Genomic DNA, 142,674 nt, shown 5'->3' with positions numbered 1-142,674 from the left:
TTTTTAATTTGTGGCTGGGCCCTTTTTTTTTTAATTATTATAATATGTGGCTGGGCCTTTTATAATCCCAGCTGGTCCCTTTTATAATCTGCGTCTGGGCCCTATTTGGGCTGTGAACAATTTTTTTTTTTATACTTAGTTATTTGGGCTTTTTTATTTTGGTGCCCCCTTCATTTTGGGGCCCTAGACAGCTGCCCCTGTGGCACTGGGCCTGGGCCGGGCCTGACATAATATTATATGGCAAAAATTTTGGGGCCCCTTCAAATTTGGATTGTGCGACTGGACCTTTCGCTCTTGCTCAATGCCCCCTTTGATATTTACTATTTGGCTTTTCGAAAGTGAGATAAAACATGTCCATACAGGTTGCTGTTGTGAGAGTTGGTAATGGGCAAAACGCATATATGTATATCTGCGTCGCACGGCAGAGCAGATCTTCTTAAGCTGACGTAGGACTTAGTGCAAAAATAGTGTGATATAATTTGGCTTGTGCTTTTGGCAGGTACTCAGGGGTGGTTTGGGAGTGAGGTGCTTAAAAAAAAAACACCCATGAAAAAAAACTGTGAGGGTTTTAAGTGTTTGGTAAACTAAAAAAAAAGGCTTATTTTGAAAGCTGCTGTGAGAATAAGCTGAAATAAAAAAAAAAAAGCTGAAACTGCTATTTGCAGCTTTGGAAAACTGGTTTTTTTTCAAAGCACACAGAACTACAATGCTCTTTTAATGAAAATACCCACTATCAGACTTCTTTTTTTTCCAAAAGCATTTTTACAAAAAAGTTTATCAAACACTCTGTTGATTTATTTCACAGCCGCTTATTCTTACAGCACAACCGCTTACTCTCACAACAGCTTTTTTTCAATGCACAGCAATACCAAATCAGCCCTCAGTCGAGTTGGCGATTTGGTGGGCATAAAATACTTCCCTGCTGAACCTAACAAGCAGGAGGGAAGCGCCATCAACCTTGAATAAAGGGGAGAACTCGGCGTTGAGGTGTTGTAAATTTGTAATGCAAAGAAAGTAAAGTCTGATCTGACCATCGAACTGAAGCGTCTGCCCCACACATTGTGTTAAGGCTTCCGTTTACGATCAAATACTATTGAATCTTCCCTGCCGGAAAATGCGAGGCATTTAGCCTTAAAGACAGTTGTGCACAATACCGTTAAATCTTTATATCGAGTTTCTTCGTAGAATTGTATTGATGAAATTTGTACAGATGCTGCTCCAATTTGTTCGAATACCAGTTGTGTTTCTAACTCAGCACTGTTGTACTTGCTAGGAATCCATCTCCCATTCGTAAAATTGCACCTGTTTTGATTGAAAGTCAGTTGATGTACTGAAGCAGCTTTGATCAGATTTGTTCAATATGTTATCAGTTATGTCTTAAACTCGGCATTCTTAGACCTAACAAAACTCTGAACAAATGCTATACAATTACACAACACATTGGTCAGTAAAACTCGCGTTTGCTTCCCGTCAATGGAACAAGGTCATGCTTCCTGAAGATTGTTGAGAAACTAAAGCCAACTAATGAGTTGAAAACCTAGTACACTGCAAAACAGCAGCATTTACCTTGTGATTTGTTTAAGGTTCAAGATAAATATGGAAGACTGAAATCAAGATGCAATGAGGACTTTTAATAATATAGCCGTAAATTGCAGTGAAGAGTTTTGCATGTATCACAAGAAGGCAATTCATCTTTGATCACTTGATGCTCGAAGCATGATTCGTTAGTTTTTATATAGACACAAAATAGAAGTAAGCTTAAATTCTACAGTTCAACAGAAGACAGAATCCGGGAAATCGTTATATAGAATAGTCGACAAGGCACCAGCTCAAAACTATTCTGCATTCAGCATGCTTGATGGAAATAGCGAAGAATGGGAACGAAAAGACAACTGTTGATCCTCTCGTTAACCAATTCGAGGTGTTTCCCTCTGTCCTAAAGGCTACAAAGAAATAAGAAGACAACAGTCCTCACCGATTAAACTATTCATCATCATCAACAACCTTGTCACCCTCACCCCCCCCCCCCTCAGTGCCATAGCAGCCTCTCCCTCATCCTCATCATTGTCCATGGCCTCCGCCACTGCAACTTCTTTAACTACGAGTTAGCTTCGTTCCTGTAGTTCTTATGTTGGACAAAATTAAATCATTATGTTGGACGAAATTAAATTTGGATTTGTTGAACAAGAACTACTGTGAACCAAGCTATAATCAACAAATTGTGAAGAGGAAGCCATAATTCCTTAAATGTATATGGTCATACAAGTCACTTAAACAATTGAACTAGTCATTGTCATCAGCCTTCTCAACCTCACCCGCCAGCGCCATAGCACCCTCTCCCTCATGCTCACCATTGGCATTTTCCTTGTTCCATTCCCCGACTTTGTTATCGTCGAAGTTAGCTTGGTTCGCCCACTCCCTCATTCACATTATCGAAGCTAGCTTCCTCATCTCCCTTGGGTGTATGGAAAGACTCAGATGAGGGAGCTAACTCCAGTAATGGGAATGAGGTAGAAGGCAAACCAAGCTAACCTCACATCAAATATGTTCAAAGAAGTTGGTGAATGGAACGAGGAAGAGACCAATGATGCAACAACTCAAGAGGTAAGATGAAGCTTAAAGGGAGGGGGTGTGTTATTTATTTACATAGTTCATTTCTTGCTGGCGAGCATTGAATTAATTAGGGTTTGCATGTGAAGAGGAAGCTTAAAGGAAGGAGGGAGGGAGGTGCTATTTATTAACATAGTTTATTTCTTGCTGGTGAGGATTTGCACACAAAATGAATGAATGCAACCAAAGAATAGAAATTGTGAGGAGTTGACCGAAACAAAGTGGAGGAGCCGAGGAGGGAGGGAACAAGTTGGGCTTTTCAAAATACAAGTAGATCTGACAAAATGGGACCCAATTGTTAGGAACACAAGGAAATTTTTTTCAATGTACATAACATGATTTGGTATACCAAATGTCATAATGTAAATGGGAAAAAAAAAAATTTCAAATGTCCATCCACTTATATTGTTGTGACTTAGTGTAACAAGTTATGTTCGCAGTATATTAGAAGAGTCTCTCCGCAAGAAGGGATTCTTAGCCGTTAGATCAATTTTAATGACGGTTGTGAAAATTTTAACTTGTGCTACAAGCCTACAACCAGTTCTTAGGAAAATTACTGATACATATGAAGTTCTCTACCATTGACCATAGACCAAAAAAGTGCTGCAGTTCGCAAGCAACAACTTAACCTTGTCACATTCTTTTATTTTCTTTTTTAAAGAGATAGACAACAAGGATGTCATTGAAGTGCAACCTGAGACGAGGACAACGAAATTGCTCGATATCAAAAGTTTGTGACCAGAATATGTCCTTCAACTTTAACCTTCAACTAAAAATTCATTATCATTGGTTCCTCAACTCATTAAAACGTACAACTATAATACTTTTCGACAACTCCGTTAGAATTTCTGTAAAAATAAGTCACATGTCATGCATGAGAGGTTGAATCAAAAGGCAAATATGAAAAACCAAATAAAAAAAATTGTATCAATGTCCCTCAACTTTAATTCAACTCGAGAAATAATCCCTAAACTTTAACTCAATTGAAGCAATGATCCCTCAAATTTAACCCAATTGTAGCAATGATCCTTGTAACATAACTCATTTTGATAGAATTTTGATGGAGTTGAGGAAAATGATCATAATTACACGTTTTGATGAGTTGAAAGACCAATTGTAATATATTTTTAGTTGAGAGACCATTGCTCTAGTTTGATTAAAATTGAGGAACCATCGCTACAAGTTACTCTTTGAGAGAAGTTTCCAAGCCAATCTTCTTGGAGGACAGTGATTTACAGGGCAATTCAATTCCGTCCTGATCCGAACCTCGGATCATCAGCAGGTTCTGTTCTAATGAAATGCCTCGGTCTCACTAGATCGAACTGCCAAACTCTGAAAAAATGCAATACAATTACACAAGCAAAGCCTTTACACAAACTTATAGTACACTTCAGCTGAATACGGCCCTGAACTCTTCTTAAGTCAACATATGTTATGAAACTTCGCAGATTTTTGCACACGTACATTGGGGAACGCCAGAATAACAACGTAAGTACAGATTAGTCAATAAAACTCGAATTTGCATCCTGTTGATGGAACAGAGGCATGCTTCCTGAACATTGCTGAGAAACTACAGCCAACTAGTGCAAGTTATAATCCTGGAACACTCTAAAACAGCAGCATTATTTGCAACCTCAACCTTATGTTTTTGTTTAAGATCAACAAGTCTAATTAGATGAGGTCTGTATCAGCCCTACCACTTTGACAAGATAAATATGGAAAATTATAATCAAGATGCAGTGAAAGCTACTTAGTTTTACATGTATAACAAGAAGGCAAATCGTCGGCTCTTTGATGATTCGGTCTCAAAGCATGATTCCTAATACTAGACATCTATCTCTCACAAGTCAATTTATCCCCGTTACATTGGAATGAGACGCACAAATAATACCCTGCCATACTCCAACCCGTTAGTATGCAAATTCATGTACCCTACTGTGACTGGTCAATGCAACCTTTCCTTCTGAACAACTTAGCATTAACCCTAAAACCCTCATCAACCAAGGATATTCTAACAACAATGCATGACCTCTTGGACTCTATATCCCACTCCTGGTTCTACAAGAAGGATGTATCGGGAGAACATTCCCTCCACTGACATCCAATCTACTGTTAAACGTCCGAAGATAACTATGCAACTCTGTACATCATAATCTCAACATTCAGGCTTTCCCTTTGCTAGCCACGACAAAACAGGTCAGACTGACTTCCAAATTCAACTCCTTGCCTAACGCCACTATTTCATTAACCTACCAAAAGGCTTATAATTCGATACAATAGTTTTCTATATACAACATTAACATCATAGTAACTAATAGATAAGGAAGCGTAAATTCAACAGAACACAGAACCTGGGAAATCATTATATATATTGAACTGTCCATCAGCTCAAAACTATTCTGCATGCTTGATGGAAATAAGAAGAGCGGAAACGAAATAACTCCAATTGATCCTTCCTTTAACCAATTTTAGGCATTTCTTTTACCCATTCTGTCCTAAAGGTTACAACCAACTAAGAAAACAACAGTTCTCTGATCAATGGATAACTATAACTAGTTCAGCATTACTACCAAAATGAAGTACAAGGATCCAAAATTGCAGGGCATCAAAAGCATGAAAAATAAAGTAAATAGTGCAATGAAAACCAAAATCTACTCATCCAAAATACTACTGAGTTGAGATTTGAGAGAAAAAAAAATATAACCAAAAAGCTCAAACCAGTTTTACTTGCAGGCATGTCTCTTACATTGCTATGGCTGAGGATTTTTTTCGATTTTTCGGTGTTTCGTTTGCCAACAGTCACAAAAGCAAGAGTCAAGAAAACCCCTTCCCCAGCTTCTGAATTGCACAATACATTTTCCTTCTGGACCCAACTGCATTTACTCCCATATCCTTGAGGTCCTCCAGTGTTAACATGGGCAATACCTCATCATCCACCTCATGAATTTCGAACACCGGCGCATACCGCCCTAACCCTAACCCATTGAGCCAAACCCTAACCCCATCTTCTCCACACCTTCCTCTTCCTTCATTCCCAATTCTAACCCCACTTGTCCCTCTACAATTCCAATCCCTGGCATCGTTATCCGACGGCCCGGATAGCTCAATACCATCATGGTTATCCCTACCCTCCGAAATCCTGGTCCTAATGGGTCTTCTACTTCCATGGTAAAGCAGCTCCCTTCCATTGGCATGCCCATCCACACCCAAATTCTCCGAACTGTGAATTGGGCTCCGCTCTTTCAACGGGCTTTCCGAGTTTTCGACATCAAAATCGCGATGATACCCATCATCGACGTCCTCCGCTCCACTGAATTTCTCGTCCCCTTCGCCGCCACCTTCATCGATCTTGGAAGATACCCAATTGGATCTGACCCGTTTCGTGACGCTCGAAGCCCGTTTCTTGGCGTCCTTGACCTTCCAGCTCCCAATGGCAACACTATCGAGATTGGCCTCTCTGTCTTCGCCGTCTAGGGTTTCATGGAATTCCCCAACGGAGCTTAAATTCGTTAAAGGTCGAGGCTTTGAGGACTTATTGGCGTCTTTGCGGTGGTCCGGCGGGAGCCTCCACTGCTTGGTGGCGCGGCGCACCTGCGAATCGTACGGCTGGTCTCCTCCGATGTCGCCCAACCGGACGCTGGGCCTCCGCTGTCGCTTCGATCCAACCGTCTCAGACGAACCCATCAAAAACTGTCCTCCGCCGTTGATCTGAGGCACCGGCTGCGGTTGAATCTCCGCCATGGATTCCGAATTTTATTTAATTTCTTTCACCCTAAAAATCCAATTTCGTTCGCTGGAATTTGAGTTTCTCTGCGAAAAGACTCGAACTTTCCGAATTTGTGTGTGTTTTTTGTTGAGTGGAAAATGGGGGGAGAAGCAAAAGGGCTCTTTGGCCTTTGGGATGTAGCGCTTTCTTGTGTTGTGCCTACAAGTTTGTCCTTTTGGTCGGTTTCTAGAGAGAGAAAGAGAGGGTTTTGAAGTAAATGAAGTGATTGATGGGGGAAGAGAGAGAGAGAGAGAGAGAGAGAAGGGTTTCAGTGAATGAGTGACTTTGGATTTGGGTGGTTAGGGGGAGAGACCGAGAGAGAGAAGGTGTGTTGGAGTCTTAGAGGAAGGTGACACGTGGCACTCTCTCCATGTTATCATCAGATGGGAATGTCCTATTGACCACAAGAAATCATCTCTCTCAATCAAATAAAAAATTCATAAATGTCACATGGAAAAATGTTTTTGGTTGCATGTGTTTAAGTTAAATTTGTTGTTAGCCTCAAGGAAGAAAATATCGGTAATATCGAAAATATCGGTAATTCGAAAACATGGAAATATCGATGGAAATATCGGAATAATATCGATATCGATAAAAATTACATGGAAACCACAGAAATTGTAAGAAAAACTTGGAAATTTTTAATGAAACTTTGCAGGATGTTTATTTAGTCAATTATCTATTAGTTTATCACAAAAAATTGGAAGGAAATGCATTGCATGATGGATTTAACTGATTTAAGTTGATTATATAGCGAGCTGGCAAACATTGTGAGTGTAGAAAATATGTAGTAATTAATGAAAGAAGTTTAAACACACCATAATCATTTATATATAATTAATTAGTACACTATTGGGAGGTTTTATTTAGGATATTAAAAAAAAAGGAAGTGAATAAAATGATGAAGAATAATGTGCCGAATTTGACACTTTAAATTTCTTACACATAAGCATGCGTCTAGACGTTGAAGTTCCAAATTATAGTATATCAATTAACGATTGAAAATCAATACGTTGAATAAGACTAAACTTTAATTTGGATGCCGATTATGTTTTTTCAAGTTTATATAAAGTAAAAGAATTGAATTTTGGAAGCCAGAAGTGTGTCAATTGTTTTATAATTCGTCCGAATACATATATCAGGTTGCTACTCAACGTAATTTGAAAGTATATCTAGTGCAAGGACTTGTCTTTTTTTGTTGATAAGCAAAGGGTTTGTAGCTTTTTTTGCTAAGCAGTAGAACATATTATGTTTGTTTAATCTTTAGCATTTGATCGTTGTCCACAAATATAGGATAGAAGGCCCCAAATTAGATCTGGCTCTTAAGTCTTACCTAGTTGGAGTCACAAGTTCACATGTACCAGCCCTCGCAAGTCGCAACAAAACGTTTTGGTTTCTGTAATCCCACCATTGGCGGAGCTAGAATTTTTGGTGAGGAGGGCCTCTCATAAAGGTTTTTTTTTTTTTTTTTTTTTTAAGCGGATGGTATTTACAAGGCTAATATATATCTCAAAATCAAATATTCAAAACAACATATGCACATATAATATTACATACACACAAAAATTATAATTGTTCTTGACGAGATTTTATATTTTAAAATCGTTTTATTATAATCCCGCTGCCTATACTATTATGTAGAATAGAGAAATAAAAACTTTACGAACCATAACTCTCATGTAATATGTAGAATAGAGAAGAAACGATAGAGAAACAAAGAAATTTAAAACTTATTTGTTGAATAGATTTCGAATTTAGGATTATAAAATGTATGAGATTTCAAAAAGAAAAGGGGAATTTTTTTTAATTTTCATAATTAAAATTGAATGTTTTCTATTCAAAGAAAGGCGAAATATTGCTTTGATTTTAAATGCTATTAATTTGTGTTAAGGAGATAGCTAGATAAAATATTAAAGCTAATTGGGAGATGGGTTTATGCTTGAAACTTGGAAAGCAGGACTTGAAGCAATAGAAAGATGCATAATTCCCATATATATATATATATATATTTGTTTTAGAAAGCAAGCAATAGAAAGATGCATAATTCCCTAATATATATATTTGTTTTAGAAAGATGCATAATTCCCTAATATATATATTTGTTTTAGAAAGCCAGGACCTTTACTCCCTCCGCCAGTGAATCCCACATCGCCCATGCAAGGGCAGTGAGCAAGCAAACAGGCTTATAAAAGCCACATTCCCAAGCTTGGTTTCTGTAATCCCACATTGCCCACGCAAGGGCAGTGAGCAAGCACACATGCCTATAAAAGCCACATTCCCAAGCTGAGGAAAGCATGCCTTGCTCGGCCCTTTTGGCTAAGATCAAGTGTAGTTATCTGTTGAGGCTTCTCAGCGTTTTTTAAATATTTTTGGGTTTTGATCTCACGATATTATCGAAATATCGCGATAGTTTCGGAAATATTGCGATATTATCGATAATATCGCAATATTTAGACGAAAACCAATTGGATACCTATTAAAATATTGTTACCGTGAAAAACCGATAATATCGGCGAAATATCGCCGATATTATCGGCATTTCTTCCTTGGTTAGCCTATTAGGAAGTTATGCTTATTTTTTTATTGGGGATAATATCGTCTGTTTAGAAAAAAAGATTGAATTTGTTTTTTACCATTTTACATGAAGTTTATGATAATTTTGGAGTGCAAATCGCAATTGTATTCTGATCAATATTTTTGGCCAGTATAAAGTTTATTATTAGGCCATCTCCAACCGAATGAGGGCCAGAAGACTCTCTTTGGGCCTATAGCCCTTCAAGAAATTAATATTTTAATAAATAGTGCCAAGCTATATGTCTTACCATCTCTAACCGAGGGGCCAGAGGGCCATAGGCCAAACATAGCCATGTGACAAAAAATCATCTCCAACTGAGGGGCCAAACATAATTTATTATTTTAATTGAATTAATATGGTTACTTAAATTAAACTACCTCAATAATTAGACTACCTTGATAAGGAATCTCAATAATTTTGCGTTTTAGATTTTGAGTGCCACTTGTCGATATCTGAGTGACTTTGCATATTTCTTGTCGATAAGGAATCTCAATAATTTTATGTCTTGGATTTCAAGTACCACGTGTCGATATCTAAGTGACTTTGCAGATTTCTTATCGATAAGGAATCTCAATAATTTTACGCCTCGGTTTTTTAGTGCCACGTGTCGAGATGTAATTGGTTGTAGGGATTTTAGATAGGGTTTTTATCTGCGTGGCACTTCTTATCTTCAGCTTCCAATGTCCATAAATAGGGTGGATATTGGGCTATAATTCACACACCTTCATATTCAATCTCTTTCAATTCAATTTTTTCAATTCAATCTCTTTCAATTCAAGTTTGCAATGAATTCCAACTTTAGATCCTCTTCAGATTCCAACTGGGGGTCCTCATCCAATTCCGAATTGGAAGAAAAATTGGCGCATATGAGACGAGAAGATGAGGAGTCTGATGAAGAAGATGAAGCATGAGGCAACACACAATATGTGGCAGCCATGGCTACGGTTATGGCGTGTCAGCCAACTGAGAAACAACCTCAATAGGGTGGCTCTATTGCTGGTGGCTCTTACAAACCATGAAACAAAGCGATGACGCATGCCAATATGATGAACAACTACTTCAACCCCAACTCGGTGTACACAAAAGAGGATTTCAGACATTGCTTTCGGATAGGGCGTCATGTCTTCGAGCGTTTACTTCATGATGTCCATCAGGTCAATCCATACTTTCGACAGAAGTTGGACAGAGCAGACCGCCTTGGTTTTTCACCTCATCAGAAGGTTACTATTGCACTTCGAATGATAGCCTATGCCTCCCTAGCTGATTCAATTGATGATACATATGGTATGCCTGAGTCTACATGCCTTGATACTCTTGCTGAATTCCGTGACACAATTGTTCAGCTTTACAAAGAGGAATACCTTTGTGAGCCAAATGATCAAGAAGATCTGGATTGGCTCATTTGCAAAGCTGAATACCGTGGATTTCCGAGCATGATAGGGTCATTAGACTACATGCATTGGCAGTGAAAGAATTATCCCACCCAATAGCAATGACGCTTTAGTGAAAGGTCGAGAAAGCCCACTATTGTGTCAGAGGCGGTTGCCTTGTATGACATATGGATCTAGCATGCTTTCTTTGGAGTCTTTGGATCCCAAAATGACATTACAGTTCTTGGGCGTTCACCCATCTTCAATAACCTAACGAAAGGTAAATCACCTCAACTTGACTACTACATCAACAGCCGTCAATACAATATGGGGTATTACTTGGCATATGGCATCTACCCAAAGTGGGCGACACTTGTCTAAGCAATTCCAAACCCTGCGAATGACGTCGAAAAGTGGTTTACCTTACACCAAGAGGCATACCGGAAATATGTTGAGAGAGCTTTAGGTATTTTACAAGCACAATGGAATATCATCAAGGAACCGGCAAGAGGGTGGAGTCGAGAAAATTTGGACTCCATCATGATGTCTTGCATCATATTACACAACATGATTGTAGAGGATGAGCGAAATGGATATATTGATGGAGAGTCTGATGACAACCAAGAGGATCCAAATAGGTCAAGAAGGGCTTTGTGCAAAAATATATGATGGGCCTAATTTGTCTTTGAATCCAATAACTGGCAATATCTCTTTAAATAAATACATGAGGCTATAGGACGATACGTTTCCGTGCCACAAATAAGTACCTACGATAAGATCTTGTTGCACATCTTTTGGCCAAAAGAAGCATGGAGTAGACGTTTAAGTTTTATATTGTTAAATGTTTTTTAAAATATTGTTTAAGTTTCATGTTGCTAAATGTTTTTTTTTATGTTGTATAGTTTTTATATTGTTTAATGTTACTTAATGTAGTTTAATATTGTTTAATGTTGTTTAATTTTATTTAATGTTGTTTAATGGCTTAGGAAGTTATAGGAAAAAAAATAGAAATTTTAAATTAAAAAAAAAATTTGTAAAAAAAAATATTCAAATATAACGACTAGCTGACGTCAGTTAGTAGCCGTTGCATTCAAAATCCGACCCCGCCCGAGGCAAGCTGGGTTGGGCTAGCCGGTTGGCCATTTTCTCCTTTTTTGGCCCAGTGGGGCCCACAAGCCATTTGGCCTAGCTCTCGGTTTGAGACAGTTTTCGTGTCATTTCAAGTTATTTTCAGCCATCTGGTCGGATCGGTTGTAGATGGCTTTAGCCTTTTTGGTATTACCTCCAATCCATCCATTATCCAGGCCAAGATGGGTTCTAAATTTGGAATGAGGATCTTCTTCGAATTCTCTTTGTAAGGATTCTGAAGATCCTCAAATCATGTCCATTCATCGTATATCGTGCGGTCAGTTTACATGTTCATGTTTAATTTTAAATAAAAATATTTTAAATAATTTTCGACCGCGCGATATACGATAAACATATATAATTTAAAAATCCATGGAATTCTCACAAAAAGATTCGAAAATTTGGATGGTAATTTGGGTTGGTCCCACTGCATTTCAAAGAAAAGCAGAAGCGTGGTGGACCTGTCCCATTCAAGATTTTATCCGATCTTTGTTTGTATGTCAAGTCTATTCTTAGAAGAGGGACAATATGATCCTACACAAAATATCAACACTAATTTTATATAAAAATTGCTATAATTGTAGTCTTCGATGTTTAGGTACAACTTGTAATGGATTGGTCATAATAATTTAATTTAAATTTGCGTGAAAAACTAGTGCCAAACTCATCATCACCAATATGCATACATAAAACTTTTAAAATATGATAGTGCTATGCATATATCTATTTTTATTTTTCACATACTTTTGAAAATTTTGTTTATTCATATTCTTTAATTTATTTGATTCGACGGTTAAAAACTAAAAAAAATACATAAAATGTAAAAATAAGTGTGAATATCAACCACACTTAAATGGAATCTAAAGGGGAGGCAGATTGTCTGCCCTCCTATTACGATGCCCTTCTCATTCCCTCATATTTGTACGATCACGGTTAAATCATGTAAACATTTTATATTCTTATTCCTTTTTGTCTTATTATTTCTATAAAAAAAAATCAATATAAAATATTAACGTAACTTAACCGTGATCGCACAAATAAAAAAAGATGAAAAATGCACTATAACAGGAGGGTAGACAATCTGTCTCTATCTAAGAGCAATTCCACCCCTGTGGACTTTGCGCCAGCACCCAGCGCATTTATCCACTCAAATGAACAGTAATAGACTGGAGTGAACAGTAATAGGCCAAGGCATCTCCACCCCTAAAAAAATGCGCTGGCACCCAGCGCATTTATTTGGTGTGTTTTTTTTTTAAGTTTATTTCGGATAAGATTTTTAACCCATTTAAAATAAAGAATAAAAAAATAAAATAGTTTAATCTCATCACGCCACGTGTCATTATCTGAACGTACTATTTTGTGAATAGATTTCCGATATTATTTTCAACCAATCCCGACACGCCACGTGTCACTTCCGTGGTACAATAATTTAGCCAAGATTTCGATAAGATTTCGATAATTGAAATGTGGTGTAAAGGTGAAAGATGAGGGTTAGGTATTTATAGGAAAAAAAATAACATTTTTCAATTATTTCTGTAATTTTTTTAAAATTTTCTGTATTTTTTAATAATTTTTCTGTATTTTTTAATATTTTTTAATGAATTTTAATATAGTTAATTAATCTGGACCGTTGGATTTGAAAAATATTCAAATCCAAGAGCCAGGGACTTGCCACGTGGCCAACGGTCATATTTCTGACCGTTGGGGCCTTTTTTTTTTTTTTTTTTTTTACTTTTTTGTAAAAAGAACGTGGACCGTTGATTTTTGATCTGACGGTCCATGTTAAAAGTAAAATTTAAATTTTTTTTACCGTTGGAAATCCAACGGTCTAGAAAACTAGCCGTTGGAAATCCAACGGCACTGAGGAGGGCCACGTAGCCCTATTCCGGGTTCTCCACAAGTGGGCTGACAAGCGGGCCCCCCCCCGCCTGCAACCCGGTTCCCTACTCGCGCTTCTGCGCGCTTGTGCTGCACGCGCCTTCTAAACAGGCCGGTCTCTGGGTCTGTCCGAAATAGGCTGGCCCGTTGCCCAGCTTGGGCTGTGTCCCAGGCTCTTTCGCGGGCTGGAGCAACTTGACAAGGGGCTGGGCTGTTTTTTGGACTTGGTGCTGGGCAATTTCCACTGGGGTGGAATTGCTCTAAAGGATAGGCCAAATCTGATCTGGAACCTGCATTTAAGTTTAACCTTCTTCCGAAAAGCTTACATGCACCACATATCTTGTGTTGCCACGTGTGAATTCCAGCAAAAACAAGATGTATACACGCTAGAAAGAGGATGAGTTAATTTTCCATCTACCCTCTTTCACTCAACTACATTTAACTCAAAAAAGAACACTTCCACGTTTTCCTAAAAAGAAAAGAACACTCCACAATCCTTGCATTTTAAAAGAAGAGGGAGGACTTATATACAACGGGTTTACCATCGATATAATGTTATGTTTCAGTACACTAATGTCGTGTCATATGTAAGTTTTTCTCCACACAACATGATATTATTGGATCGAGACGTTACGATAAATCTGTTTCATGCAAGTGGTTATTATGATGAAACACATGTACTTAATCACTTGACAACATTACAAAAAGAAAATTTCACGAGGACATGTCAGACTGTAATTTGTCTTTAAAAAAACCCAAAGCATGAAAGCCAAGTATTTTTTTTATTCCCTCAAGAAATTGGTAAGCAATGAAGCAATTAAAGAAGCTCACAAAAGACTAAAAATCAAAAGAGAAAGAGAGAGTAGGCCCTGCAGCAACTTTCCCAATGACAGCCAGGCATCAATGATCAATGCTCCATCAAAAGTCCTAGACACCTCACTTATGGAAGTAGCAAAACACAAAAATTTCAAATTTTGCAACCAGTCAACTGCAAGTACATCTAAAAGCAAAAATACAGCAGGGACTCAACTATGTCGTCAGAAAAAGAGCATGCATACACACAAGTTTGATGATGATCATAAATGTCATAAGAAAAATAACACAAGCTATTTTAATTCCATTTTCCTCCTTCATACAAGCTATTGGACAAGCATTTTCAGATACAACACAATTTATATAAATCACAGACCTGTCTCGTGTCCAAAGAATCGTTTGTAAAACCCTCATATACGACACTGCTAATTCCGAAAAACAAGCTGTGAACCGATGCTACGGATTGAATCTTCATATCTCATCCTAATGTTTTCCTTTTTGGCTATGGAAAAATCAAAATCATGTAAATGCAGGGCCGCAAGAAACTTACAACTCTTTCAAAAATCTACATTGAGTAGGCTGGGTGTTGATCTTCTTCCTGAACAATTTTGAGCTGCCACTCTTTTCTACATACATTAGCTTAAGTTATGACGCTTGGACCCAAGAAATTGGGTTGACAGATTTGTTTAGTTGCTTCGGTGCAAGGAAGGCCGAGGAACCTCAACTTTAAATTGTTCACACAGTGCAAAGCATACCATGCCGAGGACTACGCTCCAGAGGGTACATGGTTGCACTTTTCACATATTTCTGATGGTCTATAGCGGCCCTTCTTAGACTTAGAAATGATGTAAGCTTTAGTTTGATTTGCTTCTTTACAATTGAGCACATACGCAGCGGATCTACATACCCTGCTCCAACTCTCCTATATCATAAACAAAAGCATAATTACCACTTTGAAGTAGAACAATATAATCAAATACTTGCAATAGAAAACCGTCACCATACAATGCAGAACTAAAAATCAGAAATGTAAAGGAAAGATAGAGCACCAGGTGACGAATACAAGTTCCCTATATAAACAACCGGATATTGATGAGAACTTGCATTTTTTTAAGTTCCATCAATGTAATGGAACCACTTCTCTCACCCTATTTATTAACTTATTTCATGAGTTTTATTGATAGTCAGTAGCAATGAGCCAGCTGACTACAAGCACTAGGACTTATATCCTCTGACTGGGATGGGATTGTTGGGCTGCGCCAGAAGTTCCTAACTGTAATAACGATATATGAAGATTCATAAAGATGTATGACTCAATCTTGGTTGAACATTGAACTCGTGGTCGCCATAATAGTTGCACATTTTAAAGAATCAATTTGAATTTTTTTATTAAAACGTAAATAATATTTATAAGTTACCTCAACAATTTCTCTGATGCAATTCTAGCAGCAGTAACTAAACTTCGTTCTGGTACCCATTGCACAACACGGTTTGGATCAGCTCGAAGAGGCGAATGAATTTTGATAAGCTTAACAAGAGAAAAATAAAACGATTAATAATATGAGAAAAATGCCCACTACACATTAACCGTTTCTCTCAGAAAATAAGCACAAGATGTAAGTACTTTTCTCAAATAGACAAACAAACAACAGACGCTACAGTTCGGTACGCTTACAATTTATTTGAATAGGCTAAAACAGTTACCATCTGGGATCCATAAAAGGAGGTTTCTTCCCCCATAGCACTTTCAAGAAACTTCTACTAATATTGCTTACATATGCAGATTACAGAATGACAAAAGGAGAAAATAAAACACTTACACCCAAACACTCCATCATCTGGTAGTATGCCCTACCATGTAGAGGAGTATGGCCTTGTCGAGCTTCTGAGAAATATCTAGTCCTGAAAAAATATGTTCAAGATCCTTTATCAGGTAACCATTTTAAAATTGTGAAGTAGGGTATGTTGGCAGCAGGAACAGAAGGGAATTCCTTTTACCATTCTTTATATCCTGGATCTACAGTGAAACCATACATATCTACTGAGTCACATATAGAGAGCCCAAATTCAAGAGCCTTGAGCCCGGTTCCTTTTGCGGCAGAACCAAAGGATGCACCTAGCAGGAGATACACATGATTTTTTATTGGAATTTCCTGCAGATGGTAATCAAAATTTGTACAAACAAAAAATCAGCAGTCGTTGCAGGTAAAGAAAACATATGCAGAAACAAGTACTTGGTTGAGTGTTAAGTCAAGACATCAAGTTATTGAATAGCAATATACAAACCCGAATCATCTGGTTCATAGCATCGTGAATTGTTGTTTTGATGATCAATACTTCCTTTCTTGACTCTGCAAGACTTTTATACTTAGTGTTCCAGTAAATATGCCATATTAATTTGTAATGATGTGGACCATTTACCATACCATCTAACTCCACAACTTTATCAAGAGCCTTAGCAGATCCCCTATTAAGAAGCCGAAATGTGCATTTCTTCCCCACATAATCAGTGTAGTTCTGCAGAAGAACAACAAAGTATGAAGTTTTTTCAAAGTCAAGTAAACATCAATATTCCAAACTCCTAAAATAGAATTTGCTTGACCTGAATTGGTGCACCATTTTCTCTAATAACTGCATCATAACCATCAATCTCCTTCCCAAACCTTGTTTTCAAAAGATCTCCTGAGTTTCCAATCACAGCACATCGGCGAAACATCCGTGGAACATATGGTGGTGTTTCAGGGAGTACCAGTGAAAGTTTTTCCACACATAATGTTTTATTCTTACAGCGGTTGCTGCAATACAGAAATACAGTTAATCAACTACATGCTCATCCAATAACTATTCATTGTGAAACTAGTATCTTGAACAGTACTAACAGGCGATCTCCTTTGTTAATCCTACGCCACGCATAATCCTCCCATCCATTTGGTAAAGAATCAATGAACTCCCTGGTCAGTATTGTGGTACTATTCCGCACCTGAGCAATCAAATCAACTGTAAAGCATAAAACAAAATCAAACCTAACATTGAAAAGGTAGATATAAAAAGGAAGAAATTGATTTCGACATGCAGAGTTGCATGTTTCAATTGATGACATAGTAATGAAAGATCTCAGTTCTTAAGTCTTTTGCAAATCTCTACAAATGATAGAACACTGACCTGTTCCCATGTAGCCACAGCCTCACAAAGATTAAACTCATATGATAATCCTTCAAGCTCACCGGTTTTGGTATCCTTCTGTTTACACATAAAATTCAGACAATAGATAAGCCCACGGGAGCAACTCAAATTAGTCTACAACCAAAACATCTCCCAAAGAGATGCCGAGACATTCCAACTTCTGAAGAGTATTGCTTGAAGAGACCATGAATCAATACAAAACGGAGTTTACCACCGTTTCTTTTCATTTTAAAGACTATGGTATCTTATCCCTATTCCCAACTCAAATGGCAAATACACGCAATTGTCGATAAAATCTCATTCGCAAATGCAGAACATTTCAACCGGGAAAAAGAACTCACCCATTTAGGAATGGTGTCAGCAGGAAACTGCATTGTGACTTGACAGTAATCTTTGCCGAGCGCGGCTTTCAAACCTAATCCATTTGCAGCCTGCATCACAATCATATTAATATGACATCCCAAGCTTACAACATTTCTGACAACACAAACAAAACCCATTTTGTAGTACCTCAATTCAACATAAATTACCATGTTCTACCAAGCAGAAGCATGCAAATTTTACAGAATATACACTAAAAAATCCCAAAAAAAAAAAAGAAAAAGAAAAAAGAATTTCAACAGATATCAATACATATATAATAGAAAAATCCAGAAGGCTCACCACACACTTCTGGAAACCGGTGCGCAAAGAATGCAGCGCCTCCTCATCTTCTTCCGTAAGTCGATGCGTCTCATCTGCACCACAGAATTCAAACCACACACATAAACATACACAAATTCAACACTTCTAGAGAGAGAAGGAGAAAGATAAGCATACAGAGATCGGAGACGCCGATGATGTAGATGAGAATGGCGACCAATCCGAACAGAACAGAAACCACGAACGCCAACTGCAAAAGCCTCATCGGCTTCAAAAGATTCAAACTTCCTGGCGACGCGCAGCTCTGAGTTTCTGATAATTTGAAGATTTGCCTTCGAATTGCTACCTCTGACTCTGAGCGAGCGAGCTCTGGATCTCGAGAAGAACTCGCTTTGCTTTCTTGCTCCTTGTGCTCACAGAGCTCCGACTAACAGGAAACAAGGACAAAGAAGACCCGCGTATTTGCAGTTGTACGTAGCCCAGTTCATTGCGGCCCAGATTTCCAGGCCCGACTTTTAACTTAATTGATGTATGGGCCTACAAGCCCATGACACCTTAAACTAAGCTAAATTGCAAGGAGATTTTAGCCTACGAGAATATTTTGATGATTTGATTCTTCCGTAAGATATTTTCCAATTCGAAACCCTCTAGCCATGCATGGGCTGCTCGAGTTTTAGACTATAATTTTTTAGCTTCAGTGTTGAAGGGGGAGGATAATAGGTTAAAATTATGGTAGTTCAAGGTTCGAATGCTTTCTGTGTAACAAGGTGTTTGGGCCTGAAATGCTATGTTTGGGCCGAAGAGAGATAATTCAGTTGAAAGATTGCGATTCTCGGCCCAATGGTGATTTCTATGGCCTTAGCTTAGAAAGATATAATCCAATCGAGTCATAGCTGAGGTAGGGCTTTTAAAGGATTAGATCTAGGCATGGCTCGGTCGAGTCCTGATTGAATCCAAATTGTTAAGAATCATAACATGTTCTAGTAAGATTCGAATAATCAAAACTTGTGAATGATCAGATAAGAAGTGAATCGAACGCATAAGAGGACTAAGTTCAGAGTCCTAGTTCAAGTAAAAAGGTCGAGGCCTGATAGAGATGAGGTTTCAGCAGGATAGGGTTATGATGAGATAATGTCAAGAATATCTTGATGTGTGCTGAAGAATCATAGTCCTATTGGGACTCTACTTCGGCAGACTTGGTCATCACGAAATTCATCCTTATAAATCCAAGGTGCTTTACAATAGAAAAATGACCTTTGTTTGTACCATACTTGACCAATCCCAAAACTACTAAGCACCGATCAACGTTATACCGTCAAGGACCCAAAAGAGTTTCCCTCTACCCAGGAGGCCAATCACAGCGTGACACGTGCGATATCAGAAGCCAATCATAGCGCGACACATGTCAACATTAGAAGCCAATCATAGCGCGACACGTGTCAGTGTCAGAATGAAACTAGAAACTCTCTTTTATAAATAGAGATCATTTTCTCACAATATTTCCTAATGTCATTTGTACTAAATCATTTACTAGTACTCACAAAAGAAAAGCTTGAACCCATGTACTTGTGCAAACCCTTCACAATTAATAAGAACTTCTCTACTCCGTGGACGTAGCCAATCTGGGTAAACCACGTACATCTTGTGTTTGCTTCCCTATCTCTATCCATTTATATACTTATCCACACTAGTGACTGGAGCAATCTAGCGAAGGTCACAAACTTAACACTTTATGTTGTACCAAAGTCTTCACTGATTTTGTGCATCAACATTTGGCGCTGTCTATGGGAAAGACACTTATTCCCACTTTCTTCAGCTTTGCCAAGCTGGTTTCCACCATTCGTACACTCTCTTTTGACCAGGCATCCCTCTCCAACATGGGGAGCGAAGGAAGCCACAGCACACAGAATGACACCCATTTTGCACCTAGTGTGAAGCAACGAAAGAAGGAAGGAAAGAGGGTTGCTCTTCAAGCTAAAGTCGATGAGTTAGAAGCACAGAACAACAAGATAACAATGAAGAATGAGGTCATCTAGGAGCAGTATGAGAAGCTCTTTGAGACGCTCCACGAAACTAGGCGTACTCAAATACGCGAGCTCGTTGCCCCTGTGGACATCAACCATCATTTGGGTGCCCCCCCCAACACGGAGGGTCACTTCGACATGGGTAACCCTGATAAGGAACGAGCTAATCATCAAAACATTGATCAACATGAGACTTCTCTCAACCCAGATGCTTCGACCCGAAGTAGAAGAAGTGGAGGAAGACACCTCCTTGCAGAATGGTTGGAATGATCAAAAGCCATTTATCGTGACTGCCGAGACTTCCTAAAACAACATCAAGAAAATCCCCTCCACATATGCTCGAAGATTAATAACCCAAGGGTTTTTGAAAGATTCAGTCCCTTTTCACGACCCAGGCCAACTGCCAATATAGGGAAGGAACGACAGATCCCAGAGGAACATGAAGGTACGAGGGACTCTGAGGTATTCCGACAGACTCGCCCTAGAAGTCAGTACGGTGAGTCCAAGAAAAAACCAAACGCCCTTGCTCAAACTTTCCTACTTCCAAGAGGCGATGGAGACTTACGAAAGAAAATTCCAGTGGTACATGACTCCACTTAGGACCTCATTGTCCTACAGCTACTTGAGGAAGTAAACAAGTTGAAGGCCGAACGTCAGAGCGAGATACCTGACTAGAACCAACCCAGGCCTGGCCCTTTCACAAGAAGGATCATCGACACCTCCTTCAAGCGAAGACAAAACAAAAGATTGGTTTACAACTCTATACTGGAAGGGATGACCCAATTGAACACCTTAACCTCTTTGAGTCCACCATGGCATATCGGATGCATACCGATGAAGAGCGATGTCTTCTCTTCCCCTCCACACTCTCTGGCGGAGCTCTAAACTGGTATTGCCGTCTTCTACCTGAGATAGTAGACTCATTTGAGGAATTGAGGAAACTATTTGTCTCTCAATACATCTTCCAGACCAATCACTTGCATTTTGCAGATGACTTGTACACTATTTGCAAGAAGCCGGACAAGTCACTACGAGAGTATGCTGGTCACTTCAGCTATAAGTATTCTCGCTGCGTTGAGGCAGATGACAAGACCGCCCTCAAGGCCTTCACGGCAGGCCTACGTGATTGTTTCTTCAAGTACATGATCAATGCCAACACTTGGAAGACTTACTCTGAGGTGATGACACAGGTTTACAACCATGCCTCCGCCGAAGTAAGGACATACTAAGAGAACCCCATATGGTTAACCCTTATCAACAAATGGGAAGTGGAAGTTAAGTTCTACCAAGTGAAGAGATATTGGCCATTCAGACACCCATTGCATCATCTCCTGCCTCATTTAGCTACTCGCTAAGTCACCAAACGTATTTGTCTTTTGGTAAGAGGAATGATTTTCACTCTCAGCAAACCCATTACAACAAGAAGGATAAAAGTTCGTATTAAGACAACAAGGCGTGAATGTACCGTCGACTATTATGACTATAGGGCAAAGCCTAACTCTTTCAAAGTGGAGGACTAGGTACTGAAGGAAAAGCTATCATAAGAAGACATACACATTACAAATGTTTTGACTCTCAATCGCTTGAGATCTTTTGTCACACAAGTCATTCGACAAATATTTAAAGAAGAGGGAATTCAGACAACTTCTTATGAGTCTTTTATGTTCCTAGCACTGGAACACTTGGTCTACGCTGACCTACCCTTATACTCAAACTCAGAGCTTCAACATGCATACTTTGACACAAAGTATGTGATACTAAATGTTACAACCAACATGGTTCACATATCAAAAGCATGGATCCCTTCATGCATAACAAAACATTCATAAGCATCACTCATATCAATCAACATAAACATTATACATTCCAACACATTCATACATAAACATCATACATTCCAACACATTCATACATTCCAACACATTCATACATAAACATCATACATTCCAACATATCCATACATAAGCCAACTGTGCTTTGACAAGGTTCAACATACTTTGTGTCTTCAACACTTGCTACAATGTGCCTCAACACCTTGCCCTTATTCTCACCAACCAGGTGATGAAATGTGAAGAATGAACTCATCTTCATGCCACCAACCAAGTGATGAAATGTACAACCCGTACTTCCCTTCATGCCACTAACCAAGTGATGAAATGTACAACCCGTACTCTAATATCATTTGGCAACTTGCCACTCATGCCACCAACTAGGTCAAGAAGGAACTCATCTTCATGCCACCAACCAGGTGATGAAATGTACAAACCGTACTCTCCTTCATGCCACCAACCATGTGATGAACTATACAACCCGTACTCTAATATCATTTGGCAACTTACCACTCATGCCACCAACCAGGTGAAGAAGGAACTTATCTTCGTGTCACCAACCAGGTGATGAAATTCATGCCACCAACCAGGTGATGAAATGTACAACCTGTACTCTAATATCATTTGGCAACTTGCCACTCATGCCACCAACCAGGTGAAGAATGAACTCATCCTCATGCCACAAACCAGGTGATGAAATGTACAACCCGTACTCTCCTTCATGCCACCAACCAAGTGATGAAATGTACAACCCGTACTCTAATATCATTTGGCAACTTGCCACTAATGCCACCAACCAAGTGAAGAAGAAACTCATCTTCATGCCACCAACCAGGTGATGAAATGTACAACCCGTACTCTCCTTCATGCCACCAACCAGGTGATGAACTGTACAACCCGTACTCTCCTTCATGCCACCAACCAGGTGATGAAATGTACAACCCGTACTCTAATATCATTTGATAACTTGCCACTCATGCCACCAATTAGGTGAAGAAAGAACTCATCTTCATGCCACAAACCATGTGATGAAATGTACAACCCGTACTCTCCTTCATGCCACCAACCAGGTGATGAAATGTACAACCAGTACTCTAATATCATTTGGCAACTTGCCACTCATGCAACCAACTAGGTGAAGAAGGAACTTATTTTCATGCCACCAACCAGGTGATGAAATGTACAACCCGTACTCTCCTTCATGCCACCAACCAGGTTATGAAATGTACAACCCGTACTCTACTATCATTTGGCAACTTGCCATTCATGCCACCAACCAGGTGAAGAAAGAACTCATCCTCGTGCCACCAACCAGGTGATGAAATGTGATGAAATGTGATAAAGGAACTCACCTTCGTACCACCAACCAAGTGATGAAAGCAACTCACCATTCATTCCACCTACCAGAAGACGAATGGTACAACTTATACATGTGAACTCCTAGCATTCGCAAATAGTAAAAAACCCTCAAGCTTGACAACTTAACTAGGGGAGCATTTATGCCCAATAAGAGTTATAGTCACCAACAAAGTCTTATTACAAGCTAATAACAACTTCAGTGCATGGCATATGAAGATCAAGCTATTCAGCCTTTTTGCATCTGCTTCAGACATTTCCCCTCTGTAACAATGTAAACACTACAACTCGTAGAAAGCTTCACACTCTTGATCAAGATAGTGTGAAGCAAAACCAATTTATGGTGCCAACAAGAGCTTCATCAATGGAGGGCAACCACAATTCTCAAAAGATTCACACACTCTTGATCAAGACAGTGTGAAGAAAAACCAATTTATTGTGCCAACAAGAGCTTCATTAATGGAGGACAACCACAATTCTCAAAAGCTTCACACACTCTTGATCAAGATAGTGTGAAGCAAAACCAATTTATGGTGCCAACAAAAGCTTCATCAAAGGAATTCAACCACAATTCTCAAAAGTTTCACACACTCTTGATCAAGATAGTGTGAAGCAAAACTAATTTATGGTGCCAACAAAAGCTTCATCAAAGGAGTTCAACCACAAGTCTCAAAAGCTTCACACACTCTTGATCAAGACAGTGTGAAGCAAAACCAATTTATGGTGCCAACAAGAGATTCATCAATGGAAGGCAACCACAATTCTCAGAAGCTTCACACACTCTTGATCAAGACTGTGTGAAGCAAAACCAATTTATAGTGCCAACAAAAGCTTCATCAAAGGAGTTCAACCACAATTCTCAAAAGCTTTACACACTCTTGATCAAGACAGTGTGAAGCAAAACCAATTTATGGTGTCAACAAGAGCTTCATCAATGGAGGGCAACCACAATTCTCAAAAGCTTCACACACCCTTGATCAAGATAGTGTGAAGCAAAACCAATTTATGGTGCCAACAAAAGCTTCATCAATGGAGAGCAACTACAATTCTCAAACCTTCGAGGCAAATTCAAGATTGTTCGAAGCAAATTCAATTTATATGGTTCATCTAAACCTTCGACTACTACAAGGTGTGGCTTGCATCATAATCTCTTGCTCAACAGTGTGGAAGCAAAATTTGTATATGTTGTCTCTCCCATATTTTCAAATTTCTAGTTTCCCAAAAAAAAAAAAAAAAGGAAATTCAACAAAAGCTTCATCAATGGAGGACAACTACAAATTCTCAAAAGCTTCGCACTATTTTGATCAAGATAGTGTGAAACAAAATTAATTCATGGTACCCAACAAAAGCTTCAACTCCAAAGCTTCAACTCCAAAGCTTCACCTACAAAAGCTTCACCCACAATAGCTTCACCTACAAAAGCTTCACCCACCATAAAAGCTTCACCCACAAAAGCTTCCCCCACCACAAAAGCTTCACCCACAAAAGTTTCCTCCACCACAAAAGCTTCACCCACCACAAAAGCTTCACCTACAAAGCTTCACCCACCACAAAAGTTTCACCTACAAAGCTTCACCTACAAAGCTTCAACACAAAAGCTTCACCTACAAAAGCTTCACACTATCTTGATCAAGATAGTGTGAAGCAAAATCAATTCATGGTACCCAATAAAGCCTCAACCTCAAAGTTTCACCTACAAAGCTTCACCTATAAAGCTTAAAAAATATATATATATATATATATTCGAAAATTCAAAAATTCAAAAATTCAAAAATTCGAAAATTAAGAAAATTAGAAAATTCGAAAATTCGAAAATTCAAAAAAAAAATGCCTAGGCCTCATCTTCTTTGGGTCTAACAACATTCATAACAAATATATATGAAGGAAGAGTTTTGGGCTACCACTTGAAAGGAAAATGGTGAAGTTTTGTTACTTTGGAAACTTGGCTACTAGCAAGACACCTCATTCGTCAACTCCCTCGACTGGAGACTTGGAGACTCCTACCATATGCTACTGCAACTTGATACTCGGAAGTCTCACGACCACTTAGTGACTTGGATTTTTTCAAGTCTCCAACCGAGAAGTTTTCCTCACTCGGGAAATTAAGGGAGCACTACCTCAACCTACATGCTTCACTCACAAAGCTTCAACATACAAGATTCAACAAAAGGAAAAATTCAAAGAACTTAGTGAAGAAGGCCTTGGTGTATTTAACAAAATACGTTGAAATGAAGCAAGGCTTGTTTATTGATATCTCTGATAAGTTACAAATATGTACATATACATGAATCAAAATAAACAAACAAGAGGGAGCCTTCACAAAGGTTGCTCAGGAGAAGTCTCAGCAGTTAGCAGAGCCCTAGAAAGAGGAGGCACCATAAGGTGATTATTTAGAGCCTCAGTGCTAGGCAGAACCCCAGAAGAAGGAGGCACCGAAGGTTGATCATTTGGACCTTCATTACGCGGTACAGCCCCAGAAGACGAAGGCAATAAATGCCTTTGGAGAAAACCCACAAACCTCTGATGATTAAGTAAAATCTGACCATCAGATTCCTGCAGCTGGTTGATCTTCCTCTTCATGTTTGTAGCATAGTCATGTGAGAGCCTGTGCAACTGTTTATTCTCATGTTTGAGCCATCTGATCTCCTGTTTCAGACTTATCACTTCAGCCGCCAATGATTCAACTTGGCGGGTTCGAGCAAATAGGCATTGGGCCATATTAGACACAGAACTTGCACACTGAACACTAAGAGCCAGAGAATCCTTAACAGCCAACTCATTAGACCGTTTGGAAAGTAGTCTGTTATCTTTGGGAGTGAGGAGGTTCCTAGCCACCATCGCAGCGGTCATATCATTCTTCGTCATAGAGTCCCCAACGGTAAGAGGACCAGTAGGGGATAAGAAGGATGGGCGTCATATGTTGTTTTGAGAAGGCATGGCTGCCTTGAAGTCAAAAAGACGGTCGGATGGACCAGACATTCTCATAAATGATGAAGGAGAAATGAGGTGCAATAAATCTCTGAAGTAAGGGGAAAATTCCTACAAGCAATAACTCTCTAAATGTACTTCTTGCACACAATTGGTGCCTTTATAAAAGAAAGGGCAACATGGCTATTGGTTTAAAAATCGAAGAGGCATCACTCTCCGGATTCCGAAGAGGCACCACTTTCCACACGCAACATCAGCTCCTCAGGTACCACAGATAATTTTGACAAAGATCTCTAACAAAGTTTAGACACAAAAATTTTGAACGTCCAACTACCCTACTATTACCCATAAGGGTAAAAGAACAGCACCACTGCTTGATAACTAGAAAGTCTCAATGTGTGTCAACCTCCGTGCTCCGTGGCAAGGCGGACTGGCAAAAATGCCCAACCTTTACTCGCATTCGAGAAAACACTCCCAACAAGATTGCTTGCTAAAAAATCGAAGAGGCACCGCCCTCCGAAGCTCGAGAGCCAGACTCCCAACATGATTACTTTCTCAAAAATCGAAGAGACACTACTCTCTGAATCTCAAGAGTCAGACTCCCAACAGGATTACTTTCTCAAAAATCGAAGAGGCACCGCTCTCTGAATCTCGAAAGCCAGACTCCCAACAGGATTACGTGCTCAAAAATCGAAGAGGCACCGCCCTCCGAATCTCGAAAGCCAGACTCCCAACATGATTACTTTCTAAAAAATCAAAGAGACACTGCTCTCCGAATCTCAAGAGTCAGACCCCCAACATGATTGCTTTCTCAAAAATCGAAGAGGCACCGTTCTCTGAATCTCGAGAGCCAGATCCCCGACAGGATTGTTTGTTCGAAAATCGAAGAGGCACCGCTCTCCGAACTTCGAGAGCCAGATTTCCTTGGATAAAGCTTGTCTGCAATCTTCACATGCAACATCAGCTTTCCAGATACCACAAACCACTTTTTCAAAGTGCTCTGACAAAGTTAAAACACGTGAAGCTTGTAGCTCCCACTACATTTCTATAACCAAGAATGGTAAAGGAATAGTACTACTACTTGTTGTTAGGGAGACTCCTATATATGTCGACCTCCATCCTCAACAGCCAGGCAGACATGCAAATAAAAAAAATGCTCAACTTTTCTTCACATCCGAGAGGGCACTCTCAGCAGAATCTCTTGAAATACTGAGCTTCTTTTCATCCCGATAATATTTCTGCAAACAAGCCACACCAGAGCAAGAGTATCTCATATCATCAGGGTTAAAAGCAAGAGTATCTCATATCATGCTTTTTCCCTGTCTTTTCCTTTGGCCTTGTTCTTACCTGCAAGACAAGGAGAAAGAGAGCAATCAGTCAGCATTTGGAATCAAGCTTCCAGTTAGGAACTGATTGCCTAGAACCCATTGCCTGATTACTTACCTGGCATTGCTCTCGAGTACTCATCTTCAACATCTTATGTTTCCAGAGAAGATACCACATCTGCTTGAGGAACATATAGGGCAAGTGAGAATGATACAAGGAAGCATGTGGAAACAAGCGTAACAGAACACGTGTCGATATATCCACTACTTTGTCAACAGCAAAAGTATCCCATATCATCAGGGTCGAACATACTCTAGATTTGATAAACTTGTTTTGACCATCAAATTCTTGAGTCGGCCTTATACTCTAGAGGAAACCAGAAAACCTTCTAGCCCAGTTCAAGAATAAGCCTGTGGAAAGTTACTTCTTCAAAAGTAAAAGTATCTCATATCATCTCTTCTCCATTTGCTTCTCCTTATCCTTGTTGCTGTTTACGACACAAGAAGAAAGAAAACAATCAACCGGAAGCCAAAGTCAAACCTCCGATCCAGGTTGCTTGCTTGGAAGTCTGATTGCTTACCTTGTCTGTTACCTCCTTCGGCAAATCTCCTAACTCGATGACTTGGGGGACTCCTATTATAGGGTTTGTATCACACTTGACCAAGCCCGAAACTACAAGTAAGGTTCAAGTGAAATTGATACATTACCTTGTGCATCTTCATCGGTTAAAGATGTCACCTTTGAATGGAGGAAAAGTACTTCCAGAGAAGATGTCACATCTACATATGAGACAGATAAGGCAAGTGAAAATGATACCACACTTCGGTACTTAGAAGTTTCGTGATTACTCAATGGCTTGGATCTTGCAAGTCCCCAACCGAGGAGTTTCCTTCACTCGGGAACTTAGGGGAGCACTGTTTGTATCATACTTGACCAATCTCGAAACTACTGAGCACCGATCAACGTTATACCGTTAAGGAACTATAAGAGTTTCCCTCCAACCAGGAGGTCAATCACAGCGCGACACGTGTCGACATCAGAAGCCAATCATAGTACGACACGTGTCAACATAAGAAGCCAATCACAACACGACACGTGTTAATGTCAGAATGAAATTAGAAACTCTCTTCTATAAATAGAGATCATTCTCTCACAATATTTCCTGATGTCATTTGTATTAAATCATTCACTAGTACTCACAAAATGAGAGCTTGAACATATGTACTTGTGCAAACCCTTCACAATTAATGAGAACTCCTCTACTCCGTGGACGTAGCCAATCTGGGTGAACCACGTACATCTTGTGTTTGCTTCCCTGTCTCTATCCATTTACATACTTATCCACACTAGTGACCGGAGCAATCTAGCAAATGTCACAAACTTAACACTTTCTGTTGTACCAAAGTCCTCATTGATTTTATGCATCAACAACCTTCAACTCAACAAACAATTCGCTCTCGATATGTTCCTCAAAAAATCTGATTCGTACAGATTCTTCGCCCAACTAAAGAAGAGATCTTGGTGGAATTGCCACATATGAAATTAAGCACTCAAAACGATGTACATGAGACGCTTCTCACATGTTCTGAGAAAAACACTAATTATCCTAACGCTCCCGTACATTACTTCAAGTTTGATTGGTTATCTATCTAAGTCTCATCCGACGAGGAGTCTTTGATTCTTTTGTCGAATGAGGTCACTTCATTAGGTTCCTAGCCGAGTGAAGTGTTCTATGATTGGTTATTTTCAAGTGCACTTCAAAGTTTGGCATTCAGATGGCCGAACAACATTCACTATAAAGACACTCATCTCTTTTGAATGCCTGCGTCCATACAACCTGATATTGATTCAGAACACCTATATTCTCATAAATATAGTTGAGGCAGTTGAACCTGATGCAGGAGATCATGAACTTCGCAATGATTTAAGCAACCTTGTCTTTAGGTTTTAAAGCCAAAGGCTGTGACGCATTCCTTCCTCGGCTGTGATCACTTGAGTATAGAAATCAACAGTGCATTTGACACCACTATCACATCTATTCTACTCGCCGACAGAGCTCAGTCACGAGCTGGCACGCCCGCATTCACCAGAACGATGTAGATAGGTTATTAATTGCTTGGTATGCACACCACGCAGCCTCATTAGTTTTTAAAAGTAATACAAGGAAAAACAAATAAGGCTTTGAGCTCTTAATGTACCAAAGTAAAATATACAAAAGAAATCCATCAGGATTTTGTGTACCACGATGAACATCAACATTTTTTTTATACAACAATATATTCATATTAAAATGAGAGAGCAATAAATTAGTATTGAACTCATCATTCCCAAAGCTCGTACCTAAGACTTCTCACATACAAGTAAATAGGAATACCATTAGACCACATTATTAAGTGGCACCACGATCAGAACTATCAATACCAACTAATGTGGTTTGTCTGTAAGTGAATGAGGTTCATACCAAGCTAAACATAAACAAGTAAAAATTTGGAATATGAGTTGATGAATTTGAGATGGTACCAACATCACATAATCAAAAGTCCAAAATATTTTATCCGTTTTCCAGTCTTCTAGCTAAAAGAAAATCAAAATTTGTTCTGTTGAAACAAAACAAAGGGGGGCCTAGTGCCTACATTCTTATGGGAAAATGTAGCTTTGTGTTCAAGGATCTCGTTATGTCATTAAATATTAACCATCAATAATATTTGGTAGGCCGTTTTTAAAACAAAGAAAGAAAAAATATCATAGAACAATTTTGTTGTTGCAATTACAAGAAAGCATGGAAAAAAAATATAAAAAACCAATTGGAATAATCGAAATCCTAATTCCTTGTCCACTTTTCAGTCAAATGCCCAAATTGCCCGTGCCCTTTAGATGCAAAGAGGGATATGGACAGCACCCTATTAAATCAATGTCACCTTCTTTCCTCTTCATCCATAGACAAAAGGGACAATGCCATTCAATGGCCAAGGGGTCCTTGCCATGCAGGTTTGCTTTCACGTAGGGCTGGCTATATACGTGGGGGCCATGGTCGAGCTCTCGGCCCCACTGGCCTCAACCCTGGGGTCCCCCATGCACCGCCCCAACCATTGTGCTTAGTTTGGTCTTTAACGTCCTTATCTTTGAAAGGCAGAGAGAGGTTGTAGGAAGATTGTTGAGTGAATGCGTTTAGGGTTTTAGTCGATCTAGCTAGTCTTTATTTGTAAGCTTTGGTTTGTTTGTGACAAGCAAACCAGATAACATCGGCAACAATGTTTCTTGTCTTGCTTGCAATCTTTCCCGGAAGTAGTGGTCAATTTGTGTTTGCATTTCTACACACACCATGTTCAAAGTTTTGCCACATTAATCGTAGGATAATACTTAAGCATATTCTATGTGGGGGTGCACATATCTCTTGTTTGTAAATAATGTATCTTGATCATATCAAATTAACGATTCGCCATGGAATCGTTCAATTTTTAATCTTTATTGAAGATCACTCCTACAAAAAACCATTCGAATTGGAGATCGTTTAATCATCTAAACGTATCAAATAAATGGACAGTTTATTGTGAATATATTACTTGATACCTACACCGTCAAATTATTCTATACATTTGATTGACTAAATGATCTTTGATTAATATGATTTTTTGCATGGGTGATCTTCAAATGAAGATTAAGAAATTAAAAGCTTCTGATTATGAAATTTAAAATACTCGTAATGGGGGAATAAATTCATCTCAAGAAAGGAATGCAAGCATTATCCTTAATAGTATTAAAACTGACAAATTTCATAACTAAATATGTTAAAATGAGAAACTTGTAAAAAAAATAAAATTAAAAATGAGAAACTTGTGATGTTCATTGCCTCCTAATTATCACGCCTTGATCATCTCCCTTAATTGGCAACCTGATTTTAGCCTGCATAATCTAATTATTATTGATGTCCATTATTAATCTGGCTTGACGAGAAATTATATATGTTTAGTATATACATATATAGATAGTTATATATGCATGCGATTGATTGTATCATTTGTCGAACCAAAATAGATATATATGATCCATCGATTCAAAGTGGCATAATGTGAAATGGGATGCCTGATAATCAGTACTAGAAATTTCGACTTTACCGACAAAATTAGTTTGTCAGCAAAAGTCAAAATTTATCGGCAAAGAGTTTTTCCGACAAAAATTTTCGTCGGCCATTTTGTCACGTAAAGCATGTTGTGCAAGAACTTTCCTAACGAATTTTGGTATTTCATCAGCTAAGGTTCAACTTTTCACCACAAACTCCTTTTTGTTGGCATTTACATCTTTCCCAACAAATATTTTCATTGATAGTGGCCTTTTAAGCCGACAAATAATACTTTTTAGCCAACAAAATGTGTTTGTCGCCATGGATATTTCGTCGGCAAAGTCTTCCATCTCCTGACAAAATTAGTTTCGTCGGAAAGACAATTAATTTATAATAAAAATAATAAATGCTTCAATGCTTAGCTACTACATATGCACATCAAAATACAATACACAAAAATCAAAATACAGTACACAATGAGATCTTCGTACTTGGTAGCTGGGGACAAATTGCTAGAAGCAGCTTTCTAGTTTCTAAATCATTTAATCATGATTATCGATGTCGATAATTGTCCAGAGAATGAAGAAAATTATCGAATCAAATTAAGTGACTTCTACTTCAAGTGTCTAGCTAGCTGAGATCATAAGTTAAACTTATTGATATGTATACATCTAACTAGGCTGGCATGATGGTCTACACCTGACTAATATAGATCACTCTAGAATTTAGAGGTCGTGAAAGTGAGAGCCCAAGTAATCATATATCTGTGATTGCACTGTTAGCCAATATGAACACGCGAATTATGTTAATTATTAATTAAGCTCTTGATTGGTAAACGAATTATATATCCCTCTTGTTTGGTCTTATCAATCCTATATGCGTGTATGTGTTTGCATGGGATGTGGTATGTATATGTGCATCCACATCACATATCAAATGGTGACGACGGTGATTGGCGGTGATGGTGTTTTATTAGTTTTCTTGGGTACATAGGGTGTGCATTTGTTGGTCTAGTATCCAACTCCACGGCCTCATACAACCAATTACATTTTTTTTTATAAAGCTTGATTAGCAAACAATTTTTTATACAAATATTATAACCAACATTAGATGTCGTCATCTATTTTGATTAAATATGAGTTTTAATTAAATTTCATATCCCAAAAGATTGATATTTAGTGGAAAGCGAGTAAAGGTTTGTACCCCTAATCTGTATTGAATTCCTATGAATGTGTTATGTTTTGGAGTTACTAACTCTGATTTGGCGCACCGTTTAGTCCGGGGATATAAAAATAGACATTAACCTGTCATCAATGTTGGTGGGATAGCTCCTATATTAAATTTTTTTATTATTATTATTTGACTTTATTTGTTTGATAAATATTTACCACGTATTTAAAATATACACTACGCAATGTCTTTAGTTACATCAAAGTTTATTCCCACGTATATACGGAGCTAAGTTTGCCAAGTGCCTTTTTTCATGGGACATAACAGATTTAGAAAGTGTCGACCTATAGCAAGTTAGCTGTGGACCTAATTATATATCTTCATTTTATCTTCTCCTAAAGTAAGCAGGTATAATGTATGACAATTATCTTTTAAGTTTAGACACCTGACTTGTCATGGAAAAGTTGATATAAATTGCTTGTATACGTGTGGCTTTGCTAGCTGGAGAGTTTGGAGATACTTTCATTGTTCCAATAGAAGGAGATAATGATGATTAATTGCCTGGACTACCCATTTACTCAAATTAGTGAAATTCTCTAGTACTTATAGTGGAATATGGAAGACAGAACTTAGATAAGATTAATTAACATCCTTAAACTTGATTCGGTTTTCATTAAAACCGATAGTTAGATAAAATTCCAGCTACTAATTAGCAGCTATACAAGACTCAAGTAGATAATTAACACAAATTTATACAAACTATGTTTAAAATAAATGGTAATTATTCTCCTAATTAATGTTTAATTTAAACATTTCCAAAATACAAAAAAAAAAAAAATAAGTTTGTACTATAATTTATATAAAAAGGTTTCAATTTTTTTAATCTTAAATCTACTCATTCGTAAATTTTTAATCTTTAAAAGTACCCCATTCTTAAATATACCAATTTGTTATGTATAAAATGTACTAATTTTTTAAATGTAAAATGTACCCATTTTTTATTATGTAAACTTCATTCACATTTTCAAATTCATTTTTTTAACTTATTTGTTGATTTGAGAATGAATTCATGTCAAGTTAATTCGAAGAAATTTATTCCTGTTATTAAGCCTAACATCTATCTCTTCTTTTTTTTTTTTTTTGAAAAATGTACCTATATTGGGGGTTTGAAGAATCTAACAAAAATTTGATGGTACAATAATTTTTGGTTAATTTTGATTTTTGATGAATGTACCCATGTTTATGTATTTATATATGTATACAACATGTTTTGTGTGTGTATATATGTACATACGTTTTGTTTGTGTTGTGGTCTATTTTATCTGACAGATGGACTAGGGCCGGCGGCAGAGAGAGAGAGGAGAGAGATGTGTGTTTGTAGAATTGTAGGGGAATGTGTGTGTTGTTATCCCTCCTACATTGTGCCTTTATTTATAGTAGTAAAGGGAGAGAAGATATTCCTTCTCCTCCAAGTAATACAAGTTGTAATAGGAAATGATAACTAGAATCAAATCTTATCTAGGATTTACACAATCATACTTAAACTAGGAATGTTTACAACACTCCCCCTTGAGTGGGTAAATACTCAAGGTAGATTCAGCATCATGCAGAAGTTGAGGAAGTCGACTCGTCGGCATTGATTCCAAGGAACAACGCTTATTCTCAATAAGGTAGGAACTTGCATAAGTAGTAAGTCTCACTAAAAAACCCTAAGGCTATGGCAAAAACCCAAGTAGGGACAAAATCCATAGTCTAAGGAAAAATGCGTGAGAAATGCAAAGTCAAAAGAAACGTCTACAGGACGTCATCAGGGATATGATCAGCCCAAGGTGGGTGCCTCGTTAAAACCTAGTTAGGTAGCAAAAACCCAGTGGGAAAAATGCTCCTAATCGTAGGGAAAAAGAGTACATTAAGATCAAGCAAGTATCTAGAAGATACTCCCCCTGAGTTTGACATAATTCCACAGAGAAATAGCAAAATTACAACTCAGAAAGTTTACGCATACCAATTCCATGAACAAGCTTCTGAAACGTAGCCTTCGGTAGTGATTTGGTGAAGAGGTCGGCCAGATTGTCTTGTGATCGGATTTGCGTGACTTCAATCTTCTGATGCTCTTGTTGTTGATGTGTAAAGAAGAACTTCGGCGTAATATGCTTGGTGTTGTCTCATTTGATGTAACCCTTCTTGAGCTGTTCGATGCAAGCTGCGTTGTCTTCAAAAATCGTCGTCGGGGCATTAACGGCGGGATGAAGATCACAGGAGCTTCGAATATGGCCCACTACTGCTCTCAACCAAAAGCATTCCCGAGTTGCTTCATGTAAGGCGAGAATTTCAGCATGGTTAGACGAAGTGGCAACTAAGGTCTGTTTAGTTGACCTCCAAGATATTGCGGTGCCTCCAACGGTAAAGACATAACCCGTTTGAGAACGCGCCTTGTGCGGATCAGATAAGTATCCAGCGTCGGCATAACCAACAAGGCGAGAATCAACCCGATGAGCATAGGGTGCGGCATCACTCGAGGATTCGTAGGGATAGAATAAGCCCAAATCCGTAGTACCCTTAAGGTAACGGAAGATGTCTTTCACGCCAATCCAATGTCTGCGTGTTGGTGCATTGTTGTATCTTGCCAAAAGATTAACAGCGAAGGAGATGTCGGGTCTAGTGCATTGAGCTAAGTACAATAAAGCGCCTATCGCACTTAGATAAGGAACTTCAGGCTCCAAAATCTCTTCATCATCCTCCTTCGGACGGAAGGGATCTCGCTTTGCATCTAGCGTACGAACAACCATAGGAGTACTCGAAGACTTCGCTTTATCCTCATTAAAACGGCGCAACACCTTCTGGGTGTAGTTCGATTGATATACTAGGATTCCATCCGAACAATGCTCTATCTCGAGGCCGAGACAGTATCGAGTCTTACCTAGATCTTTCATCTCAAATTCCGACTTCAGGTGCGAAGCAGTTCTCGCGAGCTCTTCAGGAGTTCCGATGAGATTCATGTCATCGACATATACTGCAACAATCGCAAATCTGGAATGTGACTTCTTAATGAACACACAAGGGCATAGTTCGTTATTCACATATCCCTGACTAGTCAAATACTCACTTAAAGGGTTATACCACATTCTTCCGGATTGTTTCAAACCGTATAGTGAACGCCTCAGCCGAATTGAGAGCGTGTTCCGGGGTTTGGAAATATTTGAACTAGTCAATGTAAGTCCTTCGGGAACTTTCATATAAATTTCCGTATCAAGATCCCCATATAGATACGCGGTTACTACGTCCATCAGCTGCATATCCAGTTTTTCGGAAACTACCAAACTGATAAGGTATCGAAAAGTAATCACATCCATAACGGGTGAGTAAGTTTCGTCATAGTCAATCCCGGGGCGTTGTGAGAAACCTTGTGCTACAAGACGAGCTTTGTAACGCACAATTTCGTTCTTCTCATTACGCTTCCGAACGAAAACCCACTTGTAGCCAACGGGCTTCACATGTGGAGGAGTAGGAACTACAGGTCCAAACACCTTACGTTTCGCAAGTGAATCAAGTTCGACTTGGATTGCTTGTTTCCAGTTTGACCAATCAGCTCTACGTCGACATTCATCAACGGAACGCGGTTCAATGTCATCGCTCAACATGATCTCAGTAGCTACTGCAAATGCTAATGCATCGTCGACAATCATCTCATTTCTACGCCACACATCATCTAAGCTAGCATAATAGACCGAAATCTCACGATTCTCGGGAGGAGGATTCGTCTCTTCAAGGACGCTTCCATAATCTAGAATTTCCTCATGAGTTGGGTAAAATGAGTAAGCGATAGTCGGATTCACGGTAGGCTCTTCAGGACCTTGTGTCGTGGTTTTCCTCTTCCGGGGGTGTGAATCCTTTGAACCAAGGGGTCTGCCACGCTTTTGTGTAGGGGCAGATGATTGGCTAGCCGCTAATGTACGTGGATCACCAGAATTGGCGTCCCGGGCTTCCAGGAGGGTAGTCCGTCGTACATTTGGTACATTCATCTTTGCAGGCGTATTCGCAGTTGGAATATGTGATCTTGTCACGCGCGCTAGATCGGTGAAAGCATCTGGCATGCTCTGAGCTATGCTCTGGAGATCTAATATGCGCTGCACTTCAGCTTCAGACTGAGCGGTGCGGGGATCTAAATGAGACAAAGTGGGAGTCGTCCACGATAATTCGCGTCGTTCATTAGGAACGTTGACGTTCTTATCTCCCCCTAACGACGGGAAGACTGTCTCATAGAAGTGACAATCTGCGAAACGAGCGGTAAACAGATCGCCTGTCAAAGGTTCTAAGTAACGAATAATCGAAGGAGAATCATATCCGACATAGATTCCCATCCTTCGCTGAGGCCCCATTTTTGTACGTAAGGGCGGCGAGATCGGCACATAGACCGCACAACCAAAAACGCGCAGATGCGATATGTCGGGTTCGCATCCGGTGACCAACTGAAGGGCACTAAATGGTTGTGTCGCAACAGGCCTCAGGCGGACCAACTTTGCTGCGTGCAATATTGCATGGCCCCAAGCAGCGATCGGGAGCTTGGTACGTATGACCAACGATCGAGCAATCATTTGTAAACGCTTAATGAAAGCCTCTGCCAGGCCGTTCTGGGTGTGAACATGGGGTACAGGATGTTCAACTTTAACCCCAACCGACATGCAATAGTCATCAAAAGTTTTAGATGTGAATTCTCCAGCATTATCCAATCGAATAGATTTGATCGGATAATCAGGGTGGTGAGCCCTGAGCTTGATAACCTGAGCCAACAGTTTGGAGAATGCAGCGTTCCTTGTGGACAACAAGCACACGTGTGACCAACGTGTAGAAGCGTCAACCAAAACCATAAAATATCTAAATGGTCCGCAGGGAGGTTGAATCGGTCCACAAATGTCCCCCTGAATCCGTTGTAGAAAAATGGGAGGATTCGAACGAATCTTGTCATAAGAAGGCTTAGTAATAAGCTTTCCCATAGAACATGTTTGACATGCAATTTCATGGATCGAACCTAAGCTTCGGGTTAGTGGATGCCCGTGTGAAGTTTTGAGGATACGGCGCATCGCTATTCGTCCAGGATGTCCCAAACGATCATGCCAAAGTGTAATTTCGTGCGCGGTCCCTGTGGTAGGGCCGGCCACATAGTGGCATTCTATGGGGCGTATGGTCGTAGTATACAGACCACTCGGGTTACGCTCCATCTTCTCTAGAATACGCTTCTGGCCATATTCGTAGGAAGTTACGCACAGAAATTCAACTCCGTTTTCTACGTGGGTTTCAGCGTGGTAATTGTTATCTCTAATGTCCTTGAAACTTAGTAACGTTCTTCCGGAACGTGGAGAATAGAGTGCCTCAGCAATGGTCAAGATTGTACCATTGGACAACATTATACGTGCCTTACCGTATCCTTCGATCAGGTTGGATGGGCCTGAGAGGGTTGTCAGAGGTGCATTCTTAGGTACGAAGTTAGTGAAATAGATGCGTTCACGCAAAACAGTATGCGTGGTTGCACTATCTGCCAGACAACTAACTTTCCCACTAGTCATACCTAGAATGAAAAATTAATTTGAATCGGTCACATGCATAAAAGTTTATAAAAACAAGTATCAATTCAAAATAATTTCATTTATTCAAGGAAAAAACTTAATATCCAAAATAAATCGCCAACTAATAATCCAAAACATAAAGGAAAATTGTTCAAAATCAACCAAAAAACAAGGTGGGGTTCGGCCACAAGGTGGAATTCGGCCCCAATTGTCTTATTTTAACTGAAAAAATAAGTCTATGTCTAAGATTCTAATCTTCCATAGGAGTGGTATCCTCCTGAAAGTCAGAAACCTCCATCTTTGTAGTCTCCGGTTCGTCCACTTGCAGGAAGTTTGATTCAAACTTCGTATGACGAGAATGATATGCATCCACAACCTTCTTGGGAGCACGGAAAATACGGGACCAATGGTCCTTGGAACCACAACGATAGCACATATCGTCATTCATTGTGGCAGGTGCTTTGCCCTTATTCTTGAAGTTCGGGGCCTTGTGAGCGAGGTTTGGGCGCTTCTGGGCTTTGTTTCCTCCCTTGGATGGGCCTTGGCTCTGTTGACCTTGGTGGGATGGCTTCTGGCCGCCCTTACCACGCCTCTTTTGGCGTTTGGGGTGCTGATTAGAGCTATAATGTGCTTCAGGCACAGCAGTAGCCCCAGTAGGTCGAGCTTGATGATTCTTCATCAACAGCTGGTTCTGCTTTTCAACAAGAAGTAAAACAGAGATCAAATCCGAGAACTTAGTGAACTTCTGAGCTCTATATTGTTGCTGCAGGACAATATTAGAAGCAGAGAAGGTCGAGTAGGTCTTCTCCAGAAGATCCTCTTCAGTCAAAGTTTCATTGCAAAACTTGAGAAGTGATCGGATTCGACAAACTTTAGAATTATATTCATTCACAGACTTAAAGTCTTGGAAGCGCAAGTGCTGCCAGTCGTGTCTTGCTTCAGGCAGGAATATGTCCTTTTGGTGATCGAAACGATCAGCCAAAACCACCCATAATGCACGTGGATCCTCCTCAGCAAGGTACTCAGTTTGTAGAGCGTCATGGATATGTCTTCGGATGAAGATCATAGCAGTGGCTTTTTCAGCTTCGCCAACAGGTTTATCTGTTGCTTCTTCAATAGCAGGACGCAAGTTCTTTGCAGTGAGGTTGAGCTTCACATCTTGAACCCACTTGAGGTAGTTCCTTCCAGAAACCTCCAAAGCGGTGAAGTCGAGTTTGTTCAAATTCGACATGGTCCTATCAAAATAGATGGACAAGATGTGGTTAGTGTAATGGAGAAAAATCAATCCATTCACATAGGAGTAGAACATACAGGTTCTAATAGACATGTATTGGTTTAATTTTGCATGAAAAACTTCGGGTTTTCATGGGTGATATATTTAAGTGAAAACTTCGGGTTTTCAAACAAGGCATGTTTAGAAGAAACTTCGAGTTTCAAAGTAATTATGAACTTCAGGTTCATATATTCCTGCAGGCAAACACAAATATATATGCAAACAAATATGCAAAGAATATATGCAGAAATATTGTATAATGATAAGTGAATTAATTTATTTTTGGTCTTCGGGGCCAAATTAAAGTGTGGGTGAAAATATAAAAACCCATATTATTTAAAAAAAATTAAATAATAAAATCTCGGGGCCTAAAAATATAGGCCAAGAACCCTCGGGTGGGATTACAGGCCCACGGGGTGAGAAGAGGGGAATGGGCTGCTGTGTGCAGCCCTAAATTTTTTTTTTTTTTTTTTTTTTTTTGTATTCAATTATATTATATGCATGTATAATTTTAATGAATCACATATTTACGTTGATGCATATGCAAATAATAGTTTCAATGCATGTACATATGTAGGATTCAATTCATGACAAATATCAAATTCACATAATTGTAGCAATTTTGATTATGAAGCATACACAATTTATGTAGAATCTAAAATACGTTAAACGTAAAGTTGGGTCATGCATCATGGTGAATGTTCATGCTATCAGGGCTTGCAAAATATCGAGTTAAAAGCCGTTGTTTGGAAAGAACCTGATTGCGTGATGATATGGATGAACTGGTTTGATGCAGAAAAAATCTCCAACGTCAGATTCCTAAGCGCAACGGTAGGAGCGTGCTGATAACGTGTTGTGGTCTATTTTATCTGACAGATGGACTAGGGCCGGCGGCAGAGAGAAAGAGGAGAGAGATGTGTGTTTGTAGAATTGCAGGGGAATGTGTGTGTTGTTATCCCTCCTACATTGTGCCTTTATTTATAGTAGTAAAGGGAGAGAAGATATTCCTTCTCCTCCAAGTAATACAAGTTGTAATAGGAAAGGATAACTAGAATCAAATCTTATCTAGGATTTACACAATCATACTTAAACTAGGAATGTTTACAACAGTTTGTACCATATTTAGGGCCTCTGTATTTAGACCTTGTATAAATACTCGGGAGACTCAAATATAATTATGTAATAAATGAAGGAGCAAATATATAATAAGTGAAGACCCTTATTCTATAAAAGGACTCCTCACTTTCCTCATTAGAGGTCAAGGTTTAGGCCATGGAAAGAGAGAGAACATCTCAGAGAGGGCAAACACAGAAAATAGGCTAGAGAGCACATTGCCTCAAGCCTTCTTGTATATTCACCATTGAGAGTGAAACAATATCAACATCAATGTGGACGTAGCCCAAACATTGGGATGAACCATGATACATCTTTGTGTTCTTCGGCGTTTGCATAATTCACAGTCGGATTTACGTTGTTCCAAGACCGATTTTGTGCATCAACATTTGGCGCCGTCTGTGGGAAACAACACGAAAAGCTGTGTCGGTTCTCTTTCAATTGTTCATCTCACCACCGTGAAACCTTCACAAACTCACCACTGTCCACTGTGGATCTGCAAAATCCCAAGAAACCAAATCTCTCTCTCTCACACACACATACATACACACAGAGACAGAGACAGAAACATAATATTGGCTACCTGATGTCTATGGCCATGGGGTTGCCGTCGGTGTTTGTTTGCATGAATATTCTTCTGTTGAGCTTTTTTTCTGTGTCGACGGCGGTGCTTCAGCTATTTGAACGCCCTGTGACCCTGATGGCTCACTCAGCTTTTTGGCGGTTGGTGACTCGGCCCAGCCATGCCGCACTGTCTTCACGAGATGTCATACGTTAGCAACATGTCGCGGCGGCTAGCGTACAAGAACTAGTGTCAGAGAATGTCGTGGCCGCCAAGTTCAAGCAGGACGCAGGTGATATCCCCCTCTTTCTCTTCCCCTGAACGCCACCTACCTCACGAGGTCAGCATCTGCCACTGCTTCTACTGTCAGGTCTCCACATCACCATTGTCTCCACTGTCAGATCTTCACATCGTCGCTGCCACACTCTCTCCATCCTTTGAGCTGTTTTTTCTCTCTGATTAGACACCCTCCTGGAAAATGTTAATCTTTGTTTGGTTGGTTCTGTACTACCTCAATTATCTGTTATTTTCCTGGAAAATGAAGGAAAGTGGATGAAAATAAGTGAAAGAGATACCCAAGTCACTGTTTTTCTTCCCCATACATTGTTTAATCTGCTTTGCAGTCTTAGGTTTTCAACATTTCAACTAAAAAATGAGGAAGCATGGATGGCAGCGTCCTCCAATCTGAAAGCCTAGAAACCCTGGAATGGGCCTCGGTTTGCAAGCAGCTCTCGGCGCTGGCGTCCACATCCATGGGCTTCTCGACCGCGCAGAAGGCCCAGGTTCCAATCGGCCGATCCAAAGAGGAAAGCCAGAAGCTTCTCAATCAGATGGCTGCAGCGGTGGATGCCATCGCGACCATCGGTTCTCCACCTTCGGATTTCTCAATAGTCTAGAACGTCTCGGATATCATGAGCTCTGCCGTCTCAGGCAAATTACTTACCATTAACGAGCTCTGCGCTATGCGCAGAACGCTGACTGCCGCGAAGGGATTGTTCAAAAAATGAAGGGCTTGGATTTAGGTGCAGATTGTACGGGCAGGAAAATGAAGGCACATTTACAACCATAACAGAACAAGTTGGTGCTGGAAATCATGTTAATCACGATCATCATGATACTAATTCCAGATACAGGGATCCCAGCTTCTGCAAATACCACGACCACCGGTGGAAACACTCACGAGGAAGATAAAACTTTATATTTCTTTATGTTATTTCTCAATTATTCTATAAATGGTGCCCATCTTTACTTTTCTTTTGTCTGCCTCAATTATTCTATAAATGGTGCCACATCTCCTGCGAATACCACAGGAAAAGCGGATATAAGATTCTTTTCTCATAACAATTCTATTATTATTCCCTGCCATCTACCAAAAGAAAAAAAAAAGAGCTTTACTTTTCTTTTGTTTGCCATCTGCCGTCACACGTATTTAACCCAAGTACCTGTGCAATATTTATTCATTGCCCAGTGATATTGTGACTGCTATTAAACTATGTCACTTATACAACATGTGATTTACCACATGACTGAATAAATTATTAATTCACAGAAGGCACATAGTACAATATTTTCCCTTGACAAACTTTGTCAATTTGATTTATTCATTATACAGTCATACTTATATTGTCATTGATTGTCAAGAATTATTGAGCAACTAGATCCACTGATCAACACTGTTGCTGATTAAAATAACCAGCTGGACCACTGAGGTTGATGTGAAGGGAGAAATCTCGCTGTTGCCAAGTCTCAGCAGCTTTTTCGAATGATGTGATTTACTTTTCTTATCTTTTAGAGACATTTGTATAACTCCACCAGAGGGTAATCATAAATAAAGAAAGAAGGCAACATGCCAAAAAAAAAGGGGCAAAATGTTGGCAAACCCAAAATAGTGAGCTGGAATGTTATGTGGAGGGCTAAGGTCCATATGCCCAAAAGAGCCAGGCCTTATGGCTTCAAACTCCAACCTTCATCCCTCCACTTAAAGTTCACCCTATATTATCACCAACCAGGTGATCAAAAGTATGTCCAGTACTCCAAAATTATTCGGCAGCCTGCTGCTATTATCACCAACTAGGTGATCAAAAGTACGTCCAGTACTCCAAAATTATTCAGCAGCCTGCCGTTATTATCACCAACCAGGTGATCAAAAGTACAACCCGTCCTCCAAAAAATCATACATGAGCATCACTCATGTTAATCATACATAAACATTCATGAGCATTACTCATGTCAACATCCATGAGCATCACTCATGTCAATTAGCTTCGAAAGCTTCATTTACAAAGCTTCAGCTTCGAAAGCTTCATTTACATAGCTCTAGCTTCGAAAGCTTCATTTACAGAGCTCCAGCTTCGAAAGCTTCATTTACAAAGCTCCAACTTCAAGAGCTCCAACTTCGAAAGCTTCATTTACAGAGCTCCAACTTCGAAAGCTTCATTTACAAGAGCTTCAGCTTCGAAAGCTTCATTTATAGAGCTCCAACTTCGAAAGCTTCATCTACAGAGCTCCAGCTTCGAAAGCTTCATTTACAAAAGCTCCAGCTTCGAAAACTTCATTTACAAAGCTCCGACTTCAAAGCTTCATTTACAGAAGCTCTAGCTTCAAAGCTTTACTTTCAAAGCCTCACCTATAAAACTTCACTTTCAAAGCTTCACCTACAAAGCTTCAGTGCATGGTATACAAAGATCGCCTCCGAACAACCACCACTTCGGCCCATACATGGATTGAATTTGAAGTCTTCAGCCAACATACTCTATTGACTGCAGACTTGGGGGACTACACTATGTACCATATATTGGGCTTCCGCAACTGGGCCTCATGAAAAATACTTGAGGGACTTAGCCCATTATTTATGTACTGAGGAGCGAACCCTTATTTTATAAAAGGGACTCCCTCACTTTCATTAAAGAGCACTCATTATTAATGTATTGAGGAGCGAACCCTTATTTTATAAAAAGGACTCCCTCACCTTCATTAGAGAGAGACTCTTAGCCCATCACTTATGTATTGAGGAGCGAACCCTTATTCTATAAAAGTGACTCTTTTACCTTCATTAAAGAGCATCGCCGCCCGCTGAGCAACCGCCTCGCCGCGAGCATCACTCCTAACCCATCATTTATGTATTGAGGAGCGAGCCATTATTCTATAAAAGGGACTCCCTTACCATCATTAGAGAGCATCGCCGCCTGTTGAGCAACTGTTTCGCCGCAAGCATCAACTTTAGCCCATCATTTATGTATTGAGGTGCGAGCCCTTATTCTATAAAAGGGACTCCCTCACCATCATTAGAGAGCATCCCGCCTGCTGAGCAACCGCATCGCCGCGAGCATCAACTCTAGCCCATCATTTATGTATTGAGGAGCGAGCCCTTATTCTATAAAAGGGACTCCCTCACCTTCAACGTCACAAGCCAAGCCAACCAAGGCAACATAAGCCACAAGCCGAGCAGCCTCGCAACATGTGCTTCTTCTAGTTGAGCATCATTTCACATTGAGCACCGCCTCATATCGAGTATCAGCTCTAGACGACATCTAGTTACTTCGGCCCACACATGGACTGAATTTCAAGTCTCCAGCCAAAAGACTCTCTTGACTGAAGACTTGGGGGACTACTGCTTGTACCATATTTAGGGCCTCCGTATTTAAACTTCGTATAAATACTCGATGGACTCAAATGTAATTATGTAATAAATGAAGGGGCAAATATGTAATAAGTGGGGAACCCTTATTCTATAAAATGACTCCTCACTCTCCTCATTAGAGGTCAAGGTTTAGGCCATGGAAAGAGAGAAAACATCTCAGAGAGGACAAACACAGAAAATAGGCTAGAGAGCACACTGCCTCTAGCCTTCTTGTATATTCACCATTCAGAGTGAAACAATATCAACATCAGTGTGGACGTAACTCAAACATTAGGGGTGAACCACGATATATCTTTGTGTTCTTGGGCGTTTGCATGATTCACGGTCGGATTTACGTTGTTCCAAGACCTTCCGGTTTTGTGCATCAACACTTTATGGCAAAACATAATTTTCTATTGATTTTGAATTTTCTTCTACTGGTTTGTTGGGGGGGCGGGCGGTATAATTTATCTTCTAATAATTTTTTTATCTTTTAATATTTTCAATTTCACAAATTATGGGTTTTATTTAAAATCTCATTAATACAAACAATTGCAAATTTCAATTTTTGAGATAAAAAATATATAATAATCAACATGGAATTAACATATAGAAATGTCAAACCAATAATATTTGAGTCATAGAACATTGATAACTAGAAACCACATTTAAAGTCTTCCTTGTTTTTTTACAGCCCAAGGGGGGAAACACGCATATATACTTCTTTTGTAGAGATGATTCAGATGAATGAAATATGAAAGGGTTCCATTGATATCTTAGTTCTTAAGGATACTAAGACTCGGATCAATTATCCAAAGTTGGATTTGAGATTTTTCATGTGGTGTGGTGGTGTTACTCTTTTCCGAGCTTACTTTTGGAACAGCCGTCTTGTTTCAGCTGAGCCAAATGGCAACTGTGCAATGGTTTGCATACCAAACAAAATGAAATTTTGTAGGCCAGCTTCTCCTTTAATTGCTCATGATTTGATATAAGGGTAACCTGCTGAAATAATCAATATATAGCCATGATATATTATTTTTGAGTATGACCTTCTCAATGTGTATATATGGATGAAAAAATGTTATGGATTTCACATTTTTATACCATGTGTGTATATATCACATCTTTATCTCGTTGTATATTAATAACGTTTGTTGTATATATCAGTTGTCACATCAAATGATAAAGAAAATATCTATGTATATATAGTATGCTTTTCGATTCATGAACACCTGTGAAAGATAAAAAAAAAAAGGAATGAAATTAAAAGCAATAATCAAAGTTGGAGTCATCCATCAATTGTTTCTTGGGCTCACCGCGCTCCACAACTTCAAGAGATGGGACTGGAAGCCTGGACAAATATTGAACAACATAATTGTCAAACATGGTTTACTTTATTCTCTTTGGAACCTGTCGAATAAACAAAACTATACGTGTTTTTTTCTGATACCAATGATATTGGGAGAACACCGAACTTGAAACATCAATTGCATGAGATGGATGTTCTTAACTACTTAACCGTATTTGAAGCGTGATGTGCTTTACAAATATATGCAATTCTTAGGGTGAAACCATGCAAGTAGAGTGGATGTGTCCGACTGATTGTCAATGACAACAACATGTGGGTCAACGTAAAAAGTAGGTCGAACACAAAACCACATGCATTGTCTTCCTCCATGAACCAACATAAGCATGTCGACCAATCCCAAGGAAAAGAGAAGTTCCAAAACTAATATATGTGTCACAAGTTATGTTTATGGATATGTTCTATTTACAGGGCCATATTTAGTAAGTAATTAATGTAAGTGAGTTTTTGTTTTTTACTGTAATCATATATATATATATATTGGACAAACGATGGTGGAGGGGTGTTAGTGACTAGCAATAATGTGGTTTACATTCGCCTTTGGCGAAAGTTGAACCTAAAACCTCTCACTTACAAGTGAAGAGACATACCACTTAAACTTTAAAACTAAATAGCATAATGTGTAACCATATCAACTACAAAATAGTATAGGAGGCCAATATTCAGATATTCTCCGCATTAATATTTTACTTCCTCCTCTCTTTTTATGTTACAATTAAGTGAAATCTACAATGCCTCAATATATGAGATGTTTTATTTTAATGGATGACTGAGTTTGCGTGTGTATAAAATTGGTGCATCACATACAACAGTGTATCATACGATTCTAAATTAAGTAAATCTTTTTTAATGTGCTTGAGATCCCCTGAAACTTTTATATGTTTATTTATTTTCCTCCAAATCATAATTGTCATTCCCTTGGTGAAACATTGTTACAATAGTCTGCCATGTTTCCCGGGGTTGTTTATTATTTCTTAGATTCAGTTAATTACGACGAGAACAATTATTTCTTGATTGGTCTATCTGGTAAAAGCATTTAATAACAGCCCAGCATATGACTGTCATGTGACCTTATCAATTCAAAGAAATCAATGAATGTGGTCGTCTGAAAAAATTTATGAACAGTCACTCGAATTCTTACAATCACTTCCAAACGAATTAGGATTCTCTTCTCTCTTCTTTCATCCTCTTTCATCTCCTCCTTTTACATTCTTTATTTTATCTTTCTCTTTTTATAAAAAATTAATATAAAATGTTGACGTGGTTTAACCGTGATTATTCAAATAGGAAGGGAGGGAAGGAGAGAGAAAAACAAGGGGAGAGAATCATATTCCCTTCCAAACAGTGTGCGGATTTATGAATTTTTCTTTACATGAGCAACATTTGGTTAAGAAACTTGGTTAAGATGTTCACTTCATGCATCTGACATCCTAAGTTTGATTTTCTCATTTCTATTGTATCGGTTATATATATATATATATATATATATATATAAACTTATAATGACAAGTTCAAGCTACCCCGCATGCCTCAACATGGAAATTAGTTAGCTTCTTTGCCCTACCTCAATACTCTCAAAGACATTTTGTCAAATATATTGTCTCATGATAGCTGTACTCAAGAGTCTATCAATGGAATGTTAAGCAACTTTAGGGGAAGTAAAAATGGTGAGCGAGGACAGTAACCTTACTCACCTTAATGTGAATCTATATTGCTTATAACCTACGCTTGTCAAGTTTGAGTAAAGACTATATGGCGGTAGATACATCAAATTAATGGATGGCATTTTGGAAGGGTCGAGTAGACAACCCCAAAAGATGAAACTCCCGAAACATTTTAGTACCTCATACAGTATAACAATTTTGTCACTTACAAATCTCGAGTGCAGAAATCGTTACCTTAATGAGTACCAGTCAATCTGCATTTATGTATATTTTTTTTCTTTTGGGTAAGTGAGATGTAGGTCACTTATACGCACTGTTTAGCTGCTGGTCTAATTAAGCTCCACTGATGCTTCTGCCTAGAACCGTTGGGTAGATAATTTGGGGGAAATAACCTCAGGTCATCAGAGAAACCTATCAGTCTCACAATAACCCCAAAATTATACCAAAAAGATTCCACAAACAACAACTGCATAACCAGTCATGTCAACTGCAAGCCTACAACGACAGAATCAAACAACCCTACTTTTAGGGTTTTACTTTCTCAATTCACGCACCACAAAAAACACGGTTAAAAAAAATTAACTGAAATAACTAGAATACCTGAAACCACAGGAATTGGTCAAATACATTTAATGGTCAATATAATATTCTATTTTTACATATTAAAATTCCAATTTTTCACCACCACCATATGGCTACGGGGCTTTGGAATTTGTGCATTGGATAATATAAGGCAAGGGATCTAGAAAAAGATTTGGTCTTTCTTTGGTCGGTTGCTATCTGTTGTCCTTTTGTGTTCTTCTGCATCCACTGGTATTGCTTACCTTTATTCATGTTCAAAGCTCCCACTCCAATGGAACTGTAAAAAAGAGAGAACCTTAAGTTTTTGATTCATTTTCCACGTCTGGTTTTCTTTTTCTCGGTTTTTTGCTGCTTTCTTTTAGTCTCTTCACAAACTGGAAAGACCAAAGAAAAAAAGAAGAGAGCTTTTTTTTTTGGTCAACAAAAAAAAAAAAGAGCTTTGTAAGTTATATAAGTCAACAAGGTGGACAATAACAAAATTATGGTTTTTTTTTAATATGTTTCGGTAGATTCTATACGAAATGATTTTTGGCAATTTGGTCATTCATCAAGAATTCATTGACAAAGATCTAATACACTGAATAATTCATTGATTAAGATCTTATACATCGGAGTATAGTAAAAGTTTCATACAATGATTAAAGGCTATAATAAACACAAGTACGTGGTATTACATTGATTTAACTAGTAATAATCTTATCAATTTGTTATAATTATGTACTTGTTTTTAAGTATGAGACAGGAAATGAGGGCCAACCATATGCTGGTATGCTTGTGGGGCAGCTTTTTTGCATTATAATTAATTGAAAGAACACAAGTTGCTGTTGCTGAAACCACATGGATTATGAAAGTTTTGTCTTTGATCTTCCACATCCCACAACAAGCTCTCACTGTCCTGAAAACGATATATGTTTTGTCATGAACCTCAAGGTTAGAAAAAATAGTATTAATTAATAATTCATTAATTAACATTTGTTAAGTGATTTTTAAAAGAAAAATTGAAATTGGGTTAACAAATTAAGTCAGAAGTATATACCTGCGAGAAGGTATTTGGCCTTTGAAGTAGATGTGAAGCTGAATTGTCCAGAAAATGATTGTTGTTATTTGTGGTGAAGGCGGTAATGGCAGCGGCAGTGGTGGCAGTGATATTGGTGGATGTATCAGCAAAAGGTGTGGACTGTATTGGGTTGCATTGTTGCACAGATGGATATGGTGATTCCATGCTACACAATCTCTGCATGGCAAAAAATAAAAACCAAATTGTAATTACATTAGTAATTTTTGGTTCATGAATTAGGTTTTTTGAGAATGAAACTCTCGTTTCTCTATTCCGACTAGAAACGGACGGAAGATTTTCATTCCTGTGTTTGAAAACGCTGTGAAGTGGGATTGAACATAACTGATACTTTTTAACTATGTACCTCTGGTTTAACCACTAAAGCACCCATGTCCATTCCAAAGTCAAAGAACATTGGATTCAAAGAAGCAAGTTTCAGTGAGAGGAACTGATCGAACAAGAAAAAAATAATTAGAAACAGTTGGTTAAATCACATATTCAATTAAGATAACAAATTAACATGTATGTGCACGGATATCACAGTAAAAACTGTACCTCCACTTGATTTTGTAGGGACTGAACATAATTGATAATTTCATCCAGCATGACTGCCCTTCCAGTTACCTAATTTATTTATAATAAAAAGATCAATCACATGAATCTAGTCAGAAAAATTACAAAATATATACAAATAAGGTAAAGACAAGTAAGCAAGAGAGAGAGAAGCTGGTTCCACCTTGTCACAGCCAGGGACAAGTTTTTGCAGCATCTTCATCCTCTCACTAATTTTCTCTCTTCTCACCTAAAAATCCAGAGAAAAAAAGAATACACAATTATGAGATATAATAAAATGGTGGGCACAACAGCAATTTTGGGAAATAAACTGTTGGGTATGTTTAATGAAATTTCATATTTTTTGTACCCTTTCTGCAAGGCTGTGACTATCTGTAGCCTCACCCCTCCTTGCTCTAACATGAATGTAGCCAGTTGGAGGTTCTTCTCTCACTTTCACCTGGTCTTTTTTATCTGATTTAATCTTCTTTTCCTCAGCCTTCTTGGTACCGCCACCAGCCTTCTTTTGCTTCTTTCCCTTATGCTCTTTAGTACCCTAGTGGAGTACATCACCATTAAACCCCCCAAATTTCCGTCATTTAATATCTGAAATTCTGTAGAACTCACATGAAAAAAGGAAAATTTACACATACAAGACCAGTTTTATAGCAGGTACCCCGTTTTGTTGTACGTGATAGATATAAGACCATCATAGAGACCATGTATTCACCATATAAATTTTCACCGTTTTCCTCTTTTTTGTTCTAGAATATGACGGTTCTATACGGCAAATACATGGTCCCTACTGAACTCTACCATCTATTTTTTGCTACAATAAAACGGGATCCCTGCTAAGAAATGGCTCGTATATATATAATATATTATATAAATACCTTGGATTGAGCAGAATTGAAGGATGACCCAATTCTGGATTTTCTCTTCTTGTCCATAGGAGTTACTTTCTGAGTGACCTGCTCACCAATTTCAAGCCTATCCACATCCACAACAGTTGAGGACTCTCTGCTCTTGTTTTTGGTCACAGAAGGCTCATTCTCATTGTCACTAAAAGCAACCTTATGAGTGGAGCTGTGATCCATAGTGCAGCTGCTTTCAACAGCTCTTGAATTATTATCAGCTTGAATTTCCCGGGTTAAAGGCTCAGATGGGTAAAAAGATCGAGAGAAGTTACTGTAAATGATGATGTCATTGGTAGCCGGAGCGTTGGGCAAGAAAATTGAGTCAAGGCTGCCATTGTATGAAAAGGCTGCCATTGTATAACAATATATATATCTGGAGAGAGAGAGAGCTTTTGAAAAATTGGAAAAATGGTTGAGAGAGTTATTTGAAAGAAAGTGATAGAAGAGGGAGGGGGAGGGGGAGAGGGAGAGGGGAGAGGGAGAGAGAGAGAGAGAGAGAGAGAGAGAAGGAGCAAGTCAAGAAAAGTGGGTTGTCTGCGAGAAACTGAGTGGGAAATGGCTTATATAAAGGTGAGGAGGGGCCGGGACGTGGAGAAAAGGGAGACATCCAAAATATGTATAAAATCTTTTGGTAACTCATTCCCATGCAAATTTTTTTCTGTACATTTGACTAGTCTTATCTCATCAATCCCTTTCTATCTTTTTCTCTCTCTACATAAATATACATATAGATATGGTTGTGTATGAAAGAAAAATAAATAAAAGAAAGAAAACAGAGAAAAATAAACAGCTTATACCATCAACAATGGGTATATATATATTACTTAATTTTGACTGTATATAAAACTAAATATGTTTTTTTTCTTTTGATACAAGTAATATTGTGAAATAGAAGAATCACATGCAACTCTTAATCATTTTAGCTATAAGTCTTTCACAGTAAAATATGCTTTATAGTTATCATGTAAATTGTATTAAAATTCAAATACTTTCCAAAAATGTATTTGATGAAAAGCATTTTTTACTCTAACAGGTGTATAAAAAAGTAATACATGCTTCTTACAAAAATACAAGCTTAAATGTACTTTTATAATCTATAAACACTTTTAACGTTTGACGTCAAACGTACTAGAATCACTTCAATATGATAAAACTGGTCAAGAGTTATACGTAACAACATGGCTAAGTTTCTGCAAAACTAATGAGGTGACCATTTTAATTAGCAAAGGACTAAAACATCGTTAATCTACTTTTTTCAATGTTCACTAGCTGGGGCATCTTTTGTACTTGTAGGGATGTAGGACTCTTTATAAGTTTTTGCTAAGTTTTTCCTTTCATCGATATGAGACTCTTTTACCGTCATATCCTTACAGTATTAACTATTTGATTAAAAGTGAAGTAAAATGTCCATGTACATGAGCAGAAACAATTGCACTACACAGACTGAGACTAAAAGCAACCGATCGACGGGTACCATCAATGAGAAAATATCACCATCAGTACTCAGTAGAAAGTAAGAGAAGTAAAAAGTAAGAAAGAGGGGAAACATTGAGCTAAAGAGCTATCGACGGGTACCCTTAATTTTCTTCTGATTTTTTCTGCCATTATTTGAGATAAAGAGCTAGCTATGATGAATTTTTTTTTTATCAGTTTGGTGAAGTACGTACTGCCTATGTCTTGAATTTAATTATGATCCAACGTTTTCTCTTGTTGCACCAAAAATATATACCTCCTGCCTCTTATCCTATTGTAATTTTACATAACTTCTTTTTTGAGATATGGAGTTCCAATCCTATGGCATTTAAAGTGAATCAATCACTTACAAAAAACAAGGATTTGTGTACAATAGAATTCGCATTGTGTTGGAATACTATTTAAACCATGCAATATTGATCTATACCTTAATAGAGAAATTAAGGTGATCTGTCAATCTAATGGTTCGAACGCATTTGTATTTGCATAAGAGTTTTGTTAAAGATCATTAATAAATTAAATTAAGATAAATTTTGTAAAGTGTAATTTTTTTTTTTCATATCAATAAAATTACCTTGTACCATCAAGGTTTTATAAAAATAAATAAAAGTGAATCAAGATCATATATGGCTGAACTCATGTCACGAGGTGAGAAATGCTAAGGGACACTCCATGGATTTTCTAACACCTCACAGTTTAACGTCAATTCTTATCCCAACATTATAAAATATTGTGTAGAAAATATGAGGTGACAAAAAGTACATGGAGAGTCTCACTTTTAAGAGAGTTTCCTGAAATTTGACTTCAAATTATAACTTTCTTTAAATTTTTTCAGAAACAAAAGTAACAGTACTCTTTTGTAGCATTGACATGTCAGTCATCCGGAATTAAACATATGGATGTGTTAAGAATTACATTATATTTGGATGAAGAAATTTAAGATTACTAAGTAATTTTAAAATGACGGAAATTGAAATGAATGGATTTTATTTTCTAGAATTTGTGAATTTTGTTGTTTGGTTAACTTAAAAGAACAATGGAATTGAAAACAGAATTTGTTAATTTTAAACTCCCAATCATAGAAATTGGGAAATGACACCTATTTACATGGAATTTAAACTTGGAAATTGGAGGCCCCAAATTCCAAGTTTTTTTTTCCACGCGGAAAATTCTAAATTTCTATGTTATGAATCCAAACAAGAAAATTGGTGCATGTCAATTTATAAATTTTGACTTTTATTCAAATTCCAAGTTTATTTTCCTCATTCAAACATAGTATTAAAGATATGGATGCGTATTACTAATTAGGGATTAATTTAGACAAGTTTCCTTAATAGGAACAAATTAGGTCCACCGACTACGCTATGGTTACCCTATTCTTAGGGCATGTCCTGAAGGTCCCCCATTGTTTAGGCCATATACGATGTAGCATTAGGTTCCCCCAGTGCTGGTCCATCAACACAAATAATAGAGACTTTCGCTACAGAGTCAGCCGTGCAAGTTACCCTATTTTTGCATTGCCCGTCGATCAACATTTTCGCATTGTCGCTAGACCGGCATTTTTGCATCAACTGTTGAATGTTGATATATTTAGGATCAAGTTGTCCTTGATTGCAAGTGTAAGTAAGACCGACATTTTCGCTGCTGCTGTGCTGCGCGCGGCATGCCTCTCTTTTTAAATCCAGACCAAAACGACGTTATTTAGAACTTATAATACTTAAAAAAAAAAAAAAAAGCAGTGTCGTTGTCCCGATTAAATTTATATATATAATTAAAGGGGGGGACCACTTATGCCCCATCGTACTCAAGATCTCACCACGAACAAAAAGAAGGCTGCGTGTGCGTCCCCCGTTGGAAGTAGGCAGCAGCATCAGGCCACTGCCTCCGCCGCCAGCCAATTGACCACCGCGCATCGTCGCCCTCCACGGAGTCACCACCAGCCACAGTCAATTTTAGGGTAAATCCCTAGTTTTTCAAATTTTAGTTATTTAAATTCCTAATTTTATTTAATTGATAACTCAATATGAAATTTTGTTAATGATTGATATGAATTTCGTTAAAGATTGACAAAAATTGATATGAATTTTTGTTGATGATTGATATGAATTAGTTGATATTTGAACTTTCTACCCTTTTAAATTTCATTAATTTCTCAACAATTCCTAACATCATTGAGTTATATATTGTCAAAAAGACAAAAAAAAAAAAAAAAAAGGTTTCAGATTGCCTTCTGGCGATGACAAGCGAAGTGCATGAACCAGAGTCCAAGGTAATGTGTACATGTCACGTAAGTCTTAGGGTTCTTTACTTCTTTTGCCTTGCTCTTTTATTTCAACTTTGGAAGTACCATCTTAAGGGGAAACTCTGTACTGTATGCAAATTGGAAAAAGCATCATCATTTCGTCAAAAAAGAAAAGAAAAAAGAAACGCGAGATTTTTCATACTTTTTCCGATTCAAAGTTCAACATCAATTTTTATTCTAACATTATAAATAAAAAATAAAAAATACAAACGGCATCATCATCATCATGATTGGATTGGATATGTGTATTGTAAGGTATCTTTCAGCCAGGAGCTCTCTGTGCCATGCATCATGCACTGCCATTAAAGCATCATTCATTCAGACGTTTCTAATAATGCCCTATTTTTCTCTTCATTTTTGTACATATGGTAGTGGTCACCTGTCCTCATCAACGAATGAAATGCACGATTAACATTTCACCAAACGGCAAACTGCTCTTTACTATCCTAAACTATTATGTGAGTGTGAATCTACCTGCTTAACTATTTTTTAACGGGTAGTACTATCCACACATTAACTTTTACTTCTCGTACCCTATTTTCAATTTTTAGTCGTCAGATTGAATGAATTGAAGAAAATCAATGACAAAAAATTAACAAGAGAGTGTAGGAGGTAAAAATAAGTGTGTTAATAACACTATCCCTTTTTAACCAATTCACTTTCTAAACTATTTAAAATTGGCCAATCTCAACCAACATTAAGTTTTGGCTTTTTATATTAGCATCCCACAAAATGTTGAATGCAACCCACATTAAAATTTAATATTAAATGACTTATTTACCCTACTATCCAATGCAATTTTGACCTTATTAGGTTAAAAAAAATAAAAAATTATATATATACCCCAAATCACTTTTAACGTATTATTTATCCTTTTCAACTATCAAAACCCCTCGACCCTCCATTGTTGAACAAAACCCTAACCAATGAAACTACAAACATGTTGATTGAGAAAATTATTTTTGACGAATGAAACACGAAATTGATGTTTTGGAAGCTTCACATGAGGTAAGACTTCATATTTTTTTTATTGTTTTAGTGATTTGATGACATCGATAATTATTTAATCTTGCTTTTGATACGTTATTCAAGCTTCTCTGTTAGTATTCATCTTTTAGGGATCACATGGATTAGATGAAGAATTAAACACTTAAAATTACCACCAAATATTAAAAACATACGACATGGGTTTTAATGGTGGAATTGAAAACAACCCACATATGCTTTAAATCCCAGACGGCATGTTTTGTCAAAATTCTAGTTGGCATTTTTGTCCAAATTAAAAGCTTTATAAGATTTGAGAAATGTGAGGTATAGAAAATATGGGGGTGCATGTAGATGGTCTAAAATATCCATAATATCCCGATATTTCCATCGAAATTTCTGTGTTTTTGGACTACCGATATTTCCGATATCATCGATATTTTAGATCTTGCTAAGTCACTCATGTATCTTACCATGCAATGTATAAAGTGTAAAAAATTGTACTAATTCATTATATATAAATGATTATGGTGTGTTTAAACTTCTTTCATTAATTACTACATATTTTCTATACTCACAATATTTGCCAGCTCGATATATAATAAACTTAAATCAGTTATATCTATCATGCAATGCATTTCCTTCCAATTTTTTGTGATAAACTAATAGATAATTGACTAAATAAACATCATGCAAAGTTTCAATAAAAATTTTCAAGTTTTTCTTACAATTTCCCTGGTTTTTATTCAATTTTTATCGATATCGATAATATCCCGATATTTCCATCGAAATTTCCGTGTTTTTGGACCACCGATATTTCTGATATCATCGATATTTTATACCTTGATGTAGAAAATGTAAGGTGTGTATTAAGAATGTGGGGTATGAGGGTATTATAGAGAAGTATGTGGGGTATATTAAGATAATTTTTAATTGAAAAAATAAATATGTGATGTATTAAGTATGTGAAGTTTATTTAACAATTTGTGGGATGTTAATATAAGGCCTAATCGAATAAATGGTCCCCGTGGTCATAAGGTATTCGGATGATAGCTCCTGTGGTAAAAAAATTTTAATTTAAACCCATGTAGTCACAGTCTGTTAGGATTTAAACCCCTGTGGTTTAAGTTTGTTAGGATTTATGCCCTTCTGTCATTCCTCCATTAGGTTTAGGTTGGCCAAATCGGATAAATGGTCCCCGTGGTCATAAGGAATTTGGAAGATAGACCCTGTGGTAGAAAAAATTCGGATTTAAATAATTTTTAATTCATTTCTTTCTTTTTTTTAATAATTTTTTTAAAAATATGTAAATTAATTATTTAAATAAAAGATATATATCTATATATCTATATATATAAAGTGAGCACCCCAAAATGGTGAAACATTCAAAATACCATAAATTGTCCTTTAAGAATTTCATAAATTACAATTGAACCAAAAGAAGCTAAAGTATTTAACCATATTTTTATTTTGAATGAATTTAATATTTAACATTATAGAAAAAAAAACAAAAACAAATCCTCCAACAGTAGTGGGTGGTTTCACATTTTTAATTCATTTCTTCTTTTTTTTTTAAATATATTTTTTTAATTATGTAAATTAATTATTTAAATAAAAGATATATGAAAATGTCAATTGCCACATGCGTATGCATGTGGCAAGAGGCTAGTAAAGAATTAATTAATCGGTTGGATATTCAGGAGTAAAAAACTCGTTAATTTTATAAAGGCATTTTGAATTATTTGATTTATTAGATCTTGAATTTTAATGAATTATGTGATTTATTAGTTCCACCTCGTTCTGTCGCGTCTCCTCAGAGAAACTCTGCTCCTGTAAGCTTAGCAGAGAAATAACAGAACCTCTAGTTTCGGGCATAAATCCTAACAAACTTAGACCACAGGGGTTTAAATCCGAATTTTTTTTACCACAGGGACTATCTTCCGAATACCTTATGATCACGGGGACCATTTATCCGATTTTGCCAACCTAAACCTAATGGAGGAATGACAGAAGGGCATAAATCTTAACAGACTTAGACCACAGGGGTTTAAATCCTAACAGACTTTGACCACATGGGTTTAAATCCGAATTTTTTTACCACAGGGGCTATCATCCGAATACATTATGAACACGAGACCATTTATCCGATTAGGCCTTAATATAATAAGCCTTAAGTTTTTTAGTTTTTCATCCAATTTGTTGGAGGATCAAAGATAACCGAATGGGTTGTGTGGGCCAATGCGTTGGACGACCTGAGAGAATGAGAAGGGCGAGGTGGTGGCGCCGTACAAGAGAGGTTTAGTGGTGGCGTCGATTCTAATTTTTAGGTTTTTCAAATTGAAAAGAAAAATTGTACATGGGTAAAGTAGGAATTATAGAGAATTTTTGTTGTTAGGTGGGGAAAGATAATGCGGATTTTGATTAGGTATAAGAGAGATAGTTTAAGCTTATAAGTTAATCTATCGGTAGATTAATCTAATAATTCTTATTAACAAGGACCGCAACCGTCCTCAAAATGAAGACTTAGGGGACTATCACTACTTTAACAAGGCCTAATTGGATAAATGGTCTCCGTGGTCATAAGGTATTCAGATGATAGCCCCTGTGGTAAAAAAATTCGGATTTAAACCCCTGTGGTCTAAGTCTGTTAGGATTTAAACCCCTGTGGTATAAGTCTGTTAGGATTTATGCCCTTCTGTTAAATAATGCTGATATGGCTGCCACATATATACCACGTGGCTGCCAAATGTCTGCCACGTGGCAAAAATAATAATTTTTAATTTTTTTTTTAAACCTGAATTTTTACAAAAAAAAAAAACCCAGATCTGTAAGAGGAAGAAGAAGGAAGAGGGAGAGGGAGAGGGAGGAGGGCGCGGGGAGAGGGCTCCGGCGAGGGGGGAGCTGGTCTCCGGCGGGAAGAAGAAGAAGAAGAAGAAGAAGAAGAAGAAGAAGAAGAAGAAGAAGAAGAAGGAAGAGGGAGAGGGAGGAGTCGCGCGGGGAGACCGGCAGGAAGAAGAAGAAGAAGGAAGAAGGAGAGGGAGGAGGGTCGCGCGGCGGGGGAGGGGGGGGAGCTGGCCTCCGGCGGGAAGAAGAAGGAGAAAAAGTCCGGCGGGGGGGGGGGGACGAGCGGAGGGCGGGAAGAGTTTCTGGGTTTTTTTTTTTTTTTTTTGTAAAAATTCAGGTTTAAAAAAATAATAAAAAATTATTATTTTTGCCACGTGGCAGACATTTGGTAGTCACGTGGTAGCCACGTCAGCATTATTTAACAGAAGGGCATAAATCCTAACAGACTTAGACCACATGGGTTTAAATTCGAATTTTTTTACCACAGGGGCTATCATCCGAATACCTTATCACCACGGGGACCATTTATCCGATTAGGCCCTTTAACAATATAAAATCATGTGTTAGACCACTTAATACTCAAGTTTAAGATTATTCTTTTTCTCATGAATGATGAATTTAATAATACTTTATTTCCAGTCGAAGATATTCTATAATACTTTACTATTTTCATAACTTCATTTTCTTTAATTTGCTGTAGTATTATATGTAAGAAGATCTAACTTCACTTGAGTTGGTAATTTGCCTGGATTCTCTGACAAAATTTGAACTCTCAACCTCATCATTTATTCGAACCCTAGACTTCCATCCCATCAATTCCTCTATGCAAGAAAAATATATCCTCAAAATTTGGTCGGTCTGAAACTGATTAGATCTTGGCCGTCCACCTCTTTAAATGGCTAGTTTGGCCGGTCCTTGCTTAAGTAAACGACCGTGATCTTCTATTAAATGCAACATGTTGACTAGCTAGACCTAACCAGAAGCCAATAATAAAGAGACAGCTGGAAACCATAATATTTTGAGCACATTTTCCTTGCTTTGCTTCTTTTTTCCCTTCTTTTTTTTTCTCCTCCTAAAAAAGGAAATTTTAACGAAAAGCATCCGGTACTGTTTATTTTAACAAAAATCATATTTTTACACTAAAAAGTCAATCCTGGTACTATTTATTTTACCCTTTATTTTGTCTTTATCATTAAAACTCAAAGTTTTCAATCTCTTTTCATTAGTTTTCTTCCTAAAAAAACCTGCAGGTGTCCCTTCGTCCAGACCTTTGGATAATTTTTTGCAACTCTGCCTGGTTGGTGCTGCGTTATTTGTGGAAGGTGCATGTATATTGATGGGTGTAAATAGCATATTGATTGACTGTGACTCAGTCTACTACGCGTGAAGTGCTGTGGTCCTTCTGGTATATTGTCACCGTTCTCATACTCTTGTACTGCAAATAAAGACAAAGTCGGTGCATGTATGCTTGGCACCAATAAACTTTAAGAAGTCCAAACTCATGAGCTAATAAGATCGGCAGAAATCTACTATGTTGCGGTGTATGATATTTATTGGATGAATAAAAAATTGAATATACTGTTAAAATTTCAACGATTAAGAATCCAACGATTAAAGATATGGTAAACACTGGTGTATAAGAAAAAAATCTCTAAAATCAAACTTGGAATAATTGAAGATGGAGAACATGAAAAATACGAATTGGGAAATTAAACATCATTATCTACTTGTGGAAATGCTCTGGTAGGTCTTGGAAGTTCTACAGCTGCATGGCTATCATTAAGGAGAGAACAACTTTGGGTGGTGCTATCCACATGCCCTTACATTCAGTATGATATATGTCACTGTTAAAATCTGCAAAATTAAATTCTCCTTACATTCATTATGATACTTGGTGATGCTATCCACATGCCTATTTTTACCTCTAACACATTCTTTTCAATTTCTGGCTGTTGGATCTTAATGAATTAAGGAAGATCAATGGACAAAAATTAACGAGGAATGTGAGACGTAAAAAGATATTTGTGAATGGCACCACTCTATGATATTTTGTTTACATATGCTCTTCAAGGCAGTGGCGAAGCCACGTGAGGGCGAGGAGTGGCGGCCGCCACTTCTCTCGCCGGGAAACACCACTGGACCCAGCTCTTCGCCACTCCCCTCGCGCGCGCCTCGCCGGAAATCCCTGGTGCAGCTCCTCTGTTTTTCTGGGTAATCTGCAATCTGCAGATTGCAGTTTAATTATTTTTTTTTAAACCAGGCCAAAACGACGTCGTTTTGGGCCTGGTAAAAAAAATTTAAAAATTGTTATACAAAACGGCGCCGTTTTGTATGTTTGAATTAAAAAAAAAAGTACAAATGGGGACTGCTTCCGCGTGTCACCCAAAAACCCTAGTCAGTCTGTGTTCCCCCACCCAACTCATTCCCTTTACTTTTGTTTCCTTCCGTGCCGTTCTTCACCAATCAACACAGGAGCTTTAATTTCTGCTCCCCAACATCCCAGTAGCCAAGCCAACGTGCCTTTACCAAACCAATCAACACACACAGGAGTAGGGGTGGGCACTTGGAATCGAAAACCGAAACCGAAACACGAATCGAATCAAACCGCACCAAACGGTTTGGTTTTGCGGTTTTGAAACGGTTTCGGTTTCAAAACCGAACCGCGGCACACAAAACGGTTTGGTTTCGGTTTTGGGTTTTCAAAACCGCACCGAAACCGAAACCGCACTTTTTTATTTTTATTTAGTTCATTCAACTAGGTTTAGGTTATACTTATACATTTGGTTTGCGGTTCTGGGTTTGCGCCTCCTTGCATCTCCGCATCTGGCCTTTGCGAGCGACCTGGTCACCTGACTGCGTGCGAGCGACTGCCTGCGAGGCTGCGAGCGACTGCCTTCTGCGACTGCTTCTGCTTCTGCGGCTTGCTTCTGCTTCTGCGGCTTGCTTCTGCTTCTGCGACTGCTTCTGCGGCTTGCTTTCATCTCTGCCTTGCCTCCAATCTTGGAGTCAACACACGCAGAGGTAAACATTTCTCATCCTCTGTTTTCAATTTCATATATGTTGTTAGATTAAAGGGGAAAATATGAGAACAAACTCATGCACTGAATCATGATTGATAATTTAAAATGTGCATTTCTTTCGAATGTTAGGCAGGTTTGGGTTTGGCAAAGTAAGTAATTTTTTTTCGAAAGTTGAGATATTAGTATCAAAATTGTCTGGTCTACTTGGGTTAGGCAGGTTTCAGTGCTGTACACTAGTTTTTCTATGTTCGTAATTTCGATTGTAGTAGAGGAGGAAGAGGAGGAGGAGGTTTTTTCTGGGTCCGGTGAGTTTATGTTTCTGTTTCTGTTTGGTTGCCGAGAAAATGGAAGAAAATTGAATAAAAGAATCCGATATTTTTCACGTTTATTTGGTTGGGATGTTTGGAAATGGAGAAAACGAGGTGAAAATCGAAGATTGAGGAATTTCTATTTTGGGAATGAATAAAATTTGGAAATTAATTTTGGTGCAGGGATTTGAAGAGGGAGAATATAAAGGTTTTTGATTGAAGGCGACGATGGCTAGTCAAGGCGGTTCTTCGAAGAGAACAGAATTGACGAACACATCGTTGCAGGACAAGAAGAAACCCTCTGATGCTAGTAACGGAGGCCTTTCAGAAAATGGTGCAAGGTTAGTATTAAATGAGAGGAAAATTTACTTCTTGGCATACGATCTTATTGTGGTTTGCTCTTTCTACATGATGATTTCTGCATTTATAGGGAAATTCAGACATTTGCCTGTTGTGGAGAATGGAGAGGTCATTGCTTTACTTGATATAGCAAAGTGTTTATATGATGCCATTGCTCGAATGGAAAGAGCAGCTGAAAAGGGAAAGGCTATTGTTGCTGCTGTGGAAGGGGTTGAAAAACATTGGGGCACATCTGGTTCTGGTTAGTAGAGAGTTTAGTGTTTTCTTTAGAACTTTATGTCAGAGTCTTAAGATATTTTTGCAGTTTTGGAGGAATATCTGTGTTTTTTTTTGGTAGACTTGCGTGATGACGAGTAGTCAGTTTTCTGAAAAAAAAAACAATATTAACTTAATGCTATTTTTTCTTTTGCAACTCCGCCTATGTCTTACATGGCCGGTCCCAAGCCCGGATAAAGGAGGAGGGGGAGGGCGTCAGGTAGTCGACAGCCGGCACTCCATGATCACGTCGAATCCTTATGAAAATGAATCCAGAACAAAATCGCGCTAAAGCTAGGGCGTCACCCGTAAGTGGCGCGCTGTGTGGCCTGAGCACAGTGATAAGTGAGCAAGGGTCGCTGTATCTCCATCGGCACCCGGATGCAGTGTTAAATGAGCAAGGGGGCCATAGAAACTTCTTTTCGAACGACTCCACTCAAAGTTGTTTGGGAGCATATGCTCCTATCAACTTTACCTGGGACACACAAAAGAAGTACTTTGATCCTATTAGACGGGGGAGGGTGAAGAAGCTAGGACAGAAGGGTAGAGTTCAAGAGAGCAAAATGCGTTTAGGAACGTGGAATATAGGAACCTTAACGGGAAAATCTATGGAAGTAGTGGAAGTTATGGTGAGGAGAAGGATAAATATTATGTGCCTACAAGAAACTAAGTGGGTTGGTAGTAAGGCAAAGGATCTAGAAAACTCAGGGTTTAAACTTTGGTATTCGGGCACAAATAGAACGAGAAACGGTGTTGGCATCATCGTGGACAAGACCTTGGTACAAGATGTTGTAGATGTCAAGAGGGTAGGAGATAGAATCATGGCAATCAAGATTGTAATAGGACAAGAACTTATCAATGTGATTAGTGCGTACGCACCTCAAGTAGGGTTGGATACGAGTTCGAAGGAGAAATTTTGGGAAGATCTTGGAGACTTGGTGCAAGGAATTGCTCAGACGGAGAAGTTATTTATAGGAGGAGATTTAAATGGACACGTGGGCAGGGAGACAGGCAACTATGGAGGTTTTCATGGTGGCCATGGTTTTGGGGAGAGAAACGAGGATGGGGAAGCTATCTTGGATTTTGCAATGGCATATGATCTCTTCTTAGCCAACACCTTCTTTAAGAAGAGAGAAGAACATGTGATCACCTACAAGAGTGGGTCGTCAAAAACACAAATAGATTTTCTTCTAATGAGGAAAGGGGATCGTATAACTTGTAAGGATTGCAAAGTTATACCAGGAGAGAGCGTGGCTAATCAACATCGCTTGTTGGTGATGGATGTACATATCAAAAGAGTAAGACAAAAGAACAAGACTTGGAAGTGCCCAAGGACTAGATGGTGGAATCTAAAAGAATAAAAACAAGTCATTTTCAAAGAGAAGGTAATCACCCAATGTGTGTGGGATAGAGAGGGGGAAGCTAGCCAAATGTGGGATTCCATGGCTAGTTGTATCCGAAAAGTAGCAAAAGAGGTATTAGGAGAGTCCAAGGGCTTTGCCCCACACCAAAAGGAATCTTGGTGGTGGAATGAGGAGGTACAAACAAAGGTGAAGGCTAAGAAGGAATGTTGTAAAGCCTTATACAAGGAGAGGACCGATGAAAATGGTGAAAAGTATAGAAAAGCGAAGCAAGAGGCGAAAAAAGCTGTCAGAGAAGCTAAGTTAGCGGCTTACGACGATATGTATAAACGACTAGATACCAAAGAAGGAGAGTTGGATATCTATAAACTATCTAGAGCAAGGGAAAAGAAGACAAGGGACCTAAACCAAGTGAGGTGCATCAAGGATGAGGATGGAAAGGTTCTTGCTACAGAGAACGCGGTTAAAGACAGATGGAGAGGTTATTTTCATAACCTTTTCAATGAAGGACATGAAATGAGTGATTCTTTAGGGGAGTTGAGTAACTCAGAAGAGTGTAGAAACTACTCTTTTTATCGTCGAATCCGGAAGGAAGAAGTGGTTGTAGCTTTGAAGAAGATGAAGCATAAAAAAGCAATAGGCCCAGACAATATACCAATCGAAGTGTGGAAACTTTTGGGAGAGACAGGTATAACATGGCTCACTGACCTTTTCAATAGGATTTTGAAAACGAAGAAGATGCCAAATGAGTGGCGAACGAGCACTTTGGTGCCTATCTACAAGAACAAGGGCGACGTACAAAATTGCATGAACTATAGGGGTATTAAGCTAATGAGTCATACAATGAAGCTCTGGGAGAGAGTCATTGAGCATAGATTGAGGCAAGAGACACGGGTTTCGGACAACCAATTCGGGTTCATGCCAGGGCGCTCAACCATGGAGGCAATCTATCTCTTACGAAGATTGATGGAAAGATATAGAGATGGGAAAAAGGATTTACACATGGTCTTTATAGATTTGGAAAAAGCGTATGATAGGGTCCCAAGAGACATTCTTTGGAGGATTTTAGAGAAGAAAGGAGTACGAGTAGCATATATCCAAGCTATAAAGGATATGTATGAAGGAGCAAAGACTGCCGTAAGAACTCATGAAGGACAAACCGAAAGCTTTCCCATAACTGTAGGATTACATCAAGGCTCATCCTTAAGTCCTTACCTTTTTGCGTTGGTAATGGATGAGTTAACAGGACATATTCAAGATGATATTCCTTGGTGTATGCTTTTCGCAGACGATATAGTGTTGATAGATGAAACTCAGGAAGGGGTAAATGCAAAGCTTAACCTTTGGAGAGAAGTGTTGGAATCTAAAGGTCTTCGCCTAAGCCGATCAAAGACAGAATATATGGAGTGCAAGTTCAGTGCAAATGGAGGCCAAAACGAGTTAGGGGTGAGGATCGGAGATCAAGAAATACCAAAAAGCGACCGTTTTCGTTACCTAGGATCTATCTTGCAAAAGAACGGAGAATTAGATGGAGATCTCAACCATAGAATACAAGCTGGATGGATGAAGTGGAAGAGTGCATCCGGCGTGTTGTGTGACCGCCGTATGCCATTGAAGCTCAAGGGAAAATTTTATAGGACGGCAATAAGGCCGGCGATGCTGTATGGCACAGAATGTTGGGCGGTGAAACATCAACACGTACACAAAATGGGTGTAGCGGAGATGAGGATGCTTCGTTGGATGTGTGGGCACACGAGAAAGGATAAGATTAGGAATGAGGATATCCGGGGTAAAGTAGGAGTAGCCGAAATTGAAGGAAAGATGAGAGAAAATCGGTTACGGTGGTTTGGACATGTGCAAAGAAGGCCTACTGACGCTCCGATTAGAAGATGCGACTATGGGACAGAGGTTCAGGGCCGAAGGGGTAGAGGAAGACCTAGGAAAACTTTGGAAGAGACTCTAAGAAAAGACTTAGAGTACTTGGATCTAACGAAGGACATGACACAGGATCGAGCACAATGGCGTTCTAAGATTCATATAGCCGATCCCACTCAGTGACTTGGATTTTCCAAGTCTCCAACCGAGAAGTTTTCCTCACTCGGGAAATTAAGGGAACACTACCCCAACCTACATGCTCCACTCAGAAAGCTTCAACATACAAGCTTCAACAAAAGAAAATTCAAAGAACTTAGCGAAGAAGGCTTTGGTGTATTTAACACAATACGTTGAAATGAAGGAAAGCTTATTTATTGATATCCCCGATCAGCTACAAATATGTACATATACATGAGTCAAAATAAACACACAAGACGGAGCCTTCACAAAGGTTGCTTAGGAGAAGTCTCAGCAGTCGGTAGAGCCCCAGAAAGAGAAGGCACCGGAGGGGGATCATTTGGAGCCTCAGTACTGGACAAAACCCTAGAAGGAGGAGGCATCAGAGGTTGATCATTCGGAGCTTCATTACGCGGTACAGCCCCAGAAGACGAAGGCAATAAATGCCTTTGGAACAAACCCACAAATCTCTGATGATCAAGTAAAACCTGACCATCAGTTTCCTTCATCTGGTCAAGCTTCCTCTTCATGTTTGTAGCATAGTCATGTGCGAGCCGGTGCAACTGTTTATTCTCATGCTTGAGCCCTCTAATCTCCTGTTTGAGACTCATCACTTCAGCCGCCAAGGATTCAACTTGGCGGGTTCGAGCAAATAGGCGTTGGGCCATATTAGACACAGAACCTGCACACTGAACACTGAGAGCCAGCGAATCCTTAACAGCTAACTCATCAGACCGTTTGGAAAGTAGTCTGTTATCTTTGGGAGTGAGAAGGTTCCTGGCCACCACCGCAGCGGTCATATCATTCTTCATCACGGAATCCCCAACGGTAAGAGGACCAGTAGGGGAGACGAAGGATGGGCGCCATATGTTGTCTGGAGAAGGCGGGGCTGCCTCTTCAACAAGGTTCAAGTCAAAACGACGGTCGGAGGGGCCAGACATTTTCAAAGGTGTTGAAGAGAGAAGAGGTCGGACAAATCAAGATCTTAGAAGTGCAAGAATGAAGCTTCTACTGGTGGAGATTCAAGTGTGCTTTGGAACTTAATGTCAGCCTCTATAAAAATCTGCACTCGACGGAGCTTCAGAAATCGAAGAGGCGCCTGCTCAGAAATCGAAGAGGCGTTTGCTTTCTCAAAAGCTGGGCTGCTTAGAGATCACGAGGGTTGATCTCAGAAATCGAAGAGGCATTTGCTTTCTCAAAAGTTGGGCTGCTCAAAGACCACGAAGGCCGATCTCAGAAATCGAAGAGGCGCTCGCTTTCTCAAAAGCTGGGCTCCCTAGAGACCACGAGGGCCGATCTCAGAAATCGAAGAGGCACCTACTTTTCCAGCCTTGTCAGCACCCGTCACACGCACACTCAGCTTTGCAGAAATTATGGGCATTCTGTCGAAGACTTCTGGGGAAGTAGAAAACACATGAATCTTACTGTTCAATCACCCACTTCCCACACGCAACAATAGCTCATGGGTACCACATATAACTTTGCCAAAGTTCTCTGCCAAAGTTGAGCACGTGAAGCTTGCAGCTCCCACTACATCGCTCTGACCAAGAAGGGTAAAAGAATAGCAAAGAAACAGCACTAACAAAGTTTAGACCCATAAATTTTGAAGGTCTAGCTACCATATTATTACCCACAAGGGTAAAGGAACAGTACCACTGCTGGATAATTGGAAAGTCCCTGTGTGTCAACCTCTGTGCTTCGTGGCAAGGTAGACTAGCAAACATGCCCAACCTTTACTCACATTCGAGAAAACACTCCCAATAAGATTGCTTGCTCCAAAATCGAAGAGGCACCGTCCTCCGAATCTCGAGAGCCAGACTCCCAACATGACTACTTTCTTAAAAATCGAAGAGAGGGTAAAGGAACAGTACCATTGCTGGATAATTGGAAAGTCTCTGTGTGTCAACCTTTGTGCTTCGTGGCAAGGTAGACTAGCAAACATGCCCAACCTTTACTCACATTCGAGAAAACACTCCCAACAAGATTGCTTGCTCCAAAATCGAAGAGGCACCACCCTTCGAATCTCGAGAGCCAGACTCCCAACGTGATTACTTTCTCAAAAATCGAAGAGACACTGCTCCCCGAATCTTCGAGAGCCAGACCCCCAGCATGATTGCTTTCTCAAAAATCGATGAGGCATCGTTCTCCGAATCAATCGAAGAGGCGCTCGCTTTCTCAAAAGCTGGGCTGCTCAGAGACCACGAGGGCCGATCTCAGAAATCGAAGAGGCACCTACTTTTCTAGCCTTGTCAGCACCTGTCACACGCACACTCAGCTTTGCAGAAATTATGGGCATTCTGTCGAAGACTTCTGGTGAAGTAGAAAGCACATGAATCTTACTGTTCAATCACCCACTTCCCACACGCAACAATAGCTCATGGGTACCACAGATAACTTTGCCAAAGTTCTCTGCCAAAGTTGAGCACGTGAAGCTTGCAGCTCCCACTACATCGCTCTGACCAAGAAAGGTAAAAGAATAGCAAAGAAACAGCACTAACAAAGTTTAGACACATAAATGTTGAAGGTCTAGCTACCATATTATTACCCACAAGGGTAAAGGAACAGTACCACTGCTGGATAATTGGAAAGTCCTTGTGTGTCAACCTCTGTGCTTCGTGGCAAGGTAGACTAGCAAACATGCCCAACCTTTACTCACTTTCGAGAAAACACTCCCAACAAGATTGCTTGCTCCAAAATCGAAGAGGCACCGTCCTCCGAATCTCGAGAGCCAAACTCCCAACATGACTACTTTCTCAAAAGCGAAGAGAGGGTAAAGGAACAGTACCATTGCAACTGGCAGCTCCCACTACCGTGCTATGACCAAGCAGGGTAAAGGAATAGCATTACTACTTGTTGTTAGGGAGACTCCTATATATGTCGACCTCCATCCCCAACGGACAGGCAGACCTGCAAAAATGCTCAACCCTTCATCATATCTGAGAGGGCACTCCCAACGAAGCCTTTCGAAATATTCAGCTTTCTTTCCCCCCGATAATACCTCTGCAAACAAGCTATACTAGAGCAAGAATATCTCATATCATCAGGGTTAAAAGCAAGAGTATCTCATATCATGCTTTTTCCCTGTCTTTTCCTTTGGCCTTGTTTTTACCTGCAAGACAAGGAGAAAGAGAGCAATCAGTCAGCACTTGGAATCAAGCTTCCAGCCAGGAACTGACTGCCTGGAACCCCTTACCTGATTACTTACCTGGCATTGCTCTCGAGTACTCATCTTCAACATCTTATGTTTCCAGGGAAGATTCTGCATCTGCTTGAGGAACAGATAGGGCAAGTGCGAAGGATACAAGGAAGCATGTGGAGACAAGCGTAACAGCACACGTGCCGATACACCCATTACTCTGTCAAAAGCAAAAGTATCCCATATCAGTAGGGTGGAACGTACTCTAGATTTGATGGACTTGTTTTGACCCTCAAATTCTTCAGTCGGCCTTATACTCTGGAGGAAACCAGAAAACCCTCCAGCTCAGTTCAAGAATAAGCCTGTGGAAAGTTACTTCTTCAAAAGCAAAAGTATCTCATATCATCTCTTCTCATTTTTCTTCTCTTTATCCTTCATGCTGCTGCAAGATGGGGAGAAGGTGAACAACCAGTCGGAGCTCTGATTGCTTACCTTGTCTGTCACCTCTTTCAGCAGACCCCCTAGCTCGGCGACTTGGGGGACTCCTACTACATGGTTTGTATCGCGCTTGACCAAGCCTGAGACTACAAGTAAGCTTCAAGTGAAATTGATACATTACCTTGTGCATCTCCACCAGTTAAAGATACCACCCCTGGATGGAGGAAGAGTACTTTCAGAGAAGATGCCACATCTACCTATGAGACAGATAAGGCAAGTCAAGACGACACCACACTCCGATACTTAGAAGTTTCGTGATTACGAGATCATTCTCCCACAATATTTCCTAATGTCATTTGTACAAAATCATTCACTTGTACTCACTAAAGGAGAGCTTGAACCTATGTACTTGTGTAAACCCTTCACAATTAATGAGAACTCTTCTATTCTGTGGACGTAGCCAATCTGGGTGAACCACGTACATCTTGTGTTTGCTTTCCTATCTCTATCCATTTATATACTTATCCACACTAATGATCGGAGCAATCTAGCGAAGATCACAAAAAGCGACCGTTTTCGCTACCTAGGATCTATCTTGCAAGAGAACGGAGAATTAGATGGAGATCTCAACCATAGAATACGAGCTGGATGGATGAAGTGTAAGAGTGCATCCGGCGTGTTGTGTGACCGTCGTAGGCCACTGAAGCTCAAGGGAAAATTTTATAGGACGGCAATAAGGCCAGCGATGTTGTATGGCACAGAATGTTGGGCGGTGAAGCATCAACACGTACACAAAATGGGTGTAGCGGAGATGAGGATGCTTCGTGGGATGTGTGGGCACACGAGAAAGGATAAGATTGGGAATGAGGATATCCGAGGTAAAGTAGGAGTAGCCGAAATTGTAGGAAAGATGAGAGAAAATCGGCTCCGATGATTTGGACATGTGCAAAGAAGGCCGACTGACGCTCCGGTTCGAAGATGTGACTACGGGACAGAGGTTCAGGGCCAAAGGGGTAGAGGAAGACCTAGGAAAACTTTGGAAGAGACTCTAAGAAAAGACTTAGAGTACTTGGATCTAACGGAGGACATGACACAAAACCGAGCGCAATGGCGTTCTAGGATTCATATAGCCGACCCCACTTAGTGGGAAAAGGCTTTGTTGTTGTTGTTGTTGTTGTTGTTGCTATTTTTTCTTTTGCAGTTTTTTTGTGCAGTTTTGTGCAGTTTTTTGGTGCAGTTTTGGTGCAGTTGTGGTGTAATTTTTGCTGCTGTTTTTTGTGCAGTTTTGTGCACAAAAACCGTTTGAAACCAAAACCGAAACCGTTTGAAACCGCACCGAACCGAACCAAACGGTTTGGTTTCATTTCGGTTTTGGCTTCAAAACCGCACCGCAAAAAGTTTCGATTTCGGTTGTGGTTTCACTCGAAACCGCACCAAACCGCACCGCGCCCACCCCTACACAGGAGCTTTAATTTCCGTCCTTCCGTTCCGTGCCGTTCTTCACCAATCTAAAGGTAAATTTTTTAATTCTTAAATGTATAATCCCTAACCTAATTAATTATTCAATACAAATTTCATTTAATTGTTATAAAATTATATGGTAATGCATTAATATGGTTATTGGTTATTGATTATTGATGTGAATCATATGCTTTTATGATTATTGATATGAAATTATGAAATTATTTTTTAGGGTGAAATTATTGATACGAATTGGGAATTAGAAATTTAACCCAATTGATACGAATTATTGATACAAATTTTTGATATGCTTCTATGATTCTATGATACAAATTATTGATACAAATTTAACCCAATTGATACGAATATGGTTATTGGTTATTAGTACTTTTGATTAATTGAATTGTTGGTTGGTTGGATTAGTTATTATACATACTATAGTAATAGTATAGTCTACTTTAGGATTAAGAGTCTAAGAATTTTTATTTTTTTCCATTTTACAGTTACGTAATGGAACGATACTATAAGAAACAATGCTTAAATCCTCCTTCAAACATTTCGGGTGGTCCTTCTCCTTCAAATATTCCGAGTAGTCCTCCTCCTCCTCCTTCAAATATTCCAAGAAGTCCTCCTTCAAATATTCCAAGTAGGTCACAACAAAGTGAAGCCACTGAGTTGGATTTGGATGAAATATTGGCTAATCTTCCTGCAGACCCTGCACATAGACGTCGAATGATTGATTATCCACCTAATTATCGTGAAGCAATTCGTAGACACTATCTCCAAATTGATCCTTGTCAACCTAGAGACCACATCATGCCAAGAAAGGTTAGTGACAATCGATGTTTTATCATTCGTTGGTTTGATAAGTTTAAGTGGTTAGAGTATAGTATATCAAAAAATGCTGCATTTTGCCGTTATTGTTATCTTTTCAAATGTGATTTTGATCAAATGGGTAGCACTGGAAGTGATGTCTTCACTGAGATAGGGTTTACAAATTGGAAGAAAGGACCCGAAAATCTTCGAGTCCATGAGGGAGGTGTTGGAAGTCTTCATAATAAAGCTGTACAACAAGCTAGAGATTTGATGACACAAAAACAATACATTGAAACATTTGTGATTAAGCAAACTGATGAAGCTCGCATTAATTATCGTACTTTATTGAGTGCCTCACTTGAGTGCACAAGATGGTTGTTGGGACAAGGTTTGCCTTTTCGTGGCCACGATGAATCGTTGAAATCAAGCAATAGGGGCAATTATTTGGAGCTTATGCAATTTCTTTCCAAGCATAATGAACAAGTTAGGAAGGTTGTGTTTGAGAATGCTCCCAAGAATCTTAAGTATACTTCTTCCGATATTCAAAAAGATCTTGTCCGTGCTTGTGCCATTGAAACTGTAGATGCAATCACTAAAGATATGGAAGGTGCATTTTTTTCTCTTTTGGTTGATGGAGCACGTGATTCTTCAACTAAAGAGCAAATGGCGGTGGTATTGCGTTATGTGAACAAAAAAGGAGAAGCAATTGAAAAGTTTTTGGGTGTTCAACATGTCTCCTCTACAACTAGTAGCTCCCTTGAAGAGGCCATTGAGAGATTGTTTGCTACAACAAATTTGAGTATGTCCAAGTTACGAGGACAAGGCTATGATGGAGCTAGCAATATGAAAGGTGAGTTAAACGGTCTTAAAACAAAGATTTTGAACAAATACCCTCAAGCATTTTATATTCATTGCTTTGCACACCAACTCCAACTAGCTCTTGTATTCGTGGCAAAGGAAAATGAGGATGTTGCCAATTTCTTCATCAATGCTAGTAGTTTGGTGAATCTTATTGGATCATCGTGTAAGCGTCGTGATGCATTTAGAGAGAAACAACAAGCACAAATTCAGAAAGCTCTTAATCTTGGTAATCTTGAAACGGGTAAAGGGTTAAATCAAGAAATGAGTCTTATGCGTCCATGTGATACACGGTGGAACTCGCATTATGGTACTATAGTTAGTATTATTGTTATGTTTGAAGCCGTGGTGGAGGTGGTTGAATGGATTAAAAGTGATCGCAACCAAGATAATCTCGGTGAAGCAACTAGGTTATTCAAAGACATACAAACATTTGATTTTGCATTTCACCTTTTCTTGATGAGACTTATATTGGGAATTACAAATGAGTTATCACAAGCATTGCAAAAGAAAGATCAAGATATTGTGAATGCGATGGCATTAGTGGAAGTATGCAAGCAAAGACTACAATCCTTGAGAGATGATGACTTTGGAGACTTGCTTCAAGATGTAGAAAAGTTTTGTGATGAGCATGATATTATCGTTCCTAACATGGAGGATTTGCATTTCGTACCTGGAAAATCAAGGCGTAAAGCTCCAAAAATCACAAACTTCCATTACTATCATGTGGACCTCTATTTTCAAGTCCTTGATATGCAACTAAAGGAGTTGAATGATCGCTTCAATGAGGTAAACACCGAGTTACTTCTTTGTATGGCATGTTTGAGTCCGGTGAATAATTTTGCATCTTTTGACAAAGCAAAAATTGTTCGTTTAGCCCAACTTTATCCTCAAGATTTTGATTGTATGGACCTTATGAATCTTCCAATTCAACTTGACAATTACATTCATGATATGAAGATGCATAGTGAGTTTTCATCATTGAGAGGAATTACAGATCTTGCAAAAGAGTTAGTGAAGACTGGAAGGTGTGAAAGCTATATGTTAGTGTATAAACTTCTTACATTGGCTTTGGTGTTACCGATTGCAACCGTTTCGGTGGAGAGAGCTTTTTCTGCCATGAAGATTGTGAAAACACCATTGCGTAACAAAATGGGAGATCAATGGTTGAGTGATAGCATGCTTGTTTACATTGAGAAAGATGTATTTGCTTTTATTGATAATGAGCCTATTATGCGACGTTTTCATGACATGAAACATCGCCGGCAACAATTGTAATTTGTTTGTATTAATTAATTATGGAAGACATTACTATATAAAAATATTTAGTTGTTGCCATTTTTCTTTAACCTTGCATTCTTTTAAGTTCGCCCCTCCCCCCGAGAAATCCTGGCTTCGCCACTGCTTCAAGGTAGTAGTCCATCATGCATGCAACGTTTTAGATATCCAAATGCAAGCTCTTTGGAGCAAAAAATAATCGACAAATATATGGAGATGACATGTGGATTCTTGGGTAACTAAAAATACAAAATTACTCTCGAGGCATATAGGAACTTATACGCGCAAGCAGCGGACAATCATGACTCAATCAAGGTTAAAAGTGATCAAAATAGGTATTTATTTAAAACCTATTTCATCAATCCTTATCAAATCTTCCCCACAAGGTAACTCCCAAATTATTTCTTTCAAATTATATTAAGTGGCTAATTACTTGATTTATTACTCAATTAATTTATTAATTAGCTAATTAATTGTAAATGACACCCAAAAAACCACTAAAGTGGCCGGTTCCTATCTCTCCCAAAGGGGCCAGCCACACCCCTATAAATACCACCCCATTTGTCTTAAAACCTAGGTTGAATCCTCTTGCAAAATTCTCTAAATTCTCTAAACACTTTTCCCTCAAAATTCTAAATTTGGCATCGGAGGTTCTTAGGTCAAAGCCCCCCCCATTCATCGTGGGCGCGTGAGGCTCTTGACCTTAACCTAAGGTGTTAATTGTTTTGTAGGTGTAGTTTTGTCCAAGAAGAAGAAGGCAGAAATCTGCATCAACAAATTGGTGCTTTCATTGAGAGTTTGATTCACACACTTGAAGAAGACTCTTGCATTCAAAGTTTCTCATTTCTTGTTCATTTGTAGATTTTCGTACGTTCTTATTCTTAGAATTTTTCTTTATGAAATTCTTTGAATAAACATAAAAGAAAATGCAATGATTAGAAATCGGAAACCACGACGAACGGAACTTCCTACATTCAAAGATTCGGATCGAATGGTGGAGGACGAGACGTAGCCCCACCACAACGATCCACAAGGCTTAATAAGATGGCAAGATGAGCAACTTTGCCATCAAGGAACACCAACACCATGGCAGCCACGGGGATTACCGTTGCAGTAGGGAGTGGACCAGCTCCATGGTAGTAAGCCCACGGTGAGCACAGGGCAGCGAGGCAGCCACGAGCCCAAGCCCACGCCACTTTGTAGCAACAAGCCCAAGCTGCTGCCCCAGCAGCGCAAGCCCAAGCCTCGTATACTTGGTGCACAGCCCAATCAACAGCCCACACTGCAAGGCAGCTGAGCCAGGCCCAACACGAGCTGGCCTAAGCCACCACCTTAGCAGCGCAAGCCCAACCAGCTGTAGCAGTATAAGTAGCCTAGTTTTCGCGGACCCAAGCCCAGCGCCCACGCGCACCGCACGCAGGGCAATCCACTCCAACTGCTCGACCCACTATTGCGGTATAATCCAAGGCCCAACTACTCTCGTGGCCCACCAAGCAATCCCAACTGGTCCAAGACCGGTTCAATCGTTCCGACTTCAGATTTCTGGATCGACGATTGAATCGAGGGTATTTTCACCTCATTTCTCCGTATATTTGATCTCCCAACTCAAATCTCGCACCCGGAGTCCATTACATTTCCACTACTCAAGGAGATGTATATCGTCCACGCTCTTCCACCCAAAATGGTGAACAACACTTGTCTCTACAAGTCATAAAGTTGACAAATGCCCCCGCGCAGCATACTACCTTAGTGAATCAGCTCTTGCAACGTGCCCTAGACAAGGTGTCCCGAAGTAGGACAAGGGCAGACGGTGAACCTCTCCAGCAGCGTCCTGGTAAGCATCTACTCGACCAGTCACGAACCGAACGTTCGGGCAGTGTACATTCCCGACTGGGCCCTCAAGATAGCGTTTACTCTCATCTTAGTGCGTAGAGGAGCGATCACTCTAGGTTAGGCCCACAGACGAACTTACATTCATGGTTGGGGCCACACTCCGACAATCAACAATGAGCAACCTTCCAGGTAAAGTGTTCATTCGTGGCTAGGCCAGCAAGGAGCATTATCCACCTCACATTGGAGTAGGCAACACGATGGACGGAGAGAAGCAGTCACTTAATCCAGCTTAAGTTCAACCGGCAACCTGTGAGTAATTCGCTGGTTTGTGAGGAACATACCATATAAGCCGCAACCGCAGCATAAGGAAGAACAACCTAAACTAGCAGGTCACAACCAAGGGCAGATGAGAGCTCCGCTACCCCGACAAAGGCAAATTCAGGAAGAAGTAAAGAGGCTCATGACTGAGCGATTGCGCGATTTCCAACGCAACGAGGACACTGATGAGGCACTACAACGGGACATGACCAACATAAGCGGGTTACATTTTATTTACAAGATCGAGCAGAAGACTACCAGAATGACACACCAGCCCAACTACCAAGAACCAGGGGCATGCCTTGTTCTCAACATTCCAGACGCTTTAATACTAAAGCACCACATCACCAGTAACTGAGCATCATGGACCCAGTGGTCCAATTTCTCTTGCTGCACACAACCTGGCCCAAGCCAGCCTTAGCTCTGCGTTCACAGCTGTGCCTACCTACTCCACGGCTCTCGGCAGCCCTTGATCTATCACTATGGCTTCTAACTGTGCCGATCTTAGTTGATCTTGCCCTGTGGCTCTCGTCAACCAAGCCTATGGCACTCCAAACTTCAAAGCATCCAATGGCAGAGCATATGACAAGGCTTTATTAGCAGCCCTTGCTAGCAAAAGATTTAGCGGTGAAAAAGCTTGCAATCCATTCAGATTCTTGGTTGATCACCAACCAAGCCTCAAAAGGGCACATAACGAAACATCTAACAATGGCGCAATACTTGAAGAAAGTTCAGGAGCAGCTCGATGCGCTTCCTACTTACACCCTTATGCGGGTTCCACAAGCAGTTCGAAGTGTCAAGCAGATCGCCAAACAAGACATCGCATGCTGAGGATTATTCAGTTGTCCAGCAGTCCAGCTTTTCTCAGCTGCACTCACGACAACGACTTCCATGCTCTTCTATGCGAGAAGGTAAACTAATTACTTTCCAGTGCGAAAAGGGACACTAATTCTCCAACACCCATCCGGGTCTACTCTCCAATCCAAGAGAACAAACTAATTGTTCTCCAATGTTAGAGGGTAAACTAATTCCTCATACCCATTCGGGTCTGCTCCCCAGTGCGAGAGGATAAACTAATTGCTTTCCAGTGCGAGATGGTAATCCAATTCCCCAACACCCATATAGGTAAGCTCTCAAGTATGAGAGGGTAAACTAATTCTCCGACACCCATATGGGTAAGCTCTCTAGTGCGAGAAGGCCACATAGCTCAAAAGATCAAATGCTTGAAGATAAACTAGGCAGTAAATGAACAGGGGGCAGCAGCCACTTTGCACTCAATAGTTCACTCATCCAACATTTCATCTTCAACAGCTACATCCTTGGCTGCTCCATCTACGGCAGCTGAGAAATCAAACTCAAGCAGTTTTCTCATTTTTGGTGCCTAGACAACGCAACCCAAACTATGGCCTATGCCACGCCACTTCCTCAGCCCTCACAGAGCCAGTTTTTTACTTCAGTTAAGCCGAGTAGCACAAGCAATGACCCTTGCCACACCACCTCCTTGGCCTATGCCAAGCCGACTCCTGGCCCCTGCCAACCGATGTGTCGTACCACCCCGACGGCTGCCCCGTGGTAGCACCACCCAAGAAGAAGATAAGGAGAATTGCTAGGGGAGGTGGAAAAGACAAAGAAATCAATGGAAGACAGTTCTTTGCAACGGGAAAGCAAAGTAAAGTGCTAGGGGAGGTGGAACAAATATCCCCTAGTTTTCTCTCTTTCTTGTATGGACAAATAATTGCCTTCCGAAGTTGATTTAATCCCCTACTTAAGGTAGGCTTAAATAGGTTTTAGATGCGATTTATTTCCCTTTCCTGGAAGAATATAATTCCAAGTCCAAGTGAGAATCTACATCAAAGTTGGAGATCTTTACACCTATTGCCCTTTCCTGCGAGCAGCCCAACAGGTGTAGGGGCATTTGTGGAGCAAAAAATAATCGAGAAAAATATGGAGGCTACACGTGGATTCTTGGGTAAAAGAAAAAGACATAATTACCCTCGAGGCATATCGGAACTCATATGCACAAACAGCGGACAATCATGACTCAATCAAGGTCAAAAGTGATCAAAATAGGTATTTATTCAAAACCTATTTCATCCATCATCATCAAATCCTCCCCACAAGGTAACTCCCAAATTATTTCTTTCAAATTATATTAATTGGCTAATTAATTGATTTATTACTCAATTAATTTATTAATTAACTAATTAATTGTAAATTACACCCAAAAAACCACTAAAGTGACCGGTTCTCATCTCTCCCAAAGGGCCCGGCCACACCCTATAAATACCATCCCATTTTCTCCAAAAACCTAGGTTGAATCCTCTTGCAAAATTCTCCAAACAATTTTCCCTCAAAATTCTAACTTTGGCATTAGAGGTTATTCGGCCAATGCCTTCTCCCATTCATCGTGGGCCTGTGAGACTCTTAACCTTGACCTGATATGTTAATTGTTTTGTAGGTGCAATCCAAAAAGAATAAGGCAGAAATTTGCATCCACAATCTTCTCTTACTTGTATATATAGCTAATCAACTTATAATGTAGTGTCGGCACGCATCTTCTCCGGCTCTTATATATATATAGCTAATCAACTTATAATGTAGTGTCGGCACGCATCTTCTCCGGCTCTTATATATATATAGCTAATCAACTTATAATGTAGTGTCGGCACGCATCTTCTCCGGCTCTTATATATGTTAGTTCATGACTATCTGTGGACTGTATTGGACAAGTCAAGGACCTGAATGACTATCTTCTTTGAAATCTTGTCCACTAAATATTACTAAACGTGTTGAGATAGTACGCAGTTAATTGGACGCAAGCTAGCTATTTCATGTGCAATTTTGTCAACCTGATTTGTTAGCAGTACACTGAAACTTAATTAGGAGGGTGGCCACTTGTCCACATTAACACTTATTGTCCAAGTCAAACGTAAAATAATTTCTATTTTAAATTAAAATTTCCTACAACTTTTTTATATCTTTTAGACTAAACATTACATTTGTGTCTTTTTAAAATTTGATTAAAGTAATTTGACCAATATACACCTCACCATTTTCTATTAAATTAAATTACACATCATTATTGTATTTTCTTAAAATAAAATGTTAATAATTAATTTTTAAATTTATCCTCTTAGGTTTTTGATGCTTTTTCCCCCCCTTATTTAGTGGGATATTAGTTATTAACTCTATTGTCTCTTTTCCAAATATAATTTTTCGATCAAAATAATTTTTTTTGTTCAACAAACATTAAATATTATCACTTTTTTTCAAATGGTTCGTTTTATTATTTTTTTTTCCAAATGGTTGGTGATCCAACATAAAAAGCACTGTGTCATTTTTTCATATTTTTTTTGTCAAACTATTTTTCTTTGCTTTTTTTTTTTTACTTATAGTTGTTGACAAACTATTATTAGGTACGACATATTATGTGTATATTGCCGTTAGGTACATTTGAATTTGTAAAAAACATTGATTGATACGTTTATTTGCGGTTTTGGTACGTTTGATTTGGTACATATTGTTGATATTGGTACATTTATATTATTGTTAGTCCTATTTTCTCTTAATGTTGGTACATTACTTTTGATTTTGGTACATTCGATTGCATACACATTATATATTGGTACATTTATTTTGTTGTTAGTCCTATTTTCTCTTAATGTATTGATAAAAGGTACGTTTGATTTAGTGAGATTTAAAAATATTTCAACCTTTTTGGGAATAATATATTAAATCGGAGATACTCATTGCTCAATTGTAGGAAGTATTATGAAAATAAATTGTATTTAACTAGGGTTTTTTTGTTTACAATTATCTCCAAAGGGGGAGAGGGTACTCAAAATGCTAGATTATAGGAAGTTTGGTTCAATATGTTGTGCATTTTTTTGGCGTGAGATTAAGAAATATGGGGTAGTGGTAGGTCATGTAATTTTGGTATAAAAATGATTAATTCTAATATATGTGACACCAAAATGATGAAGAGTTTAATCAAGTCTCTAAAAGGCATAGATGTTTAGTCTATAAAATAACTGAGGCACCTAATATTCAATCTGCTGTGTCCAAAGAAAATTAATTTGGACTTGACCCTTGACTGACTTCTATATGATTAGTATCTATTTAGATACGGGCGTGCATGGAGATTGCGACATCTGATTGTCATATAAGTAGATCCGACTTCTATTAGAGATACGATTTGTAATGTCAGTCAAGGGTCAAGTCCAAATTAATTTTCTTTGGACACAGCAGATTGAATTTTCACATAAACTTGTGCGTCATATCTTGGATCAGTTCGATTTTATGATGCGGGATGTAAAAGCAAAATTTATTTCCAAGACACAACAACGTCGATCGATCCAAGTTGATCAAACTGATGTGTTCTTCTGCGAAACTTCCTGCAAATTGCATACATAAATTTGACATTGCATGAGAGAAGTATACTGTGTCCGCTAAACAGATATTGGACTGTGGCCTGTTGACAAACTTCTCCCATAAAAAATTAAAGAAAAAAACTGATCTGAAAATCTTGAATTAAAAAGATGTTCGTATATTGACGTTTTGCAGTGAAAGCAATGCATGCATGCATGCATGCAGCCGAATACAGTAAGCACGTAACATCGTTATATTTGCGGTTGTTGCTTGCCCTTCTATCTTTTGTGTAACATCGCAATGTTTACACCTATCTTTTTCCTCCACCTAATTTGGCTTTTAGTTTTTCTTCTTCTTTCTTATCCTGTTCCAACTTTCAATCATGTTTTCTACTTTTTTTTGCTCCTACCAGACTACAATTTGATTGCTCAATTAGTTGGTACCTATTCAACGATGGCTACGGCTAGTTTTATCATTGTTTATTTTATTATTATTGACTATTTTACCGACGTAAGATAAATTTCTAGGAGCATATAACTCACACTTAGCAACATGTAGCAATATGGCATAGTATAATTCTTCTTTACTTGTAAGTGAAGAGTTGAGGCGTACAGATATATACTAGGATGTGTAATTTTTATTACTGTATCCATGCATCCAAAGTACTCTAATCGGAAATCCCCATCAACATCGGCGGTTAAATGCCTCATGGGCTCCTAAGATGAGGGCTCAATGCAACCCTTTTTCTCTAAATTTGGGTCCACGTTTGAGTTTGTAGTTGCCACAAAATTGAATTGGTTAATTTGTGTTGGACATGTATACCAACCCAGTCCAACTAACTAAGCTTTAGAAAAATGAAAAACAATAATTAAAATTGGGACCAGCTATGGTACTTAAATAAGTACTTAGTACCATCATCATCGTCAGATGGTTAGATATACTTTTTAGATATTTGTTAAAACTGAGCCAAACTAAAATGTTATATTGTAATTTGTTGGGTTGCGGTTTTGCGGAAACACTGATCCAATCCAGACCGTGCCCCTTTTTTTTTAATACATACGATATTATCTACAATATGAGGTGAGAGAGTATGTAAGTCTCACAATGGATTATAGTTTGGTTCATATTTTATTTTAGGGAGAATTGATAATAAGATCTCTCATTTACAAATAAAAAAAATACCACTGAATTGTAGTAGCAAGTACCACAAGTTATTTTTGTATTTCGACGTAAGTCCTCCTGGCTACAACAAGAACATGGGCTAAACCCGTTACAACTAACGTACCCAAGACAGTTCACATGTAGCCCAAGCTAATCCAACTTGAATCATCACAGTTCACTTCACATGTGTCTAAAACATTTCCAGTGAGTCTCTCTGACTTCTGTCCCTGTTTTCTAAGGACTTGGATTGTCTGTCCTTTCATTTCGGTGCCCTCTTCGTGCTCTTTGTTTGTGTGGTCACAGTTAAGCCACGTCAACATTTTATATTACTATTTATTTTTGTTTTATTATTTTTATAAAAAAACAATATAAAATATTGACGTGGCTTAACCGTGACCACACAAAACAGAAGGGCACGAGGGCACCGAAATGGGAGCGCAGACAATCCAAGTCCGTTTGGACTCTAAAACCCTAACAATTGGGTTTAAGCTCTGCAATCCAAATCCCTAAAACCCCACTCGGTGAATTAATCAACTCGGATAATGGTAATTTCGAGCTTCGGAATCGCTTGCCGGCCCCATTTCTGCCTCCGTACTCCTCCGTTTCACTGCATCGGCAAGGTAATTTCACACCTGCATCTGTCAAATATATGTGTGTGTATATACACACACACACATATACATGTATATATATGTGAGTTGCTTTATGAGCCTTTCGTTTCAATCAATTTCAGGTGCAATTGAACTTAGTCGCCGCCATGGAAGCTCTTGATGAACCGGGGGGCCTGTTTAAGGACAACAAAAGCAGTAATTCTGCCAATGGAAGAAGCAAGTTTCGATTCTTCGATTTAATTTTCATGCCTGTGATTTGGGTTTTGTGGTTTGGAGCCTATAAATGGTTCTTTTTTTAATTTATTTATCTTAACTTTTGCTTGGAATTTTTGGGGGTGTAGAAAATGTTAAGGCGCCGGTGTGGAAGAAGCTGAATTCCAAAGAACTTGGCATTACTACTTCAATGATCGACAAGCCTACCCGAAAAGTTCTTAATGGGTTAAAGCGAAAGGGTGCGTGTTAATATAACGTTTTGATGGTGATCTAGTTTGAAATTGGTTTGTAACTCTGTATTATTAATGTGGTTCTTATTCTATTGTAGGATATGAGGTATACCTTGTAGGAGGTTGTGTAAGGGATCTTATATTGAACCGTACGCCAAAGGACTTCGACATAATAACTTCAGCTGAACTGAAGGAGGTTTTGCTCTGAATTTTTTACTTTAATGTTATCTAGTTGTCGATATCGTAAGTTGTTTCCAGCTTGAAGTATCTGCAGATGATATTTTCAGGTGACAAGAACATTTTCTTGGTGTGAAATAGTTGGCAAGCGGTTTCCTATATGTCATGTGCACATTGGTGATACAGTTATTGAGGTTTGTTTTTGTTGTAATTCTAAGCTATTTTTAAACTAATAATGAACTATTAATCTAATGCGTTGGGAGGGCTATAATTTCGTACTCAAATACCATGAAGTTCCTTGTACATTAGCACACGGGCACAACACACTCATCTATGCACGTTGTTCTAATGTCATGTTAATTTTGCACTCATATCAGGTCTCAAGTTTTAGCATCTCCGCATGAAAGTCTGGCCGAAACTTAAGTAGTGATTTCAGGAAACCAAATCACTGTGATGACAAGGATTATATGCGTTGGAGGAATTGTTCGCAGCGTGACTTTACAATTAATGGGTTGCTAATAAAATCCTTTTAACTTGAAAGTTGGCACTTAAAACTCTTCCTTCGTTTTATTTCTTATAGTCTTCCTTTTTGTCTTTTGCAGGTTGATGTTTGATCCTTATGCAAGGATAGTGTACGACTACATGGAAGGCATTGAAGATATTAGAAAAGCTAAAGTGTGCTTGTATTCTTAGCAGTTGTGGTTTCTTAAATTATTTTAGCCTAGATGGCAAATACATTGTCCTCACATCATCTTCTTTGGGCCTAGGTCCAAACCGTGATACCTGCAAGTACTTCTTTTCGAGAGGATTGTGGTGAGTTTGTAGTTGCAGTTTGATTTGTTTTGTGTATGTATACATGGGTATTGCTAAATGCAGTTTGTGGAGATGCTAAATGCAGTCACTTGGCAAACGCTTTATCATGTTTATGGAGATGCTAAAATCAGATTCTGCATTTTCTGCAGCTTGCATTCTACGTGCAATAAGAATTGCTGCCCGTTTAGGATTTTGTATTTCCAAGGAAACAGTTCATTCTGTTAATGGTTTATCTTATTCAATTCTTAGGCTTGATAAGGTATTCCAAGAGCTCTTTGACTTTCATTTTCACTTAATGTTGTAGAGTTTTGAGTTACTTTCTCATTACTTCATGCTTTAGGGAAGGCTTCTCATGGAAATGAACTACATGCTAGCGTATGGTTATGCTGAAGCCTCTTTAAGGTTATTATGGAAATTTGGACTCCTAGAACTACTTCTTCCTATCCAGGTACGGGTCTCATAATAAACTTTCTACTTGTCCACACACAGTACAATTAGTTCTAATACGGTATCATCTTGCAGGCAGCATATTTTGTTCGCCATGGTTTTCGTAGACGCGACAAAAGAACTAACATGCTTTTGGTAATTATCGTTGTTTAATCATTCAGTTACTTGTTACATGCTTATTCATTAGTGATTATAGTTTGAAGAGGCGTTGCCTTAAAGGGCATGATTTCATTAATTCTTTGGCTTTCCACATGCAGTCCCTTTTTTCTAACTTGGATAAACTTCTTTCGCATGACAAGCCATGCCACAGTAGCTTATGGTAAGATGTTCTAAAAAACAGAATGCTTATTTGTTTGCATATGTCATTAATAGCAGGAAATTGGAAAGATAAAACATTGAAATCATTTAATTGTTTATACTTGCACGGTATGAGCTCTGCCTGGAATTAGATCTATGGAGCCTTATTCTTGCCATTTCATCTTAGTTCTTCGTAATTTGTTTGCTCCTTTTTCTTTTGGGTCTGAGTGGTCTAAGCATATTAAATTGCATATTCTCTTGTACATTAGACATTTTAGGATATTCTTTCAAGCTCATTACAATTTGGACCAAATGAGACTCAGCACAGGTTTACACTTCCAGGGTTGCAATCTTAGCATTCCACAATGCACTATCCGAACAACCTCGGGATCCGTTGGTGGTTGCTGCACTTAGCCTTGCAATTCACAATGGTGGAGATATGTTAGAAGCAGTAAGCATAGCCAAGAAAGTCACTAAAGTACATGCTGTTGGCTTCCACGAATTATTAGAAAGTCAGAATTTGAACCCTCGAGCATTGAGAGATGAAGTTAAGAATCTTGCAGCATCTCTTACACGTGCCCTCAATAATATGACTGATGAGCAAATAGTCTCTCAGGCAATGGCAGGGTACCCACAAGCACCAGATTCGGATCTGGTGAGGGCTTCCTTTTATTTTTCTTATCCTGATGAAGTTGCATGCTGATATGGTAACTCTTCTTCTCATTTACTGAGAAACTGCAAAGGGCACGCCTTATTTGATTTAATCTCAAATCGCAGGTACTTATCCCATGGGGGTTATCTTTGAGAGTCTGCCGGATTTTTAGCTGCTTAACGTCGGGCGCAGAGAGGGGATTCATCCCGAGGCAGGGCAGCAAGATTGATTACGAGTCGTTAGCTCAGGGAGCCCTGCCAGAAGTACGGCATATTTTCGCAGGAGTTGTGTTTGATACCATATATCCTCTTAAGCCTAAATCGTGATAACTTGCAAACATGAACACATGTGAGAACAAATTTTCGATATCTTATAATAGTAAAATGTGGGAATCATTTATTTCCTTTTGCTCCCTTCTCATACGAGCTCTTGGCAGTTCATTCATCTGACCGTAGACGATTAAACAGTTATTGAATACCAGGATGTTGCCTCAATTCAAGGTAACTTTTTATTGCTATGTTACATGTTCATCCATGGGGAAATTGACCCCCCGAAACCTCCCTTTTTATCAAATCGAGCAGTATAACGTGAATTATACATACAAAATTACCGTATAGAATACGGTCGGGTAGAAAACAGTAATGCAGGATCAATGACACCCTAAACTGAATCAACTCATCACTTTGAAAAACTTCCCAGAGCTAAGAAACAGGGTTGTCAGCTATCCGGTATGGATTCAAGCCTTGGCAACCTCGGCGGCGGTGGCGGGACCACCAGTAGTCGGCCTGAAAAATGCAATTGACCACACCATGTCACATTCCATTAGCCAAAAAAACAGAGCATTTTTGGAAGAACAAAACGAAAGATGACGGATAGAGCAGAGAACTTACAGCCCTACAAGAACTTTGAAAGCATCATAGAGAACCCATTGACCTCCGGTTAGGGTTCCGACCATGACGATACGCAGAGGAAGGCCTCGGGTGAAAAGACCTAATAGTCCCAGATTCTTCACAGCCTGCAAGACATCAATCACAATGAAATTATAAACAAACTATTACATACATGTTAGTAAACGCAGAGGAAGCCAAGAATACATGAACACTCACATCGCTAACGGTTGCTCCCCTTGCATTGTTGAGGAAGGAGACCAAGTTGTCAGCTGGGTGTGAGACAACAGCACAGAACACACCGGCAATATACCCACTAGCAAAGCTCACACCAAGCTGCAAGGGTGTGCTGCATTGCTCTTTGGGTGTTGAGATTACATGCTTGTACATGAGCTCGATAGTAGTCTCGAAAGATGCAAATTTCATCATAGTATCTGTAGAGATCATGACCATTTTTATATACGTATTAGTAAACGCAGGGAAAGTCATGAATCAGAATAAAAATGGATGGAAAGGCTTCAACTCACAAGGAACCTGACGTCCCCAAAGCGGAACCATCCCTTTATACAACCTTCAACATAATGAAAACTCATTAGCAACATCACACCAAAACTTTTCACACACAATATTCCTCCATCAAGTGTTTCGATTTCAGTTCATACCCGAAAGCGCCTTCGGATTTGATGATCTTGGGAAGGCCATCAGACAAGCCTCTGGCAAAACCGGGTTGAGTTTGGACACGAACTTTGACGGCTTCCATAGGACAGAGGGCAACATCGGCAATGACTTCAGCTGATGCAGAACCTGCAAGGTAGATCAATGTTTTGTACTTGACTGCATACTCGGGGCCAGCAATGTCTGAGTAGTACTTCTTGAAGAACTCGTAGAATCCGAACTTGCCGGCTCCCTGAGCACTGTAACCAACAAAAGTTGGTGCCCAACCTTTGAAGAAACCTCTTATGCCCTGCTCCTTGAGCATAACTTTGAATCCGGATGTGATGCTCTTGTACTTGATTGGGTCAATCTGAAGAAGGGTTTAGGGTTTAGAGGCATGATAACTTCAGTAAGCTTAGAATCAACACGAGTAACGCAGCAATGTCCGTTTGAAGATTTTAGTTTCATTGTAGCACAATAAAGAAGAAATATCAGAGATGTTGGTTAAGTGTGAGCTGCTTGCACATGCGTTGAGACAGTTTGAATAGCATTTCTCTTTGCAAAGATGTGAAATGGGGCACTTCGATGTGTAAATGTAGAATGACATTTCCACATAGAATTTGACATATCATTTGGAAATGCTCTTAACTGTTATATAATATTTTATTTTGTTTACTTTTAGATGCATTTTAAACCTTGTTTATTCGTAAATCATAATTAATGATTGTCAAGTTACATGATGCAAGAACAACAAAATTTAGCTTACTATTTAGTCCCAAACTTGTTAAACAACAAACAAGTTGTTAACGAAACTCATGAATTCCCAAACTTTGTTAAACAAGTTACTCGTTTGCTCCCAAACTTGTTAAACAACAAACAAATTGTAAACGAAACTCATGAATTCCAAAACCAAATGAAAATTGAGTTGGTGTTGAATACCGCATAGAATCGATAAATGAACACTACAAAATTGGATGCTTGCTCATAGATTTTCAAAAACCAAAAGGAAAAAAAAAAAAAAAAGCGAAGAAGCTGATCACCTGCATATTACACTTGATGACATCGATAGGCGTGACAGCCGTGTGAGTGGATCCGGTGCTCAACATCCCTGCTACTCCGCACGCCGCGTAGAACGCCGGCGAGTACATCTCCAACTTTTCTTTAGGCGCTGGAACCACCACCCTTTTCGACAACAAGGCCACCGCCGACGATGATGAAACCGAGGGCGGCGATGCATCAGTTCTCGTCCGCATTGAAGAAGAAGAAGAAGAAGAAGAAGAGTACAAGAAGCTTGGGACGAGAGAGTGGCGATGAGCGTTGCTGAGAGAATCTGCCATTTTTGAGCTGTCTGAGAAATGAGAGAGGAAATTGGAGAGACAGGTTTAAAACGTCGCGTCGAAAAACGTGTGCAGGGGGGCGCAATTTATAATACCTTGTGGCCGGACTTGTGATTTGCAGAAGAACCAAGTTGACCCAGTCAAAGTTGAAGGCCTTGTCTGACACTCAAATTATTGGTTTTAGAACTTCAAGAAGGCAGCCTTCACGATAAGCAAGGACGTAACGAGTTCCGGTTCTTCCACATGATCAGAAGAATATTCAGACTTAGAAAGATGAAAGAATCTTCTTTCTTTTGACCCAAAAAAAAAGAAAACTAATGAAAAGGGTTTGAAAACTTTGAGTTTTAATGATAATGACAAAATAAAGGGTTAAGTGAATAGTACCATGATTGACTTTTTAGTGTAAAAATGTGGTTTTTCGTTAAAGTAAACAGTAGCAGGTGCTTTTCGTTAAAGTTTCCCAAAAAAATGGGAACATAATAAGACTATTTTTATTCATCAACTCCAAGTGATAATGATGCCCACCTTTCTATTTATTTTTGTTAGATGATTTTAAGTTTCGAGATATATATAATGGATAGACACAAATTTCAAAATTTAAACACATTTAATGGTGATAAAAAGGGTGGTGAACATTAATGGTGATAAACTTTCTACTTGTCCACACACAGTACAATTAGTTCTAATACGGTATCATCTTGCAGGTAGCATATTTTGTTCGCCATGGTTTTCGTAGACGCGACAAAAGAACTAACATGCTTTTGTTAATTATCGTTGCTTAATCATTCAGTTACTTGGTACATGCTTATTCATTAGTGATTATAGTTTGAAGAGGCGTTGCCTTAAAGGGCATGATTTCATTAATTCTTTGGCTTTCCACATGCAGTCCCTTTTTTCTAACTTGGATAAACTTCTTTTGCCTGACAAGCCATGCCACAGTAGCTTATGGTAAGATGTTCTGAAAAACAGAATGCTTATTTGTTTGCATGTCATTAATAGCAGGAAATTGGAAAGATAAAACATTGAAACCATTTAATTGTTTATACTTGCACGGTATGAGCTCTGCCTGGAATTAGATATATGGAGCCTTATTCTAGCCATTTCATCCTAGTTCTTCGTGTTTGTACCATACTTGACCAATCCCGAAACTACTGAACACTGGTCAACGTTATACCGTCAAGGACCCAGAAGAGTTTCCCTCCAACCAAGAGGCCAATCACAGCGCGACATGTGTCGACATCAGAAGCCAATCATAGCACGACACGTGTCAACATCAGAAGCCAATCACAACACGACACGTGTCAATGTCAGAATGAAACTAGAAACTCTCTTCTATAAATAAAGATCATTTTCTCACAATATTTCCTAATGTCATTTGTACTAAATCATTCACTTGTACTCACTCAAGGAGAGCTTGAACCTATGTACTTGTGTAAACCCTTCACAATTAATGAGAACTCCTCTACTCCGTAGACGTAGCCGATCTGGGTGAACCACGTACATCTTGTGTTTGCTTCCCTATCTCTATCAATTTACATACTTATCCATACTAGTGACTGGAGCAATCTATCGAATGTCACAAACTTAACACTTTCTGTTGTACCAAAGTCCTCACTGATTTTGTGCATCAACATTTGGCGCCATCTGTGGGAAACGACACTTATTCCCACTCTCTTGAGCTTTGTCAAGCTGGTTTCCACCATTCGTACACTCTCTTTTGACTAGGCATCCCTCTCCAACATGGGGAGCGAAGGAAGCCACATCACACATAATGACACCCATCTTGCACCTAGTGCGAAGCAACGAAAGAAGAAAGGAAAAAGGGTTGCTCTTCAAGCTAAAGTCGATGAGCTAGAAACTCAAAACAACAAGATAGCAATGAAGAATGAGGTCCTCCAGGAGCAATATGAGAAGCTCTTTGAGATGCTCCATGAAACTATGTGTACTCAAACACGTGAGCTTGTTGCCCCTGTAGACATCAACCATCATCTGGGTGCCCCCCAACACGGAGGATCACCTTCCTTCGACATGGGTATCCCTGATGAGGAGCGAGCTAATTATCAAAACATTGATCAACATGAGACTTCTCTCAACCCAGCTGATTCGACCTGAAGCAGGAGAAGTGGAGGAAGACACCTCATTGCAGAAGGGTTGGAAGGATCAAAAGCCGTTTATCGTGACTGCCGAGACTTCCTAAGGCAACGTCGAGAGAATCCCCTCCATATATATTCGAAGATCAATGACCCAAGGGTTTCTAAAAGAGTCGGTCCCTTCCCACGACCCAAGCCAGCTGCCAATCTAGGGAAGGAACGACATGTCCTAAAGGAACATGAAGGTACAGGGGACTCTGAGGTATTCCGACAGGTTCGCCCTAGAAGTCAGTACGGCGAGTTCAAGGAAAAATCACACGCCCTTGCTCAAACTTTCCTACTTCTAAGAGGCAATGGAGACTTACGAAAGAAAATCCCAGTGGTACATGACAGACCCCCTTGTCCTACAGCTCATTGAGAAAGTAAACAAGTTGAAGGCCGAACGTCAGGCCGAGATACCTCACTGGAACCAACCCAGGCCTAGCCATCTCACAAGGAGCATCCTCGACACCCCTTTCAAGCGAAGACAAAACAAAAGTTTGGTTTACAACTCTATACTGGAAGGGAAGACCCAATTGAACACCTTAACCTCTTTGAGTCCACCATGGCATATCGGATGCACACCGACGAAGAGCGATGTCTTCTTTTCCCCTTCACCCTCTCTGACAGAGCTCTAAACTGGTATTGCCGTCTTCCATCTGAGACAGTAGACTCATTTGAGGAACTGAGGAAACTGTTTGTCTCTCAACACATCTTCCAGACCGATCGCTTGCATTCTGCGGATGACTTGTACACTATTCGCTAGATGTCGGATGAGTCACTACGAGAGTATGCTGGTCGTTTCAGCCATGAGTATTCTCGTTGCGCTGAGGTAGATGACAATACCGCCCTCAAGGCCTTCATGGCAGGCCTATGTGATTGTTTCTTTGAGTACATGATCAATGCCAACACTTGGAAGACTTACTCTGAGGTGATGACACAAGCTTACAACCATGCCTCCGCCGAGGCAAGGACATATCAAGGGAAACCCCCCACAACCACCCATTATCAGCAAGTAGGGAATGGAAGCCAGATCTAACCAAATGAGAAGACCTCGACCGTCCAAACGGCAGCGGTGCCTCCCCCTGCCTTACTTAATACTTTGCCAAGTCAACTATACATATCAATCTCAAGGTAAAAGGAAAGGTTTACATCCTCACTAGTCTCATTTTAGTAAAATGAGTAAGAGACACTACCACGATAATCAAGGGTATCGCCGCGATAATCAAGGGTATCGCCATGATAATCCCCGACCCTAGGCAATCAACACAGTGGGTCAAGCACGTGTCAGGACAGCCCCTACCCTGAGGTATGAGGCATACACACCTTTAAACGGCATATGTGTGGCCATTTACCCCAACATAGCACACTTGATACTGAAGCTAAAGCCGAGGCACCCGGATTACAAGCCCACGAAGAACATGGGCACGTTTTGCTGCTACCACGAACATAACGGCCATGACGGTAAGAAGTGTATCACCCTTCGTGATCATATTGAAGCTTTGGCACGTGAAGGAAAAATTGATCAATTCCTCATTCACCCTCCAAGGGGTAACCGTAACCAACGCCAGGTAAATGTGATATATTCCATAAGTGGTGGCACACCCATATCTAAATCTTCCAACAGGGCCATGAAAAATAGTGAACGAGCTTTAAGGTCTGGCCACCAAGTGTTTCACGTGAAGACATCAGGGGAGGTAAGTATTAAAAGCCTAACTGTGATCCAATATGTTTCTACCCTGAGGAAGAAAGAGGTATCATCTACCCTCACAACGACCCACTGATCGTGGAAGCATACATAGCCAACTTTGAAGTACGACGAATCCTGGTAGACACGGGGGCTTTGGTCAATATCATGTTTGTTGAAGCTTTCAGGGCACTTAATGTAGCTGAACACTTGCTCGACCGCTCGATTGCCCCTCTGATAAGCTTCTCCGGTGATATCGTGCAACCTTTGGGGAGCATGTACTTACCTTTCACCATTGATACAGGTCCTTACACAACTACCATTACCACTAACTTCCTGGTGGTTGATTGCCCAACGACATTCAATGTCATCTTCGGACGCACAGGCATCAATGATCTCAAGGCTATGGTATCCACACATATGTTGTTGATGAAATTTCCAACCCCCTATGGCAATGGTTACATCATAGGAGATCAACTTAGTGCACGATCATGTTACAACACTTCGGTCAAGCAACAACACCTGTCTGTGCCCAAGGAAACCCTTTCTATACATGACCAAGTCATAAAGAGCAGCTCAGACGAAGCCAACTTGGATCTTCACGGTGGCAACAGTCAGCCCGACGATCCTCGAGATAACTCTTTCACCTAGCAAGCACAACTCGCTGAAGAGTTAGAGAAGGTCTCTATCGCAAAAGATTATCCGAATCGCATGGTGAATATTGGTACCACCTTGTCACCACCCATTCGGTTAGCATTGATCTCTTTTTTACAAGAGAACACTGAGGTCTTTGCCTGGTTATATGAGGACATGCCAGGCATCTCTCCCGATATAATTGAAGGATTTATTTTGAAAAACATGTTCATTTGAGCAACATCATATAGCATGCAATTAACAATTAAAGGCGGAATCATGCTTGCATGCACTCAAAAACAAAACATTACCATGAAATTCAAAACCTAGTAGATTGGTGAACCAATAATCAACTCAAAACAAAGTGAGTTGAAATTATTACCTTTGTAGATTCCTCTTTGCATATGCAAAGGCTAATCACCCAAAGAGATAGGGCCTTCATTCCTTGCTTCTTAGATCCATGGATTTGGATGGAAAAATAGGTTTCTCCAAGTTCCCAAAATAGGGAACCTCTAAGTCTCTTCACCAAGGTTTGATTGTAGAAGAAATGAGTGACCTTGGAGTAGTAGGATTGCTAGATGTACCCTCCAAGGTGTTGGCCTCTTTAGAGAGAAAATGGAGAGACAATTCTCACCAATTTTCCCCCAAAATAAACCCTTAATCACTTTTTTGAATATTTAGTTATAAAGTCATTTATATAGTCACTTCTTTAAGTGACCTAAATAACCAAAACCCTAATTCATCACACTATGGCCGGCCATTTAGGGGATTTTGGGCTTTTGGGCTTTAATGAATCTTCATTCATTAAATTGTCATACAACTTAAGTTAATGGGCTTGACGTTCGAAGCCCATTGGGCCTTAAGGTCCAAAACTATCCCGAAGTCTTTAACGAACTTATTCGTTTGATTAATTAACATATTAATTAATCCTTGCCATAAATAAATGTTTAAACCATTTAATCATTCTTACTCATTTCCGTTTAATCTTCAATCTCCACCTTTTATGGTGTGCGATCCATTAGGTTCCTTTTAGCGAGGTAGTGGGTGATTAAAACCATTTTACATCGATTGTGAATTGAAACTATTTTCAATTCTCCCTTTAGTGATTACACACGTTTAGGGCTTCCCCAAACCATGAGTGACACCTAGCAGCATATCATGGTTACCCAAGCTAATCAGAAGAGGATAGAGAACCTATTCAGTTTGGGATTACAAATGCAATACGGTCATTCTCTAATCTAATACTCTTGACCACATTGTTTGGTATGATAGTTTATTTATTCATGTCTACTATCCAATGTGATTCATGTGCTTATATGATTTCCTTGAATGTGATTTGGAACGCATTCCCTAATCTCATTCATACTCTGGCCAGAGATTCCAAATCATATCATAGAGTATTCTCCCTCAACTGTTTGAAGGTTAGAGATCCCTTGTTGCGCATTCACTTGTCTCCATAGCTAAGTGGCTTAACCCCAACGATGCCGTGGACACCCCGAGGGGGTGACTTTGACATAATCAAAGATCAAGGACTTAACCACAAGACAACTGTGATGCCTCAGGTCAAAGGACTACTTTGCATTATCCCAACCATGAGTTCTCATGTGACATGGAATATAAGAACTCTTCGTTGATCACGTTCAGTGAACTCATTCTCTATTGAGCACCTACGTACTTGTCTTGATGTCACACACACCAATGACTCGAGACTAATCACTCTCCCTGAGAGAAGACATAGTACGTACTGATCTTAACGGACTGTCAACGCCCAATTGACAATCCTATGATCAGGAACGTTTAGGATGTGTCTACGAAAGAATGGTCTCATGAATCTAACTTCATTAGATTACATTCTCCCAATCACATATTCCTTGGACTTTATCGTTTAAGCATATAACATTTATATGAGACGGCTCAAACAATAATGTATGCCCTTTATATGTAAAACTAGATTAGTTTAACATGTGAAATGTCCGTAAAGTATCATCACATGATTGGCTTTAGGGCACATTTCCAACAATAATTTACCATCGCTTAAGTATTGACCCCAAGACCAAGCTAGTGAGACAGAAGCGAATATCTTATTACGCTAAACGGTACAAGGCAATAAAGGCAGAAGCTGAAAAACTCAAAGGCATTGGCTTCGTCTGTGAAGTCAATTATCCAACGTGGGTAGCAAATGTTGTCCTTGTTAAGAAGAATCCGACCAAGGAAAGTCTCCTGCTCCAAAAGGTCTTGTGGAGAATGTGTGTCGATTACACCGACATAAACAAAGGATGCCCGAATGATAGCTTTCCTCTTCCTCTCATAGACAGACTTAAAGACTCTACGGCAGGGTGTGAACTCCTAAGCTTCATGGATGCTTACTCAGGATACAACCAAATCCTCATGAACCATCCGGACCAAGAACACACAGCCTTCACTACTGACAGGGGACTATATTGCTATAAAGTCATGCCCTTCGGCCTAAAGAATGCATGAGCGACTTATCAGAGACTGGTCAATTCAATGTTCGCCGAACAAATTGGGAAGAGTATGGAAGTTTACGTTGATGATATGCTAGTTAAGAGCAAACATGATGACCAACACATCACCAACCTATCTCAAACTTTCACCATTCTGAAGAGGTATCGAATGAGGTTGAACCCCAACAAATTCGGCGTAGGCTCTGGCAAATTCTTAGGCTTCATAATAAGCCAACGAGGCATTGAGGCTAATCCCTAGAAGATCAAAGCAATCCTGGACATGAAGAAACCGGTAACTTCAAAAGACATCCAGAGCTTTACTGGCAATGTGGCAGCCTTAACTAGGTTCATCTCTAAGGCCACCGACAGATGTGCTCCTTTCTTCAAAGCACTTAAGGGAAGTAAGAAGTACATTACATGGACTGGTGAATGTGCTGAGGCATTCAAGAACCTCAAAGACTACATGAGTAAAGCCGTTTTGCTCTCCAAACCTGAGGTTGGTGACACTCTCATTATCTATCTGTCGAAATGATGGTAATGTCGAACGGCCTGTCTATTACGCTAGTAAAGCCTTATAAGATGCGGATACACGATACTCCAACATTGAGAAATTGGCTCTAGCATTGGTCATGTCTACTCCAAAACTTCGCCCTTACTTCCAAGCACATTCCATCATCGTGCTTACCAATCATCATCTTCAACAGATACTCCAAAGTCCTGACACTTCCAGGCGACACACATTCTCCACAAGACCTTTGGGAGCAAGAGACTTTCTTTGGTTAGATTTTTCTTAACAAGGACCACATTTGCTACCTATGTTGGGTAATTGACTTCATGGACGAAGCCTATGCCTTTGAGTTTTTCAACTTCTGCCTTTATTGCTTCGTATTGTTCAGCGTCATAAGATCTTCGCTTCTGTCTCACCGGCTTGGTCTTGGGGTCAATACTCAAGCGATGACATATGATATCGGGAGAGATATCTGGCATGTCCTCGTATGACCAGGCAAAGACCACAATGTTCTCTTGCAAAAAAAGAGATCAATGCTAACCGAATGGGTGGTGACAAGGTGGTGTCAATCTTCACCATGCGATCTGGATAATCTTTTGATTTAGAAACCTTTTCCAGCTCTTCAACAGGTTGTGTTTACTGGGTGAAAGAGTCATCTCGAGGATCGTCAGGTTGACTGTTGCCACCGTGAAGATCCAAGTTGGCTTCGTCCGGGCTGGTCTTTATGACTTGGTCATGTATATAAAGGTTTTCTTGGGCACATGCAGGTGTTGTTACTTGACCGAAGTGTTGTAACATGACCGTGCACTAAGTTAATCTCCTCTGATGTAACCATTGCCATAAAAGGTTGGAAATTTCATCAACAACATATGTGTGGATACTATGGCCTTGAGAGCATTGATGCTTGTGCGTCCAAAGATGGCATTGTATGTCGTTGGGCAATCAACTACCAGGAAGTTAGTGGTAATGGTAGCTGTGTAAGGGCTTGTACCAATGGTGAAAGGTAAGTGTATGCTCCCTATAGGTTGCACAATATCACTGGAAAAGCTTATCAGAGGAGAAATCGAGCGATTGAGCAAGTGTTCAGCTACATTAAGTGCCCTGAAAGTTTTAGCAAACATGATATTGACCGAAGCCCTCGTGTCTACCAGGATTCATCTTACTTCAAAGTTGGCTATGTGAGCCTCCACGATCAGTGGGTTGTTGTGAGGGTAGATGATACATCTTTCTTCCTCAGGGTAAAAACATATTGGATCCTAGTTAGGCTTTTGATACTTGCCTCCCCTGATGTCTTATACGTGAAACACTTGGTGGCCAGACCTTAAAGCTCGTTCGCTATTTTTCATGGCCCTATTGGAAGATTTAGATATGGGTGTGCCACCGCTTATGGAATATATCACATTCACTTGGCGTTGGTTACGGTTATCCCTTGAAGGGTGAACGAGGAATCGATCAATTTTTCCTTCACACGCCAAAGCTTCAATATGATCACGAAAGGTGATACACTTCTCGCCGTCATGACCGTTATGTTCGTGGTAGCAGCAAAACGTGCCCGTGTTGGGCTTGTAACCCGACTGCCTCGACATTAGCTTTAGTATTAGGTGTGCTATGTTGGGGTAAATGGCCACGCATGTGGCGTTCAAAGGCGTGTATGTCTCATACCTCGGGGTAGGGCCTGTCCTGACACGTGTTTGGCCCACTGTGTTGACTGTCTAGGGACGGGCATTATCTTGGCGATACCCTTGGTTATCGCGATAATGTCCCTTACTCCTTTTACTAAAATAGGACTGGTGAGGATGGAAATCTTTCCTTTTGCCCTGAGATTGATATGTCTGTTGACTTGGCGAAGTATTAAGTAAGGCAGGATGAGGCACCGCCACCATTTGGAAGGTCGAGGTCTTTTCATTTGGTTGGATCTGGCTTCCACTTCCTACTTGCTGATAAGGGGTGGTTGTGGGGGGTTTCCCTTAATATGTTTTTGCATCAGCGGAGGCATGATTGTAAGTCTGTGCCATCACCTCAGAGTAAGTCTTCCAAGTGTTGGCATTGATCATGTACTTGAAGAAACAATCACATAGGCCTGCCATGAAGGCTTTGAGGGCAGTCTTGTCGTCTGCCTCGGCATAACGGGAATACTCATCGCTGAAGCGGCCTGCATACATACGTAATGACTCGTCTGGCTTCTGGAAAATAGTGTATAAGTCATCCGCAGAGTGCAAGCGATCGGTCTGGAAAATGTGTTGAGAAACAAACAGTTTCCTCAATTCCTCAAATGAGTCTACCGTCTCAGGTGGAAGACGACAATACCAATTTAGAGCTCCGCCAGAGAGGTGGAGGGGAAGAAAAAACATCGTTCTTCGTCGTTGTGCATCTGGTATGCCATGGTGGACTCAAATAGGTTAAGGTGTTCAATCGGATCCTCTTTTCCAGTATAAAGTTGCAAGCCAAGCTTCTGCTTTGTCTTTGCTTGGAGATGGGTGTCGAGGATCCTCCTTGTAAGAGGGCCAGGCCTAGGTTGGTTCCAATCAGGTATCTCAGTTTGTCGTTCGGCCTTCAACTTTTTTCCTTCCTTAAGGAGTTGTAGGACAAGATAGTCCTGAGTGAAGTCACGTACCACTGAAGCTTTCTTTCTTAAATCTCCATCTCATCTTGGAAGTATGAAGGTTTGATCAAGATCATGTGGTTTTTCCCTGGACTCATCCTACTGACTTCCAAGGTATGTCTGTCGGAACATCTCTGAGTCCCATATACCTTCGTGTTTCTCTAAGACTTGTTGACCCTTCCCCAAATCGGTAGCCTACCTGGAACATGAGAGGGGACCAAGTCTTTCAGAGACCCTTGGGTCATTGATCTTCGAGCTTACATAGATGGGATTGTCTCGACGTTTCTTTAAGAAGTCTCGACAGTCGCGAAAGACGACTTTCGATCCTTCCACTCCTTCTGTAAGGAGGTGTCTTCCTCCACTCCTCCTGCTTCGGGTCGAAGTAGCTGGGTTAAGAGAAGTCTCATGTTGGTCACCATTTCGATGAGTAGCTCGCTCTTCAACATGAATACCTATGTCGAGGGCAAATAACCCTTCGTGTTGAGGGCACCCAGTTGATGGTTGACTTCCACAAGGGTGATGAGCTCGTGTGTTTTAGTATATCTAACCTCGTGGAGCATCTCGAAGACCTTCTTATACTGCTCTTGGAGGATCTCATTCTTCATCGCTATCTTGTTGTTCTGAGTCTCCATCTTATCGACTTTAGCCTGAAGAGCAAACTTCTTTTGTTCATTATTTCGTTGTTTCCCACCAGGTGCAAGAGGGGTGTCATTATGTGTGTTGTGGCTTCCTTCGCTCCCCATGTTGGAAAGGGATGCCTGGTCAAAAGAGAGTGTACGAATAGTGGAAACCAGCTTAACAAAGCTGAAGTGAGTGGGAATAAGTGCCGTTCCCACAGACGGCGCCAAATGTTGATACACAAAATTAGTGAAGACTTTGGTACAACAAAAAGTGTTAAGTTTGTGACCTTCGCTAGATTACTCCGGTCACTAGTGTGGATAAATATGTAAATGGATAGAGACAGGGAAGCAAACACAAGATGTACGTGGTTCACCCAGATTGGCTACGTCCACGGAGTAGAGGAGTTCTCATTAATTGTGAATGGCTTACACAAGTACATAGGTTCAAGCTCTCCTTTAGCGAGGACTAGTGAATGATTTAGTACAAATGACATTAGGAAATATTGTGAGAGAATGATCTCTATTTATAGAAGAGAGTTTCTAGTTTCATTCTGACATTGACACGTGTTGTGTTGTGATTGGCTTCTGGTGTTGACACGTGTCGCGCTATGATTGGCTTCTGATGTCGACACGTGTCGCGTTGTGATTGGCCTCCTGGTTGGAGGGAAACTCTTCTGGGTCCTTGATGGTATAACGTTGACCGGTGCTCAATAGTTTCGGGATTGGTCAAGTATGGTACAAACATAGTTAGTCCAATCAAATTATGGTGCATGATGCATCTATGGAGGAAGCGTGAAGTTACAGAAGATTTCGCGTAAGACCAATGCTGAAACTCTTTTTTTCTTGGTTCTTCGCTGTCGTTTCTTGCTTTATCTTAATAACTTTAATGGAGTGTTTCACATGACATAACCTCACTCAATATGGGCTAGCATTCTAAATGGACCTAAAGAGTGATAAGGCCCAATAAGTTGAAATTTATTTGGATATGCTAATAGAGAAAAGTCTTAAAGTATCGTAAGAAAAACCTATTTTATTTTCTCGCCATATAGTAGAGTAAAGCTATATTTGATGAGTTGATTAAAAACGATGTTTAGGTAAACTTTGTAATTTGTAATGTTGTTTTTACCATGATTTATGAATGAAGAGTGTTATTGTTTAATTTCTCAATGTTATTTTCTTCCAATTTTTTTATAATCTTTGACATTAAGATTCCGAAGTCAAAATTCTGGATCCGCCACTATATCTAAATGTACGAAAGCAACTCTAAACCATTAATTGAAAAATATTACAATATTAGTTTTACTTTGATCTATAAATTGCATCCAAGACATGACTACCTATTAAACTTGACTAATCAAGCTTGATTAAAAATATATCTTAATGAATTAAAAACAATCGTGGACTGTTGATTGACTTTAGTTTTATCCATCAACCACAGAAATCCACAATGATTTTATCTGAGGCATATTTGTGACTTGACTTCTCTCTTTCATGTTGGTGGGTGTGGTTGGATAAATAAATCTTAATTATTTAGTCATAACAACTCATTGTACAAAGCTTTCTCCGCACGAAAACGTCAACGTTTCATGAACCTCGTCTCGTCCCAACGTTAGTCCTTTGCCCCGGAGCAAAAAGTCTACGTGTCCGAAATCGCCGACGAATAAATCATAATCCGAAATATCTGGCATCGGCCGCCACCAAAGTTTCGGGCCCACGCCTCCTCATTTGACACGTCAAGACCGGCTTCCACTCATCCTCTCCCGCGAAACGTGCATCGACGTCAATTAAACGCACAAACGCCGCCGTTTTGCTCTAAGCACGGAGCAATACGCATTTCAATCCCACACAACCTGTCGCTGACCCCGGAACTCAAAGGGAAACACACCTTCCCCTATTTCTCTCGTCTCCCTCAGTCCACCCCCCGATTTTCCTTCGATTTTCTCGAGAAAATCTAACTTCGAGAAAATTTTCTCGAGAAAATATCAGCTTTCATTTCACAGCAATACACACACATACACATAAATAGATGGATCGGAGGAGACCTGCGAGTCCGGGGTACTCGCGCCAGTGGAGCGGAGGATCGAGCAGCGCAGGCTCTTCTCCGGCGATGTCCCCGGCGCACCCTCACTCCCGACTTAATCCGTCGGCCACCGGAATCTCCACCATCAAGCGAAATCAAAACTTCGCCGCTAAAGCCGCTGCTCAGCGGCTAGCTCAGGTCATGGCTTCTCAGTCCACCGGCGACGACGAAGACGACGACGACGATCTCGGTTTCCAATTCGCTCAGCCGCGTCATGCACCGTCTTCTCTGACCGGAAATGGTTTTACTAATGGCGCAAAGCCTCTTCCGGCGATTCCGGTTACTCGGCCTAATAGATCTCCGTCTCCTGCGGTAATTCAGAATCTACGCTGATAAATACGTGATCTGAATTAAGTGGAATTGAAGTTTTTATTTATTTATTTAGTTTAATTTCGTTAATGCTGTTTTAAGATCTGAATTGTGCTTAGTTCGTTGTGTTTAGATTGAGGAGGAGCTTAATTTTATAGAGATTTTAGTTAAATTCGAGTCGAATTGAACTCAAATTATTTTTCCTGCCAGATTTTTGTTATTGCCTTGTTCTTAATTAGTGTTAAGTTAATTATTTTGACTTTTAGTTAAGTTAACTTCTATTAGTAAGCTTGTAAGAGGATTTGCATGTGGTGATCTTATGGCTGATTGAATTCTGGTATTTTAATTAGTTAGGTAGGAACTTTGTAGAGCATACAACATCGGTTCGTTCCACATCAGCAGGGAGACCCTCTATATCAGTTCGTTCAGCGGCAGTGGTGCCACCGCCGAGCAAACCCTCGCTTAGAACTCCAGTAGCCATACCTCCAATTGATCCTCCTACTAGGAATAGAGATAAAAGGCAAGTTCCAAAGATATCTATTTCTCATTTGCATTGTTGTAGCTAGTTGATGTTATCAAAGTTTAGGAAGTATGTGTAGCTAATATATTTAATTTGTTACCGGGACAGGTTTACGCCAGATATTGGACAGTTAAACCCCAAGGCCCCAGGAGATGAGCGCGAGGCTTCTGCACTTCGTGATGAAGTATGTCATTTTCGTCCCTCAAATTCTGTCTTCATAACAGACGCTGATAACCTTTACCTGTATTTAAGGATACGCTTTATCACAACAATTGAATTTAAGATTGGTATTTGCGGAACCTTAAGTGTCGGTTTTTATGGAATAGTCTTGAAACTAACATGTACTGTAATTGCAGCTTGATATGCTACAAGAAGATAATGAGATTATACTCGAGAAGGTGTGCTCTTATACATTCTAATACACCCAAGCTTATGTAAATACTCAACATCATAATACAGACATACATTCATAACCACGCACGCACAGAACATGACTCATTATATTCTATTTGTGAAATTTATGCCTAAATATGCATTACAGCTTCGCCTTGCTGAAGAAAAACATGTGCAAGCAGAGGCCAGAGCAAAGGAACTTGAGAAACAGGTCAATCCTTTTATTCATATTTGATTTAACTGTATAGCTTGTAAATCAGAAATGTTGCCCTTTAAAAATCAGATGTTTCCTTTTATCATGCCTTATATGTTCCTCTACACTGTGTTTGGATGAGAAAATTTAAGATTATTAAGGAATTCTAAAATGACAGAATTTTATTTTCTAGAATTTGTGAATTTTCTTGTTGGGTTAATTTAAAAGAACAATGGAATTTGATATGGAATTTAACGTGTGTATAAAAAATGTGCTAGTGGTGGTGGTGGTGGGGGTGATGATGTGGGTGGTGATGGCAGCAGTGGTGATGGCGGTGGTTGGTGGCAGCGGCAGTGGTGGGGGCCACAACAGTAGGTGGTGGTGGCAGGAGCCGCAATGGTGGTGATGATGGTGGGTGGGTGGTGGTGGTGGTGGGTGGTGGTGACATGTGGTGGTGGTGTCAACTCATAAAAAAAAAAAAAAGGTCGTACCCAGTGCACAAGGCTCCCGCTTTACGCAGGGTTTGGGAGAGGTGGTGTCAACTCATGGTTGAGCTTTTTTTTAATTTTTTATTTTTAGACTCTAAATCATAGAAATTTGGAAATGACACCTATTTACATGGAATTTAAACTTGGGAATTGGAGGTCCCAAATTCCAAGTTTTTTTTCCACACGGAAATTTAAAATTTCAATGTTTAATACCATTTAGTGGGATAAGGCTTTGTTGTTGTATTTGTTGTTGTATGAATCAAAACAAGGTAATTGGTGCATGTCAATTTATAAATTTTGTCTATTGTCCAAATTGCAAGTTTATTTTCCTCATCCAAACATAGTGTTATGGTTTTGACAATATTAGCTTAAGTTTGCTACAAAGAAGGTAGCAGTGCTGATTCAGCTGTTTTTATGTTCAATACAGGTTGCTAATCTGGGTGAAGGTGTAAGCATGGAAGCCAAATTGTTGAGCAGGTAATGTTGAGTTGTTTTGCATCTGTTCTGCTATTATTTAATATCCTGGTTGTGATTATTTAAATGATTCTTCTGCAGGAAGGAAGCAGCTTTGCGTTCAAGAGAGGTAAGTTGGGAGGGTAAATTATAGATTGAAACTTGTTCTGTTAAAAATGATGTAGTGGCTATCTTTAGACTAAAAATTATTGATTGTTCAGGCTGCTCTTCTTGCTGCCAAGCAAAACAAGGATGGGAAAGAGGAGGAAATTGCAACTCTTCGTTCAGAAATTGAGGTATTTTCTTTAGATCTTATATTGAGGTATATTCTTTAGATCTTAATCATGTGTTTCTGATTTATGTGATAGCTTCATGAGTTTATTCTCTTGTTAAAATCAGAATTTAAAAGACGGGGCTGAAGCAGCAGTTGAACAGCTTCGAGAAGCAGAATCTGAAGCAAGGACTCTTCGTACAAAGACACAACGAATGATTTTAACTCAAGAAGAGATGGTTTGTCTGCTGAAACTCGATTGAGATTTATTTTTAGCTGTTCATACTCTTAAGTTTTATTTTCGTATCCATCTTTTAGGAGGAAGTTGTTTTGAAGAGATGTTGGCTTGCTCGTTACTGGGGTTTAGCTGTGCAACATGGTATTCTATTTCCTACCATCTTCTCCTTCCTGAATGAGGATATAAATTGCATGCCTAAATCTGATATCTCAGCTTGCTGAGGAATTTTGCACTTTATTTGGAGATTTGGTTAGTTTCAAAATTGTCTATTCCATCATAGTCATAACATCAAGAAAGTGTGTGGTGAAGTGTGTTTTTACATGTGTATATGTGAATATGGATTTGAATGAATCAAGTTGTGGATTTATAATTAGTTAGATTTTGCTTTATTTGATGTTTTCTTTTGTGCTTAGGCATATGTGCAGATATAGCAGTGTCAAAGCATGAGCACTGGTCGTCATTAGCTCCTCTTCCATTTGAAGTTGTCATTTCTGCTGGACAAAAGGCAAAGGAGGAATCTTGGGGAAAGAGTTAGTTTATTCTGATTTTGTTATCAGCCGACCCCACTTAGTGGGAAAAGGCTTTGTTGTTGTTGTTGTATTCTGATTTTGTTATCTGTCTAATTTGGTTTTTCATTTGATGCACTCAGTTAAACTTTTGTACTGTATGATGTGTACCAGGTGGTGATGATCCAGATAGAAGTAAGCTGGCTCGGGATTTAACCGACCTTACCGGCGAAGGAAATATTGAGAGTATGCTTTCAGTGGAAATGGGAATGAGGGAATTATCTTCTCTAAAGGTCGATTCCTAATCCTTGACATATAAATCTTTGTATTCTTCTTTAAAACAATATATACTTTATATATTATCTGGCTTTCAACTTCTAATTTCTGCACTGCATTTCTTTTAGGTTGAGGATGCTGTTGCGATTGCATTGGCCAAACATAGACGTCCTAATTCCGTTCGGCAGTCCATTTTAGGTATTTTTCTTTATTGTCTCATGTTATTCTAGAGTTCTTTTTTCTCCCCCTTTCTGGGGCAAAAGTGAACTTGATTATTGCATGATCTTATCCTTCCATTCTTTTCACGCTTGGTTGTCTATTTTCGATGTGAAAATATTTGTCGAACTGTATGTTTTCTTCATACGGTAGCTCGAAGATGTTATGGAGAAAATGGATTTAATTAGTTAACTCTTTTTCTCATAGTCATATGCCCTGTACTTCATTCTTTTCATATTCTTGATTTTAAACTATAACCATTTCTTGGCAGTATAATTAATTTGTCGTGATTCTGATTATGGTATTTTGGTAAACTATTCTGATAGTTACATCCATATGCTTAATAGTTCAAATGCTGTTTGGCACAACAATTTTATTCTTGCTTTCAAACTCTTTCATATTGGCTATCGTACAGTTGTCCAAGGGTTTTTCAGGACCGGAGCAGAAAGAATCTCATAAAAAATGCTTACCTTACTTTTCATTTGAATTTCAGATTCCAAATCACCTGGCGACCCTAAGTTCATGGAGGCATTTGGTAAGAGAGAGATTTTGATCTGCTGCACAATGTATCTTCATATCTATTATTTATGCTGAAATTAAGGAATCTCAACGCGCACAAATCTTAATCATACAAGAAAATATTTGTATTACTATTTCTCAAAGCCTCCATCTTTCGTGATGACTTTTCTTGTCACTTATGATTAGTATAAGTTTGGCCATTTTGTTTTAGGTGGGGTTAGGTGAAGGCATGTGATTGACTAGAAAGGGTGACCTCGACTCTATGTCGAAATTTTTTAATCAAACCTTTTTGTTTCCTGAGTTTAATTTTGGTACAAGGAATATTGGGGAAAGTTTACTAGTAACAGAAAAAAAAAATTGCATGTGAGAAAGGTTTATCATATTATGAGACCCTTTATATTCTTCACCCTCCCCCTGCCCAAAAGCGATCACACGTTTTTGACCTAAAAAAGTGAACACACGGTGTGTTTTGGGGAATATCCAAGACCAAGTGAGTAGTTCAAAACTTACCTGCTTAAAGTTAAGTCGTCTGATAGAATCACAGTTATATAGTATTTTATGTAGTATTACACACCCAGTTTATAGATAGATTTAAACTGATGGCATTGACCTTTATTACTATCCCGTCTTTCTTTTCTTGCAGATCTTAGTGATGAGGAAATTGAAGATATTTCTTTCAAAGTGGTCAGTTGGTTTACCCCCTTGAATATCCCATATATGCTCTCGTTCTGCTATCATGCTGACATTTGTTTGAAAACTCCATTGACATCGCAGGCTTGGCTGACTTACTTTTGGAGAAGAGCTAAAGAACATGGTGTGGAAGATGATATCGTAGACGACCGGCTTCAGCTATGGATAAGCCGCAGTGCACAGACACCAACTTGCCACGATGCCGTGGATGGTAAGCTTTCGTCATTAACAAATATCAACTCATTCTTATTACTGATGGGCTATCAATGAATTCGTTACTTGAGTTGCTAAAATAATGCCATGACCTTGATCGGAATTAAACGGAGAAATAGAAATACGTAGATAGGGAACCTTGTTCGTGTTGCGAATTCTGTTGTTTCTATCTAATGTTGTTGCTGTAAATGAACGTATAAGTGCTTAACTTGTGGCAGTGGAGCGGGGTTTATATGAGCTGAGGAAGCTGGGGATAGAACAGCAACTTTGGGAAGCATCTCGTAAGGAAATCGATCAGCCCGTCTCAGCTTACAAATCTGCTGCATCAGATTTTGATCCCTCTTCGTGATAGCATATTTTGATCCCTCGTCGTGATGGACTGCAGATTTTGGTCCCTCTTCGTGATAGACGCCGCCTTCAGATTGTTTGTTATGCCAATTCTTTTTTCTTTTTATACTTTTCACATAAAGTTCTTGTCCAAACTGCTCTCTCGCGCATAAGCACTAGAGTTCCCTGTATAATTAAACTGAGTTGGGATTGTGGTACGCATATCATTCCATTTTTTCTATGTAATCAAATTCACATTTTTTTTTCTTGCGAGGGTTTGTGAATCGAGAGTCATTTCTCCTCCTCTGCTCTTGTTTATATGGATAGAAAATCGCAATTGTTTTTGTCCTAACTATATTTTCAGTTTCAGAGGATCTACCGGTGCCAACCATCTTTGTATGGATTGTTAGCGTCAGTCGCTCACGACTCAATTTTATTGGTTGACATGGATTGCGCACGTGCTGGTTGACGATTGCATTCTCCGCTTCATATGCAGTATGCAAGATTATCTTTATAATTATGTGGCCCAACATTACGTTGATAATGGCCATGTTGTGCAGATTGTATCGTGATGGGGAGGAGTCAGGAGTGAGCTCATAATCTGTAACTTAGGTTCAGCATATAAATTCAAGTTTTCGTCACAACAGCAGTTTGAACTGTGGTGCGTATGGCCGATCCACATGGGAACCATGGAGTCCCACGACCCACCGGAGCCTACGAAACACAAGTGAAGGTCTGTCGAGTGCCCTCCGAATGTTTGGTGTGAGGCACTGTCGAGAAGACTAGGCAAGGGGTTTCGGCAGGGGCACTTAGCAACACTTAGCAGTTGACATGCGCAAAATCATGGCTCGCATACAATAATAGGTCCACCAAGTGCTTAACAAAATGCTTTTAAAATTTTTGCGCCTTTACACTGTGACCCCTCAAAGTTATAACCTAGATGCTTGGAGCACTAGTGTTGTGTTTGGGTCGGTAACGTACTAGTTCGAAGACCCAAACTACCACTCCGAGACAGTAACGTACTTGTTGAACGATGTTAAAAATTTGTGTTAGCACGGAGTGCTATGAAAAAACACTGAATTCCTCTGAGTAAATAACAAAATCTTCCTAAAAAGAAGGGGAAAAGGCAATCGCCAAACAGAAAACAACAAGCATCTCCTGTCAAAGCTATCATGCTTTACAGCGCCCCTAAATTGGGAAGAGAATTCTCTCTCCTTCCCTCCCGTCTTACTTGAACGATTACAGTTAAATTACGTCAACATTTTATTTTGATTTTTTTATAGACAATAAGATAAAAAATAATATGTGAGAGGAGGAGAGGGAAAGGGATGGAAATAGGAGGAGAGAGAATTTTACTCCCCTAAATTGAGGAACATGATATATATATATATATATATGGTAGACAAAAAGAAGCAAGTCATAAGCTAGCTTCTCTTCAAGTTCAAGTCAACCTGCTCTATGGACACAAGTTGTGAATTGTGGCACTTACTAATGCCCTTAAAACAAGGAACTCAATAATATTTTCCTTTTTTTGACAAATTTTTTATTTTATTTTATTATTATTATCAAGCTATTTAAATATAGAAAAGTTGATGAGCTTTTCTCCACTACGTATATAAAAACTATAAATTTCATCAAAATGGGTTAACATAGGATGTGGAGATCTTAAGAATTCTTACGTTCTAACTGTTTATCATACATTGTGTGTAGTCAATTTTCATTAAATATTATTTGTGTTTAATTTTATATAAAATAAATAAATAATTTCTAATCACACGATATACAATAAATAACTAAAATGTGAAAATCTCTAAAATCCCAATAATTTGGATACGATGAAATCCAAATCCGTTAACATACATAAAAGAAAGTGGAAGAATAAAAGGTGAAAACTTTGCTTGCATGCCAGAAGTTTATAAAAATATATAAACTCTACTCTGACACATTTTCCAACAGTGATGCTCCTAACCACTTCCCATTCTGCAAACTTTTTTTTTTTTTAATCCTTTTTTTCCTTAATATTTCTAGACAAACTTCAAAACTATGGTATCATGGAACAAATTAGAACATATCAAAGAATTTCAATATTTTTATGAAAGGATACAATCGAATTACCTTTTCACAATTTATTTTTAATTTCTATTCACAGAGAAGCGGAGATTCGAATCTAAAGTTTATTTTGATATCAGAAACAACCAAGGATGGAGGTAGCTAAGGCCTACTAAGAGCAACTGCCCCAACTAAAGTTCTGTGGAGGCAAAAAAAATAGGGAATTTTAACGAAAAGCACCCAGTACTGTTCACTTTAACGAAACCACATTTTTACACTAAAAAGTCAATCCTGATACTATTCACTTTACCCTTTATTTTGTCCTTATCATTAAAACTCAAAGTTTTCAAACCCTTTTCATTAGTTTTCCTAAAAAAATAAGGATGCTTACAGAATTAGAATTTATCATATTTATGTACTTTAGTTAGAATTTTTAAATAATACATATAATAAGCTATCATTGTGAAAAAAAAATGTCAGAAAGTTCGCTTAATGAAATTTGATAAGAAAAGAAAAGCAATGGAATTATAGAAAAAAATTCTACCATCGTGAATTTTTTTTCCTCAAGTTTAGAGGTTAAGAAGGCCTTCCCCGCTAAAAAAAAGTTTATGGCTCCGTTCCTGGAAACAACCATTAACCTAAGAGCTAATTGATAATGTTGAGCGTTTGTTAGATGCCAAAATTATGACCTTAAAAATCAGAGACCAGGGGTTGAAGCAATGATGAAAAAGACCATCCATATTCATGAAATATATATATCTTGGGACCATGTTTCTGCCATAACCAAAGCATGGGATATATGAATGTGATTTGTCTATTCATACCATATGGCCCAGTGATGGAATCTACTTGGATATCAAATGCAATGACTTTATGATGAAGATTTTATCTTATGCTTAAACATCATAAGTGAATATCCAGGTTAAAGATGAACATTCAGAACAACCATCCATTATTTCGTCGATTGTGGTTACTTCATTTAGTCTTTTACTTTATCGGAAGAGATGTTAAAAGAATATTATAGATGATCGATGTTAAATTAGAAAGAAAAAAATGCAATTGTTTGTAAATTCGAGTTCGTTTTGTACCCTTTTTGTTCCTGATAAACCAAGGAGGTGTCACCCTGAAGTGTTGATCCTCTCCTTCATGGTCGAGGGTGAACACTTGCATCATGTGACTCCACTAGAGAGCTAATCTCGTAAGATGTTTCATTTAGAATAAAATGGGAAGCTGACTAAAAGGATCGACTTACAATCTTAAATGTTAAACCAATCAAAGTCAAATACTAACAGTATTGCTAAGTTAAAATTATATTGGGTTAAATGGGCAGTGGCACGTGTCAAGTAGAGGAGGTTAAATGGGTGTACTCACAAAATTGCTACGTTAAATTGGGTTTACCTCGTACTTAATGTTTGAAATGTCACATGAACTTATACAGATTTTTTAATTTGTCATGTGTCATATCAACTTTTCGAAATCGTTAATTTGTCATCTCATCCTAACACCGTTAAATTTTCCATTCAAAGTACTTGCACATGATATGTATTTAGAGTTATTATGGACATTTGACCTCATTTTTATTTCATTGTTTGCCAAGAGCAATAACTTTGTAAAAACAATGTAAGTTTGATGATTACCATTATTTTAGAGGACAACTATACTTCAGTAACATATGAGATATTATATATTTTGAGCACTATGCTGTTAGAGAGAAACTCGACCATAATTATATCATGTCATTCTACTAAATTTCCTTTTTGTTTTAGAATAACAAATATTATTCCATTGCATAGTCATTTTCATTTTGTAGTTTGTAGAAACTCCAAATTTTTGTTTCGTTGAAGGCAACTTTTTAGAAGGCGATGGAGAGTTAAAATGTCCTAAATAATCTCAAACACAAATCGTGTACAGGACACACGATTTATTTTGGATAAAAAACTTGACAGTTTAGTGTCAACAAAGACACCCTTTTAACTACTACCACCTTTTAGATTTAAAAATGCAAAAGGTGATGTTTTTATAACCTCGTATGACCATTTTTCTCAGTGGTCATTGGGTGAGATGCAAAATCATTTGTTAGAAACGCCACGCACAGCAATGTATTTTTTTCTTTTCTTTTAACAATTGAGTTTTAGAGAAGGAAAGGAAGCAGATCGGGTCCCATTAGAATTTAGAAGCAAAATTACTTGTTTGTGAAGCTCTATGATGGGGAACATGTGGTGTCTCTGTGGACCTGCATCCTTGTGAGTGTTCAATTCATATAAAATACGAAAAGAAAATGACAACATTACCAAAAGTTGAATACATCATTATTATAACAAAACACTTTTTAACAAACTCTTTTGCAGATAAATACATAAAGATAATGTTTGAGAGCTCTTGCTGATAAGTATCCACTCAAACTATAGCATTTGTGAACTAACTATCACGTAACTCAGCGATATTTCTCTTCACAATTTCATTTTAAATTCGACCATGATTTGGTTAACTTCAAATCTGACCACTCCCAATTTATAAGTTGTATCTGTGGAACAAAGTATTGGAATAGTTCTGGGTGCGAGTTTTCGTCGCAGAAGTTCCCAGCTAAATTAATAGTATAATCATTCAAAATAAGAGTTCGATGTGAGATATGCTTCAATAAGACAGTCAGTGTCCTATATCAACTTTCAAATATTCTCTAAATTAGAAAACTAGATATGGGATTTTACTTGTAGATCAACAAAAGTCATAAAAAATCAAGCCAATTTTTTGGGAAAACCAAAAAGAAACTACAAACCTCTCATGCTTCATGATGCTGTCAAAGAAATATATTCATATCAGAAAATTGCAGAAAAAAAATTGAGCTTAAGAAAAAAAAAATTATATATATATATATATATATATATATAATGCTATTTTCCACACATTTTTCTGAGATGGAAAGTAATCTCCTGTAAAGCCACTTTCCATGGATCATGCTCAAGACTGTTTAAGTTGAAAAGGAAGAAGAATATTGCAGAAACAACAAAACTGAAATTTCTGAGAATTAATTCAGAGCTCTTGTAATGCAAAGGCCATAGATTCCATCATGCTCTCTTCGATTTTCAAAAGACCAAATAAGTACAGACCGGACTCACTCTCTACAGTCAAGTCATTCTGTCTCTCACACATCTCTTTCATCACCATTTTCAGGCCTGGAATCTAAAAGCTAGGAAGGTAATCATAATATAAAACAAGGTATGGCATTACACATGTAGGTCACGCCAGTTGGCACGTCCGTCCTCTTACATTTGAGTTTCAGTCATTACATTTGAGTTTCAGTCACGGTCTTTTATATTAGAATAGTTTAGAATCACGGAAATTGCTGTAATAGTATCTCAAATCAATAACATATTATTACATGAGAAAATTAAAATGCATGACAGTAGGTGATTGATTTGAAATACTGTCACAATAACATTATAGTAGGCTAAGCACACATTATCGTGACTGAATCAAAACGTTTGACAATACGCGGTGGACTTGAAAATACAACTGCAAAGTCTACAATGGCATTGGTTTAGGTAAGTTTCTCTCCATCTATATAGTGCCCCCACTCTCACCCTCATGCCCTCCACTAACATTTAAACACCTCTCTCTCTCTCTCTCTCTCTCTCTCTCTCTCTCTCTCTCTCTCTACTTCTGAAACAATGTGTCCTTCTGAGACATGGAAGGCCATGTCAATGGCTGCAGCAATTTTTCTTCAGCTTTGCTCTTCCATGGAGGCTGTTGAGTCCTCTTCTCATCACCATCCTGATCACAAGATAACCAGCCTTCCTGGACAACCCCGTGTCGGATTCCAACATTTTTCGGGTTACATTACCGTGGACGATCACAATCACAAAGCTCTTTTTTACTACTTTGCTGAAGCCGAAATCACTCCAGCTTCAAAGCCTTTGGTCCTCTGGTTGAATGGAGGTCAGTAACTAATTACTCCCCTTTACTTCCTTCAATGTGAATATAATTTACAATGCGGTTCCTACATGTTTTTTACTTGACACAGTTATATTCTAAATTACTCTAATGTATGTGCGGGATTCAAACTTGAGTGAAAAGAGCTGGCACACTGCCCTGATTAACTGGCCTAACTCACATATGTAATGCAGTTCCTTAAATGTTGGGTTAAACTTTGTTTTCATGTAGGACCCGGTTGCTCTTCTCTTGGGGTAGGAGCATTCTCTGAGAATGGACCTTTTAGACCAGATGGTGAGGTTCTGGTTAGAAATGAGTACAGCTGGAATAGAGGTAATGAACAGTTTTAGTTTCCGCTCTCCGAGCTCAATTCTCCCTTCCCCAATATCGCTTGTATATTAAAAAGAATGATGCTCGGTGTGGCTAAGCTGCATGACTTGGAAATTAACACATTCATAATTTTGGCATTTGATATAATGCAGAGGCAAATATGTTGTATTTAGAGACACCAGTTGGAGTGGGATTCTCTTATGCTAAAACAAGCTCCTCCTATATAGCAGTGGATGATGAGGCAACAGGTATATTGTCCATGTTCTATCACTTCCTATAATATCTGTTCATGCTTTTGTTTCTTTCCTTCTGCTTTTCTCCTTTTGAAAATTTGTTTTTCCTAGTGGACTGCATTAAAGTTGGTTAGGCTTTTCAAGAAGTGACATTTTAAACTGTAATTCTTTTGGTGAGGGTTCTAAAAATTCGTGAATCGTGTTCGTTTATCGTACATCGTATGGTCAGTTTTTGTCAAGTACTGTTTATATTTAATTTTAAATAAAAATATTTAAAATAAGGGATACTTTGGATGCGGTCCCTAATCCTTAACATTATTTAACTAAAACCTTATTAGTATTCAAAGTTTGATCAAAGTCATTTGACTTTGTATACCTCATTATATTACAATTAATATTTATATTTTTATAGTTTTGACATTAATTATTTGATATTTTATGAGATTTATAATTCTATAAATTTAAAATTCCTCGTTATAATACTATTATAAAAGGTTACAATAAAAAAATTCAAACATTTTGATTGAATAAATGGATAAAAACTATGTAAAAATAAGAAATAATAAATGGCAAAAGAATGTATCCATAGTGTTAAAAAAATTGGTACATTTCACATATAACAAAGTGGTACATTAATAAAAAAGAATGAGTACGTTATAAATAAATTAGGGTACAGATAAAAGATTAAAAAAATTATGAGTACAAATGAATTTTTAAAAAATATAGGCGCTAAAATAAATTAATACATGGGTACAAAATAAAACTAAAAAGAAAAAACTACAAATTTAAAAAAAATGTTGCAAATTAAAAGTGGGTACAAACTAAAAATATAAATACATAATACAAAGTTTAGGCATAAAACATAAATATACCATATGTAATTTTTCTATCATTGATTAAATATACAATGTCACGTGACAGTATACACATGGGTACAAACACAAATAAAACTTTAAAAAATATGGGCACAAAAAGAAACTATTATATGGGTACAAATTAAAAATGAAAAAAAATTTGGTACAAACTAAAAATAAAAATATATGATAAAAAATTTAGCCATAAATATAAATATACTAATTGTAACATTTTTAACACTAAAGGAATATATTTAAAAATAAAAATATTTTATTATTCAAATAATTAATTATGTTATTAATACCCAAGGACATTGATCAAAAATTGAAAATGAATAGGATTTTAATCAATGGAGTAACAAAAAGAATGATGTAAACCTAATTTCTCCTTAAAATAATTTCTGACCGTACGATGTAGGATGAACGGATAAGAATGACGAATCCCCGGGATCCTCACAAAGAGGATCCGGCGAGGATCCGGATTCTGTTTTCAGTAGTGAGTCTACTAGGTAATTCAACTTTTTAAACTATCTTCACCATTCGATTTTTTAGAGTCATTCTTCACAATTCATTTTCTGGACTACTCACTAGTCCCCGAACTATTGAAGAAAATTTGCAACTCCCCCGTGAAGAAGAGATTTTGTCGTGCAACCAAAATATATCATATCACATGATATGGGAGATAGAGGGAAGAGATTTTGCCTTTTGCCCCCAAGAGCTCAAAACTCTTAAGCTGCAAGTCTCTAGTATTAGCAAGCTCTTTTCATTTTTTTCCTTTTTATGTTTCTTTGTTCCTAATTCATAATTTAGAACCTATGATATTTTGTGTTTCTGCATTTGACTTCTCAAGCGAGGGACAATCTTGTATTCTTGCAACGCTGGTTCAACAAGTTCCCCCAGTACAAGCACAGGGATTTGTTTCTAACAGGAGAAAGTTATGCAGGTACTCTAAATATCCATAGCTGAGAGTCGTTTTCAATTTCCTGTTGCATCCTCTTTCTTATTGTTAATTTCTTCTTTTTATGCTTATTATTAATTCCAGGTCACTACATCCCTCAACTTGCAAAGCTTATGATTGAAATCAACAGAAAGGAAAAGTTGTTCAGTCTAAAAGGAATTGCTGTGAGTAGAAGCACTTCTACTGGAAGTTTAAAACCAACATTCGTCATTCAGAAAGTTGAATCAGCTAATATATGGATATTTTCTCTTACTGCAGCTGGGAAATCCTGTTCTAGAATTTGCCACGGACTTTAATTCGAGAGCGGAGTTCTTCTGGTCTCACGGGCTAATATCCGATTCAACATACAACATGTTCACTTCTGTCTGTAACTATTCGCGCTATGTGAGCGAGTACTACAGAGACTCGCTGTCGCCTGTTTGCTCAAGGGTTATGAGCCAAGTGAGCAAAGAAACAAGTAAATTTGTGGACAAGTATGATGTAACCCTAGATGTCTGCATTTCATCTGTGCTCTCACAATCCAAGGTTATAAGCCCCAATGTAAGCCTAATTCTCTTCCTTTTAACTTTTTGTTACACCCATTATCTCCGCCAGCACATTCCATTTTTCTAGCTTTTGGAATGAATAAATCATAGGATATTAAGGAACATCAATAAACAGGAGCGCACGGAGATCATTTCCATATTTTTCTGAAATTTTTTTCTCATTACACATCTAAGTCTTCTCATTATGTGACTGCAGCAAATGACTGAGAGGATAGATGTGTGTGTTGAAGACAAAACTGTGAATTATTTGAACCGGAAAGATGTGCAAAAGGCTCTCCATGCGCGGCTTGTTGGAGTTCGGAGATGGGATGTTTGCAGCAAGTAAATTCTTTTTACTTGAGATTAAAGAAAAAGCTGATGTGGGAATTCTAAACAAATACAATTTCTGCAGCTACTAATAGAAATTTCATACTTTTGCTGCATATAGCATTTTGGACTACCAAGTGCTCAACCTGGAAATACCTACAATCTCACTAGTCAGATCGCTTGTGAAGCAAGGAATCCCAGTCTTGGTGTACAGGTAACTATATTTCAGTCTCACATGATATATGGATACCTCTAGCTGCTACGAAACTAATTCATAAAAAAATTCAATTTAGTGGAGATCAGGATTCTGTAATTCCATTAACGGGAAGCCGAAGGTTGGTATATAGATTGGCAATGGAGTTAGGATTGAACACCACTGTCCCTTATCGAGTTTGGTTCGAAGGAAAGCAGGTATTATGTTGCAATGCTTATACCCACCCTTTTTTTTGCCATTCTAAGAGGTTATTTGTTACAAAAAATGAGCAACGGAAATCGGGTTTTATACTTTTATACGATTTCTTCTTGTTCCGTCCAGGTTGGTGGGTGGACTCAAGTTTACGGAAACATTCTCTCATTTGCCACCATCAGAGGTGCCTCCCATGAAGCTCCATTCTCACAGCCTGAGAGATCACTGAGGCTGTTTAAGTCATTTCTGGCAGGCAGGCCTCTGCCTGAAGTTTTCTGATATAATTGTTAGGTCCATGGTGTTTGAGTTTGAATACATCTTTCAACTGCAAAAAGAATGGAGGGAGATTTTGTGTGTGTGTGTTTGTGGATTTTGTAAATGTGATAACTGTTTGGGTTGGAAATTTTTTGTAAAAAGGTGTCATGGGAAAGCTGAGAGGCTTTTTCCTTTACCTGTTTTGATTGAATCATTTATATTGAAGGAAAACTAATGAAAATAGAGTTTTTCGTTAAAATGAACAGTACCGGGAGCTTTTCATTAAAATTCTTTTAGATTGATTCAAAAACTTTTTTTTGCCCTTCACTTGAGCCAATATCTGAGGCTCAAGGGAAACTTTGGGGAATTGATTAACACTCCCATTTCTCTTTTTCTTTTTTTTTTGTCTTAAAATTGAATATATAAATAAAAATTAATGTAAAACGACGAAGCGATAAGTGATGAAGAAGATTATGAGAGTGAAAATTTGATTCAATTCTCTCAAAATCTCATGGGGAGAGGTGTGCTTAAAATACACTACGAAATCTCTTCAATTCTCTCTAATTCCTCAATTTTGCAAATTCTTTAAAATCAAATTCTAATTAAATACACGTGAAATGTTATAAACTTCTTTAAAATTTTAATTGAATATATCCAGATTTCTAAATATTTTATAAACTATCTTAAAATTTTGATTGAATACACATTGAATTTCAGAGAATCACTTAAAATCCTGATTAAATACACCTAGATTCATTAAAAGAATTAAAATCTCCCAAAATTCCAATTGAGTCTCTCCCCTTGGTTAGTCCCAACCCAAGACCCCATCCTCCACATCTTACCGAAAGTTTATTATTTTTTTTATACAATGACATTTAACATCAAGAAGTAAAAAGATTGGGTTAAGACACACAATATGCCCGCCATAGCAAGGTGGTATCAAACTTGTCATCCAATATAATATCAAAAATCTCCCTAACTTGAATAATAATGTTAGAAAGATCAAATTTTTAAAACTAAAATCAAATGATGTGGTTGTAAATGATTAAATTATTAATTAAGTATCGATTAACGTGTCTATCTCTTATTGATCACCCATAATTTAGTTGTGCAAATTTAAATTTAAATTTTGATCTCCCTAATATTATCCTAACTTGAATGCAAGTTTTGCTAAGAAAAATTGAACACATTTCCTTTTTAACTAGTTTCTTTTCCAAAACAAGAAAAGAACCGTTGGAGATCTAGACAAAGTACACAAAATTATAATTAATTAATTAATTAATTTTTTTATTGATTAAATTAAATTAAATTCAACAATCATTGAAAAAAGAAAAGAAAAGAAAATGATAAACAGAAAATCAGTGGGTCTCATGCAGTCTGATTAAACAATTCAAAACCCAAAAGCAGAAGAGTGTGATCCTCATCATACCTTCAAGCACCCACCACTGACAATTCCCCTTCCCGAAGCCCCATCTTACATTCAGTTTTGCAGGCCAAACCGCCACCAAAACCACCGCCATCTTCCATTTCCTCTCTCTCTCTCTCTCTCTCTGCACCGTATAACACCGTATAGTTTTCAGAACAGCAAAAAAAAATTTGAAAAGGCGCCAATGTCCAACTATCTCTCAACTCTCTTTCTTAAAAAAGCACACTCCTTTTTCTTTTTTGAATTATACTTGTCCTCCTTTGCACTCTCTCTCTCTCTCTCTCTCTCTCTCTCTCTCTCCCCCCAACTGGCTTCAAGGACAGACAGAGAGAGTGGTACCCTCCTCCCATTCTTTTCATTTTCTAAAGAAAAACCCCAAATATCCCAAAAATAAACATTATGGCAAAAGAGCAAAGCCAGGAGCCTGCAATCACCAACCTTCTGCAGCTCCAGGTATTTCCCCCCCTTCCCTTTAAATTTCCTTCCTCTTTCTTAAACCCAGATCGTTAAAATCTCAGATTTTGCCTAATTTGAATGCCATTCGTGTTTTTTCTGATGTTTTGGGATCTGGGTTTTCTGTGCATTGCTTAAATTTTGCATTTTTTTTTTTTTTTTTTTTTTGGATTTCAATCAAGAAATGAAACATTTTGGGGTTTCTAATTTCGTATTGTTGTTGTTTATATGCTGGAATTACAGGACAAGGAGGAATACAAGGAGTTGGACCCTGGATCTGAGGAGCCTGAGGCCCCTTTGCCTCTCACCGTCACTTCCCGGGTTAGTAACTTTTATACAATACTGCATTTTTATTTATTTCTTTGAGTGCTGGTGTTGTAGTATTAATTTTGCATTTAAAGACATAAAGACATGTAGTGACTGAATTTTAGAGAAAGAGAGATGAAAATTAATCATGGTTGTTTGGGGGTGTATTTGGAATGCAGGTCTTGTATATGTTGGGTGACATTGCCGCAGGGCCGGCATATAGAATCACGCAATGGCTGGAACTGGTTCGTAAACGGAGTGCTAAGTATCACTCGTCTGGCTTCCCCCACCGCCTTCCAAGGTTTGACAGTATGCCTTCGAGGTTTGTTTCAAGTTTTTTGTTATCTTACGTTGAAATGTGGTTACAATGTTCGGTAGTCGTCATCACGGTTGCCATTCAGTGTAGGAGACTTTGTTGATGATTGGAAAGGTTCTCTTCCCTGTGAGCAAACCACGGAAGTCAATCTCTGGGAAAGACTTGGCAAAGCTGCTACATTGGATATTGAGTCGAGTTATTTTTCCTGGGATAGGCTCTCGTCGCTTCATCACACTGAGCATAGTAGTAGCAATGACAATTCTGAGGATGAAATGAATAAAGCTCTTGAGGTGTGCAATCTAAATTAACCACTTTATATGGAATTTTGTTTTATGTTTACTGGATTGAATTACAGAATAAATATGTGCGTAATTATTTATATTCTTATTTGCTGCCCCGTCATCTCTTCAGTTGTGTACATATAGGTAACTGTAAATTCGGGGGGTGTTGTCTTCTTTGGCCTGTTCAACCAGCCAGGGAATGATGATGCTTCTACTAAGGAAGCGGCGGCTGTTATAAAGATTTCATCATCAAGGATGGCCACGCAATCTGAACGCCTTGGATATGAAATTGCAAAGTGGCTTGGAGTTCGAACTCCTCAGGTAGTACATTGTCACTCAACTCACTCCTGTGATAATATTATACCTACAATAATACATATATGTTTTGTCTGTTGGATTTTGCAGGCCAGAGTCATTCATAATTGTAGCTTGGAATGGCTCCAGATTAAGGAAGCTGCAGAGAAAGCAAGAGATGCAGCAAGTGCAGAAGGAGATGAATGTGGGGAAATGACGTGTTCAGAACTTTTGGAAGCTCTTGAACTTAGCCGATGCCTTTTGCTCATGAGGTCTAACTATCATCTTAGTGTCTCTATTTCTAATGTAGACAAAAAGTTAACCTGTATGAAATGTTATGCTTCGTTCACAATCTAGCATGCACATAACTAGTTAGTCGCAGCAAAAATGTTGAATGCCCGGTCTTTTGCATGCTGTTAAATTGTTCCCCTATGTTTTCTAGAACCTGTTCTTTGCCCCCCTTCTTGTATACTTTTAACAGAAACTAAATGAGGAAGCATCACGTTCCATGAGGTGCTCTACTAGAAAATGCTTCATAGTAGATAACTGGACCTTTCATGTGTACTGAAGACCAAAGCTTTAATTTTTGCAGCTATGTTCACGGATCTCCTTTACTTGAAAGCCCAACTGTATTTGAGTCGAGGGAAACTGCAGAAAAAACAGCGGCTGCTCTTGGTAGGATCTTGATGTTGGATCTTGTCATCAGAAATGAGGATAGGCTTCCTTGCCATAAGCTCAGATGGCGTGGAAATTCTGCAAATCTATTGTTGGCTGACAAAATGTCTTTGGGAAATATGGATAGTTTGGGGGAATCCCTTGATTCTACAATCAAGCGATACAAACCAAGAGTAATCAGAGGTCTTCATAAGGATAGAAGGGTAACTTCAGTAGATAGCAAATTAGGTACTCATAATGCCGTATTGGTACCACAGACTTCTGATCTTTCAGATATTGTAGAGTCACCAAGATCTATTAAGAGTGCACTATCAGATGATGCAGTGCATTCTGATTTTCCAGTTTTGGCTATTGACTCTGGGGTTCCTCGTCGACCTCCTGCTGGAAAGCGCGCAAATGACCAGGAAATTTATCCCAGGTTGGTTGAGTTACTACTCAACAGTTCTGAGTACTCATCTAATGTGTTGCATGAAATAACATTAGGGAAGTTAGGTCGTTCTACCATACAAGAAACTGATGCATCTGATATGCCGGCGTTTGAGATGGCTTCGGTTGTTCAAGAATTTCGTGGTGGATTCCGAGCTGCTCTTCGGGATCTGCAGGGATTCCATATATTCTTACTCACACTTCATCAAAGACTGGAGAACTTGTTACGAATATTCTTCAATATTATAGATAGAATATCCTCAGGGGAGTCTGACAAAGAGGATTTGGCAGTTCCTGAGTCTTCCTCTCACGCTGCTGGAAGTGTTCATTGTGCTTCTCCACCAAGTAAGGAAAGACTTATCAATGAGAACAATCCTGATTTTAGTGATTCTGAATTACAGAGAACTGCTCCAAGGTCTTCATATTCCGGAAATAAAGAAGGCTATGACTGCAGCTCGCCCATGTCAAGGGATGGTTTGCATGGGAGATTCTCTAAAGGAATTGCGGAGCCCCTCCGTAGTTTGCGTTTGACAGCAAAGCTTCGGGATTTCCATAAATACGCCAAGGTTGGACATACTTCAAGCAAACTGAATTTTTTCTTATTTGATACTATAGATGAGGAAACAGAAAGTCCTTTCATTATGCATAATTTCTCCTAAACTTCAATATATTACCATGCTCAGGTTGATGCTGAATCAAACAAAGAACTGGAACAGTGGAATGAAATGCTAAAGTTTGATGCTGTCAAACTATGTCAAGAGAACAATTTTAATTCTGGGTTTTTCGAGGGTAGTGACAACAATGGTGTTGTCGATGCTTATGAATTGAAGGTATATTTGTCCCTTATTTCCTTTTCTATGATTTTTCTTCCTTTCCTTTCTCCTTCTTGTAAACATTTCTCTATAACTAACAGGTTAGACTTGAGCACATTCTTGAGAGGATTGCATTGATATCTGGTGCTGCAAATACAGAGAGGCCATCTCGAGTTACAAGTTGCATGTTCATCGGTGGGGCCCTGGCTGCACGATCTGTATTCACGCTGCAACGCTTGGAAATTACTCATGTGTTGTGTTTGTGCTCCAATGAAATTGGACAAGCTGATTCTCAGTTTCCTGATCTATTTGAGTACAAGAATTTTGCTGTAAGGGTTCTTTCTCATCTGTGTTTACACGTCCAAATAAGCCCATGTGAACATTATCTAATGACATCTTCTCTCCCATAATCCACGTTCTCCATTTATACTAAATGTTTCTCTTTTGAATGTTTTAAACATTTACCCTAACTCTGCATGTATTTCATTGTGTTTGTAAATTGTTTGGCACCTGCATTGTTCTGATTAGACTGCAATCCCCCTTTGAACAGATATGCGACAATGACGATACAAACATCAGCACCATCTTTGATGAAGCTATTGGTTTTATTGATCGTGTTGAACAAAAAAGAGGGAAGGTTCTCGTCCATTGCTTCGAGGGGAAAAGTAGAAGTGCCACCCTTGTGCTTGCCTACCTAATGCTGAGAAAGTAAGTAAAATCTATTATACTCCTCGTACACATGTGGCATCAACCGATCTTCGATGTCCGTATTGCTTTACTAGGTGTAAATTGTGATTCCAACAGTATTACTTCGAGAAACATTTAGCTAAGTAATCTTCCTATGGTGCAGGAATTGCACTCTATTAGAGGCGTGGACGTCTCTAAAACAAGTTCATCGTCGGGCGCAACCAAATGATGGTTTTGCAAAGATCCTAGTGGATCTGGATAAGAAACTTCACGGGAGAGTTTCCATGGAGTGGCAACAGCGGAAGCCTACAATGAAAGTTTGCCCAATCTGCGGGGTGAATGCAGGTCTGAGTAGCAGCTCGCTTAAGCTTCATTTGCAGAAATCACACAAGAAGCTATCGTCAGGTAGTGTCGATAGTGCAATGACAATGGAGATACAAAAGGCTTTGACAGCGCTAAAAATTAGCCGAGGCGGAAGCGTCAGCCCTAAACAGAGGTCTCATTCAGATGTGGAAGATTAGGGACTTCCAAGCTGAAAGCCTCCTTTTTATTTGTATGAGGTGCTCTGGGAGATGATGGACTTGTTGCATAAATGTGGCTGGCCATTCTTGTAGATATAAATATAGGGATTGTTGAGTTTGCCTTTTACATCAAGGAGAATGGTGGGGTGGGTTTGTGTACATCTGGGTTTCAAGTTCAAGTGTATCATAAGTAGATTATCAGACACTTCAGGGGTGTATGTTGGCAGTGCCATATTCTGACAGTGTGATATTATAATGTACTCTAATTTACGGGTTAAGGGATTGATTTGAATGTAGGTTTAAAGGGACAGGCACACTGACCTAACCCGCATCTGTGAGCGTGCACCGTTTTTCATGTGTACATAGATGATTAACAGCAGCAACTTATCTTTGAACTCAAAATGGATTTCATTTACGTGTTAATGATTCATGCAACAGGAGCGCTCAAACACTAAATAATTAGTAACTCGAATAATCAAAGTTGTACCATCATTATCGTGAAAATTCACTCAAATCAGAAATCATTGTCTTGGTAAACGTTTCATTCTTTTATCTGCAATGATGTGTTCGTCGTCTAGTAAACTTTGTCAGAGAGAATCTTCCAATAATAACCCAACAAATGTCAATTCAAACTACGAGAGACCATAAAGTGAGCCTAATCGAGTGGTGGTAATATGTTACTAACTGGTTAACGCTTGATCAATCTTCATGTTAAACATAGAAGCACAAAACTTATCCGAGAGGTAAAAAGTTTCACAGTTAAGCCACATGAATGTGTTAAAAATCTTTTATTATAAATACCAACACTGTATTCAGCACACGAGTGTAAAAAGAAGAGTCTAACCCTAATATATTTGGGAAACTGAACTATGCAGATGCTATTTTTCTGTGATACTGCTACAGCTTGAGCATTCAAGTGAAGAACCATTAAACAAACAGCTTTCAGTTACCGCTACCGACTGGTCCGTTCCGACGACCGTAAATCAGACTACGTTCAATGGCAAAGTGCAAATGGAAAAAATACAAACATATGCCAAAAGATCCAACGAAATGAGGCTACGTGAACTTTTCAAACAGGAATCGGCTCTGGCAAGGACTCGGGAGAACCGCTGCTGCCGTTGAGCACGGTCACGTTTCCATCAGAATCGACATCCACAATGACCGAGTCGCCTTCTTTGATCTCCCTTGCAAGCATCTTCTCAGCCATGCTGTCCTCCAAGAGTCTCATGATAGCTCTTCTTAGAGGCCTGGCTCCGTAGCTCGGGTTGTATCCTTCGTCAACCACTCTATCTCTGAACCTCTCTGTCACTTGAAGCTCTATCTCTTTCTTCTTCAACCTCTCGAAAACCTCCTTGAGCATTATATCTGCTATGTCCTTCACCTCCAGCTTGGTGAGTTGTCGGAAAACAATCATTTCGTCCAACCTATTCAAGAACTCTGGTCTGAAGTACTGTTTTAGTTCCTCCGTCACCAAGCTCTTAATTCTATTGTAACTGCTATCCTTCTCATCATAATCAAGGTCAAATCCAATGCGTCGGCCTCCTTTCTCGATCACACTGCTTCCAACATTAGATGTCATTATCAGAAGTGTATTCTTGAAATCCACGGTTCTGCCCTTGCTGTCGGTTAATCTTCCATCCTCGAGTATTTGGAGCATCATGTTGAAGACATCGGGATGAGCCTTCTCAATTTCATCAAAAAGCACTACAGTGTAAGGACGGCGTCGAACAGCTTCAGTCAGCTGACCTCCCTCAGTGTAACCAACATAACCCGGGGGAGAACCAATGAGCTTGGAAACAGTGTGCCTTTCCATGAACTCACTCATATCAAGCCGAATCATGGCTTCTTCAGAACCAAAGTAGTAAGCAGCCAAAGCTTTAGCGAGCTCAGATTTCCCAACACCAGTGGGACCAGAAAAGATGAAACTGGCAATAGGACGATTAGGATTCTTTAGTCCAACACGGGCTCGGCGAATAGCACGACTAATAGCCTTGACTGCTTCATCCTGACCAATAACTCGCTTATGGAGGGTCTCTTCCATCTTGAGGAGGCGGTCTGATTCATCGGTTGACACTTTCTCAACTGGAATTCCAGTCCAGGAGGACACAATATGTTGAATATCCACTTCAGTCACGAGAGGACCTACATCTCCTGCCTCACTCTCTGCCTTGCTCATCTCCTTGCCTTTATCAACAACAGCTGTGATCTGTGCCTTTAGGTCCATTTCTTTGTCACGTAACTCCCCCGCCTGTCCAAAATGCAAATTGTCAGCTTAACTTATGCAAGTTTTTTTAAGCCACAGGCGTAACAGATGAAGATATTTGACAACTTTAATCCACCATCAGAAACTCATTAACTCTGATATCAATTTTACAACAGAAAGAACTTCAAATTTTAGAATTATTTCTAGTTGCTACTTCTATTGATTCAGTACGTTTTAGTAACCCTAGATCACAGTGGCCTTATCAGATTCACATACATGCCCTCGAGATATTGAATGTGTATATTGATGCAAAGTACATTCGGAAACAGAGTTCTGTACCTTTTCAAAGTCTTGGCTTCTAACAGCCTCGTTCTTCTCTTTAGTGATCGCCCTCAGCTCTTTCTCAATCCCTCTGGCTTCTTCAGGTAGCTGTAAACAATATTTAGCATGTCCCCATAAATACAAGCAATCCCTGAGAATCCAATGATGGTAGCTGTCTGAACTTAGAAATGAGGTCATACCTGTGCATGACGAAGGCGAACTCGAGAACCAGCTTCATCAACCAAGTCAATTGCCTTATCAGGCAAAAAACGATCACTGAAGCATACAGAATTATCGATCAGAACAAAACTATACAAGTATACGTGCATAGGGAAAGAGATAGGTAGCTAACACCATCACAAACAAACAGAAAAGTGGAGACCAAGTTAGTTCCACAGATGGGTTATGCCGAGGGAATGCAAGCAATAATAAAGGACGTCTGTACTGATCAAACACTATCAACATTTTAACTATTTTAAATAAGCATCAACAGCATCCAGCATTAGCACATTGCACATAGAAGTAGGGATGCCTACCTGATGTACTGGTATGATAGCTGTGCAGCAGATACCAAGGCTTCATCAGTGTAGCGGAGCTTGTGGTGAATCTCATAACGCTCCCTAAGCCCTCTCAAAATCTGAATGGTTTCATCCACAGTTGGTTCAGGAACTTTGACTGGTTGGAATCGCCTTTCCAAAGCTGGATCTTTCTCAATGTGCTTTCTGTACTCATCGAGAGTTGTGGCTCCAATGCACTGGACCAATAGTCAATAGAGATGAAACTTACTATTTGGATTCAAATATAAAAAGCAGTAAGCTAATATAATGTAGGAAATATATCATTCCTAAATCATCAGGAATCCAACAAGCACAAAACAAATGTAAAGCTCAACTCCCAGACAATAAAAATCTATAATTGCATTCCTACAGTTAACAAATATGTTTGTTTAATATACTTGATATTGGTTCAGGTCAAAAAATGAAAAAACTATTTATATACTTTCCATCCGTGCATCACTTTTTAATATCACAATTATTACCTGCAGTTCACCTCTTGCAAGAGCCGGTTTTAATATATTTGCAGCATCAATTGCCCCTTCTGCTGCTCCTGCTCCAATTAAAGTGTGCACCTCATCAATAAACAAAATAATCTCATCACTTTGTTTGATTTCCTCCATTAGCTTCTTCAATCTTTCCTCAAACTCTCCACGGTACTTTGTACCGGCAACAAGAAGACCCATATCCAGAGTTATAACCTAGAAGAGTTTCAAGGAGGGGAAAAGGTCAAATGTATTATTACATTGCTTTTCAAGATATAACTAGAAATACTGAAATAGAAGGAACGGTTCCAAATAAGTTTTAACTTATTGATACCAACTGCTGTAAACACAATAATGTTGCACATGACTTTGCCGAGAATTATAAATAAACTCTCACCCACCTTCTTTCCCTCTATTGTTTCAGGAACATCACCAGTTGAAATCCGTTGAGCAAGACCTTCTGCAATTGCAGTCTTCCCAACACCAGGTTCTCCAATAAGGCAGGGATTATTCTTAGTCCTCCTACCCAAAATTTGGACGACACGTTCAATTTGCTGTTGTCTTCCAACAACAGGATCCAACTTACCCTGTGAATTGAAGAAAAATTATCTCAAAAACAAAAAATCTAAAGCAGAACAATTCTACAACATGACATAAAGGAAAAGGAATAAATGAGTTCGTTTTTACCTCCTCTGCTAGCTTAGTCAAATTGGTCCCATATTCTTCTAGAGTCGGCATTTTATTACCACTGGTCCCTCCTCCAACACCAGCACCAACAGCTTCTGTGCTCTCACCGACCATACGAATAACCTGCCCACACCAAGAAAGTTTTTATGGTTACTTTCAGTTCTGATGATGAACTCTTCAAAAAGAAAAACTAACACAAGGATGCTACGCTTGCCTGTGTGCGAATGTTACTAGGGTCAGCACCTAAATTCTCAAGAACACGAGCTGCTACACCCTCACCCTCCCGAAGCAAACCCAGAAGCAAATGTTCGGATCCAATATAGTTATGACCTGAAATTCATCATTTATGAACTGTTTAGTTCACAAAAAAATTGAATGTATAGCAGAGAAGCAAAAGAAGAAATAAGAGCTATCAATTTGCATAGAGATCATATTTCAGTCTTCAATTTCATGTATGATCCTACACAAATTTAAGGCTGTTCAATTGAAATATCAATTTACTCCACAAGGATTAAGTTTGACGCCAAACAGTCTATAATTTTGCTCCACCTACTTTAAGTGAAGCTTTACACATCTAAAAATTACTAGGAAAACCCAGTACATAAAAGCAGGATGCCCATCAAGGAGAAAAAGGATGCTTCTTATTAGTTTCTATCAATGTTTTCGAGGCATTTAGTGAACAGGAGGAAGAGAAAAAACAGAAGGTACCAAGTTGGCGAGCTTCCTCCAGTGACAGCTCCAAAACTCGCTTTGCACGAGGAGTGAATGGAATTTCAACAGCAACAAATCCACTACCCCTTCCAATTATCTTCTCCACTTCAACTCGTGCATCTTTAAGATTAATTCCCATGGACTTGAGAACCTTGGCAGCAATCCCAGTCCCTTCACCAATAAGACCCAAAAGTATCTGCTCCGTGCCAACAAAATTGTGACCTAGTCGCCTTGCTTCCTCTTGTGCAAGCATAATTACTTTAATTGCTTTTTCTGTGAAGCGCTCAAACATGGCTTTAGGCACACATCTGCTAGCTCGTTCACGCCGTTTAGTGTTTGCAAATTTCACAGAAGAAAATAAGTCTCGCCTCGGCTTTACACTAATATCTAAAGCATTAACACTCCGAAGTCCTGTGTAACCGCTCATTCTCAATGCAGGTGCTCGTAAAGTACACAACATGACTGTCCTTCTGGCATTCCCAGATCCTTTAGAGTAGCCAAGCCTTCTCCCCATTGCCACACTAGGAATATAAGTAGACTGAACCAGATTTGTAGCCATGATTCCAACCTATTCCACATTCAGCAAAGACCAAACAAAGATTTAGTTCACAGTTCAAGACATTAATGGAGACACAAACTCAAAAAAAAAAGACTTCACCAATACTAGAACTTATGGTACGTGCATCAAACTACGGAGATTTACGCAGCAACATTTAACTAGTAAGATTGATAGTCAAGATATAGGAATGTCCTGTCACCCAACAAAACAGAACATATGCATCAACTTACCAAATGATAACTATAATTATAAAACTGAGAAATCCTTTTCTCACTCCATTTTTGCCATCAACGATACATAAAGTTTCAGTCTTTCATTCATTTTAGTCTCCGAGCCCAGCATACAAGTGACTAACCAAGCTCAAACATCACAACTAAACGACCATTACAAACATATAACCTTAAAAAAGTTCAGAAACATAGTAACCACAAAAAACAACGGATACCCAGATTCAAACAAGACCATAAAACCTCAAAAACACAATAACATCAGATACCCATACTACAGCAACAACATAATAACATTAACAAATCCGAAACTCGAACATCAGATGCAGATTTCATTAAAAACAGATAAGAACAATCTATTGAAAGGGGAAAACCCCAGAAAACCCAGAATCCAGATAAACCTATGAAGAAGTTAAAAGAAAAACCCAAACTTTTCGCACAAAGAAGCAGTGAATCCAAAAGGGTAATCAGATTGAAAAGAAAAGCTCACCTAAAACCCCGTTATCCGGATAAACTTTCGAATTGAAATATAAAAAATGGAATTTCTCGAGAGACGGAGAGAGAGAGGGTCTTTCTTCGGAGAGGAAGAAAGAGACCCTATTTTTAGTATGATATGGTCGGCCGAAAGAGCAAGAGACAGAAGGTGTGGTCTTAAGAGAAGCTCTTTCTCTCTCTAAAACTCTATAACTCTCTCTTTTCTCTCTCTTGCTTTCCTTCTGGGTCTATAAATCGATGTTATCCATCCCTTGGCCACCGTCGGGTACACCACACCGCTAACCTACGACCGCGACTGATCGACGGCAGCGAGTTACGACACGTCGTATAAAAGTGTGAGATTGAGGCTTCGAGTGGGCCCACCAGCCTCATCCGTAAGTCAATGAGAAATTGTGAATGTTACTGCAGTCCCTCTCTTGGCCCGAGATATTTCGTTGGATGACGGTTTTGCCCCTGATACTCTTCGACTTCATTCGCCAGAAATGTTCTGGGCTCGTATTTGAACGTCAACACGTCGCTGTTTTGGTTGCAACAAAGCCGTACACGAGACCAATTGCTTAAGCTTCTTTCAAATTCTTCTTATTTTTCCTTCATAGTGTTTTTCAGGACTCCAATCATGTTTTTCACGTTAATTAATATTATTATAATCTTTTTGCCATCTAGGCCTTGTTTGGTATTGTTTTGTTCTACCAAAAAGCTACTTTAAAAAAATGGGTGTGCTATCCACATACCATTTTTTACTTCTCACACACCCTCTTAATTTTCGGCAGTTTGATTGAATAAATTAAAGAAGATCAAATGACATAAATCAATAAGGGGTGTGTGAAAAGTAAAAAATGGTGTGTGGATATCACACCCCTAAAAAAAATAAGAACTTTAATGAAAAAGAGTTTGAGTTAAGTTTATTTTAATAAAAAAAATCATGTTATAACTTTATTTAATAAAAAAGACAAATCTTAATGAAAAACTTTTATTTTTAATAAAAATGACAAAAGAACTTCAAGTTTAATTAAAAAGACACAATTTTAATATTAAAAAATTATATAAAAAAATTGACTCATGAACATGCGCGTCCTCACATAAACTGTTTATAAAATTTATTACATTGTTTATGAAATTTAACGGTACTACACTGTTTGTGAAACTTAACGGTAACGGTAGATGAAGATTAATTATATACGTGGTTATATAATAATATATATGTGTAAAAACAATAGAAAATTCCTATTCCTACCTTTTGTGTATATAATCTACAACTACAAGGGACGAATTTGACTAAATTCGTGCACAAGCAGTAGTCTAGCACAAATACGAAGAAAATATTGGAAAATATAGAGAGAAAGAGGAGAGGCGTTGTTGTCAGGGAGAGTAGTTGATGGAGGAGAAGGAGATGAAAAATAATGAGGCGATGATGAAGTATTGCACGGGATTTACCTAGGTTTTTTTTTTCTTTATTATTTTGTCCTTGTCATTAAATAAAATTATATGATGGCTTTGGTTAAAACTTAAATTTTTGAAGCTCTTTTCATTAGTTTTCCTTTAAAAAACGAAGTTTAGCCTTTAATAAATGTTTTTAATTCTTGTAAGCGATAATTTGGATGCGGTCCCTAATCTTTAACATTCTTTGACTAAAACCTTAATGGTATTCAAAGTTTGATCAAAGTCCCTTGACTTTGTACACCTCATTATATTACAATTAATATTTATAGTTTTATAGTTTTGACATTAATTGTTTGATATTTTATGAGATTTATAATCCTATAAATTTAAAATCTCTCATTATAATACTATTAGAAACGGTTACAATAAAAAAATTTAAACATTTTGATTGAATAAATGGATAAAAACTATGTAAAAACAAGAAATAATAAATGGCAAAAGAATGTATCCATAGTGTTAAAAAAATGGGTACATTTTACAAAAAAATTTGTACATTTCACATTTAACAAAGTGGTACATTAATAAAGAAGAATTGGTACATTATAAATAAATTATGGTAGGGATAAAAGATTAAAAAATTATGAGTACAAATGAATTTTAAAAAAATATAGGCGCTAAAAGAAATTAATACATGGGTACAAAATAAAATACTACAAATTTAAAAAAAAAATGTTGCAAATTAAAAGTGGGTACAAACTAAAAATATAAATATATGATACAAAGTTTAGGCATAAAACATAAATATACCATATGTAATTTTTCTATCATTGATTAAATATACAATGTCACGTGACGGTATACACATGGGTACAAACACAAATAAAACTTTAAAAAATATGGGCACACAAAGAAACTAATATATGGGTACAAATTAAAAATGACAAAAAAATTGGTACAAATTAAAATAGGTACAAACTAAAAATAAAAATATATGATAAAAAATTTAGCCATAAATATAAATATACTAATTGTAACATTTTTAACACTAAAGGAATATATTTAAAAATAAAAATATTTTATTATTCAAATAATTAATGATGTTATTAATACCCAAGGGCCTTGATCAAAAATTGAAAATGAATAGGATTTTAATCAGTGGAGTAGCAAAAAGAAGGATGTGAACCTAATTTCTCCTTCTTGTAATACCTTATCAATTTTTTAAAATGACATTTTCTCCCTCGGAAGAACAAAGTGACCACCACCATCTACCAGTAACACTACAACCACTAACCTTCTATCATCATTGACACTACAAGCGCCACCACCACCGCCATCGTAGTTGCCACGACCAACACCACCACAACAACCACAATTGCCACCTCTAGCACCACAACTACCATTAGCACCATCGTTGTCGTTACTGTCGTCATAATTGCCACCACCTCCAATACCACAATCGTCACCACTGCCGCTACAATTACCATCGTTGTTGCCACCGCCTCTACCACCATTATAACCTATACACCACAACCACCACACCCATAATTATCACTACCGCTACCATCACAACTATCACCACTACCACCACAACCACCATCATCGCAACACCACCATTGTAACCTCTTCACCCAACCACTACACCCCATTATTAGCACCACCACCATACCCTTACAATTGTTGCTGTCATCACCATCACCATCAGCCACCCACAGCCACCGCCACTACTAGTACCACAACCATTTTTGTTGCCACCACAACAATTGCAACCGCCAAATTTACGCAATTGTCGCCTCCTTAACCACCACACTTCATTATTGGCAGCACTAGACATATCCACCATTGCCACTGCCACCACCACTAGCCCCGCCACTGCTATCGTTGCCACCACCCCAACTACTATGTCAATTCTTATCATTATATAAAATTATATCACTTATACATTACGCTTCTACATCACTCTTCCTGTTACAAAACTTATAAAAATACAATTTATCAAACGTTCAACGCTTTATTTTACAACTTATTATTTATAAAGCATAACAAAGTTGTTTTTTTTTTTTAAAAAAAAAACGATAATTCCAAATTGGCCTTCAATACTATGGTTTAATAGTATTCCTCCTCACAATTTTAGCTCATTTGTGAAATTATTTGGTAAATTTCACAACTCACACTATAATATATAAGGGTGTGTCATCCACACACCCCATTTTACTTCTCACACACCCCTTGATAATTTTTGTCTGCTGATCTTCTTCAATTCATCCGATCCGACAGTCGAAAATTAAAAAAGTGTGTAAAAAGTAAAATGGGGTGTGTGGATATCACACCCCTAATATATAAAGCTCTTGCGTTGCGCCTATTTGGAACTCTTTTATGATGGCTAAAGAATAAATAAATGCATTTTAAGCAACTTTTTATTAAAAAATTAAAATTATCTTTTGGTTATAACAGAAATTGAAAATACTTGCAAAAGTACTTTCAAGTGCTTTTTCTAGAAGACACGTCAACTATTGATTAAATTTGGGACATTCTTCTAAAAATATTTTTCTGAGCAAAACTGTTTTCTTTAGAAGTTTTGATGTATGGGCTTTCAGGGCTGATTTTGGGTTGCTTAAATTTTCTTAGAAACAATTTCTTAAAAAAGTTAGAGCTTTAATTGTGTTTGGTAAATGAAAATAAAAAGTGTTACTTAAAAATTAAAAAAAATCATAGGTCCAAAACACCAGAAAGCAAAAGCAACTCTACACATATTTCTTAATTTTTTTTCATTGGAGTTAGATGAACAATATCAATGAATGAAACTTTCATATTAACAATCCTACCTCCATTTTTTTTTCCTTTTTGTTTCTTCTAAAAGCACTTTTAACACTATAGTTTACTAAACACTTACCTACCTTTTTTTCATAATTTTTTATTCTCATAGCACAACAAAAGCAATTTTGAAAAAGAAACATAGCAAGCATTAGAGCTGGTTTGGTATTGCTATGCTTTGAAAAGAAAAAAAAAACAGTTTCTGCTGTGCTGTGAGAATAAGCTCATTTTTGCTGCTTCACATTTTCATCTTTTTTCATCCAAAACTATGAAAATAAGCTGTTTTTAAGTATTTACCAAACACATTTTTTAGCTCAGCTTTTTTTTATACCCACTTTTTATAAAAACACATCAGTACCAAACAAGTACTTAGTCTTCTTAAGTTAAGTGGTTTGACCAAACAATATGTTGGGTTGTTGTCCAATTTTTTAGGCCTTTCCATAGAAGGTTTAGTCCCAATATTTATGTTTACTAGACGATTAGAACAACAAGTGAGGATTGCCGTGTTGATTAGCGCATTTCTCTTTAACTAGATGTGTGTTCTAGGTTCAAATATTCCCCCTTAACGTAGTTTAAAGAAGAAATATATTGTATTAAAAATTAAAATTAAAACATTAGTCCAATTGAATTGAGATAATCTAGTTAATCACCAAAGTAGAAAGTTTGAGATTTTCATTCCCGAGATTCTCATTTCCCTTTGCAGTTCAATTATAAAATATAGTGTAGATAATGGAGAGGAAAATTACAAATTGAATTGGGGAATTTGGTGGCCTATCCTTTGACAAATTCCAATGATTAGGATGCGTTTGGTTGTTTGTGCGTGTAAAAAAATCAGGAAATAGTTACGCTGATTGGGGTCGGCAGCCTTTAGTTTCGGCCTTGGCCTTGTTGTCAATCCAGCGACCATAATTGTGTTTTTTTTCTAAGTTTGTTCTTTCCTTTGTTTTGTAAACTTTTACTCTATTCCTTTGTGGACAAAACACTCGTTCTTTACTTTTTTGTGGGTGTGTTTGTTGTACCGGACTATTTTAAACTGGATTAGCGACTAAGCTGTAGTGGCTTAGTAGACTAAGTTGAACTAACTTAGTGAACCGTTTGATGCAGTGCTGGACTAAAAAGCAAGATAATAAAAAAATGGAAAAAAAGAACCCATTATAAATAACAAAATACTCATGTTATCTGCTTCAAGTAACAAACATGGACTACTCTTATCTATAATCCAGTCTAGTCTAATGAAGTTTAATGAAGGCAAACAAACGCACGCTTGTAGATTTATGGCGAGGTGATAGAATTTTTTGGGCCAATTGCCAAGGAAACTCAGCCCACTTTGTCATTCTATGTCAAATTCAAGATGATCCAAAAGTGGGCCGGCCAAGATATGTTTGTGGTTTTCAGGCCTTCTACGTTTGGCCCAAATCAACAATCCTTTTTCTAGTACGGGCTCTTGTTTTTTGGGCGAAGTTTTGCAGTTTGGAGTCATTGGACTGAGATGAGGAATTTAAGATCACATATGAAGGGACGAGAATCATGGAATCAGGAAGGAAACTGAACTCTTGACTTGTTAACTTAGTCTAGATCTTATTTCTCACTCATCTTCACCACTTTGGGTAACCCTAAGACAATTTACGAGTAAGATAAAACTAACATAATATTTCTTTCGGATTTCAACAAGCTAGCACTTCCGATCGAAACAAATCGTTCTTGTTGTAAATGTAACATTGTAACATCTCACAACATGACATGTCAAATTGTCTTACAATTAATATTGTTACTACCCTTGTAGTGAATATAGTGATACTCTTTACCATACCAAACTTTGTCATTAGAGGCGGAGCCATGAAGGGACCAGGATGGTCCCAAACTCATGGCTCTAATTCGACATTTTTACTTTAATTTCTTTCATTGGGTTTAATTGAGGTTGGTGGCTCCTATGGAGTTCAGGCAATCCGTTGCTTGTGAGCTTTGACGAAGACTTTAGTCCAAGGATCAGTGGAAGGATAGAGGAAAAAGTCAGAGAGACTTGAGGTTTAGGTTTAAAAAAGAGGATGATGAGGACAAAATCATACCAAACCTAAACGATGGTGGTCAGTTGCTCACCACATAGCAAAGTAATTTTTCGTAAGATTAAGATAGCGTTATCTATACCAATTCATGCATCGCCAATAAATTCCGTCATTATGCTGATCTCCTTAGGCCATCTCCAACCAAAGGAGGGTTATAGGGCTCATTTTAGCCCTATAGCCATCACCCTCCAAGAAATTAATATTTTAATGAACAGTGTCATACCATATTTCTTACCATCTCTAACCAAGGGGCCAAAGGGCTATAGGCAAAACATAGCCCTGTGACAAAAAATCATCTTCAACTGAGGGGGCCAAAGGGTCATAGGCCAAACATAATTTATTATTTGATTGAATTAATATGGTTACTTAAATTAAACTACCTCAATAATTTTTCAAGATGGAATGTCAATAATTTTTCGAGATAGAATCTCAATAATTTTATGTCTCGAATTTCGAGTGTCACATATCGATATGTGAGTAACTTTGCAGATTTCTTATCGATAAGGAATCTTAATAATTTTACGTCTCGGATTTCAAGTGTCATGTGTCAATATGTGAGTAACTCTCCATATTTCTTGTTGATATATAATCTCAATAATTTTTCGGATAGGATTTCGAGTGTCACATGTCGAGATGTAATTGGTTGTGGGAGTTTTATATAGGATTTTTATATGTGTGACACTTCTTAACTTCAACTTCCAATGTCCAAAAATAGGGTGGATATTGGCCTATAATTCACACACCTTCAACTTTGTCCTCTCCAATATCTATTTCAATTCAATCTTTTTCAATTCAAGTTTGCAATGAATTCCAACTTTGGATCCCCTTCGTATTCCAACTGGGGGTCCTCATCCAATTTCGAATTGGAAGATGAATGGGCACATATGAGTCAAGAATATGAGGAGTCCGATGAAGAAGATGAAGCATAACGCAATACATCATATATGGCAGCCATGGCTGGGGTCATGGCGTGTGAGGAAACTGAATAACAACCTCAATAGGGTGGCTCTGTTTCTAGTCGCGATTACAAGCCACGAAATAGAGAGATGGCACATGAGAATCTGATAAACAACTACTTCAACCCCAACTTGGTGTACACCCAAAAGAATTTTAGATGTCACTTCTAGATGAAGTGTCATGTCTTCGAGTGTTTACTTCATGATGTCCAACATGTCAATCCATACTTTCGACATAAACTGGACAAAGCATGCCGCCCTGGTTTCTCACCTCATCAGAAGGTTAATATTGCACTCCGAATGCTGGCATGTACCTCCTCAACTGATGCGATGGATGATACATATGGTATGTCTGAGTCTACATGCCTTGATAATCTTGCTGAATTTTGTCACACAGTTGTTCAGCTTTACAAAGAGGAATACCTCCGTCAACCAAATTAAGAAGATTTGGATTGGCTCATTCGCATAGCTGAAGACCGTGGCTTTTCGAGCATGATAGGGTCATTAGATTGCATGCATTGGCAGTGGAAGAACTGTCCCACAAGATGGCAATGAGGCTTTAGTGGAAGATCGAGAAAGCCAACTATTGTGTTAGAGGCGGTTACGTCATTTGACACATGGATCTAGGGGTGGGTTCGGTACGGTTACCGTACCAAAACCCTTGTACCAATTACCGTACCAAACTTTCGGTTTGGTAAAATCTATTACCATTACCGTACCAAACTTTCGGTATACCGAAGTTCGGTATTGCCAAAAGTTTGGTTGGCATAGTATGGCAATGGTAATTGCCATTTTGTTTTGAGACAAAATTTGTTTTTGTTTTTTGAACCCATTTCAAGGGCAAAACGTTTTTTTTTTTTTACCTTTATCTCATGCATTATAGATTAAATTCATCTATTATTCATCATTCACAATTCACACATATAATAATTCAAATGAAGCATCAAGATTCATCATGAAAATTAAGCTTACAATCCAAATAGAAGTTACGAACCAAAACAAATAGAAGTTAACAATCCAAATAGAAATTAAAGTTTCAAACCAAATGAAAATTGGAAGTAAACTTCAAGAAGGAGAATTCATTGATCAGTTTTTCAAGCTTGAGATGTCGAAGCTTTTGGAGGAGGCATTGAACTTGTACAAGATGGAGTTTCTATCAAGCTTACATTACAAACAAAGAAAACATATTAATTAGTAGCAAGAAGAATTAAAGTTGAAAATCATTTAATAACAAATTTACTAAAAAAATTAAAGCATATCTTTCTTGTTTTCTCATCATCTATTTCCTTGTAAAATTGAAGCATATCTTTCGTTGGTCCTTGTAGAAGTTTACTTCACCTGCCCTAAGCCAACCACTAGTACACACTAATGCCTCAATTATTTTAGGAGTCAAGAATACCCTAAAAGGGTTCACAACCCTCCTCCCTAGACTAAATGCATTTTCACTAGCAACAGTAGAAGTGGGGGTTACAAAGATATTTTGGCTATTTGTGAAAGAATTAGGAACTCTTTTGTGTTTGATTTCCACAATTTTAAGAGATCAAAGTCACCAACAACAATGCTAATATAAGTAGGGTTTTATTTTCAAATTATTGGAATATTATAAATATGTGTTATATAATTATGTATTATATAAATTATAAATTATAAATTATATTGTATTTTCCGTATGGTACGGTAATACCGTGGTAATGGTATCCATTACCAATACCGTACCAAGAAATTTCAGTACGGTACAATACCGTACCATTACCGATTGGTACAAAAAATTTGGCACAAAATCGGTATGGCACGGTTGGCAATTCGGTTGGCACGGCAATTTGGCAAAAAAATCCACCCCTACATGGATCTGACATTCTTTCTTTGGAGTCCTAGGATTCCAAAATGACATTACAGTTATTAGGCATTCACCTCTCTTCAATAACCTGACGGAGGGTAAATCACCTTAACTTGACTACTACATCAACGAGCGTCAGTACAATATGGGGTATTACTTGGCATATGACATATATCCAAAGTGGGCGACACTTATCCAAGCAATTGCAAACCATGTGGATGACGCCCAAAGGTGGTTTACCTTACACCAAGATGCATACCGGAAAGATGTTGAGAGAGCTTTCGATATTCTACAAACACGGTGGAAGATCATTAAGGAACTGGTAAGAAGGTGGAGTCGAGAAAAATTGAACTCCATCATGATGTCGTGCATCATATTACACAACATGATTGTGGAGGATGAGCGAGATGGCTATATTGATGGAGAGTCTGATGACGACCAAGATGATCCAAATAGGCCAAGGAGGGCTCATGCAAAAATATATGATGGACTTAATTTTCCTTTGAATCCAAGAACTAGTAATATCTCTTTAAATGAGTACATGATGCGCTATAGAATGATACGTTCGCATGCCACAAAAAAGTACCTACAACAAGATCTTGTTGCACATCTTTGGGCCAAAAGAAGTATGAAGTAGGCGTTTAAGTTTATGTTGTTAAATGTTTTTTTTTTTAATGTTGCTTAAGTTTCATGTTGTTAATTTTTTTTTTTAATGTTATTTAAGTTTGATGTTGTTTAATGATCTTCCATATTATTTAATGTTGTTTCATGGCTTACGTAGTTATAGGAAAAAAATTCGAATTTTTTATTTTTTAAATTTTGTCCAAAAATAAAAATTCAATTCCAACGGCTACCTGCCGTTAGCTAGCCGTTGCAATTCAAACCTTGGGGGGGCCATAGTTGGCTGGCTAGCTAGATTGGACCAGCCGGTTGGCCTGATTTGGTATTTTTTTCCTGGTGGGGCCCACGAGCCTTTTAGCCTAGCTGATAGGGATTTTTACTACTCATGTGAACAGGCTTAAATCTCCTATTTTACTTGCAAGAATCACAAGGTTATTGTAGTATAAACGGATTTCGCAAGGTCATCTCCACAGGGATTATTAAATAATTCGAACTAATCAGATTTCATTTAATTATTGTAAAGTAGAAATTGAAGTGATTGATTTTATAACCTAATTAAAATAAAAACGAATTTAATGAATTAAAATAAATAATCTGCAATATTAGGACTAGAGAGAAGAAAACAGTTATGAGAAAATCAAATTAAGAAAGCACTAGGGTTCCACCATCACCTAGCAATCTTATGAATTTTTACCCATTACTTATGATCTATACATGCTACTTTGAAGGTTAAATTTTCCTAATTCATATTCTACTTGGAACCTCCAACATAGAACGTATATCTAACATGCAACCCGTCCGGACGTTCGGATCAAATCTAAACATGAAAGACTCATTATGCTTTATGAAAATCCTTTGAAAAATCATGCAATCCTTAAGACGTGATATTCATCTTAAGAGAAATTACAATTATTAATCACAAGAAGCCAGCGTCAATTTCAGGGAACCTTCCGACCAAAATTGCATCAAATTACTTTTCTAAAGATCCTAATGGTGATCAGGCATTAAGACAATTAGATAGTTTTTATCCCGGTGATTAACAATTCAAAATATGCATGCAATCAATCATAAGCAATTAAATAAAAATCACATATTCATGCTAAGGCTCAAGGCTTCGCCCTAACAAAAGGAATTAGTTCCGCATATTCATAATTGAAATCATAGAAATATCTATTAAGAAAATGATTGAAAACACCTTCAAGTAGAAAATCTTCAAAACCCTAGCACTTCTCTCTGTCTCCAATATTGCATAAAATAAAGCGTCCCCTAAAACTGTAGAGGGCCAAGCAATATATTTGCTAAGCCACCACACAAACCCTAGCAAACTAAAATTAATAAAAACCCTAAATAAAAATAGTAAAATTCGTCTAAAATCTGAACAGCCACGTTTTGGCCCATAAGCTGCTCCAAAACTGGCCCAATATAGCTGGATTTAATGTTTGGAATATTCTGAATACTTTTCCAGAAGGCCACGAACCCATCCAAGGTCATCTTGGGCTCCAAAAACGTCATTTAAGCCAAAAAACGTCATTTTCCAGCACTGCGCGCTGCTTCTTTATTTCATCGCCAGAAAATAACCGCTTGGTGGAAAAATCCCAAATTTTGATACGATCAAGCTAAGTGACTCACGAACGTCCTCCAACTGGAATTACTCCAAAATTCGTCCATTTGGTCCTGTTTTGCTCCAGAGGAAGTCGAAAGTCCTATATTAAAAATACAATTCAAAGTATCAAAATTCTTCCAATATATTAACCAAAATATACTAAGATTAGGGTAAAATATATAATATAAAATCTACTCATCACTAGCCCTCGGTTGAAGATGATTTTTATGTCATGTCATTTCAGGCTATTTTTAATTCTATAACCCTCTGGCCGAATCGGTTGAAGATTACCTTAGTATGAAGTTGGCCACTTCGAGGGAAGTCTAGGCTGGGCGGCTCAGCCCAAACTACTCCGTAGCGACGTAGCTCCTTATGTTCATATTGAAAAAGCATAGGGCCGGCATGGGATGTCCGTGTAAATAATTTTCTAAGTTGGGATGTGATAGTAAAAAAGAACGTTTCCAATGCACGTAATAAGGTAGTGTGGGGTAACCCTAAATAGTAAGGGCAGACTTTGGATGCCAATGGGACAGTCACAATGTCCATTAGATCACGAGGATAGTCCTTGAATATTAAAGGCAGCTTAAGCCTTTTCCCTCTTGCATTTGCAATATCATTATTCTTGTCGACCTCTCTCTCTTTCCACTTTTGCATCTGTTAACGTTTTACATTGATTACACCTTCATTGGGGTCCATAATTTTAATTTTCACTAGTCCTTTATGTTATTTTTATAGATTTAGTGGGTCCTTATGTAAATAAGGTTTTGTTTTCTATACATTTATTTGATATGCCATTTCTTTCATAAGCATTTGAATTCAAGTTTCAAAAAAATTCTAAGTTTTGGAGGTTTTTTAATTTTTAATTTTTTTAAACCATTTTTAGAAGGAGAGGGAGAGTTAGAAATCTATTACGATAATTTAGGATAAGGCAGAGTTTTGAACACAGGACGTATGCTCGAGATTTGTAATTCAAGGGTCAAATAAAGCCTTAGCTTACAACGATAGTGTTGTTTATATTTTACATTGATTACACTTTTATTGTAGTCTAATATCCTATCCCTCATGCGTCTTGGATTCGGAACTCTTCATTTTCTAAATTATTATAATAATTTTGAACCTTCTTCACACTCCTTAATAATAATAATTAAAAATATAAAATATAAAAAGCTCGACACAAATTTGATTAGATTGGGTATTTCTTAACTTGAGATTTTATTTCGAAAAAGATGAAGGTCTTATTTAGAGTTGGGGTTGAAAACGTTCAAACCAATCCATCGATTCAAGTTGCACCTCTAGATAAGTTGAATTAGTTTGCTTGACATAAGTTGATCAAATGCAGTTTAGAATAAAATATTATCTTGATAGAAGTCAATATATATACCATCTCATATTAATTATTTAAAAGTCATCAACAACATGCACATTTATAGGATAATGTAATGGATATGGCATTGCCACATAGCCATCTTCTCCTCTTCTCCTCAAGTACTTTTTCAAGGAAATGGATCCCATCTAGATCCACTTTGTGGAGATTCTAGGGATTCCTACATCTTAGTCATTCGTGGTGTATCATGCGGTTAGAAATCATTTGATTTTTTTATTTAAAATTAAACACAAGGTGGATCCGGAGAGTATCTTTTTTCCTTTTTCAATATTCTTCAAAAACTTGTGGCCCTATTCCAAAGAGAAATTAAATTCATAAAATTTGAACGATATGATTGGAGATAAACTTGTGTAAGGTTGCGCGATTAGAGTAACTTTCACATCTAATATGATTAGTGTCATTTTCAGTGAAACTAAAATACAAATTAAAAATGTTATATTTTGTGAAGATTTTACGAATGACGTGATCCGAAGAACTTGTATAAAAATTTGTCTCACTCAAGATAGGGATGGGGAGTTTGATTGGTACATTAGAAATAAACATGGGAGGGAGGGTGAATGAACTTGCACTCACACAAAACACAAACTAGACCAAAGGGCAAGGGCACAGAGAGAGAGAGAGAGAGAGAGAGAGAGAGAGAGAGAGAGAGAGAGAGAGAGAGAGAGAGAGAGAGAGAGAGAGAGAGAGAGAGAGAGAGAAGAGGAAGTAACCGTTGAGCAACCACAAGATCTTGAAAATCCAAAAGAAAGGTGAGTGGGAAAGAAAGGTTTGATTGGGTGGTAGGTGCGGTGAATAGAAAGAAGCTCACGAGATCCTTGGCTTTCTTTCTATTACCTCTGAAAATTATTCCTCTCTTTCTCTCTGTGTGGCTGCTACTGCTGCAATTCAATTTCAATCCCATCTCTCTCTCTCTCTCTCTTTCTCCTCTTTACTTACTACTACGACTCTTCCTATTCAATTAGTTAATTATGTTTCAACCACGTATGCTTGAGATTTGTAATTCAAAGGTCAACTAAGGCCGCCCCTTGGGAGTTCTTAGTAGTAATTGTATACTACAAGTCTATGACGAGTCGTGCGGTAAATGATGAGTATGAGACGAGCTGTAAACTTAAACAACAATCGAGTAGTATAATGATGAGGATGAAATGAGCTCGTTAAGATGTAGTTCAAACTTTACAAAGGATAAAAACAACAATCAAGTAGTAAATGGATAAGTGGATAAGCATTTGATAAGATGTAGGTCAAACAACAAGCTAGTGTAAATAGAATGAGTATGAAACAAGTTATAAACTAAAAAACAATTCAAAACATTTAAAAAGGGTAAACGAGAGATAAAACAATGGGCGTTTGATAAGCTGTAAACTTAAATAACAACAGAGTGTTAAAAGATGACCGTACGGCAAGTTGTAAACTTAAATTTAGTTGCAACTTTTGAAAAGGGTAAAAACAAGGGGGAGCGATAAAGGATGGCGGTGAGACAGGATATAAACTTAAACAACAGTCGAGT

At 38.5% G+C, this 142,674-nt stretch overlaps 12 protein-coding genes, 2 long non-coding RNA genes and 1 pseudogene across 19 annotated transcripts; 8 read left to right on the top strand and 7 right to left on the bottom strand.

The window, feature by feature from the left end:
* Window positions 1–5,040: 5,040 nt before the first annotated feature.
* On the bottom strand, window positions 5,041–6,680 carry LOC126599282 (uncharacterized). Its single transcript, XM_050265637.1, has one exon. The coding sequence runs from the start codon at window positions 6,349–6,351 to the stop codon at window positions 5,425–5,427; it is 927 nt and encodes a 308-aa protein (XP_050121594.1). The 5' UTR covers window positions 6,352–6,680; the 3' UTR covers window positions 5,041–5,424.
* Window positions 6,681–9,979: 3,299 nt separating this feature from the next.
* LOC126599118 (uncharacterized) lies at window positions 9,980–10,420 on the top strand. The gene has a single exon (XM_050265461.1). The coding sequence runs from the start codon at window positions 9,980–9,982 to the stop codon at window positions 10,418–10,420; it is 441 nt and encodes a 146-aa protein (XP_050121418.1).
* A 3,992-nt stretch (window positions 10,421–14,412) lies between these two features.
* Window positions 14,413–18,403, bottom strand: LOC126599278 (sialyltransferase-like protein 2). Its single transcript, XM_050265631.1, has 12 exons — window positions 18,143–18,403; window positions 17,987–18,060; window positions 17,665–17,754; window positions 17,303–17,380; window positions 17,020–17,120; window positions 16,743–16,935; window positions 16,567–16,657; window positions 16,427–16,491; window positions 16,139–16,293; window positions 15,961–16,042; window positions 15,559–15,668; window positions 14,413–15,062 (listed from the first exon to the last, which is right to left on the bottom strand). The coding sequence occupies exons 1-12, from the start codon at window positions 18,228–18,230 to the stop codon at window positions 14,876–14,878; spliced, it is 1,314 nt and encodes a 437-aa protein (XP_050121588.1). The 5' UTR covers window positions 18,231–18,403; the 3' UTR covers window positions 14,413–14,875.
* Window positions 18,404–48,387: 29,984 nt separating this feature from the next.
* LOC126599281 (transcription factor bHLH137-like) lies at window positions 48,388–51,467 on the bottom strand. Of its 3 annotated transcripts, none has more exons than XM_050265636.1 (8): window positions 50,904–51,467; window positions 50,381–50,566; window positions 50,195–50,260; window positions 50,014–50,082; window positions 49,823–49,906; window positions 49,438–49,635; window positions 49,159–49,296; window positions 48,388–48,805 (listed from the first exon to the last, which is right to left on the bottom strand). In XM_050265636.1, the coding sequence occupies exons 1-7, from the start codon at window positions 51,279–51,281 to the stop codon at window positions 49,201–49,203; spliced, it is 1,077 nt and encodes a 358-aa protein (XP_050121593.1). In that variant the 5' UTR covers window positions 51,282–51,467; the 3' UTR covers window positions 48,388–48,805; window positions 49,159–49,200. The 3 variants fall into 3 exon arrangements, with proteins under 3 accessions (XP_050121593.1, XP_050121592.1, XP_050121591.1); XM_050265635.1 differs by having other exon boundaries at window positions 48,388–48,678; XM_050265634.1 differs by lacking the exon at window positions 48,388–48,805 and having other exon boundaries at window positions 48,960–49,296; window positions 50,904–51,466.
* A 9,603-nt stretch (window positions 51,468–61,070) lies between these two features.
* LOC126599292 (CBS domain-containing protein CBSCBSPB1-like) lies at window positions 61,071–70,914 on the top strand. The gene is made up of 4 exons (XM_050265649.1): window positions 61,071–61,551; window positions 62,042–62,199; window positions 62,289–62,459; window positions 70,685–70,914. Exons 2-4 carry the CDS (start codon window positions 62,163–62,165, stop codon window positions 70,717–70,719), a joined length of 243 nt encoding a protein of 80 aa, XP_050121606.1. The 5' UTR covers window positions 61,071–61,551; window positions 62,042–62,162; the 3' UTR covers window positions 70,720–70,914.
* Window positions 70,915–71,872: 958 nt separating this feature from the next.
* Window positions 71,873–76,382, top strand: LOC126599117 (uncharacterized). Its single transcript, XM_050265459.1, has 2 exons — window positions 71,873–73,623; window positions 76,040–76,382. The coding sequence occupies exons 1-2, from the start codon at window positions 71,873–71,875 to the stop codon at window positions 76,380–76,382; spliced, it is 2,094 nt and encodes a 697-aa protein (XP_050121416.1).
* A 5,575-nt stretch (window positions 76,383–81,957) lies between these two features.
* LOC126599274 (uncharacterized) lies at window positions 81,958–85,396 on the top strand (annotated as a pseudogene).
* An 82-nt stretch (window positions 85,397–85,478) lies between these two features.
* Window positions 85,479–87,958, bottom strand: LOC126599280 (mitochondrial phosphate carrier protein 2, mitochondrial-like). The gene is made up of 6 exons (XM_050265633.1): window positions 87,575–87,958; window positions 86,543–86,904; window positions 86,408–86,451; window positions 86,100–86,314; window positions 85,884–86,008; window positions 85,479–85,778 (listed from the first exon to the last, which is right to left on the bottom strand). The coding sequence occupies exons 1-6, from the start codon at window positions 87,869–87,871 to the stop codon at window positions 85,730–85,732; spliced, it is 1,092 nt and encodes a 363-aa protein (XP_050121590.1). The 5' UTR covers window positions 87,872–87,958; the 3' UTR covers window positions 85,479–85,729.
* Window positions 87,959–100,301: 12,343 nt separating this feature from the next.
* LOC126599271 (coiled-coil domain-containing protein SCD2-like) lies at window positions 100,302–106,473 on the top strand. 2 transcript variants are annotated; one of them, XM_050265623.1, is made up of 17 exons: window positions 100,307–100,907; window positions 101,255–101,424; window positions 101,533–101,608; window positions 101,781–101,822; window positions 101,966–102,028; window positions 102,926–102,975; window positions 103,054–103,081; window positions 103,173–103,247; window positions 103,351–103,461; window positions 103,541–103,601; window positions 103,874–103,990; window positions 104,141–104,259; window positions 104,371–104,440; window positions 104,952–104,993; window positions 105,621–105,661; window positions 105,752–105,878; window positions 106,099–106,473. In XM_050265623.1, the coding sequence occupies exons 1-17, from the start codon at window positions 100,542–100,544 to the stop codon at window positions 106,227–106,229; spliced, it is 1,689 nt and encodes a 562-aa protein (XP_050121580.1). In that variant the 5' UTR covers window positions 100,307–100,541; the 3' UTR covers window positions 106,230–106,473. The 2 variants fall into 2 exon arrangements, with proteins under 2 accessions (XP_050121579.1, XP_050121580.1); XM_050265622.1 differs by having other exon boundaries at window positions 100,302–100,907; window positions 105,621–105,878.
* Window positions 102,035–102,779, top strand: LOC126599298 (uncharacterized). Its single transcript, XR_007615064.1, has 2 exons — window positions 102,035–102,464; window positions 102,543–102,779. It is a non-coding gene; the product is annotated as an uncharacterized LOC126599298 (long non-coding RNA).
* A 5,315-nt stretch (window positions 106,474–111,788) lies between the features above and the next one.
* LOC126599276 (serine carboxypeptidase-like 45) lies at window positions 111,789–116,332 on the top strand. The gene is made up of 10 exons (XM_050265629.1): window positions 111,789–112,192; window positions 112,418–112,519; window positions 112,669–112,764; window positions 114,454–114,546; window positions 114,646–114,725; window positions 114,820–115,101; window positions 115,303–115,427; window positions 115,534–115,626; window positions 115,706–115,823; window positions 115,948–116,332. The coding sequence occupies exons 1-10, from the start codon at window positions 111,925–111,927 to the stop codon at window positions 116,095–116,097; spliced, it is 1,407 nt and encodes a 468-aa protein (XP_050121586.1). The 5' UTR covers window positions 111,789–111,924; the 3' UTR covers window positions 116,098–116,332.
* A 1,133-nt stretch (window positions 116,333–117,465) lies between these two features.
* On the top strand, window positions 117,466–122,693 carry LOC126598863 (dual specificity protein phosphatase PHS1-like). Of its 3 annotated transcripts, XR_007614996.1 has the most exons (12): window positions 117,466–117,952; window positions 118,196–118,273; window positions 118,438–118,580; window positions 118,660–118,864; window positions 119,000–119,176; window positions 119,261–119,421; window positions 119,742–120,816; window positions 120,934–121,080; window positions 121,164–121,391; window positions 121,613–121,770; window positions 121,913–122,385; window positions 122,451–122,693. XR_007614996.1 is itself a non-coding variant. In XM_050265238.1 (11 exons), the coding sequence occupies exons 1-11, from the start codon at window positions 117,899–117,901 to the stop codon at window positions 122,268–122,270; spliced, it is 2,763 nt and encodes a 920-aa protein (XP_050121195.1). In that variant the 5' UTR covers window positions 117,466–117,898; the 3' UTR covers window positions 122,271–122,693. The 3 variants fall into 3 exon arrangements, 2 of the variants coding, with proteins under 2 accessions (XP_050121195.1, XP_050121194.1); XM_050265238.1 differs by having other exon boundaries at window positions 118,438–118,559; window positions 121,913–122,693; XM_050265237.1 differs by having other exon boundaries at window positions 121,913–122,693.
* Window positions 122,694–123,043: 350 nt separating this feature from the next.
* Window positions 123,044–128,751, bottom strand: LOC126598864 (ATP-dependent Clp protease ATP-binding subunit ClpA homolog CD4B, chloroplastic-like). Its single transcript, XM_050265239.1, has 10 exons — window positions 128,508–128,751; window positions 127,229–127,799; window positions 126,735–126,850; window positions 126,521–126,643; window positions 126,235–126,420; window positions 125,834–126,049; window positions 125,331–125,548; window positions 124,995–125,070; window positions 124,813–124,902; window positions 123,044–124,518 (listed from the first exon to the last, which is right to left on the bottom strand). Exons 2-10 carry the CDS (start codon window positions 127,788–127,790, stop codon window positions 123,340–123,342), a joined length of 2,766 nt encoding a protein of 921 aa, XP_050121196.1. The 5' UTR covers window positions 127,791–127,799; window positions 128,508–128,751; the 3' UTR covers window positions 123,044–123,339.
* A 2,359-nt stretch (window positions 128,752–131,110) lies between these two features.
* On the bottom strand, window positions 131,111–131,732 carry LOC126599116 (uncharacterized). The gene is made up of 2 exons (XM_050265458.1): window positions 131,603–131,732; window positions 131,111–131,409 (listed from the first exon to the last, which is right to left on the bottom strand). The coding sequence occupies exons 1-2, from the start codon at window positions 131,730–131,732 to the stop codon at window positions 131,111–131,113; spliced, it is 429 nt and encodes a 142-aa protein (XP_050121415.1).
* A 7,568-nt stretch (window positions 131,733–139,300) lies between these two features.
* On the bottom strand, window positions 139,301–140,115 carry LOC126600535 (uncharacterized). Its single transcript, XR_007615463.1, has 2 exons — window positions 140,075–140,115; window positions 139,301–139,854 (listed from the first exon to the last, which is right to left on the bottom strand). It is a non-coding gene; the product is annotated as an uncharacterized LOC126600535 (long non-coding RNA).
* Between the last annotated feature and the right edge of the window lie 2,559 nt (window positions 140,116–142,674).

Source organism: Malus sylvestris, chromosome 14 (assembly GCF_916048215.2).
Source record: "Malus sylvestris chromosome 14, drMalSylv7.2, whole genome shotgun sequence".
In the NCBI taxonomy this organism is placed as follows: Eukaryota; Viridiplantae; Streptophyta; class Magnoliopsida; order Rosales; family Rosaceae; genus Malus; species Malus sylvestris.
This window is presented reverse-complemented; position numbering and strand designations above follow the sequence as displayed.

Coding starts and splice junctions, on each gene's coding strand:
- LOC126599282 (XM_050265637.1), bottom strand. CDS start 6,351: ATGGCGGAGATTCAACCGCAGCCGGTGCCTCAGATCAACGGCGGAGGA.
- LOC126599118 (XM_050265461.1), top strand. CDS start 9,980: ATGACGCATGCCAATATGATGAACAACTACTTCAACCCCAACTCGGTG.
- LOC126599278 (XM_050265631.1), bottom strand. CDS start 18,230: ATGAGGCTTTTGCAGTTGGCGTTCGTGGTTTCTGTTCTGTTCGGATTG. Junction 17,755..17,986: donor CCGGTTTCCAGAAGTGTGTG/GTGAGCCTTCTG, acceptor ATTGTGATGCAG/GCTGCAAATGGATTAGGTTT. Junction 17,121..17,302: donor CTGTGGCTACATGGGAACAG/GTCAGTGTTCTA, acceptor TTGATTGCTCAG/GTGCGGAATAGTACCACAAT.
- LOC126599281 (XM_050265636.1), bottom strand. CDS start 51,281: ATGGCAGCCTTTTCATACAATGGCAGCCTTGACTCAATTTTCTTGCCC. Junction 50,083..50,194: donor TTGTCCCTGGCTGTGACAAG/GTGGAACCAGCT, acceptor TAAATAAATTAG/GTAACTGGAAGGGCAGTCAT. Junction 49,297..49,437: donor GGCCAAATACCTTCTCGCAG/GTATATACTTCT, acceptor TATCGTTTTCAG/GACAGTGAGAGCTTGTTGTG.
- LOC126599292 (XM_050265649.1), top strand. CDS start 62,163: ATGCTAGTAACGGAGGCCTTTCAGAAAATGGTGCAAG. Junction 62,200..62,288: donor CTTTCAGAAAATGGTGCAAG/GTTAGTATTAAA, acceptor CTGCATTTATAG/GGAAATTCAGACATTTGCCT. Junction 62,460..70,684: donor TTGGGGCACATCTGGTTCTG/GTTAGTAGAGAG, acceptor AGTTTTGTGCAG/TTTTTTGGTGCAGTTTTGGT.
- LOC126599117 (XM_050265459.1), top strand. CDS start 71,873: ATGGGTAGCACTGGAAGTGATGTCTTCACTGAGATAGGGTTTACAAAT. Junction 73,624..76,039: donor GAGTTAGTGAAGACTGGAAG/GTGTGAAAGCTA, acceptor CTGGTTTGTGAG/GAACATACCATATAAGCCGC.
- LOC126599280 (XM_050265633.1), bottom strand. CDS start 87,871: ATGGCAGATTCTCTCAGCAACGCTCATCGCCACTCTCTCGTCCCAAGC. Junction 86,452..86,542: donor AAATCCGAAGGCGCTTTCGG/GTATGAACTGAA, acceptor ATTATGTTGAAG/GTTGTATAAAGGGATGGTTC. Junction 86,315..86,407: donor TTGGGGACGTCAGGTTCCTT/GTGAGTTGAAGC, acceptor TGATCTCTACAG/ATACTATGATGAAATTTGCA.
- LOC126599271 (XM_050265622.1), top strand. CDS start 100,542: ATGGATCGGAGGAGACCTGCGAGTCCGGGGTACTCGCGCCAGTGGAGC. Junction 101,609..101,780: donor CTTCTGCACTTCGTGATGAA/GTATGTCATTTT, acceptor CTGTAATTGCAG/CTTGATATGCTACAAGAAGA. Junction 105,879..106,098: donor TTGCCACGATGCCGTGGATG/GTAAGCTTTCGT, acceptor AACTTGTGGCAG/TGGAGCGGGGTTTATATGAG.
- LOC126599276 (XM_050265629.1), top strand. CDS start 111,925: ATGTGTCCTTCTGAGACATGGAAGGCCATGTCAATGGCTGCAGCAATT. Junction 112,193..112,417: donor GGTCCTCTGGTTGAATGGAG/GTCAGTAACTAA, acceptor GTTTTCATGTAG/GACCCGGTTGCTCTTCTCTT. Junction 112,520..112,668: donor TGAGTACAGCTGGAATAGAG/GTAATGAACAGT, acceptor GATATAATGCAG/AGGCAAATATGTTGTATTTA.
- LOC126598863 (XM_050265237.1), top strand. CDS start 117,899: ATGGCAAAAGAGCAAAGCCAGGAGCCTGCAATCACCAACCTTCTGCAG. Junction 117,953..118,195: donor CCAACCTTCTGCAGCTCCAG/GTATTTCCCCCC, acceptor CTGGAATTACAG/GACAAGGAGGAATACAAGGA. Junction 118,581..118,659: donor TTTGACAGTATGCCTTCGAG/GTTTGTTTCAAG, acceptor GTTGCCATTCAG/TGTAGGAGACTTTGTTGATG.
- LOC126598864 (XM_050265239.1), bottom strand. CDS start 127,790: ATGGCTACAAATCTGGTTCAGTCTACTTATATTCCTAGTGTGGCAATG. Junction 126,644..126,734: donor CTAGTAACATTCGCACACAG/GCAAGCGTAGCA, acceptor TGGTGTGGGCAG/GTTATTCGTATGGTCGGTGA. Junction 125,071..125,330: donor CTATCATACCAGTACATCAG/GTAGGCATCCCT, acceptor TGTATGCTTCAG/TGATCGTTTTTTGCCTGATA.
- LOC126599116 (XM_050265458.1), bottom strand. CDS start 131,732: ATGGTGGATATGTCTAGTGCTGCCAATAATGAAGTGTGGTGGTTAAGG. Junction 131,410..131,602: donor TACTAGTAGTGGCGGTGGCT/GTGGGTGGCTGA, acceptor TGTGGTGTATAG/GTTATAATGGTGGTAGAGGC.